Source organism: Aquarana catesbeiana, linkage group LG02 (genome assembly GCF_042186555.1).
Source record: "Aquarana catesbeiana isolate 2022-GZ linkage group LG02, ASM4218655v1, whole genome shotgun sequence".
In the NCBI taxonomy this organism is placed as follows: domain Eukaryota; kingdom Metazoa; phylum Chordata; class Amphibia; order Anura; family Ranidae; genus Aquarana; species Aquarana catesbeiana.
Window position 1 is genome coordinate 588361037 of NC_133325.1, and position 144179 is coordinate 588505215.

The window sequence follows — 144179 nt, forward strand, 5'->3', positions numbered from 1 at the left end:
AAGTTGTGTAATAAAATGGAATGTCACAGGGAAAAAAGTATTGAACATGCAAACTGAAAATTTATTGAATACTTATTACCAACAAAAGGATTTTGTACGAACAGCTTCTAGACGCCTCCTGTATGGAGAAACTAGATGCATTGCTCAGGTGTGATTTTGACCCATTTGGACAAACAGTCTTCAAATCTTGAAGGTTCTGTGGACCTATTCTATGAACTTTGATCTTTAGTTCTTTCCATAGCTTCTCTATTGGATTCAAGTCAGGTGATTGGCTGGGCCATTCTAGCAGCTTTATTTTCTTTTTCTTTCTTTGAAACCAATTGAGAGCTTCCTTGGCTTTGTTTTTGCTGAAAGGTTCATCCACGTTTCATCTTTATCATCCTGGTAAATGGCAGCAGATTTTTTTTATCAAGAATGGCTTGGTACATTTTTCCATTCATCTTTCCTTCAATGATAGAAGTTTGCCAGTACCGTATGCTGAAAAACAGCCCCACACCATGATGGTCCCACCTCCAAACTTCACTGTTGGTATGGGGGCATTTTTTGGGGTGACGTGCAGTGCCATTTGGCCAAATATGGTGTGCATTTATGGCATCCAAAGAGTTTAATTTTGGTCTCATCTGAGCAGACTATATTCTCATAGTATTTCCCAGGCTTGTCTAAATGTTGTGCAGCAAACTTTAAACAAGCGTCAATATGCTTTTTCTTCAGCAATGGAGTCTTGCGTTGGGAGCATGCATACAGGCCATGGCAGTTGAGTGCATTACTTATGGTTTTCTTTGAAACAAATGTTCCTTCTAATTCCAGGTCTTTCTGAAGCTCTCCACAACTGGTCATTTGCTCTTGGACAACTCTTCTGATAATGTTTTTCACTCCTCTGTCAAAAATTCTTTCCACTTCCTGAGTATGGCCCCCAACAGTACTAACTGGAACATTCAGAAGTTTAGAAATCCTTCTGTAACCAATGCCATCAGTATGTTTTGCAACAATAAGGTTGCAAAGGTCGAGAGAGTCCTTTGCTTTTACCCATCATGAGAGGTTTCTTGTGTGACACCTTGGGAATGAGGACACCTTTTTATAGGGCATCAGTTGAGACTGAACCAGCTGATATTATTTTGCACTGCCAAGGGGCAGGATTGCTTTCTAATTACCGATAGATTTCAGCTGGCGTCTTGGCTTTCAATGCCTTTTTGCTCCTCCTTCTTCTTAATGTGTGCAATACTTTTTCCCTGTGTCATTCCATTGTATTACACATAATTTCTGAACTTGTTTTGGTTTCTTTGTATGTATGAATTGTTACCCACTTGTGGTGAAAATGTAATGTCAATAGCACCTTTAAAAATATATTTACCTAGAAAAATGGTGACATGTTCAATACTTATTGAGATGCAGATAGAGATGCATATCTATATAGAGAGATAACACACACAATGCTGTAGTTTCACTTTCAGGTCTCCTTCTCCTCACCCCGAGACTGGACAATAAATAGGAGTAACAGCAGTCAGAAGAGCATCTGTCACTCTGCTCTCCTGCCATCTGCATAACTATCAGGCTCATTGTGCTGCTTCTCCTTCCTTCTTTCTGAGTTCTGCTGCATAACTGCAAGAGGCCTATACCAAGTCAAATTAAGAATTAAGATACATTCACCGCTTTCACCTAAAAAACAAAAACATGCAAGGATTGGTTAATAATTACAGAGTGGCAAAAACGTGTTTCTTTTCGATCTACCTGTGTTCAGCTTATATGAAAAAAAAAAAAGTGTAAACCATGGTTTGCTGATAAGAAACAAATAATCACATTAACAGCTGGTAATAAAAAAAATGGAAGTTGATTTTATTTAGAATATTACCTTGCATCTATGGGAAATGATGGGATTTTACATCTACATCCAGCTTGTGTGAGACATATATTCTTGTAGCTTTACATAATATATGTTGCCACACAACAGTAGAAAATCAATGTAAATAAACAGTGACCTCTTATTCAAGGTCTTTGTTTATGTTTTTTATGCTTCTTTTTCTTTGAGCTTTTTTTGGTCTTCTCTGCGTGTCGTTTTTTCTTTTTGGCAGGCTCAGAGTCGCTATCAGAGCTGGAAGTAGATGAGCTCTCAGATTCTGAGGAGGTTTCCCTGTCCCTGCTGTGCTTCTTTCTCTTCTTTTCCTGCTGTGAAACAAAACAGAGGGATAGTTCATGTGTCAAATACATCAGTCTCAGATGTTTCTGTGAACATCATAAAACCAGTACAAATAGTCTTCAAAGTGCACACCAGGACAATTGCATACATTCAAATCCTCAATCCCAGACAGGTGCTGGAAATGTGAAAATGTGGTAGAATATGTATTCAGCACAGTAACCCGATGACCCCCATACAGGAAACACATGCCTGAACATTTTAAAACCCAACACCATTTCCTCCAGCTTTTTTTTCCTCTACATGAATAGAATATTGGCATTTTCCCCTGTCATTTTCCCTAGACCATAATGCCAAAGACCTGCAGTCTCCACCCTAGCAGATGGCCCCTTCAAGCAGAGTAGTCTCTCAATCACTGGCTGCTGGTAGGCTATAGAGAAGACTCTGTGGGTTGATTTACTAAAACTAGAGAGTTCAAAGTCTGGTGCAGCTCTGCATGGTAACCAACCACTACCTTCAGCTTGTTCAATTAAGCTGACAAAAAAAAAAACCTGGATGCCGATTGGTTTCCATGCACCAGATTTTGCACTCTATCTAGTTTTAGTAAATTAACCCCTGTGTTTTACTCTCAATTTGTTACCTGGAAATAATCATAGCCAGAGTTGATCTTGGAAAGGTTGGCCATCTAGGGCCAAGGATGTCTATCACTACTTAACACATACATTATATTGCCAAAAGTATTGTGACACCTACCTTTACATGAACTTTAATGTCATCTCAGTCTATAGGGTTCAATATTGAGTTTGCCCACCCTTTGCAGCTATAACAGCTTCAAATCTTCTGGAAAGGCTGTCCACGAGGATTAGAAGTGTGGCACTGGTCCAAATCATTTGGTGGAGGGGGGGATTATGGTGTGGAGTTTTTAGTGAAGGGAACTCTTAAGGCGTCAGCATACCAAGACATTTTGGACAATTTCATGCTCCCAACTTTGTGGGGACAGCCTCTTCCTGTTCCACAATGACTGCGCACCAGTGCACAAAGCAAGGTCCATAAAGACATGGATGAGCAAGTTTGGGGTAGAGGAACTTGACTAGCCTGCACAGAGTTCTGACCTCAACCCAACAGAACACCTTTGCAATGAATCAGAGCAGAGACTGCGAGCCAGGTCTTCTCGTCCAACATCAGTGCCTGACCTCACAAATGCACTTCTGGAAGAATGGTCAAGCAATCCCATAGACCCATTCCTAAACCTTGTGGACAGCCTCCCCAGAAGAGTTGAAGCGGTTATAGCTGCAAAGGGTGAGCCAACTCAATATTGAACCGTGCGGACGAAGACGTCATTAAAGTCCATGTGCAGGCAGGCGTCCCAATACTTTTGGCAATAATGTATATAGTCCAGAGACGACTACCCATATGTGTAAAAGGCATTGTCAGGACACCTTCCCCCCCAGTAAGGCACACTAGGAATTTTCCAGCATTTGCTTCTTTCTCTGGAGGGAGCTCACAGGTCTACTAGAGAAGGAGCTGCGCAATACTAAGTTTCTGTGATATGTCTGAGTAAAAGATGTAGTTTTGCAATTTTAATAAAATGCTCTGTGTTATTTTAACACACACTACATAAAGGAGGACACAGTCTCAGGACTCTGCTCCTATAACAGAGCCTGGGAGATGCTGCTTATGCTGTGGAATGTTTGTTAGTGAGGGAATGGCTCACAGCATCAAAAAAAAAAAAAAAAAAAAAAAAAAAAAAAAAAAAACAAAAAAAAAACACAGGAATGGGGAGCGACCCAACAACCTGGAACTAATGTCAGCAGAACAGAGAACACCAGAACACACCTGATACTTGTATAATATGACATTATGATTTGGATAATGTATAAATTGAGGGAGACTGTTGCCTAAGCTGAGAAGGATTTTATACTGGATGTTTTATGTTGTAAAATAACAAACTTTTAAAAAAAAAAAAAAAAAAATATATATATATATATATATATATATATATATATATATATATATATATATATATTTATATTTTACACATACATACACACGTATAAAAAAAATGTGAATTTATTATCAGCAAATTGTAGGTCTTGGGCTCCTGCAGACTGTAAGTGTAACAGGCAGCTATTGATTGACAGGAAGCATCAAAGATTTACCCAGAGTGCTGATCAGCACTCTGGTAGTTCATTGAGAACTACAAGTCGTCAGCCGCAAAGGCTGACAATAGTCTTATGCTGGCCATACACTATACAGAAAATCGGCCGAACCCATTTTCGAAAAACGAACGTTCGACCGTGACCGCAAACGATCGTGCCATCATATAATGTCCGATAATCTGTTCAGTGGACATGAATAAATAATTTTGTGTTCGTTTTTTTACATATACCTAGTGCAGGCAGTTCGGACGGGAAACACATTAACCTTGCAATTTATCGTACGTTCGGCAGAAATTTTCCAAACATGCCGTTCGTTTTTTTTCCACAAAAACGTCAAACGATTATCGATTTGTACCCACTAACTTGCCGAAAAACGAACGAAGTGTCCATACGAACGATTTTTCAGCCGATTTTTCGTATAGTGTATGGCCAGCATTAGTTCTCCCATTCACAGAACTCTGTGAAAGAAGGATGCAGTCAGGTGGGCGGAGCCCCGCATGGCCTCCTTTTTTAAAAAAAATGGGGCTATGGGTTGCAGGGAGAAGATTTCAAAATCTCCGGTCCGATGTCCCCACAGGGGAGGCCAACTAAATATGGGTGTAACATGTAGCATGTTACTAAATGTGAAATTTGCCTTTAAAATAATCGTGCCCCCCCCATAGCAAGTCGCCGTTTATAGACACGTACAGTGTTGCTTGACGAGAAAGAGGTAAAAAAAAAATTTTTTAAATTTAAAAAAAAAAGAGAAGGCGCACAGATTTAACTTGCACAAGCTTGTACACAGGGCTGCTGTTAGAGACCACGGGACCCTGTACAGCCTACCTGACAGGGCCCCCCCTCCTTTCACCACAAAAACACCCTAAAATTTATTATTAGTTGACACAAAACACTGACACAAAAAATTGAAACAAAAAATCCTGCTCAATCTAAAAGATACTCTATTGAGTTAATACAGTTGTGTGTGTAAATTAGGTATTTGGGCTCATTTACATAGGTGCTGTGGCCTGTATGATGTGAATCAGCGGGCGCCCCCCCCCCCCCCCCCCATGTGGCTGTTGCTGTGTGCAGGCAGGCCATGTTACGCTATGTGGACGCAGCAACTGTATGAACACAGCCGCAGGTCCTAATTTGACAGGCATGCAGATGCAGGTGTATGGCCCCAGACAGACAGTATGCATTTGGGGCCACTCACATATCTGCACACCTATCAAGTCAAAACTTGAGGATGAGTTCATGCAGCGGCTGCATCCCCACAGAGCAGTGATGGCGAAACTTGGCACCCGAGATGTTTTGGAACTACATTTCCCATGATGCTCAACTACACTGCAGTGTGCAACAGATGGCAACACATCACTCATTCACACTGTATGGGCCAGTGGGAAAGAGCTCTTTTTTTTGTTAAATGATTTAAAATGTAATTCTTTTCAACTCTGTTGGGGGGGGGGGGGGGGTGAAATAGACAGACCCCTGACATTTCACCTTTGAGAGACAGAGAAAGGAATTGGAGGACACAGATTCTCCAATTTCTTTTTTCTGCAGCCTCAGCATTGATGTGGAACGAACAGGAGACAGACTCCTGTTCATTCATAACCTGAAGCACTCATTTAGCAATGGACACCAATCGCTCACTGTCGGTAAATTACATATTTACTGGCCCCTTCCCCCGCTCTCAGTCCTGACAGCTGACACATCCCCCTATCTATCCACAGCGCCCGGCGGGAGAGGAAAGCCGGCATCTCTGAGGGGGGCCGGACACACACAGCAAGGGATTATGATCAGATGTGGGCAGGACAGTGAGGAGGATCTGTGTGGCAGGGTAGGGGGCCAATTACAGGAACGATGCACTGTGTGTCTAATTCCAGCAGCTGAAATCCGGCAGGAGGAGAGGGGGAGAAACCAACCCATCGGCAGCCCTGCTTGTACACACCATGTGCAGAGATGCACAGATTTATCATGCATGTTTCTACAAAGACAAGGACACAAAGAAAACGGTTCTCTATGTGCCCTGTTCACACCATAACGTTGATGTTAGAGCTACAGAATTCTGGCTAAAATGAGAATCACGATTTTTTTTGCTTAGAAGATAGATCACGATTCTCTCACTGTTCTCGCGGCGTAACATCATCTTTCACATTAAAACAGAAAAAAAAAATTGGGTTAACTTTACTGTTCCGTTTTTTTTTATTCAACTAAGTGTATTTTTTCCCAAAAAATTGCGTTTGAAAGACCACTGAGTAAATACAGTGTGACACAAAATATTGCTGCAATTGACATTTTATAAAATTTATAAAAAAAATAAAATATGTTTGGGGGTTCCAAGTAATTTTCTAGCAAAAAATATTGATTTTAACTTAAGAAACAAGTGTCAGAAAAAGATTTAGACTTTAAGTGGTTAAACTTCCTGCATTTACATGTTGTTAAAAACTTGGCAGACTGCCTGGATTTTTTTCTTTACACAGAAATGTATCCCTTTGATCTAAGAAGGAAGAGTTAGTTACAGTGTTTAATGTTAAAAACTTGGCAGACTGCCTGGATGTTTTCTTTTGACAGCTGAGTGAGCAGGTAAGTCTCTCCACTTGTTATATGAAAGAATCGTCAAACTCTGCAATAGAGATAGTCAGGGGGTTGAATCGAGATCACGATTTTTTAACAATTGTGCAACTCTAGTTGATGTCACGTCTTTATTGCGCTGAAAACTGCATACATGTTGCAGATTTCTGCAAATTTGCACAATGGTTTTCTTTGTACCCTTGCAGAACACGTGCAGAAAAACCTCACATCTCTACACATGGTATGAACGAGGCCTAATAGAGAAACATTGTGGACCATAGAGACTAGGAAACATTATTACCTTTGTACAGGACTTTGGAAACAAAATAACCTGAGCTTTTTACCTCCACATATGAGACTGGTTTGTAAGTGGAAGAAGTGTCTAGTATTGAAATCAGCATTGTGGTAGCTGGAAGCAATAGCATCGAAATGGAAAACAGCTTCTACCCCTTATAATGAAGTCCAGGCTTTTCTGAACTATGCTTATCCCTTTTCATGCCCAAGCCTATTTCTGACATTTGTTGATTACAAGTTATCCTGTATTTTTGGCTAGAAAATTACTTAGAACCCCCAAACATTATATATATATTTTTAGCAGAGAATAAAATGGCGATCGTTGCAATATTTTATGTCACACTGTATTTGAGCAGCAGTCTTGCAAACACAACTTTTGAGGAAAAAAGACACTTTCATAAATAAAAAAAAAAAAGAAAAACAAAAACAAAAAAAGAAAAAACAAAAAAACTGAACAGTAACGTTAGCCCAATTTTTTCCCCATTTCGTCTTTCAGGACAGCACCATAGAGAGACCTTGGCTCCTCCCATCTCAGGAAACACCGCCTTAAACTTCAGAATTTAAGCCCCACCGTCCCGCCAGCCCCTCAGTTCTGGTGTTTCCCCTGGTGGGGAGACACCGCTATGGAGCAAGGGGCTTTATCAGCCAGAGAGGGTGAGCTGTCCTGAGTGAGGGGGGGGGGGGGACCAGGGTCTCTCTCTCTCTCTCTCCCCCTCTCGCATTTTACACTTGTACTTGCAGTCTGTGAGGCTAGGGAGCCTGGATTCCTCAAATAGGCTGCACATCGCGCTCCTCCAGCTTCTCTTGGCGAAGCAGTAAAGCTGGAGGGGGCCGCCTTCTTTTGTCCAGGGGTGGCAGGGACGGAGGTGCTTGTGACCGCCCTGCACTGTGCAGCCAGCGTGGGAGCTCAGAGCGCTGGGTCGGAGGGCGGGTGACGTCAGTTCCGGCGGGAGGTCAGCGCTTCCGTCTGACCCGCGGCTTCCGGTCGCGTGTGTTGAAAGCGGCCCGTGCGCTCGGCTGGTGCTGCCTCATCTTGCTGGGGGACAGCACACAAAGGCTTAGGTAACCACACTGACCCCCAGCGGGAGATGTCGGAAGCGGAGGCTTCTCGAACGGCTCCTGGAGAAGCCTGCACCAGCCACTCAAAAGGTAAGAGGAACCCTGGGGTGGTGTTCCCTTACCACTTCCTGTAAGCTCCACAGGTGTGTTTCCCCCTTGGTGGTGGGGGGGAGGGGGGGTAGGTGGGACCCTGGTGGTGGTTGGTCCTGGGAAGAGCACCCCTGGTGGCCCTCTGTGAAAGTGCTGGTGAAGGGGCTTGCTGACTGTCCTTGATGGGGGAGTCTTGGTCCAAGCCACTCTGTAGGGAGTGCATAGAGGGGTTAGTGAGGGAACAGTCAGCAGAACAATGTACGGATCTAGCAGCGTCGGTCAAGGAACTTTCTAGCACGGTGCAGTCCTTTAAGACACTTTTTTCAAGTTTCCAGTGGCCACAGCCCCAGGTCAATCCTCCACCGGCACAACAGAGTATTGCACCAAGCTTAATGGATGCTCCCTCGGGAAGTGGAGAGAATCCAAGAGCCTCTAGAGAGGAAGTTGAGGAGGAGCCTGATAGCGTTTCTTCGGATTCCCAGGGGGAATCGGTGGGAGAGGAAGTGGATGGTGAATCCACAAGAGCCTCTCGCTACAAACTTTCCCTGGAAGAGGTGGAGGAGCTCTTAGGAGCTATCCATACCACGTTAGGAATCCAGGAGGAAAGGAAGAAGCTATCACTCCACGACCAGATGTATAGGGGCCTAGGGGAACATAGAAGGAAGATGTTTCCGGTCCATGACGTCTTGGTCGATGCCATCAAAAAAGAATAGCAAGACCCGGAAAGGAAGCCTTTCTTTTCAAGAACTTTGAAACAAAGGTTCCCCTTTGCAGAAGAGGAAACGCTAGTTTGGAATAAATCTCCTAAACTAGACGCAGCCTTTTCCCAGGTTTCCAGGCATAATGACCTAGCACATGGGGGCGCTCCCAGACCCTATGGACAAGGGGGATTGATTCACTCTTGAAAAAAATCCTGGGATTCCTCCCTGGGTAACCTCAAACCTGCCATGGCATCCACAGTGGTGGCACGCAACATGGAATATTGGTTAACCCAAATTAAAGCGCACATAGAAGCAGGAACGTCTAAAGAAACAATCCTGTCATCTTTCCCTATGCTCCTTAAGGGGGTGGCTTATTTGGCTGACGCATCGGCAGTATCAGTGCGTATGTCCGCCAGATCAGCAGCATTATCCAATTCAGCAAGGAGAGCTTTGTGGCTTAAGATGTGGCAGGGAGATAACGCTTCTAAGATTAAGCTTTGCGGAATCCCTCTCACAGGGGCCTTGTTGTTTGGACCTGGTTTGGAGGCCGTCTTGGATCGGACGGCCGACAAGAAAAAGGACTTTCCTTTTAAAAGGAAATTTGCGGAGACTAAAGGAAAGTCTCGCCCTCGGAAAAAGTTTGACCCTCCAAAAGCTGAACAGCAGAAGAAGTTTGGGGGACAAAAGGGCAAAGGGCATGGGGGGGCTATTTTTCGCCCTCCTGAACAGCCCAAAAAATCCAAGTGACGGAACCACAGTGGGAGGAAGATTGGGGGGCTTCCTCCCACAATGGGAAATGATCACCTCCAACCAGTTCGTATTGGGGATTACAAGAAGAGGTTACCGGTTGGAGTTTGTAAAACCTCCACCCCTCAGACTCCTTGTCACCGAGCTGCCAAAATGCGCAGAAAGATCATCAGCTCTTCTTTCCTCTCTACAGGAGTTGGAGGAACAGGAGGTGGTAGTACCAGTCCCAGAGGCAGAGACAGGCGGAGGCTTCTACTCCCACATCTTTGTGGTCTGCAAACCATCGGGGAAGTTCAGGCTCATACTGAACCTGAAGCCTCTGAATGTCTCGGTTACCTACAAGAGGTTCCGAATGGACTCAATTTACTTGAAGGCTCTTCTTCCCCCGAACTGCTTCATGGCGTCTGTGGACTTGAAGGATGCCTATCTGCACATCCCCATAGCGGAAGGTCACCAGAAGTTCCTCTGGCTGGCGGTAAATACCAGAAAGGGGATTTTTCACTTGCAGTTCAGGGCTCTCCCCTTCGGGCTATCCTCTTCCCCCCCGCATTTTCACCAAGGTCATGGTGGAAGTCCTGGCTTTCCTGCGTCTCAGAGGCATCTCAGTAGTCGCATACCTAGACGACCTGCTCCTGTTTGCTTCTTCCCCAGAACGTTTGACGCAGGACCTACTGGTAACAAGAGACATCCTGGAAAATCTAGGATGGCTTTTAAACCTGGAGAAGTCCAGCTTGGTCCCATCACAAAAGATAATCTTTCTCGGATACAGTTTGGATTCAACAAAGCAGAAGGTTTTTCTGCCTTTAGAGAAGATCCAGAAAGTGGACAAGGCAATGTTGTTGCTCCAGGGCAGTCATCAGGTTTCTGTAAGAAAAGCCATGTCTGCTTTGGGCCTACTGACGGCCTCGCTTCCAGCAGTTCAGTGGGCAGGGTTGCATTTTTGTCCTTTGCAACTGTTCATTCTAAGGGTCTGGGACCACTGCCAGGGGTCTTTGGACTCCCTGATAAAGGTGCCGAGTCAGATCAAGAGATCACTCTGGTGGTGGAGAAAGGGGGCCAATCTTTCACAAGGGCTGGATTGGGTCCTACCTGTGTCCAAGAATGTCACCACCGATGTGAGCGGCATAGGCTGCGCATTTAGATTCCCGGATGGTTCAGGGTGTCTGGCGGAGAAAGGACGCAAAGAGGTCCTCGAACTGGAGGGAACTGAAAGCCATAGCCTTGGCACTCAGAGCCTTTCAGAGGGAACTCCAGGATCAGCACGTGCGAGTTCGATCGGACAACTCCTCAGCAGTAGCCTATCTAAACAGGCAGGGGGGGTACCAAAAGCAGATCCCGGCGGGTCCTGACAGAGACTATTCTAAAATGGGCCAAAGTAAATATCCTGTCCCTCTCGGTGGTACACTTGAAGGGCGAACTAAATCAGGTAGCAGATTTCCTCAGCAGGAAAAAGCTGAGAGAAGGCGACTGGGTTTTGAACCAGGAGGTATTCGAGGCAATCTCTCTGAGGTGGGGGATGCCATCGGTGGACCTCTTCGCTTCGAGAGAAAAACAGAAAGACGCGTCTTTTCTTCTCCCTGAACAAATGGGACGGGGCACTGGCCCACAGCTGGCCTTTCTCCAGGTGTTATGCCTTCCCCCCTACAGTACTGATTCCAGCTGTTCTGAAGAAGTTCAAGTTGGAGAGTACAACACTCATTCTGATTGCACCTCATTGGCCCAGGAGGCCATGGTTTTCCATCCTAAAGAGCCTAGCGGTGGAACCTCCCTGGATTCTGCCAGCCCAGGAGAAATCTTCTTTCTCAGGGGCCAATCTGTTGTCTTCAGGTGGAGCGGTGGAACCTCGCAGCTTGGCTACTGAGGAGGAACTGCTGAGGGGCAGGGGGTTCTCAGATCGGTTAGTGAAAACCCTTCCAAGTTGCAGAAAAAAGGAAACGCAGGTTATCTACCAAAAGGTGTGGAAGCGTTTCAGTAGCTGGTGCACAGAAAGTTCATTTGAGGTATGCAGCTCCGTAGCAGTATTGGAATTGGAGCCCTTAGCACCTTGAAAGGACAGGTATCTGCTTTGAGCGTTTTTCTGGAAAAACAGCTAGCAACGGACCCGTGGATAGTCAGGTTTTTTAAAGCCTTAAGCAGGCGGAGGCAGGTTAGAGTCTCCCCCTTTCCCGATATGGGATCTTTCTTTAGTTTTACAGGCCCTCGCGGTGGAACCTTTTGAGCCGTTAGAGGCCTGTACATTAAATTTGATCACCTTCAAAACTGTGTTTTTGGTGGCGATTACTACAGCAAGGAGAGTGAGTGAGTTGGAAGCCCTCTCTATTAGGACACCTTTTTTTCAGGTGTTTCCGGACCGTGTGATTTTTAGAACCGATCCGGCCTTCTTGCCAAAGGTGGCCTCGAGCTTTCATAGAGGCCAGGAGATTATTTTGCCTACCTTCTGTTCGAATCCTGTGAGGGAACAGGAACATATTTTTCATAAACTGGACGTTAGAAGGTGCGTCCTTCAGTACTTGGATAGTACAAAATCATTTAGGAAGTCTGATTCCTTTTTTGTATTGTTAGGAAAGGTTACAAAGCCTCTAGGCTTACAATAGCCAGGTGGGTAAGGTCAGCCATTACTCAGGCTTACGTAGTTAGGGGAGTGGAACCCCCGGAGGGCATTAGGGCACATTCCACCAGGGCAATTGCGACTTCTCAGGCGGAGTGGGCTGGTGCGTCTCCAGAGCAGATCTGTAGAGCTGCAACGTGGTCTAGGTTTGACACATTCGTGAAGCACTACAGATTGGATCTTCTGTCAGCAAAGGACCAGGCCTTTGGTCGTAAGGTTCTGCAGGCAGTAGTCCCACCCTAAGGTAAGGTGCTCGCTTATCCTCTCTATGGTGCTGTCCTGAAAGACGAAATGGGGAAAAACGGAGTTACTTACCGGTAACATCCTTTTCCAGGAGTCTTTCAGGACAGCACGGATACCCACCCAGTTTATTGGTTTCTAAGGAACTCATCGCAGGTAAGATAAAAGTTATTATGACGTGTTCTTGTGTCTCCCCAGCTGACCGGAGGTACTCTTGAAGAACTGAGGGGCTGGCGGGACGGTGGGGCTTAAATTCTGAAGTTTAAGGTGGTGTTTCCTGAGATGGGAGGAGCCAAGGTCTCTCTATGGTGCTGTCCTGAAAGACTCCTGGAAAAGGATGTTACTGGTAAGTAACTCCGTTTTTTGTATAATGTGAAAGATGTTACGCAGAGTAAATAGATACCAAACATGTCATGCTTTGAAATTGAGCACACTCGTGGAATGGCGTCAAACTACGGTACCTAAAAATCTCCATAGGTGGCGCTTTAAAAAAAATAAATGTCGGTTACCAGGTTAGAGTTAGAGAAGGTCTAGTGCTAGAATTATTGCTCTCACTCGGAGGATCGCGGCGATACCTCACGTCTGATTTGAACAAGTTTACATATGTGAGTACGACTTACATGTGCGTTTGCAGTGCGACCCCGCGGGGACGCTTTAGAAAAAAAAAAATGGTTTTCTTATTTTTAGTTTTCTACATTGTCACTTAAAAAAAAAAAAAAAAAAATAATAAATTTGATCACCTTTATTGCTGTCACAAGGAATGTAAATATTCCTTGTAATAGGTGGTGACAGGTACTCTTTATGCATGCATCATCCTGGTATAACCCCTTAAAGCCGAGGCTGCATATGTGCGTACAGTTGGCGACAAGGGCTTAAACCTGCTCCCACATGCATTTTAACTCCTATTCTAACTACCCTGTGAAAGGGACACGTGTAACTTACCTATTCTGTGGTTCCAGTCCAGTCAATGGCTTTAGGGAAAGGAGAGATTGCTGACAACAGCTGAAATGCCTGTGCAATTACATCACCCATAGGCTTGCCATGGAGCATCAGTTGTTGGCTGCCCCAGCCATGCCCTTTCAGTTTTTGGTCTGAATTTAGACAGCGGTTATTTGTCTCATTTGGAGCTATGGGCTGCCAGATGTAAATTAACTTATGTCTCTTTACATCAAGCCATCAATAATTCATCATGTTTTCTGAACCTGAATGAACTCTGAGGTAGCTGGATGTAAACGAACACATCTGTTCACATCCACCTGCCTATAGACTTGCTCGGAGCTTACGATCAGGTCCGCCTACAATAATGTTAGTCAGACCTGATTGGAAAGTTTGTGAAAGAACCCTTAGATTATTCATTTATTTTAGGGGGTAGTCTTCCTAAAAGTTCTGTACCAGTTTTGAACATCTACCTTCTTTTTCTTCTTAGCAGTCTTCTGAGATTTTGTTTTATCTTCCTTATCCTCATCCTCTTCTGGTACTAAACTGTATTTTGTTCCTCCGGGTTGCATAAAACAGTCATTAGCAAAGTGCCCTAAAATAGAAAGCACACAATTATTTTTAAATTTTTCAACTGCAGGTTTAATAAATCAGCCATTTTCAAATAAAATAAGGGAAATATATAAATCCACATCTGTCATCAAAGCTAAAACACCTGAGTTTTTGGAGGCATCACAGTCTGATGCTATAGGTCAGGGGTCTCCAAACCTTCTAAACGAAGGGCCAGTTCACTGACGTTCAGACTCTGTGGGCTGTAATGTGGCCAGTGTGAGTAGAAAATGCTTTGGCGTCAATACAATTCTTCATCAGTGGAAGAATTGATTGGTATCAGGGGGAAGGATCAATGCCCCATCATTGGTGTAAGTGGGAAGAATGGTACTCCATTGTTGATGTCAATCTGGGGACTAGTTCTCTTGTATAAGAAGGAAAAATAGTGTACATTGTTATCAGGGGAAGGAATGGTGCCCATTTTATCTAGGCCTAAATCTAGGCCTTCCCATTTGTCCACTCAAAATGTCAAACCTCAACCCCCCCCCCCCCCCTCAAAAAAATAAAAATAAAAAAAAGGGAAAAGGAGAAAGCAAATATTGATCCCTTCCTTCACCAATGGCCCCAAGCATCCCTTATACAGCAGGACCCATATTATGATAAATGATCCCCATCGGTATTAGATGCTGTGTACAGTTTGTCCAGCCACTTTGCCCAGACTTTATCGTACTTACTAGGGCAACCCCTAATATAGGTGTCTATACAATGGAAGATTATTAGTTATCAATTGTTTCCAGTAAAGAAGTGCAGGAGAGCAAGGTTTCTTCCTATGCATAGCAATGGCTTTTCTTGCATAGAATAATGTTGCATTAGTGAACACTCGCTCAGTCACTGTAGGAACAATAGCCTCTACCAGACCCAGCAGACAAACAGACTGTTACCGTTAAAGGAGCAATGGTAATAGTATTCAATAAACCTACCACTTCCCCCCAGAAAATAGCTATATATGGGCAAGTCCAAAAAATGTGTGTGAAATCCCCCTGACATGCTCCACACCGCCAGCACTTGGAAGAGCAAGCAGGATTCATCTTTTGAAGTCTATAAAAAAGGCATAATATATGCTCTATGTACCAATATAAAAATTGAATCATGCGGTCTCTCAAGGATACCAGAGATCACAGAGGAAATTCCCACACACCCCTCCATATCCAAATCTGGTATAACTCGCATCCAACTAGCTCTGTCTGAGACCTTCTAATGGCGAAATAGAGATTAAAATAAGGATGAGAGCACAGTCTCAAGGTGGGCTTATCCAGGCACTCAACCAATTCTAAAGAGGATTTTATAATCCTTAGACTGTCCTGCGGAAACTGTGCACGAAAAATACGGAGAAGCTGAAAAACATATCAATAAATAAAAACTAGATAGGTTAAAGTTTGAGGTAAGTGTAGAAAAGATAGATAATTTCTGATCGGTGGCCACTTGAGAGTAATTTAATATTATATTTAGTCCATGCAATAGGCTCTGGTACTTTGAAAAATTGAGGGAGAGTAGGATTAAACCACAGGAGCATTTGGAGAAATCGCACCCTTTGGAGAATATTCGCATCTGAGACCAGCCTACCAAGCTTGAATAGTATTAAGTATTAAAGCAGTCAACTGGTAAGGTGCCTTACGGCCCCTAAATAAGGTGTACCTTAAGAGCTTCTATAGAACCTACCACCGCTGCTTCCAGCCGAGTAGAGGAGTTATATTAATCTGGGCTTAGCCACCATATGGCCATAACCAGCCGAGTAGCCAAAAAAATATTTATATAAATCCAGAAAAGCTAAGCCTCCCTGTTCACAAGGACGCATTAAGGTAGTCAATTTGTACCTGTGGTTTTTCGATCCCCATAGAAAAGACGAAAAAAAGTTGATTTAATCTTGTAAAAAAGCATACAGGGAGCCACTGAGGAGAATGTCTAAATAAGTACATACATTTTGGTATAATTTTCAAAGATTAATACGTCCCAATAAGGACAATGGTAGAGTCTTCCAGAAAATGTGAAAAACCTCTAGTTTAGGATTTTTAAAAGGCAATGAAATAATTATTTTAGAAGAAAATTCTATATCTAAGAAATGTTGACATGTAAAAAAAGACAAATTGGAGTAGAAAAATTTTACATATTGCATAATTTTACAAAGATTAACCACTTCAATACAGGGCATTTTCACCCCCTTCCTGCCCAGACCAATTTTCAGCGCTGTAACATCTTGAATGACAATTGCACGGTCATGCAACACTGTACCCATATGAAATTTTCATCCTTTTCTCCCCACAAATAGAGCTTTCTTTTGGTGGTATTTGATAACCTCTGTGGTCTTTATTTTTTGCGCTATAAAAAAAAAAAAAAAAAAAAAACACACCCCCTCAATATTTTTTACTTTTTGCCAAATTAATTCTTAATTCTTCCAATTTAAAAAAACAAACAAAAAAAAAAAAAATGAAAAAAAAATTTCTTACTCAGTTTAGGCCGATGTGTATCTACATTTTTTTTTTTTACCAAAAATATCGCAATAAGCGTCTATTGATTGTAGCTGCTATAACTTTTGCACAAACCAAAATAGGGGATAGATTTATGGCATTTTTATTTTATTTTTTCTACTAGTAATGGCGGCGATCTGCGATTTTTATCGGGACTGCGATATTGCGGCGGACAAATTGGACACTTGACACATTTTTGGGACCATTGACAATTATACAGCAATCAGTGCTATAAATATGCACAGATTACTGTATAAATGTCACTGGCAGGGAAGGGGTTAACACTAGGGGGCGATCAAGGGGTTAAATATGTTACCTAGGGAGTGCTTCCAACTGAGGGGGGAGGGGACTGACTGGGGAAGGTGACCGATCGGTGTCCCTATATACAAGGAACACACAATCTGTCTCCTCTCCCCTGACAGGACGTGGATCTGTGCGTTTACACACACAGATCCACGTCCCTGCTCTGTGACAAGCAATCGCGGGTGCCTGGCAGACATATCGGCCACGCTCATCGGCGAGTGACACGGTGAGTGCACGCATGCCCCCTAGATGGCCAGGAAGCCGAGGACGTCATACAACATCCGCCCAGGATGAGAGAGCCATCTTGCGACCGTCATATTACTATCCGCGGGATGAGAAGTGGTTAAAAACAATGCATGATGTATTGGATTGAGTTGGAAGTGGCATTTCCCCAACTACTTGCTGAATGACCAGCAGTGGAAACCGGATGGTAAAGAGTAGAGAGCTAATCAACGCTTTTCAAAGTAGTGCATAAGAAAAATCTTCATTGGGGATTTATACCACTTCTGAAAGTACAAAATGTAGCATTTTAGAATTCATATAAGTACCATATATAGTACATATTTTCAATAGCTGCAAACATATGACATGAACACTTACGTTCTAAATACATGTTTAACCACTTAAGGACCGCCTCACACCGATTTATGTCGGAAAGGCGGCACGGGCAGGCAGAATCACGTACATATACGTGATCTGCCTCCCGCGGGTGGGGGGTCCAATCGGACCCCCCCCCCCCGGTGCCCGAGGCGGTCCTCTTTTGTCCCCCGGCGATCGGAGGTGAGGGGGAGGCCATCCATTCGTGGCCCCCCCCCCTCGCGATCGCCGCCGGCCAATCAGAACATTCCTTTGCTGCTGTATGCTAAACAGCAGCAAAGGAAATTATGTCATCTCTCCTCGGCTCGGTATTTTCCGTTCCGGCGCCGAGGAGAGAAGACATCAATGTGAGTGCACCAACACACACACAGTTAGTAGAACATGCCAGGCACACAAAACACCCCCGATCACCCCCCCCCCCCCCGTCACACTGACACCAAGCAGTTTTTTTTTTTCTGATTACTGCATGGTGTCAGTTTGTGACAGTTACTGTGTTAGGACAGTTACTGTTAGCCCCCTTTAGGTCTAGGGTACCCCCCTAAGCCCCCCTAATAAAGTTTTAACCCCTTGATCACCCCGTCACCAGTGTCACTAAGCGATCATTTTTCTGATCGCTGTATTAGTGTCACTGGTGACGCTAGTTAGGGACATAAATATTTAGGTTCGCCGTCAGCGTTTTATAGCGACAGGGACCCCCATATACTACCTAATAAATGTTTTAACCCCTTGATTGCCCCCTAGTTAACCCTTTCACCGCTGATCACCGTATAAGTGTTACGGGTGATGCTGGTTAGTTCGTTTATTTTTTATATAGTGTCAGGGCACCCGCCGTTTATTACCAAATAAAGGATTAGCCCCCTGATCGCCCAGTGCTGATATGCGTTGCCCCAGGCGTCAGATTAGCGCCAGTACCGCTAACACCCACGCACGCAGCATACGCCTCCCTTAGTGGTATAGTATCTGTACGGATCAATATCTGAATCGATCAGATCTATACTAGCGTCCCCAGCAGTTTAGGGTTCCCAAAAACGCAGTGTTAGCGGGATCAGCCCAGATACCTGCTAGCACCTGCGTTTTGCCCCTCCGCCCGGCCCAGCCCACCCAAGTGCAGTATCGATCGATCACTGTCACTTACAAAACACTAAACGCATAACTGCAGCGTTTGCAGACTCAGGCCTGATCCCTGCGATCGCTAAAAGTTTTGTTGGTAGCGTTTTGGTGAACTGGCAAGCGCCAGCGGCCTAGTACACCCCGGTCGTAGTCAAACCAGCACTGCAGTAACACTTGGTGACGTGGCGAGTCCCATAAGTGCAGTTCAAGCTGGTGAGGTGGCAAACACAAGTAGTGTCCCGCCGCCACCAAGAAGAAGACAAACAGGCCCGTCGTGCCCATAGTGCCCTTCCTGCTGCATTCGCCAATCCTAATTGGGAACCCACCACTTCTGCAGCGCCCGTACTTCCCCCATTCACATCCCCAACCAAATGCAGTCGGCTGCATGAGAGGCATTTTCTTTATGTCCTCCTGAGTACCCCTACCCAACGAACCCCCCCCCCCCAAAAAAGATGTTGTGTCTGCAGCAAGCGTGGATATAGGCATGACACCCGCTATTATTGTCCCTCCTGTCCTGACAATCCTGGTTTTTGCATTGGTGAATGTTTTGAACGCTACCATTCACTAGTTGAGTATTAGCGTAGGGTACAGCATTGCACAGACTAGGCACACTTTCACAGGGTCTCCCAAGATGCCATCGCATTTTGAGAGACCCAAACCTGGAACCGTTACAGTTATTAAAGTTAGTTACAAAAAAAGTGTAAAAAAAAAAATATATAAAATAAAAAAAAATAGTTGTCGTTATATTGTTCTCTCTCTCTATTGTTCTGCTCTTTTTTACTGTATTCTATTCTGCAATGTTTTATTGTGATTATGTTTTATCATGTTTGCTTTTCAGGTATGCAATTTTTTATACTTTACCGTTTACTGTGTTTTATTGTTAACCATTTTTTTTGTCTTCAGGTACGCCATTCACGACTTTACATGGTTATACCAGAATGATGCCAACAGGTTTAGGTATCATCTTGGTATCATTCTTTTCAGCCAGCGGTTGGCTTTCATGTAAAAACAATCCTAGCGGCTAATTAGCCTCTAGACTGCTTTTACAAGCCGTGGGAGGGAATGCCCCCCCACCGTCTTCCGTGTTTTTCTCTGGCTCTCCTGTCTGAACAGGGAACCTGAGAATGCAGCCAGTAATTCAGCCAGCTGACCGTAGAGCTGATCAGAGACCAGAGTGGCTTCAAACATCTCTATGGCCTAAGAAACCGGAAGCTACGAGCATCTCATGACTTCGATTTCGCCGGATGTAAACAGCGCCATTGGGAAATTATTTTATCACACCGATCTTGGTGTGGTCAGATGCTTTGAGGGCAGAGGAGAGATCTAGGGTCTAATAGACCCCAATTTTTTCAAAAAAAAAGAGTACCTGTCACTACCTATTGCTATCATAGGGGATATTTACATTCCCTGAGATAACAATAAAAATGATTTAAAAAAAAAAAAAAAAAAAAAGCACCCCTGTCGCCCCCTGCTCTCGCGCTAAGGCGAAGGCAAGCGGCGGTCTGTTGTCAAATGTAAACAGCAATTGCACCATGCATGTGAGGTATCACTGCAAAGGTCAGATCGAGGGCAGTAATTTTAGCAGTAGACCTCCTCTTTAAATCTAAAGTGGTAACCTGTAAAGGCTTTTAAAAATGTATTTATGTTGTTGCCACTGCACGTTTGTGCGCAATTGTAAAGCATGTAATGTTTGGTATCCATATACTCGGCCTAAGATCATCTTTTTTATTTCATCAAACATTTGGGCAATATAGTGTGTTTAAGTGCATTAAAATTTTAAAAAGTGTGTTTTTTCCCCAAAAAATGCATTTGAAAAAAAAAATTGAAACACCCACCATTTTAATCTGTAGGGCATTTGCTTTAAAAAAAAAAAAAAAATAATGTTTGGGGGTTCAAAGTAATTTTCTTGCAAAAAAAAATAATTTTTTCATGTAAACAAAAAGTGTCAGAAAGGGCTTTGTCTTCAAGTGGTTAGAAGAGTGGGTGATGTGTGACATAAGCTTCTAAATGTTGTGCATAAAATGCCAGGACAGAACCCCCCCAAATGACCCCATTTCGGAAAGTAGACACCGAGAGAGACAGAGAGAGACAGAGAGAGACAGAGAGAGACAGAGAGAGACAGAGAGAGACAGAGAGAGACAGAGAGAGACAGAGAGAGACAGAGAGAGAGACAGAGAGAGAGACAGAGAGAGAGACAGAGAGAGAGAGATTACACCCCAAAATACATTCTGCTGCTTCTCCTGAGTACGGGATACCACGTGTGAGACTTTTTGGGAGCTTAGCCACGTACGGGACCCCGAAAACCAAGCACCGCCTTCAGGCTTTCTAAGGGCGTAAATTTTTGATTTCACTCTTCACTGCCTATCACAGTTTCGGAGGCCATGGAATGCCCAGGTGGCACAACCCCACCCCCCCAAATGACCCCATTTTGGAAAGTAGACACCCCAAGCTATTTGCTGAGATGTATAGTGAGTATTTTGCAGACCTAACTTTTTGTCACAAAGTTTTGAAAATTGAAAAAAGAAAAAAAAAAAAGTTTTTTCTTGTCTTTCTTCATTTTCAAAAACAAATGAGAGCTGCAAAATACTCACCATGTCTCTCAGCAAATAGCTTGGGGTGTCTACTTTCCAAAATGGGGTCATTTGGGGGGGTTTTGTGCCATCTGGGCATTTTATGGCCTTCAAAACTGTGATCGGTAGTGAGGAGTGAAATCAAAAATTTACGCCCTTAGAAATCCTGAAGGCGGTGATTGGTTTTCGGGGCCCCGTACACGGCTAGGCTCCCAAAAAGTCCCACACATGTGGTATCCCTGTACTCAGGAGAAGCAGCTGAATGTATTTTGGGGTGCAATTCCACATAGGCCCATGGCCTGTGTGAGCAATATATCATTTAGTGACAACTTTTTGTAAATATTTTTTTTTGTCATTATTCAATCACTTGGGACAAAAAAAAAAAAAAAAATTCAATGGGTTCAACATGCCTCTCAGCAATTTCCTTGGGGTGTCTACTTTCCAAAATGGGGTCATTTGGGGGGGGGGGTGGTACTGCCCTGCCATTTTAGAACCTCAAGAAATGACATAGGCAGTCAAACTAAAAGCTGTGTAAATTCCAGAAAATGTACCCTAGTTTGTAGATGCTATAACTTTTGGGCAAACCAATAAATATACGCTTATTGACATTTTTTTTACCAAAGACATGTGGCCGAATACATTTTGGCCTAAATGTATGACTAAAATTGAGTTTATTGGATTTTTTTTTTTTTTATAACAAAAAGTAGAAAATATCATTTTTTTTCAAAATTTTCAGGTCTTTTTCCGTTTATAGTGCAAAAAATAAAAACCGCAGAGGTGATCAAATACCATCAAAAGAAAGCTCTATTTGTGGGAAGAAAAGGACGCAAATTTTGTTTGGGTACAGCATTGCATGACCGCGCAATTAGCAGTTAAAGCGACGCAGTGCCAAATTGGAAAAAGACCTCTGGTCCTTAGGCAACATAATGGTCCGGGGCTAAAGTGGTTAAGTAACTTTTCGGTGGAAAAAGTCCAAGATTTGCACAAACTGCCCTTCCCCCTGTGCAGGACTGCTGGATGTGATCCAAATATATGGCATTCAAAGCAGAGAGGGACAATGTAGGCTATTTAACCACCTGCCTACCAGGCACTTACACCTCCTTCCTGCCCAGGCCATTTTTCAGCTTTCAGCGCTGTCGCACTTTGAATGACAATTGCGCGGCCATGCTACACTGTACCCAAACAAATTTTTTAAATTTTCTTCACACAAATAGAGCTTTCTTTTGGGGGTATTTAATCACTGCTGGGGTTTTTTTTTTGTAAAAAATAAGACCAAAAATTTTGAAAAAATAAGTAAATTTTGTAACGAAGTGGCACTGATGGCCACTGATAGGCTGAACTGGTGGGCATTGATGAGGCGGCACTTATGGGCACTAATAGGCGGCACAGATAAGCGGTACAGATGGGCACTGATTGCTGCCACTGGTGGGCACCGTTTTGTGGAACTGTTATTTATTGTAATCAGGGCACTGATGATCATTGCCCTGATTACATCCCTAGATGTCCGCCTGTGAGGAGATGCCGCTGATCGGCTCTCCTCTCACTCTGTCAATGTGAGGTGAGGAGAGCCGATTACCGGCATCTCCTCGTTTACATGTGACCGGCTGTGATTGGACACAGCCGATCGCATGGTTAAAGAGCCGCGGACGCGGCTCTTTACAGAGATCGGGGTCGTGCCGTGTCCTAGCAACAAGGGTGCGTCCGAGATTACTGCGCTCCCCCGCGGGCACGAGAGCGGACGTTCTGGACACGCCGTCATATGATGGTGGGTGATGATCATTTGACGGTGGGCGGGCAGCAAGCAGTTAAAGACCGATAAGGAGAAATAAGTCAAATGGGTGATATGAATACACATACATTACCCAAACTACAGCTCCATCTATTTGGGTATAAAAACATCCCTCGAGGGAGCAGGTTAACAAACCCTGAACTTAAAAAGGAGGTTACTTACTGTTAGGGACAGTTTGCTTATGAAATCCAAGGGTTCCAGAGCAGTAGAACTTCCGCCGCCTGTACTGGCGTGGCTCCATAGTCCCCGGCGTCTCCATATACTGCGCAGGCGTGCCGCGATGAAGTCAGATGCATCGCCGCCACTTCACATCCGGTCTGTTGGATGAAAAACATCCGGAGACCGGATTGGTGGCCATATTGGAGAAAAACGACGCTAACACAAAAGCATCCTCTGGTGAGGATTGGAATTACCAATACAACCAGAGAACAAATGACCCTCATATAGAATATAAGGGTCTTTGTGTGCCAGGTGGAGGTGTGAGAACTTGCAAAAAACTGCATAATTTTACACCAAAAATGGGAAATGCCTCTGCCATTTCAAACCAAACAATAAACAAATAACTGCAATATATGCCACTCCCTCAATAGACTGTTGAAAATGTCTTAATCTGTGATTCTGTGATAAAGTGAAAAAAAAAATGCAAACAGAAAATAGAGAGAAAAAACCTGAACATTACAAAAAAAAATAAAAAAAAGGAAGGAGGGGTAAAAAAAAAGAAAAGAAACCCAAAAGGTGTATCAATATTTCAGCTCTCAAAGTGTAAGGGTGAGGATATCCCACTACGGAGCTAGGAGGAAGATAAGCCACCTCCAAATATTATCTACAGAGATCCCATCCATGGGGAAGAATGGATTTAGATTAGAATTGAAAAAAGGGAAGGGACCACCTATTTGTGAACACCCCCCCTCACTTGGGAACTAAAATATATTTATATATGTGTGGGGGAACATGATCCCTATTTATTCATTGAATCATGCCCTCAAGGGATTCCCTAGGGTTAATCTGTTTTTCCTGAGCTAAAACCATCCAGAAAAGGGCCTAAAGCTCTCATTGAGGCCTGGAGGAGTTGTAGCCTTAAGATATCTGATCCAGCGCATTTCACGCTGGAGCAGAATCTTGTTCCAGGCGCCTCCTCTGGTAGGAATATGTATTCTGTCCAAAACCGTAAAATTAACATTAGGTAGTCTGTAATTATGTCTCCTGGCAATGTGTCTGCCCAGAGGTCAGTACAGATAGCCTATTTGCATACTGTGCATGTGTTTTTCAATGTGTTTTCACAATTCCTGCCGTGTCTTACCCACATATAGGGCACCACATTGACACTGCATGAGGTAAATCACACCCTGCTTTTTGCAATTCGCAAAATGCCTAAGGCAGAAACGTTCCCCATTACGCATTGTAAATGAGATCCTCTTGCCAATAATTGCACATTGCGAACAGGATCCGCAAGGATAAGTACCCCAAGTTTTGCAGGGGTCCATCCTTGAGTTACCTTTATATTCACTGTGTCAGCATTCCACCATGGATCCAGCTTTTCTGTATGTTGTTTGTGGATTTTTAGTCACTAAATTTCCCAGGACTGGATCTTCAGTCAAAATAGACCAATTTTGTGAGGATTTTCCTCCCTTGATTATATTCATTGGAATATCTCAAAAATAATTCTAGTAGTATTAGCCTCCTTTTTCTTGCCTTTGGAATGAAAGATGAGATCCTGTCTTTTGGTGTCCTTAACTGGTTGCCGCCCGCCGCCACCTCATCAATGTCCACCAGTTCAGCCTATCAATCCCCATCAGTGCCGCCTCATCAGCGCATATCAGTGAAGGTGAAAAGTTACAAAATTTACTGACAGAAAAAAAGATTTTTCTTCAAAAAATTTTTTTTTTTAAATAAAAAACCCATCAGTGATTAAATATTACCAAAACAAAGCTCTATTTGTGTGAAGAAAATTATAAAAAATGTGTTTGGGTACAGTGTAGCAGGACCGCTCAATTGTCATTCAAAGTGCGACAGCGCTGAAAGCTGAAAAACAGCTTGGGCAGGAAGGGGGTGTACGTGTCTGGTAGGCAAGTGGTTAACATAATTAAATGCTTTTTTTTTTTTTTTTTTTTAGAGCGGACTTGGTGTACCCTCTTGCCAATAATTTAGTGGTGAGCTCATCAGATTCTCTCTGAAAATCTTCAGCTGTAGTACAATTTTGTTTTATATGTAGAAATTGACTGAACTGTATCGATTTTTTCAGATGTTCAGGATGAAACCTATCTGCTTGCAATAATGTATTGCCTGCAGTTTCCCTTCTAAAAAGTTTGCTGGTGAGCACACCACTTTGATTCTTGAGGATACCAATATCCAAAAAGTCGACTCTATATGAATTATAAATCATTGTAAAGAACAAGTTGAAATTGTTCTGGTTTATCAAATTAAGGCAATCTCTCAGCCTATTTTCTGGACCATCTCAAAAAACAAAAAAACAAAAATCAATTATATTGTCTATGTACCTCTGCCACATTAAAATACGGTAAGTGAACAGACGATTGTTCTCCCGACAGGAAGTCTTTCTGCCATTCCTCCCAGGTACAGATTGGCATATTTTGGGGCACAGCAAGTCCCCATAGCCACACGCTGTACCGGGAGGTAGTGAGAGACATTGGGGGTTATTTACAAAAGGCAAATCCACTTTGCACTACAAGTGCACTTGGAAGTGCAGTCACTTTAAATCTGAGGAGTAGATCTGAAATGAAGAAAAGCTCTGCTGATTTTATCATCCAATCATGTGCAAGCTAAAATGCTGTTTTTTATTTTCCTTTCATGTCCCCCTCGGATCTACAGCGACTGCACTTCCAAGTGCACTTGTAGCGCAAAGTGGATTTGCCTTCAGTAAATAACCCCCAATGTGTTTCAGGATGAAGTCCAACATTTGTAGAACAAATTGGTTGAACTTTCATTTCTGTGTTGCCCTCTGTCGAAGTATTCGTCCCACAGCTGCAACATGAGGAACGCTGTTGTATAATGGATTCAACGTCAATTGTTACCAATATGGCCGAATTAGGGGTCTCCAAATTTTCTAGAATCTGCAATAAGTGAATGGTATCTTTGGTGCAAGATAGCAATTTCATCACAAGTGGCCCAAGATGTTGGTCTAAAATCTGTCTGATTCCCTCTGAGATACATCCATTACCGGAAAGAATTGGTCTTGCGGGTGGATTATGTAGTACCTCCCACAGAAAGGGCCACTCCAAGGTATCAAAAGTCTTCTCAATATCTAGGGAAGCAATGACCCTAGATACTATAATAACCACTTCAGCCCCAGGGGATTTTACCCCCTTCCTGACCAGAGCACTTTTTGAGATTCGGCACTGCATTGCTTTAACTGACAATTGCGCGGTCGTGCGACATTGTACCCAAACAAAACTGACGTCCTTTTTTCCCCCACAAAGAGCTTTCTTTTGGTGGTATTTGATCGCCTCTGTGGTTTTTATTTATTTATTTTTTTTTTAAACTCAATATTTTTTACTTTTTGCTAGAATAAATATCCCCCAAAAATATATAAAACAATTTTTTTCCCTCAGGTTTAGACCGATATGTATTCTTCTACATATTTTTGGAATAGATCTGCGATTTTTTATCAGGACTGCGACATTATGGCAGACAGATCGGACACTTTTGACACTATTTTGAGACCGCTGTAATTTATACAGCGATCAGTGCTATAAAAATGCATTGACTACTGTGTAAATGACACTGGCAGTGAAGGGGTTAACCACTAGGGGGCAGTGAAGGGGTTAGGTGTGTCCTAGGGAGTGATTCTAACTGTGAGGGGGTTGGACTTTAACACACAGGGCAGCGATCACTGCTCTCGACGTCAGAGCAGTGATCTATCCTGTCACTAGGCAGAACGGGGAAATGCTTGGTTTACAAAAGCATCTCCCCGTTCTACCTCTCCGTGACATGATCGTGGGCACCCGAAGGACATAGAGTCTGCGGGACTAGTGGTCAAGGAGACCGCGGCGGGCGCACGCGACACCGCTTCTTAAAGGGGACGTACCTGTATGCCCTTTTGCCTAAATGTGCCATTCCGCCGACGTAAATCGGCATGCGCTGGTTGGCAAGCGGTTATGAAGCATAAATATTAGTATATAATCTCCTCAAATTCACATCAGTAGCCTTACCAGGCATGAACCCTGTCTGATCTGAATTATTAGAAATCATAGGTTGTAATCGTCGGGAGAGGAGCTTGGTCAAAATTTTAAAGTCTACATTCAAAAAGAGCAATAGGCATGTATGAGGCACAAGAGGACGGATCTTTTGGGTGCTTATGAATTAAAACTATATGAGCACAACTCATTGAGTCCGGCAAAGCTCCCTCTTTCAGACAATCAGAGTAAAGAGAAGCCAAAAGCTTGCCATGAGCCCTATAAAATTCAATAGGAAGGGCATCTGGCCCCGGTGACTTCACCAATGAAAAAAGGACCGGTGACCGAAAGTACCTCCTCCAAATTTTTAGGACGCACCAGCGTCTCCCTCCCACTATCTGTTAACCAAGCCAGTGCAATTGAATCCAGCCAAGCCGCCAATTCAGGTGGCTGGAAATCAGAAGGCAAATGAGATGTATACAATGTCTGATAAAATTGTCAGAAAGTCTCCAGAGAAGGTGCGTATTTCTGAAATTGGAATACTAATTTGTTCATGTTTAGCCATCATGGCCAAAAAGCGACCATTGTGATCTCCCTGCTCAAATAATTTGTTTATTTTTGTATAGATCCATCCTCGTGGCCTCAACCATATGCAAATGTATGAGGTAGCGATGCCGCTTCAAACGTGTTGGTGTCTCTTATAGCCGTCCTCCCCACTCAACTTCAGGTGCAGGCTCTGCAATCATGTAGAAAATTGAAGAAAACAGCTGAACGGCCACACGCTGAATAACACCTTTTCTTCGTGGCAAAACAGTGTAGAAGATCCAAAATCTTACAACATGGTAATGAAAGGTACAGACAGGCTAAGGCATTTCACCTCAATATAGATGCTTAATCATAGCATATGCAAATGTATAGGCCCGTTTGCTACGGAATAGAGTGTTAAAAATTAGATTCTGAAGGATCGGCAGCATATTGAGACATTTTTCATCCACTATAAGCTCCAGAGCATTTTTCTTTACTCGTTGAGCCTTATTAACTGCTTTGATAGCTGATATATATTGTCCTCTTGTATAGGCCTTAAAGGCATCCCATAGTATTGCTGAAGTGGACAACCCTATATTAACCTCCCAATACTCTGCTAGAATGGTCGGAATTTTATTAACCATATCTGAATGTGAAATCCAGTGAGTACCCAATCTCCACTGTGCTGCATCATGGAAGTGATGCAGACCTAGTGTAAGCATAAGCAGAGCATGGACAGATAACCCACTCGGCAGGTATTTAACATCCACCATATCTGCTAATATCGCTGAATTAACGAAGGCTAGATCTATGCGGGAGGCGGTCTTATACGAAGTTGAAAAACAAGACTATGATCTAGTTAATGTATTTTTCCATCGCCAAGCTTCTACTATCTGGGCCTAATTAGAGAGCTCTCCAAAGAAATTTTTAGGAGGAGTTGGTCTATCCAAAGCAGGATCAAGGATAGCATTAAACAGTCTCCCATTATCAATAGCTAGCTGGACCATACAAATTTTTTATTAAGAGACTATATAGAAGGGTCCCCGCAAAGGGAGGTGGTATATATATATATATATATATATATATATATATATATATATATATATATATATATATATATATATATAACACACACACACACACACACACACACACACACCCTAACGATATATTTATCTATATCCCCAAACAAAAGAAAGCCAACCAAAACATATTTACCCTGGGGGTCAGAGAATACATCTTCCACCGTGCAAGGTAAGGATCTGCTAATCAATATCGAAACCCCTCTAGAGAATGTGGAATATGTAGCATGGTAAGCCTTCTGTACCCAAGGTTTCTTATGGGGAGTAAGCTTTTGACCCTTAAGGTGAGTTTCTTGAAGTAGCACTATATGTGGTAAATAACTTTTCAAATACTTGAATAACCGTGCACTTTTAAATTTTGAGTTAAGGCTGCGAACGTTCCATGACAGAATGTCATCTAAATAATAAGAAATTCAATGCTTAAATAAAAAAATTGCGTTGCAGAGTGATAGACCCCAAAAGCAGCAAAACATTTGAATAAACAAAATTAAAAAAAAAAAAAAAAAAAATGTAAGGCACAATGTGTATAAACAAAAATTAACAAAAACAGCACCCCCCCCCCCGACATTAACCAGTTGCCGACCGCCGCACGACAAATATACGTCGACAGAGCGGCACGGGCAGGCAAAAGGACTTACAGGTACGTCCTTGCCTGCCCGCGGGTGGGGGGTCCGATCGGACCCCCCCCCGTGCCAGCGGCGGTCGGATCGAGGTCAGGGTCGATCAAAGGTGAGGGGGAGGCCACTCATTCGTGGCCCCCCCCTCGCGATCGCTCCTGGCCAATGACAAGCTTCCTCGGCTTCTGTGAATGTAAACAGAAGCAGAGGAAGTGATGTAATCTCTCCTCGAGTCGGTCTTTTCGTCCGGCGCCGAGGAGAGAAGACATCCAAGTAAGTGCACCAACACTACACATACAGTAGAACACGCAGGCACACTTGTCACCCCCCTGTCACCCCCCTGTACCCCCTGTCACTCTGACACCAATAGCAGGTTTTTTTTTTTTTCTGATTTATTGCATTGGTGTCAGTTTGTGTCAGTTACAAGTGTTAGGGCAGTTAGGTTAGCCCCCTTTAGGTCTAGGGTACCCCCCTAACCCCCCTAATAAAGTTTTAACCCCGTGATCACCCCCCGTCGCCAGTGTCACTAAGCGATCGTTTTTCTGATCGCTGTATTAGTGACACAGGTGACGCTAGTTAGGGAGGTAAGTATATAGGTTCGCTGTCAGTGTTTTATAGCGACAGGGACCCCCATATACTACCTACTAAAGGTTTTAACCCCTTGATTGCCCCCTAGTTAACCCTTTCACCAGCGATCACCATATAATTGTTACAGGTGACGCTGGTTAGTTGGTTTGTTTTTTGTAGTTTATTGTAGTTTATTACAGTTTTAGGGCACCCGCCGTTTATTACCCTATAAAGGTTTAACCCCCTAATTGCCCGGCGGTGATAGAAGTTAAGTTTTTAGGGTCAGATAAGGTCTGCGTCGCCCCAGGCAGCGTCAGGTTAGCGCCAGTACCGCTAAAACCCACGCACGCAGCATACACCTCCCTTAGTGCTATAGTATCTGAACGGATCGATATCTGATCCGATCAGATCTATACTCCCCAGCAGTTTAGGGTCCCCCCAAAAAAACGCAGTGTTAGCGGGATCAGCCCAGATACCTGCTAGCACCTGCGTTTTGCTCCTCGGCCCAGCCCAGCCCAGCCCACCCAAGTGCAGTATCGATCGATAACTGTCACAAAACACTAAGCACACATAACTGTAGCGTTCGCAGAGTCAGGCCTGATCCCTGCGACCGCTAACAGTTTTTTGGTAGCGGTTTGAATCAGTCGCTGACAGTCAGGAGCTTTTTTGCCTGTGAGTCTCACTAGTGTACCCCTAAATTTAGAGGCCAAAATGGCAAATCGAAGGTACACTAGTGAAGAGGCCTACACGTTTCTGAGTATGACAGATAGTGAAGAGGAAGTCACTCATCTGTCACGTTCAGGCTCAGAATACGAACCTGTAGAGGACAGCGGCTCGATGACAGATAGCTCTGACGACGGAGTTGTGGTCCCTGCTAGGGTCAGGCGTACCAGACCCCGATCTTCTTCTTCTGTCCTTGAAGTGCAAGAACCGCAGGGCTCTCGTATGGAGCAGAGAGGTACTAGTGCCGCTACTCCTTCTGGTGAACTGGCAAGCACCAGCGGCCTAGTACACCCTGGTCGTACATCCAGCACTGCAGTATCACGTGGTGACGTGGCGAGTCCCATAAGTGCAGTTCAAGCTGGCGAGGTGGCAAGCACAACTAGTGTCCCGCTGCCACCAATAAGACAAAGACAGGCCCGTCGTGCCCATAGTGCCCTTCCTGCTGCATTCGCCAATCCGAATTGGGTACCCACCACTTCTGCAGCACCCGTACTTCCCCCTTTCACTGGCCTACCCGGAATTCAGGTGGAAACAGTTGACTTTATGCCACTGGATTTTTATTCACTGTTTTTCACCGAAGATCTCTATAGATCTATTGTGGACCAAAGCAATTTGTACGCTGGTCAACACATCGCCGCTAATCCCCAGTCCTCCCTTGCCAGAGATTGGAGACCAATTACGGTCTCCGAATTTAAGATCTTTCTGGGCCTTTCCCTCAACATGGGCATAACCAAAAAGAGTGAGTTGCGGTCATATTGGTCCACTGACCCAATTCACCATATGCCCGTGTTCTCTGCCTCCATGACCAGGGCACGATACGAGCAGATTTTGCGGTTCATGCACTTCAATGACAATGAACTCTGTCGTCCTCGTGGAGACCCTGCATACGATCGGCTCTACAAAATTCGGCCCCTCGTAAACCACTTCAACCAACGTTTTGCAGACTTGTTTACCCCCCATCAAGTTGTCTGCGTTGATGAGTCCCTGATTAAGTTTTCTGGCCGCTTGTCATTGAAACAGTACCTTCCCAGCAAGCGTGCCAGATACGGGGTCAAGATGTATAAGCTCTGTGACAGGGCCACAGGCTATACATGTAGATTTATGGTTTACGAGGGCAAAGATAGTCACGTAGAGCCGATCAACTGCCCTGACTACATAGGAAGCGCTGGCAAGATAGTGTGGGACTTGGTGTCACCCTTATTCGGAAAGGGGTACCACTTGTACGTGGACAATTATTATACGAGCGTGCCACTTTTTAGTCACTTGTTTGATCAGCAGATTGGAGCATGTGGCACCGTGCGACCTAATCGCCGGGGCTTTCCCCAGCGGCTTGTAGAGTCCCGTCTTAGGCTGGGGGAGAGAGCCTGCTTGAAGTATAATAATTTGCTCGCTATGAAGTGGAGGGATAAGAAGAATGTTTTCGTTCTCACCTCCCTTCATGCAGACACGACGACCCAAATTACTACGGCGACTGGTGTTGTGGAGAAACCCCTCTGTGTCCACGAATACAACCTTAATATGGGAGGGGTGGACCTCAACGACCAGTTGTTGGCGCCGTACCTAATTGCCCGTAAGGCCAGACGCTGGTACAAAAAAGTGTCTGTTTATTTATTTCAATTGGCTTTGCTGAACGCTCATGTGCTATACAGAGCTTCAGGACAGACTGGATCCTTCCTTAAATTCCAGGAAGAGATCGTCAGAGCCCTTCTGTTTCCAGACGGTGCTCCACCTCACCTTCCCAATCCAAATGCAGTAGGCCGGCTGCATGAGAGGCATTTTCCTTATGTCCTCGAGAGTACCCCTACCCAACGAGCCCCCCAAAGAAAATGTCGTGTCTGCAGAAAGCGCGGATTTAGGCGTGACACCCGGTATTATTGTTCCTCCTGTCCTGGCAATCCTGGTCTTTGCATTGGTGAATGTTTTGAACGCTACCATACACTAGTTGAGTATTAGCGTAGGGTACAGCACTGCACAGACTAGGACACACTTCCACAGGGTCTCCCAAGATGCCATCGCATTTTGAGAGACCCAAACCTGGAACCGTTACAGTTTTAAAAGTTACAGTTATAAAAAAAAAAAAAAAAAAAAAAAAAGTAAAAAAAAAAAAAATACACAAAAAAAATATAAAATAAAAAAACCAAAAATAGTTGTCGTTTTATTGTTCTCTCTCTCTCTCTATTTTCTCTCTATTGTTCTGCTCTTTTTTACTGTATTCTATTCTGCATTGTTTTATTGTTATGTTTTATCATGTTTGCTTTTCAGGTATGTAATTTTTTTATACTTTGTTTTTTTTATTGTTAACCACCTTTGTGTTTTCAGGTACGCCATTCAGCTGCAGCGCGGATTTATTTATCTTGACAGCAACAGCGTTTGCTCCCACGATACATAAAGCCGTGACTCCAGCGCTGTCGGAGGTGATTTCACCACCACAGTTACATACTTCAGCATATATGCCGAAGCGTGGGGGCAGAAGTGGGTGGAGGAGCGATTTGCTCCTGCCTTTTGCGGGAGGATGCCCCCATGCTTCGGCATATATATATATTTTAGGTAGGCACAGGTTGCGTTAAATGTTTTATTTTTTACTATGGTTTTTTTTTTGTATTTGCTTTGCAGGTATGGTAAGTATTACTGTTATACTGTAATGTTACTTTGTTTTTTGTTAACCATCATTTGCTTAGCAGGTACGCCATTCAGTTGCAGCGCGGATTTATTTATCTTGACAGCAACAGCGTTTGCTCCCACGATACATAAAGCCGTGACTCCAGCGCTGTCGGAGGTGATTTCACCACCACAGTTACATACTTCAGCATATATGCCGAAGCGTGGGGGCAGTGGGTGGAGGAGCAATTTGCTCCTGCCTTTTGCGGGAGGATGCCCTCATGCTTCGGCATATATAAATGGTGCATGTATGCCCATCATTAGAAGTGGGTGGATGAAGGGAGGTATTCTAATGGTGGGCATACCCACCGATCAATATCTTTTTTTCGTTCAGCCCACAGGCTGCATGAAAAAAAAGTTTACAATATATGCCCAACAAGGACCAGCAACGTACTGGTATGTTGCTGGACTTTGAGTGGTTATACCAGAATGATGCCTGCAGGTTTAGGTATCATCTTGGTATCATTCTTTTCAGCCAGCGGTCGGCTTTCATGTAAAAGCAATCCTAGCGGCCTCTAGACTGCTTTTACAAGCAGTGGGAGGAAATGCGCCCCCCCCCCCCACCGTCTTCCATGTTTTTCTCTGGCTCTCCTGTCCCAACAGGGAACCTGAGAATGCAGCCAGTGATTCGGCCAGCTGACCATAGAGCTGATCAGAGACCAGAATGGCTCCAAACATCTCTATGGCCTAAGAATCCGGAAGCTACGAGCATTTCATGACTTAGATTTCGCCAGATGTAAACAGCGCCATTGGGAAATTGGGAAATTGGGAAAGCATTTTATCACACCGATCTTGGTGTGGTCAGATGCTTTGAGGGCAGAGGAGAGATCTAGGGTCTAATAGACCCCAATTTTTTCAAAAAAGAGTACCTGTCACTACCTATTGCTATCATAGGGGATATTTACATTCCCTGAGATAACAATAAAAAATGATTTAAAAAAAATAAAAATGAAAGGAACAGTTTAAAAATAAGATAAAAAAAATCAAAAAATTAATAATAAAAAAAAAAAAAGCACCCCTGTCCCCCCCCTGCTCTCGCGCAAAGGCGAACGCAAGCGTTGGCCTGGCGTCAAATGTAAACAGCAATTGCACCATGCATGTGAGGTATCACCGCGAAGGTCAGATCGAGGGCAGTAATTTTAGCAGTAGACCTCCTCTGTAAATCTAAAGTGGTAACCTGTAAAGGCTTTTAAAGGCTTTTAAAAATGTATTTAGTTTGTCGCCACTGCACGTTTGTGCGCAATTTTAAAACATGTCATGTTTGGTATCCATGTACTCGGCCTAAGATCATCTTTTTTATTTCATCAAACATTTGGGCAATATAGTGTGTTTTAGTGCATTAAAATTTAAAAAAGTGTGTTTTTTCCCCAAAAAATGCGTTTGAAAAATCGCTGCGGAAATACTGTGTGAAAAAAAAAAATGAAACACCCACCATTTTAATCTGTAGGGCATTTGCTTTAAAAAAATATATAATGTTTGGGGGTTCAAAGTAATTTTCTTGCAAAAAAAAAAATAATTTTTTCATGTAAACAAAAAGTGTCAGAAAGGGCTTTGTCTTCCAGTGGTTAGAAGAGTGGGTGATGTGTGACATAAGCTTCTAAATGTTGTGCATAAAATGCCAGGACAGTTCAAAACCCCCCCAAATGACCCCATTTTGGAAAGTAGACACCCCAAGCTATTTGCTGAGAGGCATGTCGAGTCCATGGAATATTTTATATTGTGACACAAGTTGCGGGAAAAAGACAAATTATTATTTTTTTTTTGCACAAAGTTGTCACTAAATGATATATTGCTCAAACATGCCATGGGAATATGTGAAATTACACCCCAAAATACATTCTGTTGCCTCTCCTGAGTACGGGGATACCACATGTGTGAGACTTTTTGGGAGCCTATCCGCATAGGGGACCCCGAAAACCAAGCACCGCCTTCAGGCTTTCTAAGGGCGTAAATTTTTGATTTCACTCTTCACTGCCTATCACAGTTTCGGAGGCCATGTAATGCCCAGATGGCACAAACCCCCCCCCAAATGACCCCATTTTGGAAAATAGACACCCAAAGCTATTTGCTGAGAGGTATAGTGAGTATTTTGCAGACCTCACTTTTTGTCACAAACTTTTGAAAATTGAAAAAAGAAAAAAAAAAAAAAAAAATACGTTTTTCTTGTCTTTCTTCATTTTCAAAAACAAATGAGAGCTGCAAAATACTCACCATGCCTCTCAGCAAATAGCTTGGGGTGTCTACTTTCCAAAATGGGGTCATTTTGGGGCGGTTTTGTGCTATCTTGGCATTTTATGGCCTTCAAAACTGTGATGGGTAGTAAGGAGTGAAATCAAAAATTAACGCTCTTAGAAATCCTGAAGGCGGTGATTGGATTTCGGGGCCCCGTATGAAGCTAGGCTCCCAAAAAGTGCCACTCATGTGGTATCCCCGTACTCAGGAGAAGCAGCAGAATGTATTTTGGGGTGTAATTCCACATATGCCCATGGCATGTTTGAGCAATATATCATTTAGTGACAACTTTGTGCAAAAAAAAAAAAAAATAAAAATTGTCACTTTCCCGCAACTTGTGTCAAAAAATAAAATATTCCATGGACTCAACATGCCTCTCAGCAAATAGCTTGGGGTGTCTACTTTCCAAAATGGGGTCATTTGGGGGGGGTTTGTGCCATCTTGGCATTTTATGGCCTTCAAAACTGTGATAGGTAGTGAGGAGTAAAATCAAAAATTTATGCCCTTAGAAATCCTGAAGGCAGTGCTTGGTTTTTGGGGCCCCGTACGCGGCTAGGCTCCCAAAAAGTCCCACACATTTGGTATCCCTGTACTCAGGAGAAGCAGCTGAATGTATTTTGGGGTGCAATTCCACATATGCCCATGGCCTGTGTGAGCAATATATCATTTAGTGACAACTTTTTGTAATTTTTTTTTTTTGTCATTATTCAATCACTTGGGACAAAAAAAAAAAAAATATACTCTCACCAATTTCCTTGGGGTGTCTACTTTCCAAAAAAGGGGTCATTTGGGGGGGTTTTGTACTGCCCTGCCATTTTAGCACCTCATGAAATGACATAGACAGTCAAACTAAAAGCTGTGTAAATTCCAGAAAATGTACCCTAGTTTGTAGGCGCTATAACTTTTGCGCAAACCAATAAATATACGCTTATTGACATTTTTTTACCAAAGACATGTGGCCGAATACATTTTGGCCTAAATGTATGACTAAAATTGATTTTAATGGATTTTTTTTATAACAAAAAGTAGAAAATATCATTTTTTTTTCAAAATTTTCGGTCTTTTTCCGTTTATAGAGCAAAAAATAAAAGCGGCAGAGGTGATCAAATACCATCAAAATAAAGCTCTATTTGTGGGAAGAAAAGGACGCAAATTTCGTTTGGGTACAGCATTGCATGACCGCGCAATTAGCAGTTAAAGCGACGCAGTGCCAAATTGTAAAAAGTGCTCTGGTCAGGAAGGGGGTAAATCCTTCCGGGGCTGAAGTGGTTAATATGCCCTTCCTGCCTTTCTCCAAAACGCCATCAAAAAATAAATAAATAAATACATTTAAAAAAAACCCATACACAAAGTTGGCGCAGAGAAGGCCTTATCTCAAAATCTATCAAAAATAGGCAACTATAATCTACTTGTCCCACATACTAAAAAAAAAAAAAAATAAATACATAAAACCAAAAATCACAAAAACACACGCACGGTAGGGGGGGGGGGGGGGGGGGGGGGAGCGGGGAGAAGGGAAGGAGAGAGAGGTACCCCTGCAGAACAGTTCACTCCACCGCCCCAGATCTATGTTCTGGGGCAGAAGGGGGAAGCTGTAGTTGATATTAGGCGTAGATAAGAGGGAGCCGAGAAGCGCTTGTTAGAGCTCCTGACGAAGGATACAGTGCTTTGCAATTTCACCCCCCCCCCCTCCCCCGGTTTTTTACCTATTTTCTTACATTAGAGCTTTTAGTTCAATTTTTTTTTTTAACATTAATTATATGTGATGGATCAGAACACAACAGTCTAAGTTGGTGAAGTAGAAATAGAAAAAAAAAATATATACATAAAACTATTTTTCAGAAATAAAAAAAATAATTGGCATGTGCATATGTATTCACCCCCTTGGTTATGAAGCCCATAAAAAGCTCTGGTGCAACCAATTACCTTCAGAAGTCACATAATTAGTGAAATGATGTCCGCCTGTGTGCAATCTAAGTGTCACGTGATCTGTCATTACATAGACACACACACCTTTTTGAAAGGCCCCACAGGCGGCAACACTAACCAAACACTGCCATGAAGACCAAGGAACTATCCAAACAAGTAAGGGACAATGTTGTTGAGAAGTGCAAGTCAGGGTTAGGTTATGAAAAAAAAAAAAATCCAAATCTTTGATGATCCCTAGAACACCATCAAATCTATCATAACCAAATGGAAAGAACACGGCACAAGAGCAAACCTGCCAAGAGATGGCCACGCACCAAAACTCACGGACCGGGCAATTAATCAGAGAGGCAGCACAGAGACCTAAGGTAACCCTGGAGGAGCTGCAGAGTTCCACAGCAGAGACTGGAGTATCTGTACATAGAACGACAATAAGCTGTACGCTCCATAGTATAGTGTGTGTGACACTGGCGCAAACCTGTATAAAACCAACTTAAATTTAATATGGAAACTGGTTGCTGCAGTCAAAAGATAAATTCCTCCAACCAATGAAAGAAAAAATGTGTAAGTATATATCAAGTGCTGACTGCGCTACCTCAAGTGATATTGTAGCGAAAAAGAAAAAACGCTTTATCTAAATCAGATAGGTAAAATATTTATTTCAGGTACTTATATGGCGCCGTCAATTTACGCAGCGCTTTACATATACATTATACATTCACATCAGTCCCTACACCCTCAAGGAGCTTACAATCTAAGGTCCCTAACTCACATTCATACATACTAGGGACAATTTAGACAGGATCCAATTAACCTACCAGCATGTCTTTGGAGTGTGGGAGGAAACCGGAGTACCCGGAGGAAACCCACGCAGACACAGGGAGAACATGCAAACTCCAGGCAGGTAGTGTCGTGGTCGGGATCCAAACCAGTGACCCTTCTTACTGCTAGGCGAGAGTGCTACCCACTACACTGGCCATAATAATTAACATATACTCCAAAAATATTTACTAATAATTAGTGACACCACTTATGCATCTTCCAATGATTATATAAGACACATTAATAAATAAATTATAGTCCAATTGTATTTGTGTACTGATAAACATTAATGAATAAACCAATTATAATCCAATAGTGCTCGTGCGTGAATCCCTGGGTAGGCTATCCACTACAATTCTGTTGTTTCTGTGCTCTTAGTTTCTCATTCCCGATTCATGTGACTGAATTCCAGTGACAGCACCACCACCACATGAATTGGCCACTCACCAGATATTAATATAAATAAGCCTTTGGTTCATTATGGGATAACCATTCCACTTTGCTGTAGGTCTCAAGCTGGTCCCAATGCAATAAAGAAAATATATCCGTCCTCATGGAAAAGAACAATCAAACAGCAATCATAGCGCAATAAGCTTGTTACTGTTTATTAAACCATGTAAAAAAGACTATAAAACTCACGTTTCTGGTGCCCATGTGCCAGCACCAAGCTTTTCCAGCAGTTAGAAATGGATTGGGAAGGTAATGCCGTGCAAGCCTCGTTCCCGTTTGGCTTGCAGCTTGCGTTTCAGGCCTCGCTTTCGTCCAACGGGAAATGACGTAGTGAAGTTGCGTGAAAGTTCCCAGCAGCCTCTGCGCGCTTCACAATGAAAATAGCGTCTTCAGGAATGACTTTAGGGGGCGAATAGTTATGCACATTGACTTGACTTTTTCTGTTATTTTGCCCTATTTGTTTCACAATAAAAATTTATAATATTGACAGAAAAACAGAATTGTTGACATTTTTGCAGATTTATTAAAAAAGAAAAACTGAAATATCACATGGTCCTAAGTATTCAGACCCTTTTGCTGTGACACTCATATTTAACTCAGGTGCTGTCCATTTCTTCTGATCATCCTTGAGATGGTTCTACACCTTCATTTGAGTCCAGCTGTGTTTGATTATACTGATTGGACTTGATTAGGAAAGCCACACACCTGTCTATATAAGACCTTACAGCTCACAGTGCATGTCAGTGCAAATGAGAATCATGAGGTCAAAAGGAACTGCCTGAAGAGCTCAGAGACAGAATTGTGGCAAGGCACAGATCTGGCAAAGGTTACAAAATAATTTCTGCTGCACTTAAGGTTCCCAAGAGCACAGTGGCCTCCATAATACTTAAATGGAAGACGTTTGGGATGACCAGAACGCCTCCTAGAGCTGGCCGTCCGGCCAAACTGAGCTATCGGGGGAGAAGAGCCTTGGTGAGGGAGGTAAAGAAGAACCCGAAGATCACTGTGGCTGAGCTCCAGAGATGCAGTCGGGAGATAGGAGAAAGTTGCAGAAAGTCAACCATCACTGCAGCCCTCCACCAGTCGGGGCTTTATGGCAGAGTGGCCCGACGGAAGCCTCTCCTCAGTGCAAGACACATGAAAGCCCGCATGGAGTTTGCTAAAAAAAACACCTGAAGGACTCCAAGATTCTCTGGTCTGATGAGACCAAAGATAGAACTTTTTGGCCTTAATTCTAAGCGGTATGTAGGGAGAAAACCAGGCACTGCTCATCACCTGTCCAATACAGTCCCAACAGTGAAGCATGGTGGTGGCAGCATCATGCTGTGGGGGTGTTTTTCAGCTGCAGGGAAAGGACGACTGGTTGCAATCGAGGGAAAGATAAATGCGGCCAAGGGATATCCTGGACGAAAACCTTCTCCAGAGTCCTCAAGACCTCAGACTGCGCCGAAGGTTTACCTTCCAACAAGACAATGACCCTAAGCACACAGCTAAAATAACAAAGGAGTGGCTTCACAACAACTCCATGACTGTTCTTGAATGGCCCAGCCAGAGCCCTGACTTAAACCAATTGAGCATCTCTGGAGAGACCTGAAAATGGCTGTCCACCAACGTTTACCATCCAACCTGACAGAAATGGAGAGGATCTGCAAGGAGGAATGGCAGAGGATCCGCAAATCCAGGTGTGAAAAACTTGTTGCATCTTTCCCAAAAAGACTCATGGCTGTATTAGATCAAAAGGGTGTGAGGCAACAAAACACAAAAAATGCCAAGGGGGTGAATACTTTTGCAAGGCACGGTAATAATTCGCTTATCGTCCAGACAGACAGCCGGGGTATCAAAGAAAAGTCTGTCCATTTACAATGCGCAGTCTGCTAGGAAAAAAAAAAGGCTGAACTGTATACCTTTTTCTCATAGTCTCTTACGGATCTCCGTATAGGATTTACGGTGTTGCTGAACTTCTTGAGAATAATCCAGAAAAAATAATAACTTCAAATTTTCAAATGCTAAATCTTGTTTGGCCCAAGAAGCTGCCAGAACTCTATCTTGATAATTCAATAATCGTAGCAAGAAAGGCCAAGGGGGGGGCCCAGGTTTAGGTGGTATTGGTGGAACCCTATGTGCCCGCTCCACCACAAAAGGTGGGTGGCACGCTACCCAGGCCCAAAACTAATAAGTAATTGCTCAGCAAATGCAGTTGGTTTAGTCCCCTCAGCCCTTTCAGGTAGACCCAGGATGGGGACATTATTCTGTCTAAGACGATTTTCAGTATCAATAGCACATTTATTAGATCAGTGTACACAGGTATTTGCAACATTGGTAACCATTTTTGGGAGGGGGGGGGGGATATATACATATATAATATTTGTAACTAGGTGGGGCATCCTCACTGCTGGGTTAGCACGTCGGCTCCCCATTTCTCTTCCCTCCATAATTTACTTGTTCACGTCCAATATAACCACCTGTAGGGAGCGTCATTTACCCCATTTTATTTTCTGTATAGAAAGGAATATATTTGCTCCACAGCAGTAGGCAACAGCAGGAACCAGTAGTCTGCCTGCAGTTGATAATCAGCTAATAGTCGGCTTATAGCCAGCAGGCAGGCGGACTCAGAGTAACATAGGACAAACTAGACTGCAGCAGAGACCAGGAGTCCAGGAGCCCAGCAGGAGGCAAAGCAGCAGGTTTGTACCCTGGCTTGTGACTGTCACAGCTGTGACTATCGCTATCACAGGAGAGCCTGAGGAGAGACCAACCGGCGGAGAGGAGTCAGTATGATCAGAGGAGTGCAGGATACAGTGCCTCAGCGTCTCTCTGTACTAAAGCGCCATGACCGATGTGGTTCTCTCGATTCCCCCGGATCGTCAAACTTCCATCCATCCTCCCTCTTCCAAGCCAGGGAGCCACTGCTATACCACTTACCGCCCTCAGACGAGTAAACAGCTATCAGCCAGCAGCCTCTGATTATCTCCAGCCACTGAAGCAGGCTTCTCAACAGATGTCCCAGGAGCAAGCCAGGATGACAGGAGCTCTGCACTGCACACCGCTCAGATCCTCATCCGGTCACCGCCCTCCTCCCCGCTGTGAATATATCATTTTACCATCCTTAAAAGGAGGTTGGAAACGTCAAAAAACTACACCACACACCTGCACGACAAAAGGCATAATGAGCTAGTATGCATCGCATACTAGCTCATTATGAAATTAAATAATACCTTAAAAACCAAGCTGTTGCAGCGGTCCCCGATGAACGCTGTCACGGTCATCTTTCCCGGAGCTTCTTCCGGGTTTGCGGGCTCCGGCGCTGTGATTGGCCAGAGCCACAAAGACGTCACTCACGCACCTGCGTGAGGGAGCCACCGTTCACGGCACAGGCTTGAAAGGAACGGCACACGTGGGCCATTCCTTCAAAGTGCATGCGCCAGTGATGTCTCTGGCTGCATGCACTGGACATATCTCAAACTGTTCAGGCTTAGGAGATAAGGCTTACCTATAGGTAAAAGTTTGCAGAGGAAGGTTACTTCCTCTTTAAAACGGGTTTAATTTTACCAGACAAATATGAACTCTTGCATATGATTTTTTCAGATTTACTATTTGCAGTTCAGGTTTACATTTCTCAGCCATTCTGAACTTTGTTTAGTAACATGGAGTAGTATTTCCAACATGCCCCTTCTTTTTACCAGGCTCTGTAGCTTTACATTTCACCTTCAGTGCCACTTTCTTGAAGGAGCTTGAACACTTTTGTTGGTGAGCAAATAGGAACTATAATGAAATATTAAAAGGAGTTTGGCACATGAAGCAGAAGTATTGAATTTAACGCAAGTTGAAATGGAAATATATTTATATTAAGTTCTGTAAAAAGCAAGAAAACATACTTTTTTTTAGTTCGCCAATGTATATTTGCATTCTCCATGTTCTTGAGAATAAAGGGATATGTGACAAAATGCTGTCTATATATTTCAGTGCCTCCTAATATTACCAAAATCACACAGAAGTTTGGGAGTAGGCTAGGCCTACCAGGTAAGCAAAAACCTCTAGCTGTAAACCCATTTTGAAGCCAATTAGAGCCTCTGGCTCTAATCATGTGCGTCGAAAAAAAAAAAAAAAAATCCCCTTTGGAATTCATGCGTCCGGCGCCCTGCATGGATGGGCCGCCACTGCTTTTAGGCTTAAAACTGCATTTGCTCACATGAATGAAGCTGGTCTAAAAATAAACACATACATACATATATATATATTTTTTTTTTATTAGGATTGTTGTTGTAGTAGATAATGAGAGTTTGAAACAACCAACCTTTACAGCCACACTTTTTACACACAGTGTTCAGTACAGCCTCCAGTGTTATCTTCTGCTTGCTGTAGTCCCTAAACTCTCGTCTCTTTCGTGCATCCTGTCTAACAGAAACAGAAGAATGTAGCAAAATGCCTTCCATTTCAGTAAATCCATTTCTGTTGAACAATTCACTCACTTACTCCAACACCACATTGTTTGGATCTATATCGTTCCCTGTTCCCTGGTTGACAACCTTCATGGATAAGGAGATTTTCTGCTTTCCATCTTTTACCTGAAATAAAAACAATGAGATTTATCCAGCTGTCAACTACAACCACCATTACAAATCAAGTAATTATAACCTAAAAGTTGCCTGGAAACAGTCAGCAACAATGCAGCAGACCTTGGGGGAAATAAATAAAAGTAATCTTATGGGTGTCCATGAGAAACTTCCCTGAATAATGTTTAAATTTGTGATTCATTTTTTGCATTCAGTCCAATAGTACATAATAAATTAGACCAGTATAACATGGATAACTAGCATGCCAATTTGTTGGTTTAATTTATAGTAAACATTTAGCCTAGGTTCACACTGAGTGCGGGAATGAAATCGTGCGAGTTCAGCTGGACGATTTAATTTCCGCATGACAGTCCCGATTTCGGGGTATGATTTCAGAGACATCTGTGTGGGTTTCTGCACAGATGTCAATAGAAACTGCATCCCGAAAAAAAAAAAAAAAAAATAGATAAATAAATAAATAGCCAAAAGTAGTACAAAAACTACTTTTGGAAAAACGATGTGGCGCCGCACCAATTAAGAAGGTGCTATTGCCGGAAATTGCTGCTGATTTGGCATGTCGAATCACACCAATGGGAACCAGTGCTTAAGGGCTTATTTATGAAGAAGTTAATCTGACATTCGCTGCAAGTGAATCTTCCCGAAGCAGGTGTTTTAGAGGACAGTGACTGATTCACCGGTAGTGGATGTTTGTTGGAAGTCACCTTCACTTCTTTATAAATAATCTTGCTTTTCACACTGCCCTGGTCCTGTTGTACCATGTGTTCAATGCCATTTCTTTATATGGCATATTGTCAAGAGTCACAATATACTTACCTAATCCGTGATATCCAGTCAGAACCAGGCTTTTGGTAAGAGTCCTCCAAGCCGTTGTGTCACCCTAGTCTGGTGAGTACTTGGTTATCCTCTCAAGGGCTGACCTGGAAGATGACTGGGGGAAAAACTGAGTTAGACTTACCGGTCACTCTGTTTCCAGTAGTCTTCCTGGGCAGCACGATTACACCCTAATGTTTAACCTTGTGAGGTTGTGCTGTGTTTTTATATCTTTCAGATTCTGGCCTTCGGTTCTCTTGGATGACTGACCAGGGACCTGAGGGACTTAAAGACTAATTGGCAACTTGTTTCCTGTTTGGAGGGAGGAACTCCATCTCTCAAGGGCTGCCCTGGAAGACTACTGGAAACAGAGTTACCTGTAAGACTGTTTTTCTTTCACTGACGAGAATGATGGGTGCTCCTTCCACTGCCACCAACGATGGGGCGCAATTCCTCCTTCTACAGACCACAGGCACTATGTGGGTTTTTTTTTTTGACCACAGACTGGCCACCCTAAAGTCTCTGAAGGACAGTGAACTGGCCCTTTTTGTTTAAAAGGTTTGGGGAACCTTACCGTCTCCTCACCATAAAAAAAAAAAAAGTGTGTCCTTTATGAAATTCATTAGATTATCCTTGTACAGTAGATACGAAGCACTTAACCACTTCCCGCCCGCCCTATAGCGGATTGACGTCCGGGAAGTGGTTGTGTTATCCTGACTGGACGTCATATGACGTCCAGCAGGATAACATGCCGCAGCGCGCCCCCGGGGGCGCGCATCGCGGCGATCGGTGGAGCGGTGTGTCAGTCTGACACACCGCTACACTGATCTTGGTAAAAAGCCTCCGGCGGAGGCTCTTTACCACGTGATCAGCCGTGTCCAATCACGGCTGATCGCGCTGTCAATAGGAAGAGCCGTTGATCGGCTCTTCCTCACTCGCGTCTGACAGACGCAAGTAGAGGAGAGCCGATCGGCGGCTCTCCTGGCAGGGGGGGGTCTGCGCTGATTGTTTATCAGCGCAGCCCCCCCTCAGATCACCCCACTGGACTACCAGGGATGCCACTAGGACCACCAGGGAAGGGGCAACGTGGATGGCCAGGTATGTACCCCATGGCCATCCACATGTGCCCAATCTGTGGCAATCAGTGCCCACAAATGGGCACTGATTGGCACCATTATATCCATGATCTGCCCAGCAATGCCCAGATCTGCCCAGCAATGCTTTTTTCGGTGCCACCTGTCAGTGCCCATCGGTGCCACCTGTCAGTGCCCATCGGTGCCACCTGTCAGTGCCCATCGGTGCCCATCAGTGCCACACATCAGTGCCACACATAAGTACCCATCAGTGCCACCCATATATACCAGTCAATGCCACCTACGAGTGCCCATCAGTGCCGCCTATGTGTGCCCATCGGTGCCACCTATGAGTGCCCATCAGTGCTGCATACCAGTGCCACCTATCAGTGCCCATCAGTGCCGCCTATCAGTGCCCATTAGTGCCCGTTAGTGCCACCTCATCAGTGCCACCTCATTGGTGCCACCTCATCAGTGCCCATCAGTGCCCATTATTGAAGGAGAAAGCGTACTTATTTACAAAAAAATTTAACAGAAACAAAGAAAAACTTGTTCTTTTTCGAAATTTTCGGTCTTTTATTTGTTGCGCAAAAAATAAAAACCGCAGAGGTGATCAAATACCACCAAAAGAAAGCTCTATTTGTGGGAACAAAATGATAAAAAATTTGTTTGGGTACAGTGTAGCATGATCGCGCAATTGTCATTCAAATTGCAACAGCGCTGAAAGGTGAAAATTGGGCTGGGCGGGAAGGTGTCTAAGTGCCTGGTATTGAAGTGGTTAAATGTAGTGCTTAGAGCAAATATACATACCATTTTGACACATGCTCAAAAACACTGCCACACTGACACAAACACATTACGCTGGATGGATAAACAATTCCATATAACCCTGACATGAGTACTACAGCATTTCCATTCTACCAACTCTGCAAAAGATTTTCCATTAAAAAAAAGCCAAGCAGAAAACATTATAATTGTGCCAAAGGTGGAGCTAAATCACCCTTCCAGGGACATATTGAGAGATTCTTACTTAGTCACTTTGCTAAAAATGCCAAAAAGGTAAATTTTGGAAAGTGCTTAGTTTTAATGAAAAAAGACAAAGAATGAACTTCAGAGAGAGACTGATCTAAACCTATTCCGGTTAGAATACACAGATACACTCTGGTAGCTTACATTTAAACATACAAACAAAATATATTATAATTAATATATATAAATATATATATATATATATATATATATATATATATATATATATATATATATATATATATATATATATATATATATATATATATATATATACACATATACACACACAAATATATATATATACACACACAAACATATATATATATATATATATATATATATATATATATATATATAGGTCCATAAATATTGGGACAGCAACACAATTCTAATCTTTTTGGCTCTATACACCACCACAATGGATTTGAAATGAAACAAATGATGTGCTTTAACTGTATACTTTCAGCTTTAATTTGAGGATATTTACATCCAAATCAGGTGAACGGTGTAGGAATTACAACAGTTTGTATATGTGCCTCCCACTTTTTAAAAGGTGACCAAAAGTAATGGGACAGATTAACAATCATCCATCAAACTTTCACTTTTTAATACTTGGTTTCAAACCCTTTGCAGTCAATTACAGCCTGAAGTCTGGAACACATAGACATCACCAAACGCTGGGTTTCATCCCTGGTGATGCTCTGCCAGGCCTCTACTGCAACCAACTTCAGTTCCTGCTTGTTCTTGGGGCATTTTCCCTTCAGCAAGTGAAATACATGCTCAATCAGATTCAGGTCTGGTGATTGACTTGGCCATTACATAATATTCCACTTCTTTCCCCTAAAAAACTCTTTGGTTGCTTTCGCAGTATGCTTCGGGTCATTGTCCATCTGCACTGTAAAGCGCCGTCCGATGAGTTCTGAAGCATTTTGCTGAATATGAGCAGATATTGCCCGAAACACTCCAGAATTCATCCTGCTGCTTTTGTCAGCAGTCACACAATACATACAAGAGAACCAGTTCCATTGGCTGCCACACATGCCCACACCATGACACTACCACCACCATGCTTCACTGATGAGGTGGTATGCTTTGGATCATGAGCAGTTCCTTTCCTTCTCCATACTCTTCTCTTCCCATCACTCTGGTACAAGTTGATCTTGGTCTCATCTGTCCATAGGATGTTGTTCCAGAACTGAAGGCTTTTTTAGATGTTGTTTGGCAAACTCTAATCTGGCCTTCCTGTTTTTGAGGCTCACCAATGGGTTTACATCTTGTGGCGAAACCTCTGTATTCACTCTGGTGAAGTCTTCTCTTGATTGTTGACTTTGACACACATACACCTACCTCCTGGAGAGAGTGTTCTTGATCTAGCCAACTGTTGTGAAGGCTGTTTTCTTCACCAGGGAAAGAATTCTTCAGTCATCCACCACAGTTGTTACCCTCAAATTAAAGCACACCTTGTTTGTTTCATTTCAAATACCTCGTGGTGGTGTATAGAGCCAAAAAGATTAGAATTGTGTCAAATGTCCCAATATTTATGGACCTGACTCTCTCTCATATATATATATATATATATATATATATATATATATATATATATATATATATATATATATATATATATATATATATATATATATATATATATATATATATATATATATATATATATATATATATATATATATATATATATATATACACACACATACATACATACATATACACACATCAGGTATCTTTGCCCATTCTTCCTTACAAAAGTCTTCCAGTTCTTTGAGATTTCTGGGCTGTCTGTCACGCACTGCTCTTTTAAAGGTCTATCCATAGATTTTCAATAATGTTGAGGTTAGGAGATTGTGAAGACCATGGCAAAACCTTCAGTTTACGCCTCTTGATGTAATCCCCCATGGATTTTGAGGTGTGTTTAAGATCATTATCCATTTGTAGAAGCCATCCTCTCTTTACCTTCAGCTTTTTCACAGATGGCATCAAGTTACCATCCAAAATTTGCTGAAATTTTATTGAATCCATTTTTCCTTCTACTCGTGAAATGTTCCCTGTGCCACTGGCTGCAATACAACTCCAAAGCATGATTGATCCACCCCCATGCTTAACAGTTGGACAGAGGTTCTTTTCATTAAATTCTGTGCCCTTTCTTCTCCAAACGTACCTTTGCTCATTCCGGCCAAAAAGTTCTATTTTAACCACTTGCCGACCGCCGCACGACTATATACGTCGTCAGAGCGGCACGGGCAGGCAAAAGGACGTATATGTACGTCCTTGCCTGCCCGCGGGTGGGGGGTCCGATCGGACCCCCCCCCGGTGCCTGCGGCGGTCGGCAAATCTCCCCCGGCGATCGGAGGTGAGGGGGAGGCCATCCATTCGTGGCCCCCCCCTCGCGATCGCTCTCAGCCAATGGGATCATTTCCCTGCCTCTGTATTGTACACAGAGGCAGAGGAAATGATGTCATCTCTCCTCGGCTCGGTATTTTCCGTTCCGGGCCGAGGAGAGAAGACTGCAATGTAAGTGCACCAACACTACACACACAGTAGAACATGCCAGGCACACTAAACACCCCGATCCCCCCCCCCGATCGCCCCCCGATCCCCCCCCAATCACCCCCCCCCCCCCCCGTCACAAACTGACACCAGCAGTTTTTTTTTTTTTTTTTTTCTGATTACTGTATTGGTGTCAGTTTGTGACAGTTACAGTGTCAGGGCAGTGAGTGTTAGGCCCCCTGTAGGTCTAGGGTACCCCCCTAACCCCCCCTAATAAAGTTTTAACCCCTTGATCACCCCCTGTCACCAGTGTCGCTAAGCGATCATTTTTCTGATCGCTGTATTAGTGTCGCTGGTGATGCTAGTTAGGGACGTAAATATTTAGGTTCGCCGTCAGAGTTTTATAGCGACAGGGACCCCCATATACTATCTAATAAATGTTTTAACCCCTTGATTGCCCCCTAGTTAACCCTTTCACCACTGATCACTGTATAACCGTTACGGGTGACGCTGGTTAGTTTGTTTATTTTTTATAGTGTCAGGGAACCCGCCGTTTATTACCGAATAAAGATTTAGCCCCCTGATCGCCCGGCAGTGATATGCGTCGCCCCAGGCAGCGTCAGATTAGCGCCAGTACTGCTAACACCCACGCACGCAGCATACGCCTCCCTTAGTGGTATAGTATCTGATCGCATCAATATCTGATCCGATCAGATCTATACTGGCGTCCCCAGCAGTTTAGGGTTCCCAAAAACAGTGTTAGCGGGATCAGCCCAGATACCTGCTAGCACCTGCGTTTTGCCCCTCCGCCCAGCTCGGCCCAGCCCACCCAAGTGCAGTATCGATCGATCACTGTCACTTTCAAAACACTAAACGCATAACTGCAGCGTTCGCAGAGTCAGGCCTGATCCCTGCGATCGCTAACAGTTTTTTTGGTAGCATTTTGGTGAAATGGCAAGCACCAGCCCCAGGCAGCGTCAGGTTAGTGCCAGTACCGCTAACACCCACGCACCGTACACCTCCCTTAGTGGTATAGTATCTGAACTGATCAATATCTGATCCGATCAGATCTATACTGGCGTCCCCAGCAGTTTAGGGTTCCCAAAAACGCAGTGTTAGCGGGATCAGCCCAGATACCTGCTAGCACCTGCGTTTTGCCCCTCCGCCCGGACCAGCCCAGCCCACCCAAGTGCAGTATCGATCGATCACTGTCACTTACAAAACACTAAATGCATAACTGCAGCGTTCGCAGAGTCAGGCCTGATCCCTGCGATCGTTAACAGTTTTTTTGGTAGCGTTTTGGTGAACTGGCAAGCGCCAGCGGCCTAGTACACCCCGGTCGTAGTCAAACCAGCACTGCAGTAACACTTGGTGACGTGGCGAGTCCCATAAGTGCAGTTCAAGCTGGTGAGGTGGCAAGCACAAATAGTGTCCCGCTGCCACCAAGAAGACAAACACAGGCCCGTCATGCCCATAATGCCCTTCCTGCTGCATTCGCCAATCCTAATTGGGAACCCACCACTTCTGCAGCGCCCGTACTTCCCCCATTCACATCCCCAACCAAATGCAGTCGGCTGCATGAGAGGCATTTTTATGTCCTCCCGAGTACCCCTACCCAACGAACCCCCCCCAAAAAGATGTTGTGTCTGCAGCAAGCGCGGATATAGGCGTGACACCCACTATTATTGTCCCTCCTGTCCTGACAATCCTGGTCTTTGCATTGGTGAATGTTTTGAACGCTACCATTCACTAGCTGAGTATTAGCGTAGGGTACAGCATTGCACAGACTAGGACACACTTTCACAGGGTCTCCCAAGATGCCATCGCATTTTGAGAGACCCGAACCTGGAACCGGTTACAGTTATAAAAGTTACAGTTACAAAAAAAGTGTAAAAAAAAAAAAAAAAAAAAAAAAAAAAAAAAAAAAAACACAAACAAAAATATAAAATAAAAAATAATAGATGTCGTTTTATTGTTCTCTCTCTATTCTCTCTCTCTCTCTATTCTCTCTATTGTTCTGCTCTTTTTTACTGTATTCTATTCTGCAATGTTTTATTGTTATTATGTTTTATCATGTTTGCTTTTCAGGTCTGCAATTTTTTATACTTTACCGTTTACTGTGCTTTATTGTTAACCATATTTTTGTCTGAGTACAGCATTCACGACTTTGAGTGGTTATACCAGAATGATGCTTGCAGGTTTAGGTATCATCTTGGTATCATTCTTTTCAGCCAGCGGTCGGCTTTGATGTAGAAGCAATCCTAGTGGCTAATTAGCCTCTAGACTGCTTTTACAAGCAGTGGGAGAGAATGCCCCCCCCCCCCCACCGTCTTCCGTGTTTTTCTCTGGCTCTCCTGTCTCAACAGGGAACCTGAGAATGCAGCCGGTGATTCAGCCAGCTGACCATAGACCTGATCAGAGACCAGAGTGGCTCCAAACATCTCTATGGCCTAAGAAACCGGAAGCTACGAGCATTTTATGACTTAGATTTCGCCGGATGTAAATAGCGCCATTGGGAAATTGGGGAAGCATTTTATCACACCGATCTTGGTGTGGTCAGATGCTTTGAGGGCAGAGGAGAAATCTAGGGTCTAATAGACCCCAATTTTTTCAAAAAAGAGTACCTGTCACTACCTATTGCTATCATAGGGGATATTTACATTCCCTGAGATAACAATAAAAATGATTAAAAAAAAAAAAAAAAAAAAAAAAAAAAAAATGAAAGGAACAGTTTTAAAATAAGATAAAAAAGCAAAAAAATAATAAAGAAAAAAAAAAAAAAAAAAAAGCACCCCTGTCCCCCCTGCTCTCGCGCTAAGGCGAACGCAAGCGTCGGTCTGGCGTCAAATGTAAACAGCAATTGCACCATGCATGTGAGGTATCACCGCGACGGTCAGATCGAGGGCAGTAATTTTAGCAGTAGACCTCCTCTGTAAATCTAAAGTGGTAACCTGTAAAGGCTTTTAAAGGCTTTTAAAAATGTATTTATTTTGTTGTCACTGCACGTTTGTGCGCAGTTGTAAAGCATGTCATGTTTGGTATCCATGTACTCGGCCTAAGATCATCTTTTTTATTTCATCAAACATTTGGGCAATATAGTGTGTTTTAGTGCATTAAAATGTAAAAAAGTGTGTTTTTTCCCCAAAAAATGCGTTTGAAAAATCGCTGCGCAAATACTGTGTGAAAAAAAAAAATGAAACACCCACCATTTTAATCTGTAGGGCATTTGCTTTAAAAAAATATATAATGTGTGGGGGTTCAAAGTAATTTTCTTGCAAAAAAAAATAATTTTTTCATGTAATCAAAAAGTGTCAGAAAGGGCTTTGTCTTCAAGTGGTTAGAAGAGTGGGTGATGTGTGACATAAGCTTCTAAATGTTGTGCATAAAATGCCAGGACAGTTCAACCCCCCCCAAATGACCCCATTTTGGAAAGTAGACACCCCAAGCTATTTGCTGAGAGGCATGTCGAGTCCATGGAATATTTTATATTGTGACACAAGTTGCGGGAAAGAGACAAATTATTATTATTTTTTTTTTTTTTTGCACAAAGTTGTCACTAAATGATATATTGCTCAAACATGCCATGGGAATATGTGAAATTACACCCCAAAATACATTCTGTTGCTTCTCCTGAGTACGGGGATACCACATGTGTGAGACTTTTTGGGAGCCTAGCCACGTACGGGACCCCGAAAACCAAGCACCGCCTTCAGGCTTTCTAAGGGCGTAAATTTTTGATTTCACTCTTCACTGCCTATCACAGTCTCGGAGGCCATGGAATGCCCAGGTGGCACAAACCCCCCCCAAATGACCCCATTTTGGAAAGTAGACACCCCAAGCTATTTGCTGAGAGGTATAGTGAGTATTTTGCAGACCTCACTTTTTGTCACAAAGTTTTGAAAATTAAAAAAAGAAAAAAAAAATTTTTTTTTTTGTCTTTCTTCATTTTCAAAAACAAATGAGAGCTGCAAAATACTCACCATGCCTCTCAGCAAATAGCTTGGGGTGTCTACTTTTCAAAATGGGGTCATTTGGGGGGGTTTTGTGCTACCTGGGCATTCCATGGCCTCCGAAACTGTGATAGGCAGTGAAGAGTGAAATCAAAAATGTACACCCTTAGAAATCCTGAAGGCGGTGATTGGTTTTCGGGGTCCCGTACGCGGCTAGGCTCCTAAAAAGTCCCACACATGTGGTATCCCCGTACTCAAGAGAAGCAGCAGAATGTATTTTGGGGTGCAATTCCACATATGCCCATGACCTGTGTGAGCAATATATCATTTAGTGACAACTTTGTGCAAAAAAAAATAAATAAATAAATAGTCACTTTCCCGCAACTTGTGTCAAAATATAAAATATTCCATGGACTCAACATGCCTCTCAGCAAATAGCTTGGGGTGTCTACTTTCCAAAATGGGGTCATTTGGGGGGGGTTTGTGCCATCTGGGCATTTTATGGCCTTCAAAACTGTGATAGGTAGTGAGGAGTAAAATCAAAAATGTACGCCCTTAGAAATCCTGAAGGCAGTGATTGGTTTTCGGGGCCCCGTATGCGGCTAGGCTCCCAAAAAGTCCCACACATGTGGTATCCCCATACTCAGGAGAAGCAGCTAAATGTATTTTGGGGTGCAATTCCACATAGGCCCATGGCCTGTGTGAGCAATATATCATTTAGTGACAACTTTTTGTAATTTTTTTTTTTTTTTTTTTCATTATTCAATCACTTGGGACAAAAAAAATGAATATTCAATGGGCTCAACATGCCTCTCAGCAATTTCCTTGGGGTGTCTACTTTCCAAAATGGGGTCATTTGTGGGGGTTTTGTACTGCCCTGTCATTTTAGCACCTCAAGAAATGACATAGGCAGTCATAAATTAAAGACTGTAAATTCCAGAAAATGTACCCTAGTTTGTAGGCGCTATAACTTTTGCGCAAACCAATAAATATACACTTATTGACATTTTTTTTACCAAAGACATGTGGCCAAATACATTTTGGCCTAAATGTATGACTAAAATTGAGTTTATTGGATTTTTTTTAGAACAAAAAGTAGAAAATATCATTTTTTTTCAAAATTTTCGGTCTTTTTCCGTGTATAGCGCAAAAAATAAAAAACGGCAGAGGTGATCAAATACCATCAAAAGAAAGCTCTATTTGTGGGAAGAAAAGGACGCAAATTTCGTTTGGTTACAGCATTGCATGACCGCGCAATTAGCAGTTAAAGCGACGCAGTGCCAAATTGTAAAAAGTGCTCTGGTCAGGAAGGGGGTAAATCCTTCCGGGGCTGAAGTGGTTAACCTCATCGGTCCACAGAACTTGTTTCCAAAATGCCTCAGGCTTGTCTATAAACAAACGCTGATTTTTGTGGTGAGGACGTAGAAGAGGATTTCTTCTGAGGACTCTTCCATGAAGACCATATTTGTACAAGTATCTCTTTATAGTGGAATAGTGTACCACAACTCCAGTGTCTGCCAGATCTTTCTGGAGGGACCGTGCAGTCAAACATGGGTTTTGAATTGCTTTTCTCACAATCCTGCGAGCTGTTCTGTCTAATATTTTTCTTGGTCTTCCAGATCTTGCTTTAACTTCCACTGTTCCTGATGACTGCCGTTTCTTAATTACATTGCGAACAGAGGATAATGACATCTGAAAACGCTTTGCTATCTTCTTATAACCTTCTCCAGCTTTGTAAGCGTCAACTATTTTCAGTTTCAGTTTTCTAGACAACTGCTTAGAAGAACCCATGGTGTGGATTGTTGGGACAAGGTCAGATGAGTCTGGCCATTTAAAACCTTTGAGATTGACATCACCTGGTCTTCCCAGACGATGATTGAGAACAAGCCATGACACTGGCAGGTCTTAGCTTTGCAAAGGGGCAGTGCATGCTATAAATTCTGCAGGGTGCCCATACTTTTGCAGATGCCATTTTTTTGTTTTCTGTAATTTTGAAAGTGTAAATGATGGAAATAAAATCTAACTTTTTTTTGACATATAAGAATATCTAATCTGTAATTTGAGCACATTAATACACATTTTTACCTGGAGTGCCCAAACTTTCGATCCCATAATATATATATATATATATATATATATATATATATATATATATATATATATATATATATATATATATATATATATATATATATATATATATACACACACACACACACACACACACACACACACACACACACATTATATATCATAATATAAATATATACAATTTTTTATTTTTTTTCTGTAGTCAGGTCTGAAGGTTTAAAAGCTCAGCCGGCAAACATTTTAGCAGGCCATCAGCCCGTCCTGTCATTATATAAACTATATGCTTGTTTATTTTTGTCAATTTTGTGAGGCCATGAATATTTATAGTAACAGAGAATGAACTTTGCATGCAAAAAATTTAAATGTAATACCTCGTTACCAATAACCTTCACCCACACTTTCTCACCAACGTCTACTACTTCTGAAGGACGGTCAACATGAGAAGATGACATGTGTGTTCTGTGGACAAGCCCTGGTAAGTGAGCAAGAAAAAAAAATTATTTTATTTGTACATATTTATGCATTAAAAAGGCTTTCTCAGCAGTGGGCCTCACCTTGCTTTGTGCAACCTGGAATTTTAATAAATGCTCCATAATCTGTGACATTTGCAACCTACAGAGAAGAGATTGGTTTAACTACATACTCTTAACATACTATAAATATGAAATATTGCATACAAAAATTATTATTTTTTTATATTCGGCCATCAGGTGAAGCTTCAGATTCCCATTTACATGTTTTACAATTTTTCACAAATCCCCTGCTAAAAAAAGAAGAAAGAAAAAAAAGAAAAAGTTTTCTTATAGAGCTCAACAACGCAAGCTAAATTTACACAAACATATGGGATGGAGTCAAGGTAGTGGTGCATATCATTCCATCACACTCCCATCAGCTATGGCCAGTGTTTCATTCAAAAGCAGAGTCTCTAAAACTTGTGCTCTCGTTAAAAAACCCATACGGGGAGATTTTCTAAAACTAGTACACACAGAATCTGGTGCTGCTGTACATAGTAATCAGCTTCTTACCTCAGCTTGTTCAATTAAGACTGACAATTGAACCAAGAAGCTGAGTAGTTACCATAAACAGCTGCATCAGATTCTGTGTGCACCAGTTTTGGTAAATCCCCCTATATAGTGTCATATGTAGCCTGTATTAAATGTTACAAGTGATTCCCAAGACAAAGTGGCTTCAGCTGGCTCTCCACCCATCAGGAATGCCCCCTCTAACTTGTTTCACCTGTGTAGGGCTCAATCATGGAGGCCACTAAACATATTAGAGGGGCTTTTTGGTTGGTGCGCGTTCCTGGGAAACTTTTTTTGCCACAAAAGAGTATAATATATATTTCGGCCACCACTTTTATTGACAAACATACAGTATACACACACTTGACCCAAAACCCTTTATAGCCCCCCCCCCCCTTCATCTCGCAGTGTACAATTGCATTAAAAGGTAATGCGCTAACTGTGGGGTAGCTATGATGTAGTGAATGCTCCCTTAGCCACAATACCAAAAAAGATGCCTTATGATGTATGCACAATCATTGTAGCTATAAAAAAAAAAAAAATCCCAAGTCAGGGTGCACAATAAGTACTTTAAATGACTTTGTCCTAGCTTCTTGGATGCAGCACGACTATGCAGGTTCAAAGCACATAAGAGGTTGAACAGTCCTACTTAAAAGGAGAATTAAACCCAAGAACAATGCAATATATTGCAGCTCAGTGCTTGGATGTGGTAGTTGCATTAGCTTTTTTTTTCTTTTTTTTTTGCATGCCAACAACATTTTCAGCAAATACAAAAAATACCAGTTGAGCGACAGAAATACAGTTTCCTTGCCACATATGGGGATTGCACTGAAGATGAATTTCCTTCCTTAACCATCTTTAGTAATCTACCAAATGCCCTGGCCCCCTCATGTAATAGAGTGAAAGAGATATAGGGATGGCTACTTCCATAGGTACAGTGGAAGAGTGATGTAGCCATCCAGGGACATGGCATGTTATTTGCAGGATTACTAAGGAAGAAGAAAAAAAAAAAAAAAAAACCCACCACAAGCAAAAACTAAAAATGCTTGAATAAACTAAACTAATGCAGCCACCACACCAATCACTAGTAATCTGCAATATATTACAAATAGCAAGGAGAATGAAGGGATTTTAACGGTGCAGATAGACTGGACAAAAAGAATTATAAAAAACGAATTTTTAATTATTTTTAAAAATTAGTTTTTTATAATTCTTTTTGTCCAGTCTATCTGCACCGTTAAAATCCCTTCATTCTCCTTGCCATTTATAACCATTTTCAGGGATGTGGTGCCTATCCAATAGGGTGCTTCACCATTAATCGGAACCAAAACTTTCTTCTGCAATATATTACATTTTGGGTTTACATACAATTTAAAGTGGTTCTAAAGGCTCAAGATTTTTTTTACCTTCTTTGTGTAGCAGCTCCCCTTAATACTTACCTGAGCCCCATCGCGATCCAGCAATGTGCGCAAGAGCCTTGGCACAAGAGCCTAGGACATGTTTGGTATTTAAAAAAAAAAAAAATGGACTAATTATCTTGGTAACTTAAATATGCTTACCTCTCCTTTGAAGATTTCATATAACTCTGGCACTTTATCCATTTCTTTTTTTGCTCCAAATGGTTTACAAGAATGGTGGTGTAATCATCTGTAAGATAAAAAGTTAAACAGTTTTTGTCACTTCTGAAATCATTCTCAGTTTACTGACAGGTGCACTTGATCTGCAGTTGTCCAATACCAAATTCAGGAGAAAAAAAAAAAAAAAAATAGTACCAACCTGCCCGACGTAGTGAATGCAAGAGACAATATCGTTTGTATGGTTTTAATGTCTTGTCCGTCAGATGAAGCTGTAGCCCTTGATTGTTAATTTTTGAATTAATGCGATTCTAAAGTCAAAAGGTTTTTTCACCTTAATGCATTCTTCTGATTTAACCATTGCCGACCAGTGACATACCTGTACACCATTCCAGTACCGTTTTATCTTTTTAAGAGTTGGTGGTTGGCTCTCTTGTAAAAGCAATCCTAATGGCCAACTAACTGCTGGAATGCTTTTACAAGCAGCGGGAGGGGACATCCACCCCCCCCCCCCCTTTACCAGGATTCATAATCAACCAACCAGCGTTTCCGTCAGCTGAGCATAAAGCCAAGCAAAGACCGGAATGGCTTTATTCGGCTCTATGATACAGTGACCCGGAAGCGATTACATCACTTCCAATTTACCCGGATGTAAAAGGCGCCATTTTCAAAAATTAAAAGCATTTGATCTCACAGATCTTGGTGTGATCAAATGCTTTTAAGGGTAGAGGAGGGATCTTTCCATAAAGAGTACCTGTCACATGATTTATAAAAATAAGTAAAAAAAAAAAAAAAAACGCAACAGTGTAAAAAATATATAAATTAAAAGTAAATCATCATGGGCAGAAATTCTACTAGGCCTCCTGTGTAAATCTAAAGTGGTAACCTGTAAAGGCTTTTAAAGCTTCGCCTATGGCTAGTAAAATGTACGTAATTTGTCACCGTTGCACGGGCACGTGCAATTTGAAAGCATTACAAGATTGGTATCAATTTACTCAATGTAACGTCATCTTTTATATTTTATTGACAAATTGGGTTAGGTGTTGTTTTAAAAAATTGTGTTTGAAAACCACTGTACAAATACCTTGTGACATAAAAAAAATTGCAAACCTAACCGAAACAATTGTATTGTTATTATGCAGAATTTATATAGCACCAACAGTGGGCGCAGCGTTTTACAAAATGAAAGCAGACATTACAGTTACAATACAATTTGGTACAAGAGGAAACAAAGGGCCCTGTCCATTAAAGCTTCCAATCTAAGAGGGGGGGTCAATTATTATTATTATTATACAGGATTTATATAGCGCCAACAGTTTACGTAGCGCTTTACAACTTGAGGGTAGACAGTACAAATACAATACACTTTGATACAGTAGGAATCAGAGGGCCCTGCTCCTTAGAGCTTACAATCTAAGAGGGAAGGTCAAAAGATACAAGAGGTAATAACTGTGGGTGATGTGCTGATTGAGAAGATAAATGTACAGTTGTTAGGTGGGGGCCAGATAGGCTTCTCTGAAGAGATGAGTTTTCAGGGATCGTCTGAAAGTGGATAGAGTAGGAGAAAATCGGTCGGATTGGGGTAGAGCATTCCAGAGGATGGGGGAGGCTCTGGAGAAGTCCTGAAGGCGAGCATGGGATGAGGTGACAAGGGAGTTTGAGAGCAGGAGGTCTTGGGAGGAGCGAAGAGAACGATTAGGTTGGTATTTTGTGACTAGGTTAGAGATGTAGCTGGGGGCCAGGTTGTGGATGGCTTTGTAAGTTATAGTTAGTATCTTGAATTTAATTCGGTGATTGAGTGGCAGCGGGGTGTAGCAGACACTGAGTGGTTTGTGAGGTGGATGAGCCTGGCCGCAGCGTTCATGGTGGACTGAAGTGGGGATAGCCTATTTAGAGGTAAATCAATGAGGAGGGAGTTGCAGTAGTCAAGGCGGGAGATGACCAGGGAGTGGATTAGAAGCTTTGTGGTGACATTGGTTAGGAAGGGGCGTATCTTGGAGATGTTGCGGAGATTGAGGCAGCAAGCTTTGGATAGTGATAGAATGTGGGGTCGAAAGGTTAGTTCAGAGTCCAGGATTACACCTAGGACCCTGGCGTGGAGAGATGGGTTGATAGTTGAGCCGTTGATATTGACAGGGAAAGCAGGGGAAGTGGCACCTGAGGGAGGAAATATCATGAGCTCGGTTTTGGATAGGTTGAGTTTGAGGAAGTGATGTGACATCCAGGCTGATATGTCTGCTAGTAAGTTGGTAATGCGTGAGGAGACAGATGGAGAGAGCTGGGGGGTGGAGATACAAAAATTGATACAAAAATGTAACAGATGTGGGGGTGTGAGCTGATGGAGAAAAAAAAATAAAAACACACACAAAAAAACACCACTCACAGTATTAAAGTCTTGTTTTTTTTCTCTAAAACAAACATGTCATACTTACCTGCCCTGTGTACTGGTTTTGTACAGAGCAGCCCATGTTCTCGTCTTCTTGGGTCCCTCTTTGGCGCTCCTAGCCCCTCCTTCCTGTCAAGTGCCCCCAAAGCAAGCAGCTCGCTATGGGGGCGCCCGAGCCAAACCGCAGACCCATGTATCCATTCAGACACAGAGTGGCGGTTTGGCCCCACCCCCTCTCCTGATGGGTGATTTTGACAGCAATGGTGCTGCTGCTGTGTCTCAGCCAATTAATATGGGAAAGTTCCAAGTGGTTTTAAAGCAGCAGTACAGGTGGATTCAAAAGGGATTGTATAAAAATACTTTAAGAAAATATAGAGGCAATAACATGTTGCAGTTAAAATATAAGCTCTGGTTACGGGATAACAAGAACATTCCACGATACAGAAATGCAAACACAAAAATACAGTGTCATATGTCTGTTGCGATGATGCCCCGACACGTTTTGACCCAAGTGATCTTCTTCAGGCAGTTGTTTTTGCGCTAAATAGATATATTTAACATCTCAAATATCAAAAGAAAGTATTTCAACATATGTGTCTTTTTCCATGCTAGATAAAAAAAACCTGCCTTTACAACCACTTTAATTAGAAGCAGGATAGACTTCTTTAAAGAGAAGGGTTTTCAGGGATCGTCTAAAAATGGATAGATTAGGAGATAGCCAGAAAGATTGGGGTAAGGAGTTTCAGCCGTGGAGAAATCCTGGAGGTGAGCATGGGAGGAGGTGACAAGGGAGCTAGAGAGAAGGAGATCTTGGGAGGACCGAAGAAAGCGACTTGATATTTTGAGACTAGGTTAGGGATGTAGCTGGGTGCAGAGTTGCTTTATAAGTCGTTAGTACTTTGAGTTTTATTCATTGGGTGAGTGGAAGCCAATAGAGGGATTGGCAGAGAGGTGTGAAGAACACTGAACGGTTGGTATAGTGGAGGAGTCTGGCAGCAGCATTCATGATGGACTGAAGGGGGGGGGGGAATAGTCTATGTAAAGGTAATCCAATGAAGAGGGAGTTGCAGTAGTCAAGGCAAGGGATAACCAGTTAGTGAATCGCAATCAGGCCCTTGCACTATATAACTGAAGGTAAATCTAAAGGAAATTGAACAAAAACGAAAAAAGTTATAATGTATATCCAAGCTTTAGTGAATAAACCAACTGCTGAAAGTGTTTAAAAAAAAAAAAAAAAAAAAAAACTTTATTATCCCTTTGAGTAGGAAGGCTACTTTGGAATTCAAGGGAAGTCTATGATTAAGTGCCTGTTGGCATGAAACGCACAAGAGGTTTTCATTCCTGTGCGCTACTGCTCTGACAATTTCTATGAATAAAGAAACCGCAACTAGGTTTCTGGGGTGTTATCACCCTTCATTAACCACTTGCCAACCGTATACAGTACATACAAGGTAGCTCCCCTATGTGATCCGCACACCAGCTGTGCTACGATCAGCTGCAGCACAAACCAATCAGTAGTCGCCAGCACCTGCGGACATTACCGAAGAGAGCCCTGTGTAGGTAAACAAATGCAGGGCTCTCTTCTGACAGCAACATACACAGTAAGGCTCCTTTCACAATGAGGTGCTTTGCAGGCGCTAAAGTGCTAAAAATAGCACCTGCAAAGCGCCTTGAAAGAGCCACTCAATTCACTCCAATGTGAAAGCCCCGAGGGCTTTCACACTGGAGTGGTGCGCTTGCAGGGCGGTCAAAAAAGTCCTGCAAGCCGCATTTTTGGAGAGCTGTATTTACCGCTCCTAAAGCGCCCCTTCCCATTGAAAACAATGGGGTAGCGCTGCAAACCCGCCGGCAAAGCGGCGCTTTGAACCCTTTTTTGGCCGATAGCAGGGGTTAAAACTGCCCCGCTAGCGGCCGAATAGCGCCGGTAAAGGGGCGCTAAAGATACCACCAGCGGCCGCCTCAGTGTGAAAGTAGCCTAAAACATGTTAGCCACACATTTAACCCCCTGATCACCCTAGATGTTAACCCCTTCCCAGTCAGTGTCATTAGTACAGTGACGGCATATTTTTAGCACCGATTACTGTATTCCCAAAAAAGTGTCAGGTGTCCGATTTGTTCGCCGCATTATCACAGCCCTGCTATAAGTCGCTGATTGCTACCATTACGAGTAAAAGAAAAAAATAAAGTATATATACAGTATCTCACAAAAGTGAGTACACCCCTTACATTTTTGTAAACAGGTTATATCTTTTCATGTGACAACACTGAAGAAATGACAATATACTACAATGTAAAGTAGTGAGTGTACAGCTTGTATAACAGTGTAAATTTGCTGTCCCCTCAAAATAACTCAACACACAGCCATTAATGTCTAAACCACTGGCAACAAAAGTGAGTACACCCCTAAGTGAAAATGTCCAAATTGGTCCCAAAGTGTCAATATTTTGTGTGGCCACCATCATTTTCCAGCACTGCCTTAATCCTCCTGGGCATGGAGTTCACCAGAGCTTCACAGGTTTCCACTGGAGTCCTCTTCCACTCCTCCATGATGACATCATGGAGCTGGTGCACATTAGAGACCTTGGGCTGCTCCACCTTCCGTTTGAGGATGCCCCACAGATGCTCAATAGGGTTTAGGTCTGGAGACATGCTTGGCCAGTCTATCAACTTTATCCTCAGCTCCTTTAGCAAGGCAGTGGCCATCTTGGAGGTGTTTGGGGTTGTCGTGTTGGAATACTGGCCTGCAGCCCAGTCTCCGAAGGGAGGGGATCATGCTCTGCGTCAGTATGTCACAGTACATGTTGGCATTCATGGTTCCCTCAATGAACTGTAGCTCCCCAGTGCCGGCAGCACTCATGCAGTCCGAGACCATGAAACTCCCACCATGCTTGACTGTAGGCAAGACACACTTGTCTTTGTACTCCTCACCTGGTTGTCGCTACACACACTTGACACCATCTGATCCAAATAAGTTTATCTTGGTCTCAAACCACAGTGCATGGTTCCAGTAATCCATGTCCTTAAAGTGGGGTTCCCATTTAAAAAAAAAAATACTGCAGCTGCTGACTTAATTGGACACTTACCTGTCCCAGGGTCCAGCGATGTGGGTCCCCCCCTCCGCTCGGCGGCGCCAGCATTCTAACTGTGGGTGCCCGGCTGTGGCTTCACAGCCGGGCACCCGCTACGCATGCGCGAGCCGCGCTCTGTCACTGGCCCCGCAATCATCTGGGACCGGTCACGTGTCCCAGATGATTGACAACAGGGAGGGGAGAGAGGTGATCTCACTTCCTGCGCAGAAGGAAGTGACATCAGGAGCCCAGGCACCGAAGGAGGCAGACTACGAGGGACCCCCTAGCAACAGGCATTTAGAGGTGAGTAAAAAAAAAAATTTTCTCTCCAAATGTTTTTTTTTTTTAAATACATTAGTAATTTTTTTTTTTTGGGTTGGAACTCCACTTTAAGCCCCATACACACTATCAGATTTTCTACTGATTTTTATCTTCAGATTTACCAAAACCATATAACATGAGGTTAAACCTTAGGAGTTTCAATTTGTATGCAATCAGGCAGGCCCTTGCACTACATGGTTTTGCTAAATCTGAAGACAAAAATCAGCAGAAAATCTGATAGTGTGTATGGGGCATTAGTCTGCTTGTCTTCAAACTGTTTGCAGGCTTTCTTGTGCATAATCTTTAGAAGAGGCTTCCTTTTGGGACGACAGCCATGCAGACCAATTTTTTGCAGTGTGCAGCATATGGTCTGAGCACTGACAGGCTGACCTCCCCAACCCTTCAACCTCTGCAGCAATGCTGGCAGCACTCATATGTCCATTTCCCAAAGGCAACCTCTGGATATGATGCTGAGCATGCGCACTCAACTTGTTTGGTCGACCATGGTGAGGCCTGTTCTGAGTGGAACCTGTCCTGTTAAACTGCTGTATGGTCTCGGCCACCGTGCTGCAGCTCAGTTTCAGGGTCTTGGCAACCTTCTTATGGCCTAGGCCAGTGGTGGCGCACCTTGCCACCCTAGATGTTTTGGAACTACATTTCCCATGATGCTCATGCACTCTGCAGTGTAGTTGAGCATCATGGGAAATGTAGTTCCAACACATCTAGGGTGCCAAGGCTCGCCATCACTGGCCTAGGTCATCTTTATGTAGAGAAACAGTTCTATTTTTCAGATCCTCAGAGTTCTTAGCCATGTTGAACTTCCAGTGACCAGTATGAGAGAGTGAGAGCGATAACACCAAATTCAAACACACCTGCTCCCCATTCACACCTGAGACCTTGTAACACCGAGTCACATGAGGTCAAAATGGCTAATTGGGCCCAATTTGGACATTTACACTTAGGGGGGGTACTCACTTTTGTTGCCAACGGTTTAGACATTAATGGTTGTGTGTTGAGTTATTTTGACTGGACAGCAAATTTACACTGTTATACAAGCTATACATGTTGTCACATGAAAAGATATAATAAAATATTTACAAAAATGTGAGGTGTGTGCATATATTTTTATTTTTTTCCATAACTAAATCCCATAGTTTGTAGACGCTATAACTTTTGCGCAAACCAATCAATATATGCTTATTGGGGTTTTTTTTACCCCAAAAATATAGCAGAATACATATTGGCCTAAATAGATGAAGCAATTTGATTTTTTTTTTCATTGGATAGGTTTTATAGCAGAAAGTAAAAAATATTTTTTTTTGTTTTCCAGAACGGTCAGCCTTTTTTTGTTTACGGTCACACAAAAGAAAAACCGCAGAGGTGATCAAATGGCACCAAAAGTAAGTTCTATTTGTGGGAAAAAGGGACATCAATTTTATTTGCATACAGTGTCGCACGACCACGCAATTGTCGTAACAGCGCCATATCGCAATAAATGGCCTGGTCATAAGGGGGGGGGGGAAATCTTCTGGAACTGCAGTGGTTAAGCATACATTCCTCTGTATTCAGCCATCTTCACTGGCAAGGATAACACAACTAGCATTGCTAGTAGTGCCACAATCAGGGCATTTTTTTTTTACACACGCAGAGTGCAGAGTTCGGGGGGGGGTTACACACAGGGTGCAGAGTTCGGGGACGGGGGTTTACACACACACACACACACAGGGTGCAGAGTTCGGGGGGGGGGGGGGGGGTTTACACACAAACACAGGGTGCAGAGTTCGGGGACGGGGGTTTACACACACACACACACACACACACACACAGGGTGCAGAGTTCGGGGGGGGGGGTTTACACACAAACACAGGGTGCAGAGTTCGGGGACGGGGGTTTACACACACACACACACACACACACACACACACACACACAGGGTGCACAGTTCGGGGGGGGGTTTACACACACACACACAGGGTGCAGAGTTCGGGGACAGGGTGTTACACACAGGGTGCAGAGTTCGGGGGGGGGGGGTTTACACACAGGGTGCAGGGTTCAGGGGGGGGGGTTACACACAGGGTGCAGAGTTCGGGGGGGGGGTTTACACACAGGGTGCAGAGTTCGGGGGGGGGGGTTTACACACAGGGTGCAGAGTTCGGGGGGGGGGGTTTACACACAGGGTGCAGAGTTCGGGGGGGGGGTTTACACACAGGGTGCAGAGTTCGGGGGGGGGGGGGGTTTACACACAGGGTGCAGAGTTCGGGGGGGGGGGTTTACACACAGGGTGCAGAGTTCGGGGGGGTTACACACAGAGTGCAGAGTTCGGGGGGGGGGGGTTACACACAGAGTGCAGAGTTCGGGGGGGGTTACACACAGAGTGCAGAGTTCGGGGGGGGGGGTTACACACAGAGTGCAGAGTTCGGGGGGGGGGGGTTACACACAGAGTGCAGAGTTCGGGGGGGGGGGGGGGTTACACACAGAGTGCAGAGTTCGGGGGGGTTACACACAGAGTGCAGAGTTCGGGGGGGGGGGGTTTACACACAGAGTGCAGAGTTCGGGGGAGGGGGGGTTTACACACAGAGTGCAGAGTTCGGGGGAGGGGGGGTTTACACACAGAGTGCAGAGTTCGGGGGAGGGGGGGTTTACACACAGAGTGCAGAGTTCGGGGGAGGGGGGGTTTACACACAGAGTGCAGAGTTCGGGGGAGGGGGGGTTTACACACAGAGTGAAGAGTTCGGGGGAGGGGGGGTTTACACACAGAGTGCAGAGTTCGGGGGAGGGGGGTTTACACACAGAGTGCAGAGTTCGGGGGAGGGGGGGTTTACACACAGAGTGCAGAGTTCGGGGGAGGGGGGGTTTACACACAGAGTGCAGAGTTCGGGGGAGGGGGGGTTTACACACAGGGTGCAGAGTTCAGGGGGGGGGTTTACACACAGGGTGCAGAGTTCGGGGGGGGGGGTTTACACACAGGGTGCAGAGTTCAGGGGGGGGGTTTACACACAGGGTGCAGAGTTCGGGGGGGGGTTTACACACAGGGTGCAGAGTTCGGGGGGGGGGGGGGGGTTTACAAACACACACACAGGGTGCAGAGTTCGGGGACAGGGTGTTACACACAGGGTGCAGAGTTCGGGGACAGGGTGTTACACACAGGGTGCAGAGTTCGGGGACAGGGTGTTACACACAGGGTGCAGAGTTCGGGGACAGGGTGTTACACACAGGGTGCAGAGTTCGGGGGAGGGGGGGTTTACACACAGGGTGCAGAGTTCGGGGGGGGGGTTTACACACAGGGTGCAGAGTTCAGGGGGGGGGTTTACACACAGGGTGCAGAGTTCAGGGGGGGGGTTTACACACAGGGTGCAGAGTACAAGGGGGGGGGGGTTTACACACAGGGTGCAGAGTTCAGGGGGGGGGGGGTTTACACACAGGGTGCAGAGTTTGGGGGGGGGGGGGGTTTACAAACACACACACAGGGTGCAGAGTTCGGGGGGGGGGGGGTTTACAAACACACACACAGGGTGCAGAGTTCGGGGACAGGGTGTTACACACAGGGTGCAGAGTTCGGGGACAGGGTGTTACACACAGGGTGCAGAGTTCGGGGACAGGGTGTTACACACAGGGTGCAGAGTTCGGGGGGGGGTTTACACACAGGGTGCAGAGTTCGGGGGAGGGGGGTTTACACACAGAGTGCAGAGTTCGGGGGAGGGGGGGTTTACACACAGAGTAAAGAGTTCGGGGGAGGGGGGGTTTTACACACAGAGTGCAGAGTTCGGGGGAGGGGGGTTTACACACAGAGTGCAGAGTTCGGGGGAGGGGGGTTTACACACAGAGTGCAGAGTTCGGGGGAGGGGGGGTTTACACACAGAGTGCAGAGTTCGGGGGAGGGGGGGTTTACACACAGAGTGCAGAGTTCGGGGGAGGGGGGGTTTACACAGAGTGCAGAGTTCGGGGGAGGGGGGGTTTACACAGAGTGCAGAGTTCGGGGGAGGGGGGGTTTACACAGAGTGCAGAGTTCGGGGGAGGGGGGTTTACACACAGGGTGCAGAGTTCAGGGGGGGGGTTTACACACAGGGTGCAGAGTTCAGGGGGGGGGGGGGGGTTTACACACAGGGTGCAGAGTTCAGGGGGGGGGGGTTTACACACAGGGTGCAGAGTTCGGGGGGGGGTTTTACAAACACACACACAGGGTGCAGAGTTCGGGGGGGGGGGGGGGGGTTTACAAACACACACACAGGGTGCAGAGTTCGGGGACAGGGTGTTACACACAGGGTGCAGAGTTCGGGGACAGGGTGTTACACACAGGGTGCAGAGTTCGGGGACAGGGTGTTACACACAGGGTGCAGAGTTCGGGGGGGGGGTTTACACACAGGGTGCAGAGTTCGGGGGGGGGGGGGGTTTACACACAGGGTGCAGAGTTCGGGGGGGGGGGGTTTACACACAGGGTGCAGAGTTCGGGGGGGGGGGGGGGTTTACAAAACACACACACAGGGTGCAGAGTTCAGGGGGGGGGTTTACACACAGGGTGCAGAGTTCGGGGGGGGGGGTTTACACACAGGGTGCAGAGTTCAGGGGGGGGGTTTACACACAGGGTGCAGAGTTCGGGGGGGGTTTACACACAGGGTGCAGAGTTCGGGGGGGGGGGGGGGGTTTACAAACACACACACAGGGTGCAGAGTTCGGGGACAGGGTGTTACACACAGGGTGCAGAGTTCGGGGACAGGGTGTTACACACAGGGTGCAGAGTTCGGGGACAGGGGTGTTACACACAGGGTGCAGAGTTCGGGGGGGGGGGTTTACACACAGGGTGCAGAGTTCGGGGGGGGGGGTTTACACACAGGGTGCAGAGTTCGGGGGGGGGGGGTTTACACACAGGGTGCAGAGTTCGGGGGGGGGGGGGGGTTTACAAAACACACACACAGGGTGCAGAGTTCGGGGACAGGGTGTTGCACACAGGGTGCAGAGTTCGGGGACAGGGTGTTGCACACAGGGTGCAGAGTTCGGGGACAGGGTGTTGCACACAGGGTGCAGAGTTCGGGGACAGGGTGTCGCACACAGGGTGCAGAGTTCGGGGACAGGGTGTCGCACACAGGGTGCAGAGTTCGGGGACAGGGTGTCGCACACAGGGTGCAGAGTTCGGGGACAGGGTGTCACACACAGGGTGCAGAGTTCGGGGACAGGGTGTCACACACAGGGTGCAGAGTTCGGGGACAGGGTGTCACACACAGGGTGCAGAGTTCGGGGGGGGGGGGTTTACACACAGGGTGCAGAGTTCGGGGGGGGGGGTTTACACACAGGGTGCAGAGTTCGGGGGGGGGGGTTTACACACACAGAGTGCAGAGTTGGGGGGGGGGGTGTTACACACAGAGTGCAGAGTTCGGGGGGGGGGGGGGTTACACACAAAGTGCAGAGTTCGGGGGGGGGGTTACACACAAAGTGCAGAGTTCAGGGAGGGGGGGGGGGGGGTTACACACAAAGTGCAGAGTTCGGGGGGGGGGTTTACACACAAAGTGCAGCGTTGGGGGGGGGGGGGGTTACAAGTGATTGTGGAGAGCAGCCCCCCACCCCAAAGGGTCTGAGCCCCAAGTTCCCCCTGAAAAAAAGCCCTGGTCACAATGCATGGGCACTTACAGTCACAAGATGTGTAGAATGTTGGGAGTACACTGAGCTGCACATGCATGGCTGTCCATGTACAAAAAAAAAATAAAGACAGCAAGCGGGAGGGACAATTTAAAGGCAGAAAGGGCACGTCTATATGTAATCAGCTTCAAGGTTATACAGCATGGTGACTGGGTGTACATGTACAATACATTCTAATGCTAGCACCTGATACCAGTAGTAGATCTTCTTGCACGCCACTGCGAAACTCAATAATCTTTCCAGAACTTCCTCACCTTGTACACGCCGCCATGCCCGTCTCCTCCCACCAGCTACAAGCGCTTGCCGCACTCACAACCCACCACCCCCGCCCGCCCCGGAGATTTTTAACCCCGCCCATTTCCTGGTTCACCACCAATAACAAACACAACCCACTCTAACCTCCCATGTGCTCTCGGACCACGTGACCCGAGTCACAGCAGTGTCAGGAACACGGCAGTCGGCGTTTGATGACGTAAAAACTAGGCGCCGGAAAAGTGTGGTTCGGTTGTATGTAGAGCGCCTGTGGTTTTTCTTCATTTGTTTATCCACCGATGTATTGTGAGACAGACGGGAAAATGATCGAACAGAACAAGAGGAAAGGGATGGAGTTGGTCGCTGCGGCGGCTAAAAAGCCGAGGACTGATCTGGTGGTATCGGTGAGTTGATGGAGCGGAATGAATGACGAGCACTCTATAGATAGAGAACCTTTATGGCGTTGGTGAGCGAGGCTTGTTCGCTGTAGATCATTAAAGTAGAACAACGTGAAAACAGTTTTGCCTCTAGAATAGAGAAAGGAAGGCTTAGAAGCTCTCTCAGGGTTTTTTGCCATCTGTGTCCCTATTGGGTAAATTTCCTCTCACTTCCTGTCCCATAGACAAAGCAAGAAGTGAGAGTAAATCCCTCCAAAGTGAGGGCATTTAACCACTTGCCTACCAGGCACTTTCACCCCCTTCCTACCCAGGCCAATTTTGAGCTTTCAGCGCTGTCACACTTTGAATGACAGTCATGCAACACTGTACCCAAACTACATTTTAATCTGATGGGCCTGCACGGACGAGGAGGCGCTAATAATCGGGGGCACTGATTATCCGTGAAAACAGTGTCTTGACATGCTTGCTGATTAACGGCTTTCCTTTCCTCCCGAAGGCACATCGTGGGAGGAAAGAAATGCAGATAATCAGTAAGTCTATTTACATGTGATTGGACACCACTGATCACATGGTAAAGGGCTGCTAAGATTGGCCCTTTACCCCGATCTGTGATCAGCTGTGTCTGAAGGACACAACGGTCACAGAGTGCACCCGATGTGTGCCACAGTAGGTGTTTTGGCTGTCTTTCAGCTATAGCATGGTCGACAAGTAGTTAAGGAACTATTGTCCCCGCTGGAGGATTTCCACTCCTATTCTTGTTCTGGAGACAAATTAGAATTTGGGATTTTCTTTCACTCTCTGTAATAATGGTCACCAGGACAAATGGGTAGGGTGAATCTCCCTGATAGGGACACAGACAGCAATAAAAAAAATCAAACAGTGGGTCTATTCTGTCTTCCTCTCTCACACAGGGTGTATAACGTATGCCCATGGAGGGCCGTGCTTTCCCACACAAGAATGCACAAGTGTTCTGTGTATCCCCATGCAGGCAGTCCCATTCGTGTCATTTGGAACACAGCGGCTGTATGTTCCCAATCTGACATCAATGCGGGTGTGGTTGCACAGCCCAAAATCCAAACTGTGTGTGTATCCCTGCGCAGGCAAATTCGGCCCTCCACATGTGTACGCTTTAGTATGCCCCGTGTTAACAAAACCTTGCTTATACTTTAACCACTTTTTTAAAAAGAAAGGAGAGGGATTATAGCCTATGTCAAGATTTTATTGTCCGTGTAGGGTTGATACCCCATCACTTCCTCTTGGGGCAAGAGGCACATAGACAAACCACTTTTTTTGAGAGACTAGTGAAGGGTTCAAATGTCTGAAATGTTTGGTGTTCATGTACCTTGCATAACGACATCTTTTATTATTTACCAAACAAATGTGTATTTGTATTGTGTGCACTAAAATTCTTTCCAAACAATTTGCGTTTGAAAAACCTCTGCGCAAATACAGTGTGACATAAAAAATTGCAACACCCACCATTTTATTCTCTAGGGCCTCTGCTTAAAAATTATGTGTAATGTTTTGGGGTTGTAAGTAATTTTTTTTTTTTTTCTTTTAGCAAAAAAAAACAATTTTTACATGTATGACAGAATTGGCCTGGGAGTCAAGTGGTTAAGGCAGGCCATACACAGTTTGAATCAAACCATGTATGGGCAGGCTGGATGTACCGAGTTGATCGATCAACTTGGGTACAACCAGCCTGCCGGATTTTACTTGCGATTATAGCTATCGGCTATACCAAACGCTAGGGATAATCGCTGTCTTCTCACGATGGGGGTGGCTTGACATTCAGGCAACTAACCTCTTTAGAAGTCAGCAGAGCCATCCTACTTATTTCTTTTTGGTAAAGGTATGTTAAACTTCTTTTCCTGGTGCCAACATGGCAGCATACTAACCACATGTATGCTGCCATGGATTGGTGCCAGGAAAGAAAAATTACGTTAAGTATTTGATACAATTTTCTGTTTTCCTGGTGCCAACATGGCAGCATACATTTGGTTAGTATGCTGCCATGGATTGGCACCAGCAAAGGAAATTAACAGTAAGTATAAATCAATTTTCCATTGTTGTGAATTAAGTGTCCATTTCCAACATTTTTTTTTTTCAGGGACCTCCAAGATCATCCAGTCTCCAAGCACCTATCATGCTGTTGTCTGGACATGAGGGGGAAGTTTACTGCTGCAAATTTCATCCCAACGGGCTTACACTGGCTTCGGCAGGATTCGACCGATTAATCCGTAAGCAAAAATAATGACCGTTCTTTTTCCAAAACCTAAAGCTTTTTTTACTACCATAAATTAAAATATTAAATGGACAGTAGCATAATGGGGTCAAAGAGGAACTCGACAAAAAACGTTTTAGAAATGACATGACATTCTGTAGAAAGAGCAAAATTATTGTAGAAAAACAAGCTGGGAAACCTGAGGGGAGGATTTGAAATGTCACAGGATGTTTACTGGAAGCGTTTGCTATATATGGATGCTGACATGACATACGGTTGCCTCCAGAAACGACTGCAACGTTTAAGTGATAATTGTTTGAGCCAACCAGAAAAAGTCATTTTGAAAATGTTTTAATTTTCTTGCAGTTCTGTGGAATGTGTATGGCGACTGTGACAATTATGCAACGCTAAAGGGTCATAGTGGTGCTGTGATGGAATTGCATTACAATACAGATGGCAGGTAAGTCAGTTATACTCACATCACTCATAATGTTCTGCTATAAGGTGTCTATGGCAGAGATTGGTATCATGTTTTTTTTAGTCTTTTCAGTTACTGTATCATTTATTCTAGACAACCAACATAGCATTGTCATAATTTTTTTTGTTTGTATGATTTGAAATTTGAGAAAAGCAGCTGTTGCTGTTCTTAGCTTCTATGGTGGTGGTGCATAAATGGAGTTTCATTTAAAACTCCATTGCTGGATCTACATTGGGTGTACAGAAGATCTAGGTAAACTGCTAAAGTAGCGAGATAATTTGCTGGCTTGTAGATCTATCTTGGCAATCCACATCATAGCAAAGAAAAATGATGAAAGTGTTGGACTCTATACACTCTTTCTGTTCTTCAGTCTGCAACCTCTCCTCCTATTCTGTATATCATCATTGAGTTCAGACCATCTTGAATCAAGTTTGACTTATTCTTGTTAGTTTGAATTTACAATACAGAAAGTAGTGGTGTTCTATGTTCTCTGTGGAAGAGTAAGCAGATCTGCAATTGTTCCCTGATTTCCAGGGAGTTATGAATATATGTTGTAATAAAGCATTGCTTGAGATACAAAAGCTCATAATTTGTGTAAGTTCTAGAGCAATGTCTGAGATGGCCCATATAGATCAATGGCAATTTTTGTATATTTGTATGCTTGGTGCAATGGTTTAACCCTTTCATCATAATTGTAACTTTCGTTAATGCTGAACTTCAGGCAGATATACAGAACACAAATTAGTGCAGCTTATGTATTCATAAATGTGTGTGGGTGGTTTTTTTTTTTTTTTTTTTGTTTTGTTTTTTTATAAACATCTAATGCATGTACCTGAATTTGACTTTGTAGTTTCTTGCAATCTGCCTGTAAAGCAACACTCCCACTAGGAGCAAGAGGGACAGTACTGGGAGACCATCAAGTGAGATGTTTGCTAATATGCTGAATACTTTGACAGCATGAGAAAGCAGAGTGAGAAACCTGGCCTCATCACCTTTACTGGCCAAGCAGCAGGCTGGGGTTGGAGAGATGACATCATGTTCCTTAATTGTAACAGAGGATATGATATCCATCTGGCTGTGATGGGGATATATGCAGCTACACACCGTGGTTCCTTTCTCTGACCCCCAATGTTTGGGTGAATTCTGATGTAGGGGCCAGAGAATGTAACAACAGCATGTGTTGGGGAACACAGGCTTCTGACATTCCTAGAAGTGTTGAATGCTGAAGAATGAGACCGCATCTCTTGAACAGAGCTTGGGTATGAGACACAGGGGATTTCCATTTTGATAGATTTTTTTTTTTTTAATGTGACTGACAATGACAGTTGATCAATGAAGGTGCCACTGCGGATTTGTTTTTAAATGCCCATGTTCCAAGTCTGTCCATTCATATCCTTTCTTCATTACTTGCCCAGTCTAATCTGGAGCAAGTGATATGCACATACTTTTTCTTGATCAGTGACTTGGCAAGAAGTAAAAGAGGGTAACCACCAAAGCTGCACCCTCAAAAGCAAGGATGTAATGCAGGCATCATTAAATGGAGGTCCATTTCTGGCCCCAGTAGCCATACTACCCAGACCGCAGCCTCGCCAAATAGTTGCCTGCTGCTGCTATGTTCACAGCATGGCGGGCATGGCGTGCACGGGTCTGTCCCTTCAATAGGATCTCTGCACTGCCCCCTCCTCACACTGCCTGTCTTATTCACACACAATGAGAAGTGCTGCCACTCTGGACAAAGGGCAGGACTTTTTAAGTTAAGAAGTGGGTAATTGGTTGCTGTGCAGCGGGGTGGTCCCAGCAATCAATCACTCACCTTTTTAATGTGAAAAGTCCCGCCTGTTGTCCAGGCCTGCCGTGCTTTCTGTCTTGTGTGAATAAGGTAGGGCGTGGTGAGGGGGGAGTGCTGTGCAGGACAGGAATCTACTATCGAGAGGGGCCAGCCTGTGATTTGGTGGGGGGGTCTGAGATGAGGGGCCTGTGATGTGCACGGGAGGAGTCATAGCACCAATATGACACTCGGACCTCCGCTAAAAGAAGAATGTTCTGACCGGACCCCTGTGAATTTTAATTCACTACCCCTGATGTAATGGTTCCATTTCCCTGTCTTACTATAAAGTTGGATGTTTTGTAAGTTCACAATTGTATAAAACGCCTCCCTGAGGTGGTGGAAAAGCCCTTACCCTGAATAGTCAGTTATATCATCACTTTTCATTCTGAACAGAATTTTAACCAAATTATTTTATTTATTTATTTATTTATTGTGCTTCTCTGTACAGCTTGCTGTTCTCTGCATCAACTGACAAAACCGTTGCAATTTGGGACTGTGAAACTGGAGAGCGAGTGAAAAGGCTAAAAGGACACACATCGTTTGTAAATTCCTGTTATCCTGCCAGGAGAGGTCCACAGCTCATCTGTACGGGCAGTGATGATGGGACAGTGAAGGTGAATGCAGCAGCACACAACTGCTATTGTTAGGGCCAAACACTTTATCATTTTTTAGTTTTTTTTTTTTTTTGTTTTTTGTGGTGTGCTCCTGTGTAATGTATTTTAGATGGTAGACTGAAACAGGTTACCGTAATTCTCTGCTTCAAGCATACGTTGCTTTTAATACACTTGTGTGTTCTGTAAACATGTAGAATACATGTTGGAATCTGTTATTAAACAACTCAACGTCTAACTCTGCATTATACAGAGTCTTCACCAAACATGTTTTGACCTTGGTATAGTTAGAACCCCTAGGTGCACCTTTTTACTAACCTCCTAAGAATACTACTTGCCTGGCTGTCTGAAATAACCAATTCCTAATTATCTCAGTACAAGGTTCCCTTTACCACTTGCTGACCGCAATACATATATACATTGCGGGTTGCAAGTGGTTTACCAGGATTATTGCTTAAGATATCAGTATCGTGTGTGTGTGTGTGTTTTGAATTTTTTTTTTTTTTCTCCCCGTTCCAATCGGCTCATGAGCTGCTGGAACGCTTTCTGATGCAGCGGGAGGTGTTTCTTGGGCTTACCGTTTCCGCCGGTTCGTCCGAGAAAAATATCTGACGGCGCGGCCAGCTGCTCCCGTAGGCGTTCGAAGAGTAGATCCTTTTTGATCACCTCTATGGCCTTGGAGGACTGGAGACAGGCTGAAAGACCCCCCCCCCCCCCCTTTTTGTTTTTGTTTTGCTTTTAAAGGTAAAGGATAGATTTGGGGGTCTTTTTGACTCCAGATCTCTCCATAAAGAGGACCTGTCACCCTTATTTATATTACGAGGGATGTTTACATTCCTTTGTAATAGGAATAAAATTGATCAAAAAAAATAAAGGGACATTGTAAAAATAAAGTAAAATAGATAAGATGGGAAAAAATGAAAGCACCCCCCATCCCTCAATGCTCGCGTAAAGAGCGGACACATGCTTAAGTTGCACCCGCATATGTAAACTGTGTTCGCACCACACGTGGCGTATCAATGTGAGCATTAGAGCAATCATTCTAGCACTAGACCTCCTCTTTAACTCTAAACAGGTAACCTGTAAAGATTTTTAAGTAACGTAGTTTTGCCGCCATTCCACGAGTATGATTTTCTAGCAAAAAATACTGATTTCAACTTGTAAACAAAAAGTGGTTAATAAATACAAATGGAACAAAGGCCTGTGTGAACTTAAATCAGCAAAGGAAAAATACTGGACAAATGTAGCAGGTGGATAGAAGTCTAAGGTAACCATATAAAGCTGTGAACCTAAGGCCTGGATGTTTGTCAATAGAAAATGACATTCTTGAGTTTGGAATGGGGGGAAAGAACTCTCAAATATAAATAGTTTTGCAGATTTATCTTGTTTTTTCATGGTTTAATCTTCTTTATTACAGCTTTGGGACTTCAGGAAAAAGGCAGCAGTGCAGACTTTCCAAAATACATATCAAGTATTAGCTGTTACCTTCAATGACACCAGTGACCAGATTATCTCAGGAGGCATAGATAATGACATAAAGGTAAGGATCATTCTGTCGGTTATTCAAATAATGGTGATAATCTCCAGCAAAGAATTAAGCTTTTTTTTTTTTTAATGTACATAAATTATTTATTCTGAGCTATAGTGCAGAGCTGGTTAATTTTACAGCAGAGCCAAGGACTTTGTAAAGTCTTATGTCTTTTCTGAGATCAGCCACATTGGGAAGGACTAGTTAGGCTTAATGTACACGGGACGTCTTTAGTAACCCACGTTTAACACGTCCGTTTTGCCGCATTTACATGCTGCGTTTAGCAGCCTTTTGGTTTTAGAAGCGTTTAGAAAAAAAAAAAAATTTTTTTTTTTTTTTTTTTTTTTCAAAATCGCCAAAAATGAAAAACTCCTGTTAACAAAATTGCGACTACATGCGAGTTACCACGTTTAGAAGCATTTGGCGCTTGAAATGCCTCTAAACTCAGCGTCTGAACTCACTTTTTTGCTTTCCAAAAAAGGCCTCTAAACTCAACTGCCTACAAACAACCATGTGTACATGTACTGATAAGATAACGTAGAGGAGAGTTTAGGAGCAGTTAAAAAAAATGCCCAACTGCTCCTAAACGTCTGTTTAGCAGCAGCAGCGTACATGAGGCCTTAGAGTTGCCACAAATACCTTGTCAATATGCCACACCACCATGCCACCTCTGTAGCTGATGTTATATGAGAGTTAACGCTTCACACGTCTGTTCTTTCGCTTGGTGTGCCAAGAGACATATTTAATTGAACAACCTTCCCTGCTGTAAGATGGTTTATTTATTTATTTATTTTCCATTTTTGCTAGGTTTGGGATCTAAGACAGAACAAGCTGATGTATACAATGAGAGGTCATGGTGATTCTGTGACTGGCCTAAGTCTTAGTTCTGAAGGTTCTTACTTGCTCTCGAATGCAATGGATAATACAGGTATTACCAACTTTAAAAAATATGGGGAGATGTTGATAATGAATGTGTGGTATATGCAGTATACTTTTAAATCTACCAGTGAGACCTCTTTGGAGAGCAACTGATAAGCAAGTCCGGTTGCATTCCAGTTTGGTTTGTTCAATACAGGAACATCATCACGAAAGGGCAGAAATCCTCCTCCTATTGCTGATATAAATCTATAATTAATCAGGGCACCATTTAATTGCTTCTTAGGCAGCTTACAACATAAGCTACAAGCAATCTTTTGCTTTTACTTGGTAGTAATGAGGAGGCTTGGTCACATTTTCTCACTCATGGTAATGTTGCAGAATTGGCAGCATTTATGTGTAGCCAAAGAAAAAAATCTTTATATAAGCAACACTCACTGGCCACTTTATTTGGTACACCTGTTCAATTGCTTGGTAACACAAATTGCTAATCAGCCAATCACATGGCAGCAACTCAATGCAATTAGGCATCTAGACGTGGTGAAGACAACTTGCTGAAGTTTAAACCAAGTCTCAAAATGGCAAAGAAAGGGGATTTTAGTGACTTTGAACGTGGCATGGTTGTTGGTGCCAGACGGGCTGGTCTGAGTATTTCAAAAACTGCTGATCTACTGGGATTTTCACACACAACCATCTCTAGAGTTTACAGAGAATGGTCCAAAAAGAAAAAATATCCAGTGAGCAGCAGTTGTGTGGATGAAAATGCCTTGTTGGTTTCAGAGCAGAATGGGCAGACTGGTTTGCGATGATAGAAAGGGAACAGTAACTCAAATAACCACTCATTACAGCCAAGGTATGCCATCTCTGAACGCACAACACATCGAACCTTGAAACAGATTGGCTACAGCAGCAGAAGACCACAGCGGGTGCCACACCTTTCAGCTAAGAACAGGAAACGGAGGCTACAATTTGCACAGGATAACCAAAACTGGACAATAGAAGATTGGAAAAATGTTGCCTGGTCTGATTTCAGCTGCAACATTCAGATGGTGGGGTCAGAATTTGGTGTAAACAACATGAAAGTATGGATCCATCCTGCCTTGCATCAACGGCTCAGGCTGGTGGTGGTGTAATGGTGTGTGGGGATATTTTCTTGGCAAACTTTGGGCCCCTTGGTACCAATTTAGCATCATTTTTAATGCCATGGCCTACCTGAGTATTTTTACTAACCATGTTCATCCCTTTATGGATACAGTGTACCCATCTTTTAACAGGGTAATGTCATAAAGCTCAAATCATCTCAAACTGGTTTCTTGAACATGACATTGATTTCACTGTACTCCAATGGCCTCCACAGTCGCCAGCTCTCAATCCAACAGAGCACCTTTGGGATGTGGTCGAACAGGAGATTTGAATCATGGATGTGCAGCTGACAAATCTGCAGCAACTGTGTGATGCTATCCTGTCAATATGGACCAAAATCTCTGAGGAATGTTTCCAACACCTTGTTGAATGTATTCCACGAAGAATTAAGGGAGCTTACGGTGTACTTAATAAAGTGGCCAGTGAGTGTAGCTAAAATAAGAGAAGCTTCTTAAAGTAGTCCAGTTGTACCACACTCCAGTGCCGGGACAAGGCCATCTGGGCGAAGATGGCAAACTGCACAAAACACCCCCCCCCCCAGGTATAAAGAGTCAGTGTCCTTTCAAAACTAGAAAACACTTAAAACAATATAATACTGTAGCTGCAGCCCCGTCGCAGTATATGTACTGCGGTGGATCTGCAAATGGTTAAATTGTAAGTTCACTTTACAGAAAATCTGTAAGGTGAACTTACATTGGACCCCCTCCCCATCCCCCCCCCCCCCCCCCCCCCTAATCCTGCTAACCTGGAGTCCAGTGATCCCCCGCACTGACCCCTTTACATTACATAGCCCCCTGCACCTCTGGACCCCTTTACATTACACAACACCCTGCATCTCTGGACCCCTTTATATTACACAGCACCCTGCATCTCTGGACCCCTTTATATTACACAGCACCCTGCAGCTCTGGACCCCCTGCATGGTTACACAGACCCCCCCCCCCCATTCAGTGTAGCCCCCCGTTCAGTGCAGACCCCCACTTCAGTAAAGACACCTCCTTCAGTGTAGCCCTTCGCTCAGTGCAGACCCCCCTTCAGTGTAGCCCCCCCCCCGTTCAGTGCAGACCCCCACTTCAGTACAGACACCTCCTTCAGTGTAGCCCCTCGTTCAGTGGAGACCCCCCTTCAGTGTAGCCCCGTGCTCAGTGCAGACACCCCCCTTCAGTGTAGCCCCCATTCAGTGCAGTGTGCAGACACCCCCCCCCCATTCAGTACCTCAGATCAGCGCGGCGGCACATGCTCAGCAGATCCCCCCCCCCTCCCCCTGTTTACACATAAACAGAGAGGAGGGGGAGGCGGCTTCACTCTGCTCGGCTGTGCCTGTGTGACATCCCGGATCGCACAGACAGACAGCCCGCGGCCGCGAGAGGAGGGGATAGTCTGGAGCTTAACGGATAGTCTGACTTCAAATAAAGAGATCTATATACACCTATCGTAAGCCACTCAAGGTTTCCAGATATCCATATTCACCACTTCAATTTTGCCAAATATATCTACTTCTTATTACAGCAATTGTAGAGAAAAATGTATGATGTTCCAGGTCTCTCCCCTCTGCTATGGGTAATTACCAGAGCATCAAATCTGAGTTTCTGTTCCAGCAAAAGCATAGTAGGAATCAAGATGCTCAAAATATGCAGATCAATTACAGATTTATTAAAAATGAGCAGTCAAAACGTACACTGCACACTTCCAGTATCTAGTTTAGCATGCAACAATAGGAGCTGCCATCACCACTGCTTAGCAGTGTTAGACCCCCTTTCACACTGAAGGCACTTTTCAGGCGTTTTACCGCAAAAATAGCACCTGTAAAGCAGCTCTCAAGCCTCCTGAGTGCTTTCACACTGGAGCGGTGCGCTTGAAGGACCGGGAAAAAAAAGTCCTGCTAGCAGCTTCTTTGGGGCTGAGCGGTGTATACACCACTCCTAAACCGCCCCTGCCATTGAAATCAAAGGGCAGCGCTACCAAAGCGCCCCGTTAGCGGCTGAAAAGTGCTGCTATAACATTGGTAAAGCCCCGCTAAAACTAGCACTCTTATTCAATATGCATTAGTAGCATCTGACAAAGGCATACATTTTTTTTTTTTTTTTTTCTCGAATCGTCTTCCAGGGCAGCATCTGAGAGATAGGCAGCTCCTCCTCCCTTAAACATGAAACACATTAGTCCACCATTATAAATGTGTTAGTCTTACCTGCTTGCCTTAGTTGTTTTGTGTTTCCTCTGGACCCACAGGAGCTGCAAAAACGTTTTATTATTTTCCAAGTCTCTGTGCTTGTTGCAGGAGACTCCCTGTCGAGCAGGGGGGGGGGGTTGGGGAGCAAGGGCAGCAATTTGAGCAAATAGCTCTGCCTGATGTTTCACCCCTTCAGAGGGGTCTGCAACCATCCCCCCCAAGCTGATGTTTCACCCCTTCAGAGGGGTCTGCAACCATCCCCCCCAAGCTGGAACACATGCAGTGGCATTCTCCCCTGGACACCGCTTTCCTTGCTGGTGGAGGGACCGGTCTGCTGCTAGCATCCGACTGCCAGTCGCCGGTGAGAGGAAGCTGCGCTGGAAGCCTTCTAGCACAGCCTCTCTCCCGCTGGTCCGGCCACCCGCCCGCTTGCCGCCGCACCAGGAGTCGACAAAGGAAAAACGGGCATCGAAAAACATGATCAGGAGATGGATAAGAATTGCCATACAGACGGCTTATGAGGCACAAAATCTCACCCCTCCAAGCAGGATCGGAGCACACGCAACCAGAGCCTGGGCAACCTCGGTCGCAGAGAAAGCAGGGGTAACTCCGGAGCAGACATGTAGGGCAGCGACATGGTCCAGCTTCAGTACCTTCGCAAGGCACTATCGTATAGACCAGCTGTCCGACCAAGATCAGGCATTTGGTCGCAAGGTGCTCCAGTCTTTATCCCCACCCTAGTAAGTATGGCTTGATACATCTCGGATGCTGCCCTGGAAGATGATTTGAGAAAACAGAGTTAGGTACCTGGTAACTTTTTTTTCTAAGAAGTCTTCCAGGGCAGCACTAGTTCCCACCCTAAAGTGATACCAGGTATAGTGGAAGCTTTGGCTTACTGAGAGTTCCTTCGGTACTTGAATATAACTGAGGCACGTAGGTAAGACTAACAAATTTATAATGGTGGACTAATGTGTTTCCTGTTTCAGGGAGGAGGAGCCTATCTCTCGGATGCTGCCCTGGAAGACTTCTTAGAAAAAGAGTTACCAGGTACCTAACGCCTGTTGTGGTGTGTTTTTTTTTTTTTTTTTTTTTTTTTTTTTTTTTTTTTTAAATCAGCAGGCATCGGTTATATCCAACGTCACCATTGCTTAGCTGAAATACACTGGATTCTCAGTTTGAAATGTATTTGCTGCTTTATTTTAATAAAGTTGAAAAATTACCTGCACAGTCGGAATATTTTTGTTTCCTACTATGCTTTTGCTGAAAAAATTTAAATGCAGAGATTTGATGTTCTGGTGGTCAGTGACAGAAAAGTGGCAAGACCTGCCCAGTTGTCTTTTGCTATTTAAGTTTCTCGCTGTCGCCTCATCTCCACAACACGGGGGATGTTTTGTAGTAGAACTAGAGCGAGAGAATTTAGGAAGGCTAGTTAGACAGGGTAGATAAGGTACACGTGTGACTTGAAAGTGAACTTTTTTGTGTTTGTTTTAATTATTTTTTTTTTTTAGTTCGCATATGGGATGTTCGCCCGTTCGCCCCAAAAGAAAGATGTGTAAAAATTTTTCAAGGAAATGTGCATAATTTTGAAAAGGTTAGTGACTTTCGTTGCTTCATTTACCCTTCTGTGGTGTGACAAAATGTATAACTGACTTTTTTTTTCTTTTTAGAATCTGTTGCGTTGTTCCTGGTCTTCAGATGGCAGCAAAATAGCAGCTGGATCAGCAGACAGGTAAAGGAATTGTGTACCGCTGCTTTTGTCTTTGCTCTCCTTGAGCCAACATTTTAGCTTGGTACCTGTCACCTTTTCCATAATTGCCTTTTTCCTTGCTTCCATGCAGGTTTGTGTATGTTTGGGACACCACATCCCGCAGGATTATATATAAGCTTCCAGGCCATGCAGGCTCTATCAATGAAATTGCTTTCCATCCTGAAGAGTCCATTGGTAAGTTTTGTGTGTGTGTGTGTGTTTGTTTTTTGTTCCCAACAGTCAGTAAATGATTACCAAATTAAAGAAGGTTTTGGTGGGAACAATTTGGCTGAAATGCACACGTGAACTTTCTACCTAAGACCCCTTTCACACTGGGGCGGTTTGCAGGCGTTATTGCGCTAAAAATAGCGCCTGCAAACCGACCCAAAACAGCCGCTGCTGTTTGTTCAGTGTGAAAGCCCGAGGGCTTTCACACTGAAGCGGTGCGCTGGCAGGAGAAGGAAAAAACTCCTGCCAGCCGCATCTTTGGAGCGGTGAAGGAGCGGTGTATTCACCGCTCCTAAACCGCTCCTGCCCATTGAAATCAGTGGGACAGCGCGGCAGTACCGCGGCCATAGCCACGCTATATTAGCGGTTTTAACCCTTTTTCAGCCGCCAGCGGGGGATGAAAACCGCACCGCTAGCGGCCGAATACCGCAGTAAAGCAGCGCTATAAATAGCGCTGTTTTACCGCCGACGCCCCCTACCGCCCCAGTGTGAAAGCAGCCTTACTACCATAATGTTTTGAGCTTGTTAATATTGTTTTGCTAACTCTCTTGTTGTAGCTTTAAAGCTGTCCACAGCATTGTTTGCATTCTACATTTTAACCCTCTTTTCTCCTATGATTCAAAAAATGGAAAATGATGATCTCACAGCCCATACTCCTAGTGAGTACAGGGAATGTACTGGGGAGGCATAGTGTTATACCTGTATGGGCACATACTGTATAAGATGACATACAACACTGCTGTGCACTAAAAAATAGGGCAGCCCACTCACTGTACAAGCATGACTGGGAAATGTAGTCTTCTAGTTGTTTCTCCCTGACCATGCATGCAAAGTCAGCAGAAGGGAAGGACTATCCAAACACAATAGCCATTAGATTAACATTATTCACTGTTTTGGTATGTACAGGTACAGAAAAGTGGGCTTATATTTACATTTTGGTTACTTTATCAACTATGAATTCACTTCAGCCTTTTCCTTTTTTTTTACTTTGTAATGCCTGAAAAGTGTTTACATATACAATGCGCAACCATAAAAAAAAAAAAAAATTACTCCACATGCGCATATCCACACAAAAAAAAAGAAAATTGGTTTAGCAAACCAGTGTTTTTCCTGGAAAGGTGAAATGTCTGATCATGAAGTTTTGGACAACACACAAAAGTGAAATACTTCTAGGAATTTTCATGATATTTTTACATTATTCTGATGGGGCAAAGTACATGTAGGGCTGTCCTATCTCACTAAGTGCTCTGTAACATTAGCTGTGATGTGGAGCACAGCCTTGGCCACTCAGCACTGCAGCTAGCAAGGAGACTGCTGCATTGTTTTGTACTAGATGTGCTGCATGTATTTTTGTCCCTTCTGGAACTTTAATAATGTGAAGAAATGCAGATAACTCATTAAGGTTTTTAAGAAAGTTCCGCCCATCCTATTGTCTGGCGATCCCCAGAATGTTGTGTGAATTTTGTCCTGTCACCCCATCTAGCAGAAAATATAGGACATAATGATAGACACTAGCTTATTGTTGAAGTCCAGATATCAATTGTTCTCCCCAAATAACCAGGCTGTTCCAAAGTTGCTTTGTCAAAAAAATACTCATTAGGTTCAATAAAGTTGGTCGTTTTTAGGGGAGGGTTAGGCTGTGATTTGGTACAGGTAACATTTTATTTTTCCTTCTACGACTGTGTACTGTTATGAATACCAGCTTTAATTAACATTGCACAATTGTTTGACTTTTTTTCTTTTACTTTACAGTTTTATCTGCTTCCAGTGATAAAAGACTATATATGGGAGAAATCCAATGATCAAGCAGCAATTCACAGATCCATTTGTTTAGCGTACTGTTCCCCTTGTATAAACTGACCCAGAGGACTGTTTTAAAAGAGTATGCGTTCATTGTTTGTTCTTATTTGTCTTCAGATATTTGCTTATTATTTTGTACTTGGAACACTCTGGTCTTAGATTCTACTAAGGCATCATGATTCTTTTTGAGCCATCTATAAGTCGTTGTCCCTATGTAAATAGATATGCCCAGTTTCTGGGTACTATGCTATGTAATTTCTTAGGGTCAGCCAATGCAAATAGTGTTCACATAGGTATACAACCTTTTTTTTTTATTTTATTTTGTATGAAAAGCTTTTAATACAGTTATATGAACTGATATGGTGTGTCATATACTTTACTATTGACAGTTGATCACTTTGCTACATACTTAGAGCATTAGTTGTAAATAAATCAGAAAAAATTAAAAACTGTGCTCCTCCCAATGCTGAAAACTTGATATAAAGGTGTCAGGCTTTTGTACACAATCCACAGCCAACTGGGTCCTGTGTTGCAAAGTGTCCCACCACTGAATGTTTTCTCATGAGTGAGTTTTTAGTGTTCACTGCAGAAAAGTTCACACTTGGCGCTAGCAAGTCAGTAAACGGGAGCACATTCAGTGGTGGGACTCTGCAACATAGGACACTGCCAGCTACAACTTTGCAAGTAAATATCACTGTGGATCATGTACAAAAGTCTGATCCCTGCATATCATCATGTTTACAGCATTTGGAGGAGTGCAGCAGAATGAATGAACTTAGTTGTTATACTACTGGGCAATGGTTTTGCACAGAGCAGCTCTGATCCTCCTCTTCTCCCCTGCCAACGCTCCAGGCCCAGCCCCCGCCTATTGCCCCCATAGTAAGCAGCGAGCTTCCCCTCGTTCTCTCCTCATTCACTAACTGGATGTGATCGACCGTAGTGGGAGCCAATAGCTACTGCTGCTGTCTCAGCCAATGAGGGAGAGATGTGAAAGCTAAAGCTCTCATACACATTGCTGGATCGAGATGGGGCTCAGATAAGTTTTCTTTGGGGGGGGGGGCAGGTTTTTTACTTTCATGCATAAAAGACTATCGATCGACTTCAGTACAATCAGCCTCTTGGGGGTTTTTTGTGAGATCACTGCACTGCATCACTGGAAAATCTCCCGCTTTATTTTATTTTCACCTGGTAATCCAGCTAGTAAGTCTGTTGTTTTTCAACAGAATAAGCTGTCCTGGAGAATGACTTCACTTTGTTAGTGTATCTAAATTCTCCCCTCCCCCCCAGATTAACAATGCTGCTGTCCAGAGGTTCCCCTGTGCTCCTTCATCCAGAGTGGGAACGGTCTGTTACTGGCCAGATCACCAGGTCAAAACAGAGGGGGTGTAAAGCCAAAAAAAAAAAAGTCACATTCTAATGATTGGTAAGCTGCAATACATTACTTTTATTTTGTTTTGGGTAGGACAATGATACATTTTCAGACATGCAAATATGCTGTAGATAGGATTTCTAGACTTGGAGATGCAAATTCAGAGACTGTTGGATTGTACTGTCAACCCTTGGTTACTTGCTGACCTGGAATAAGTAGGTGAATGTTAGATGCCCTGACACGTTACTGGTTGTATGCTTAGTCCTCATGCACACGGACGTTTTTACAGCTGCTTTTTTGAGCTTTTTTTGCAGCTTAAAAAGGCCTGTCTATGTTAGTCTATGGCTTCATGCCCACCTAGGCGTTTTTGAGCTGCAAGTGGCATAGGCGTTTTTAAGCTGTAAAAAAAACCCAGGACCAGTGGGTTCTGAAAGATGTTTTTCAGCTGTAAAAACGCTCTAACGCTGAAAAACGCTCAAAAACGCTCAAAAAAGTCATTCACCAACGTTTTTCAGCGTTTTTGATCCATTGAAAAAAAAAAAGAAAAACGCTCAAAAACGCTAAAAACCGCTATTGCAAAAACGCTGAAAAAAGTTAAAAAAAATCACTGCAAAGATACTGGCGTTTTCATAACGTTTTTTTAACAGCCTGTGTGCATGAGGGCTAAATGCTATTTTTCTTTTTGTCTTTAAAATCCATTGTTGGATGCAGGAATTAAAACTGTTGGTTTATACTGATACCTCCAACAGGATCTGATCACTGGCAAACAAGTGGGGGGGGGGGGGGGGGGAAACAGCCTGGTTTACCTTCCTACTACCAACATGCCTTAGTTTTTTTTTTTTTTTGCTAGTGTCCAAGGAGAGTGGAACCGTTTTATCTGCTGCAGAAAAAAAATCTAGCCTTTTTATGCTAGCATTTTTTTTTCCAATCAAGATTTCTCTTCAAGCTGCTAAACTAGTCTTTATAAGCAGCTATCCATATTGGTGGCTCCTCCACACTAGCTTTGAGCATCCTGTCAAGCCCCAGCCAGATTGGATGCGTGTTAGGTTAGCCTTGAATGTGACTTTTGAGCACTGGACCCTGCATTGTGGCGCTGTTTAGACCTGAGCGAACTGTGCTATTTAGCCGCAAAGTACTTTCTGGGTCCAGAGCAGTTGCAAAGTTTTGAGGCGTGACCCTATTTCTAAAGAAGGAAGTGTCACCAGCACACCAGGATCTCTGAAATCTGGTCCAAAACTTTAATCCCATAGTATCAAAAAAATAAATAGCAGAAACTTTTCGGAGCCACGCAGGACCCCTTCATCAGGCATGTGACCACACATACCTGATGAAGGGGTCCTGCGTGGCTACGAAATGTCGCTTCTATTTATTTTTTATACCATATGATTTAAAGTTTTGGACCCGATTTTGGAGATCCTGGTGTGCTGGTGACCCTTCCTTCTCATGATTGCTGTTGGTTCCAGCTGTTGGTCATGAAGGAACGTGCAGGTTGGGTGTATTGCATTGGAGACTTTATTTCTAGTGAGTCTTGGCAGTAGAAGGTTCAGAAGTCGCTAATGCTGGGAGTGGAAGCATGCTTATTTTTTTGTGTCATACTAATATAAACAAACATTTGTGATTGCAACAATTTTCTGGGCGAAGTGGTGCATTATATTACAGAAATTCAGGGGTGCCAATATTTTTGGCATTGACTGTAGGATGTTTTCCGTGCTATAAGGGATATGACAATGAGAAGTTGTTTACATCCCCCTTCAGACTTTGAAAGCTTGTGCATTAACCACACGCTGACCAGCGCATGACGATGTACGTCAGCACAATGGCAGGGCTGGGCAAATGGGCGTACACATACCGTCCCCTTTAAATCGCGGCATTGTGGACACGCGTACTCCATGACCGTGGGTCCCGCGGACTCTATGTCCGCTGTGGCCCCGCGATCCTTTTACGGAGCGGCAGAACAGGAAGATGCCTGTGTAAACAAGGCATTTCCCTGTTCTGCCTAGCAACATGATAGAGATCTACTGCTCCCTGTCATTGAGAGCAGTGATCTCTGTCATGTTCTAGTGAGCCAATCCCCCCCCCCCCCCCACAGTTAAAATCACTCCCTAGGACACACTTAACCCCTTGATCGCCCCCTAGTGTTTAACCCATTCCCTGCCAGTGTCATTTACACATTATTCAGTGCATTTTTATAGCACTGATCGCTGTATAAATGACAATGGTCCCAAAATAGTGTAAAAAGTGTCCGATGTGTTCGCCATAATGGCGCAGTCACGATAAAAATCACAGTTCGCTGCCATTACTAATAAAAATGCCATAAATCTATCCCCTATTTTGTAGACGCTATAACTTTTGTGCAAACCAATCAATATACGCTTATTGCGATATTATTTGGGGGGGAAAAAAAAAAATGTAGAAGAATACATATCGGCCTAAACTGAGAAAGAAATTAGTTTTTTTATATATTTTTTGGGGATATTTATTATGGCAAAAAGTAAAAAATATTGCTTTTTTTTTTTTTTTTTTTTTTTTACAAAATTGTCGTTCTTTTTGGGTGCAACGTCGCACAACCGCGCAATTGTCAGTTAAAGCGACGCAGTGCCGTATCACAAAAATTGCTCTGGTCAGGAAGGGGATAAATCCTTCTGGGGCTGAAGTGGTTAATTAAGCCAAAAAGTGCCCATTCGGGGGTTATTGTTAAGTAGTTTACTAAATATGCGGTTGTTTAATCTTTTGGACATGCCCAACAGGCATGGAACAAATCCACGTCTAGATGTCCATATTTCAGACAGAAGAGGGGCTTATGCCCATAATCCTAAGAGCGATATGGAGATATAAAAGTGGTGGAAAAAAACGACACATCATCTCACAGTACATTGTCGCTTTGATCGTGCCCCAGGAGAAACTAAGATTTTAAGAGAGCATCAACTTGGAGCTGAGGGAAATTCTTGGTCCATTAGTTAAGGCCAACCCTTGTAGAGATGTAGTCTAGCGGCTGTTGGTAGAAATCTTTATTTTACCCAGATTGGATATCTTAAAAGCATGTCTAATGAATTCCCCCAGCCCTTCTGTGAAAATTGTTTTAATTGTTGATGTAATATAGGATTTCAGTTCGAGCCACTTTAAAATTAGAGGTGACTGTTGCTTTCACCAGTGCTGTTCCCAGTCTAGGAATTTTCAGGGTCCCTAAGCCTGACAAGGCTTTTTCAGTGCACATATTGTTCCTGTCGTCCTCTGTGGAGACTGGAAGAACCCTGAAAAGGTCACCCATTTAAGCAGTGGCTCCTGCAGGATCCTATGAAAACCATCTATGCCAGTGGTCATCAACCCTGTTCTCAGGGCCCACTAACAGGTCAGGTTTGCAAGATAACTGAAACACATCACAGGTGATATAATTTGCAGTGTTCTAGTCTGCATCTCCCCAAGGTAATGCATAAAACCTGGCCTGTTGGTGGGACCTGAGGACAAGGTTGATGACCACTGTTCTATGTGGAGCAGTGGTGGTCAACTTGAAAATTATAGAGGGCCTCGAGTGTGGCCCTTGATGCTTCCAAAGGGCCACACAACAGCGCATTTTCGCTCCGTGCCCAAAAACCTATAGTACTGCTGCATTTCTTTTCAGTGTATCACAATGCACATTGAATAACTTGAAATAACCCTCAGCATTGCTGTCAATAGATGCAATAATAGCCCTCAACACTGGTGTCAGTGGATCCAATATAACCCCCAACATCTTTACCAGTGATTGCAATAATAACCCTCAACATTGGTGTCAGTGGATGCAGTAATAACCCTCAACATTGGTGTCAGTGGATGCTATCATAGCCACCAGTCAGAGAGTGGCAAAGAAAGTTAACCGCTTCCCGCATTGGTGGTCATGGCAGTGAACAGATACCCCCCCCCACCCCCCCTGTATTAGTGGTCATGGCAGTGAACAAAAAACCCCCACCCCCCTTGTATTTAGTGGTCATGGCAGTAAGATTTATTGTATTGTATGCTTAGGTGAGTAAGGGGTTTTCCAAGCTCTACACACTAGAATTCTGCTCTCAGCCCCTACCTCAGCTCATGCCTTCCAAATAAGAGGAAGAGAAAGAGAGGAAGAAAGGCAAATAAAAAAGGCGGAGGTTTAAAAGGGAATGGTGTAACACAGGGTATCTGGCCCACCAAAAGGCCTCCTATGCAGCTACCGGGCTCACCAAGAAAATCATTTAGGGGGGGGGGCCTGGCGTGGCCGACGATGAAGACGCACATTGCTGAGCTCTGTACCTTTCCGATGATAACAGGCTGTTTCCTGACATTGCACACCTGCGATCCTCATATCGGTGGCAAGCTCTTACTCTGCTGAGCTACAGCAGGGTACCATGCAGTGCTACTTGCTTCGCACAGCTCCGCCTGATCCCCGGACCCCCAAGGACAAGATGGCGCCTAGCCGGACTACGGGGAAGATCAAGCCTCCTCCTCCCACTCCAGCAGCAGCCCATACCTGTGAGGACAGTGCAGTAGAGCTTTCTGCTCTCTGAGCGGACCCTCCGGCCTCTATAATCTGGTCTGTAATGTCTCCTGACACATATGCAAGAGAGGCCCTGGCAGATCTGCACTCCTCAACCTCAGTGGGGTCTTCCAGATCTGAAGCCACAGCCCTCCTCTCTGCGTTCCGGGCTGACTTCAAGAATTAAATGTCTTAAAGCAAAAGGTTTCAGCTTCAGAGGTGGCTGTGTCCCCACTGGCCACCACTCAAGAACATCATGCAGCCCTTATAACAGCGCTTAAAACCTCGTCTAAGGTGCATCTCTGCTGCCTGCGACAACACCAGCTCCTTATAGAAGACAGTGAGAACAGAAATCTCAGAAACAATGTTAGGTTACAAGGTATACCTGAAGCAACATCTGGTGCTGATCGAAGGCCCACTGTCCTATCTATTCTCAATTAGGTCTTGGGTAGAGAGGCCTCATCACCTATTGAACTAGACCGAGTACACAAAGTGGGGGGACCAGGTGGGGCCTGAGAAGGCCGCCCTCGAGATGTCCTTTGTCAGGTTTATTATTCTACCCTGAAAGAGGAATTATGCGAAAGGCATGACACTTGGGCCCAGTGGACATTGACGGATCCAGTATTATTACCCGGATCTCGCAACAATACATGCGGTGGGTGGGTCATCCCCTGCTGGATTTGCTAAAACAAGCCGGAGCTTCTTATACCTGGGGCCACCCCTTCAACATCAAGGTGACCCGAGACGACAACAAATTTTTGTCAGATCCTGACCAGCTTCCTGACTTCTTCCTCTTCCTCGAGCATGACCCAGTAGACTTTCCGAACTGGTTGGACCCTCTAGATGATCATCTAAGACTGCTGGGTCTTGGCCCGATCCCACAATGTCATAGACGTCTAAGGTCTAGATCGACATCCTACGGTCCTAGAATGCAACGATCTACCTCTCCAGAAGATTGATCCGGATCTCTCCTAAGGAATTCTGATTTGACCCTGCCTTGTATACCAAATACGTTGCCAAGTGGGGTCATACTGGTTATCTTGAACTGTTGAAATGCTGTCGGGATCACAAATCGGATCACTCCACTTTGACCTCTCTCCCACAATAGGATTGGCACGTATTGTTCCTAAAGCGTGATATCCCACGTAGTGTCTCGCTTTTGCGAGCGCTTTAGTATCTCTTAGACAGAAACACACCCGGGGAGAGGTGTCTAATTCTTATTCCCTCTACTTCCTCCCCCTCCCTCCTTTCCTTTTTCTCCCCCTTCTGTTCTGTCTCATACCCCCCCCCCCCCTTCCCTTCTCCTTAGTCCTTCTACTTTATACCTTTCCCCCCCACACACACACACACTCCAGCATGGCCCATAAGGAGATTTCTCACCCTCAATTTAAAATTTTGCTCATTTAATGTAAATGGCCTCAATGTTGCCTCTAAACGAGGGCAAATCCTCTATCAAGTGCACAAACACCGGGTCAACGTGCTCCTCTTGCAGGAGACGCATTTCCACTCTGATTCCACTCCTCCTGCTCCAACAGATACTTTAACAGGTGGATCCACAGCACAAACCCATCCCAAAAAGCTAAGGGAGTCTCTATTGCTTTTCATAAAGCCCTCCCTATCGAATTGCTTGACCATATATCAGATCCACAGGGAAGGTATGTTTTTGTGAAATTCTCACTATTCTCATGGAGGGTAAGCTCATACTTGGTGGAGATTTTAATACTCCTCTGGAGCCACTTTTGGATTCATCAACTTCATGTTCCTCAATTTCTTTACCTAAGCTGATGGCTCTCAAGCGTGCCATTTACAATCTACACCTTATTGACGTCTGGAGGGTATTAAACACGAAATCCCGAAACTACACCCATTTTTCTCATGTACATCAGTCATATAGTCACATCATCTTTTTCTTAATTGATCATAACTGTTTAGACTGGTCCCCCCAAATGTGAAATAGACTCTATGGTTTGGTATAACCACTCCCCTATATACTTTGCATTCTTGATCTCCTCCACTCCAGTAAAGGAATGGACATGGCGGTTAACCACTTCCCGCTCGACCTATAGCAAAATGAAGACCGGGTGGTGGTTCAGTTGTCCTGACTGGGCCCATCAGTGCGCAACCGTGCCACCCATAAGTACCCATCAGTGCTGCATACCAGTGCCACCTATCAGTGCCGCCTTATCAGTGCCCGTCAGTGAAGCAGAAAACTTATTTACAAAATTTTATAACGGAAACAAAGAAAAACTTTTCTTTTTTCAAAATTTTCGGTCTTTTTTTTTATTTGTTGCGCAAAAAATAAAACCCCCAACAGCGATCAAATACCACCAAAAGAAAGCTCTATTTGTGGGAACAAAATGATAAAAAAAAATTTGTGTACAGTGGAGCATGAAAATTGGCCTGCACAGGAAGGGAGTGTAAGTGCCCTGTATTGAAGTGGTAAATGTGCAGGTTTCGCACTGTCCGGGTCGGTGGCGGCTTCACTCCGATGGACAATCACCATGTTCTAAGAACAGTTAGCGCTAGCTCTGGATTTTTATGATTGCCTTTGTGGAGAAATCATGTACTTAATAGATCTATCCGAGCTACCTTCCTGTATAGGGGGTCTCTTTCCCCCTGAATTTTTTTTACTTCTCCCCCACCCGTTTTCCTCCGGTCTCGAGGTTTTGTGCTTACATCTGGATATCAACCTATGTCCCTTCTAAGATATCATCATTTTTTCTCCAGTGAGCCTTGCCGAGTTTGGCGTCATACGGGTGGACCAGTGTGGATAGGGTGGGGCCAGCTATACACCCCGTCTTCCGTTGGTATTTCGGTGCGTTCTTGACGGCTTTGCCTCCGGGACTTGGCAGTGAGCTTCTCATACTGAATATGCTTGGTGTGACTCTTCCCACAAGTGGCCCCTGATGAAGGGACCTTCTTTTCAGTCCTGAAACGCGTTGGTTCAAGTGGAAGATTGCACAAATACATGTTTTTGACTACTACACCAGCATATCAATTTTTTAGCTCTTTTTTATATAATACTTGGTTTATATATTGTTTTCTTAGTTTTTTCTATATTGTATATTTGTATCAATAAAAGTGTTTTTTACTACTCCGTTGCCGTTAAAGTCCCACCAACTATTTGAAGGGGTTACTTTATTTCCTGTGCAGGTTTCGGAGACCATATCTAACTTTTTTTGCGGTTCACGCTACAGACGATACCTCCCTACCCATTCAGGGGGAGGCACTAAAGGCAGTCTTGCGAGGAAGTTTTATTCAAATAGCAACCCAATTGAAGAAAAAAAGGATCAGCTACCATAGTAGCCACAGTTCAAAAGCTTAGGTTCCTGGAAACCGAACACAAGCGTGCTCCAACAGTAGAAACGCTTAGACATTTCCTTGGCCCGGTCACAGCTTACGATATTGTACGAGGTGTCTGCCCGCACGTACGCGGACAAGCTTGCTTTACACCAATATAAATTTCAAGACAAATGTGGCGCCTGCTCCTTACACAAAAAACAATCCTCCACTTTTATATCTCACATCCAGGACAAATCTGGGGAATCTGTCTCCTCACCTTCTAAAATAGCTCAAACATTCAAGGATTTCTATCACTCTCTGTATAATATATCTGCTGCAAACCCTTCACCTCGGAGGAAGACCAGGGATCTTATGTTACACAAACCGCATTACCTACTTTGGATGACGACACTTAAGGATCTTGAAATGTTCATTTTGGAAAATGAAGTTGCTAGAGCCATAGCTGCTACCCCATCTGGCAAGAGCCCAGCCCTTGGCAGCTTTACTCCTAAATTCCACAAACTATTTGCCCCCCCACCTTATTCCCTTCTTAACTAAAGTGTTTAACTCCCTTTCGGAAGGCTCATATTCCCTCAACAAACACTTGAAGATCATGTCTCTCTTATCCCAAAGCCTAGTTGCCACCTGTCCGGGATTTTGAATCATGTGTCCAGGTTTCAAGCAGACTGAAACCCAGACACATTGAAACGTCATTTTATGAAAATGAAGTTGCTAGAGCCATAGCTGCTACCCCATCTGGCAAGAGCCCAGCCCTTGGCAGCTTTACTCCTAAATTCCACAAACTATTTGCCCCCCCCCACCTTATTCCCTTCTTAACTAAAGTGTTTAACTCCCTTTCGGAAGGCTCAGTATTCCCTCAACAAACACTTGAAGATCATGTCTCTCTTATCCCAAAGCCTAGTTCCCACCTGTCCGGGATTCACCCGGACAGTCCGGGGTTTTGAATCATGTGTCCAGGTTTCAAGCAGACTGAAACCCAGACACATTATTCAGATGGGGCACTGGCTCCCCAAGTAACCAAGATAGTCACACACAAATCTTTTGCTGTCCAGGAGCTGGAGGCAGCTGTCTGGGGGCAGGTTTGGCATCACTGGGCGGCAGGGCAATGATATTAGCAAGAGCAATTTGGCCACACCCAATGTTTGGTGTGGCACGCTATGCGAACTGCATTACTGCTCTTTTTAGGGCACCCAAAGGCATCCCAGTTTACTTAAGTGTTCGTGTTTGGCTTGAAGAAAAGATGGCAACCCTATCCCAAAGCCAGATAAAGATCCAACTTTGTGCACGAATTATAGGCCCATCTCTTTGATAGGTGTAGATCTAAAAGTGTTCGCTAAGGTTTTAACTAATAGACTGCAGCCAATGTTGCTCTGCTTAATACACTTGGATCAGGTCAGTTTCGTGAGTGGACAAGAAGCACGGGATACTACCCTAAAAACCCTTCTTCTAACGGACTATGCCTGCACCCACGATATCCCTCTATGCCTTCTAATGGTTGACGTGGAGAAGGCATTCAATCGCGTTGACTGCCAATTCCTTTGTCTGTCCCTGCAGCAGATTGGGTTGGGCCACCACATGATCTCAAGAATAATGTCCCTTTATTCTTCTCCATCTGCCAGGATCAGAATAAATGGCTCGTTATCCCCTACGTTTAATATTCCTAATGAAACGCAACAGGGCTGCCCTTTATTCCCCTGAGAAATAACCCAACCATTCAGGGTATTATCGCAGGTCCTATCCACACTAAACTCGCCCTCTTTGTGGATGACTTGTTAATGTTTGTGACCCAACCACATTTGTCCCTGCCCTCAGTAATACAGGAGTTCCAGAAATTTGGGGAAGTTAGCAACTTTAAAGTTAATCGCAGGAAATCGGAAATCCTCAATCTTTCACTATCAAAGAGGGAATTACAACGACTTTCGACCTCTTTCCCTTTTAAGACCGGTTCCACCTCTAGTCGGTATTTGGGAATTCACATACCAGCAGATGCATCTCGGCTATTTTCAGGTAACTTCACCTTCCTGCTTCTCAGAACTCGGGCGGATTTAACAAACTATGCATCCAAACGGCTTTCTTGTCTAGGTAGTGTGAATGCCTTGAAAATGGATGTCCTCACTCGGTTCCTATATCTCTTTCAAACCATCCCTATCTATATACATACCTCGTATTTCAGGAAGCTTCTTCAGGTGTTTTTATACTTGATTTGATTGTAGCCATATTAGTGCAATTGTGACAGAGAAAATTGAGTACTGTCCGTGATACTTTTTTTATTTGCACTAAACATACAATTTTTCAGGACAAGCTTTCGGGGTGTGTCCCCTTCTTCAAGGTCCAAGCAGTACTGATTCACAAATTTTTAAGCAGCATGTTAAATAAAAAAAAAAAAGAGAGAAAACCAAACACATACAAATCAATGGTAATAAAGATAGCAGCAGAATGTGGATATAACAGAGGAACTCGGAATCATAAATTTATCAAATCATCAATTTTCTACACCAGAAACAACAGTCCTCTCCAAAGGCCTCACATTCTGCCCAACCACCAAATTGGATAATTTACAGGTATGGTCAGATATGGAGGAATTCTTCAGGAGACTAAGGCTCAAAGAATATTTTCACAGTAAGGAAAGGAATCCTAGGACAATAGGAGGTGACAAAAAGAAAAAGAACAGCAACTTCACACCTCCACAAGGACGCAACCCCAAACTGGATACCTATATTGACAGTTTCAGGCTGCGAGTTACATCCCTGATATCCACCCAGCAAAAGAAAATATTATACAACCTTTCACCACTGGAGCGAACAGCTGTACATGATCTGCGCAATAATCAGGCCATAACCATCAAACCAGCAGATAAAGGAGGAGCAGTCGTTGTGATGGATACAGACAAATATATACAAGAGGGTCAGAGGCAGCTGGCAAATACTACTTACTACAAAAAACTGGATTATGATCCAACCCAGGATTATACTAAGCAATTAAAAGGTCTCATTGCGACAATACCAAGCCACCTACATTCAGAACTCATCAATGCGATTCCGGATAATCCAGAAATTGGAGACTTCTACATGCTGCCCAAGATTCACAAGCCAGAAAATCCAGGCAGACCCATTATAACAGGTATGATTACACTTACCGAACATATCTCAGGCCTTGTAGAAAACATGTTAAAACCTTTAGTCATGAACACTGCAAGTTTCCTGCAAGACACCACTGATTTTCTGAACAAGCTTAACAATACAACAATTACCACCAAATACACTTCTAGTCACTATGGATGTAGAATCTCTGTACAGTAACATCCCTCACAAGGATGGGTTGGCGGCATGTCACAGATTCTTATCATCCTCACCAAACCACAAATACAGGGCTGAGGATGTGACACAGCTCATTGAATTCATTCTTACGCACAACTACTTCACTTTCAATAATGACATCTATCTCCAGTGTATGGGTACTGCTATGGGAAGCAAAATGGCACCCCAATATGCAAACTTATTTATGGCTGACCTGGAGGACAAATTCCTGAACAGCATACAACAAAAGCCATACAGATATTATCGCTATATTGATGATATATTCATGATATGGACTGAAGGTGAAGAAAATCTAAACCAATTCTTCTCATTGATCAACACTTTTCACCCATCTATCAAACTAAAAATGGACTTTTTGAAAACACATGTCAACTTCCTGGACACTACAGTATACTTCAGGGATGACAAGCTTCACACGTCGATATACAGAAAACCTACTGACCGATGCAGCTATCTTCATAGTTCCAGTTTTCACCCCCAACACACTAAACTGGCCATCATACACAGCCAGGCCATCAGATACCACCGAATTTGTTCAGACCCAGAAGACAGAGATAAACATCTCAGAACACTGGCAGACTCCTTCCATAAGAAAGGTTACAAAGACAAAACCATCAACAACAGCATAAACACAGCCTTGAAAACCCGAAGAGAAAATCTCCTCCAATACACAGAGAAAAAAACAAATAACCGAGTACCTCTAGTCACCACATACAACCCAGCACTTGAAGGGATCAAAAAGATAATCAAAGATTTACAACCCATTATAACAGAGGATGAAACTCTGAAAGGAATATTCAAACAACCCCCATTATTGGCTTTCAGACAACCACCCAACCTCAGACAAACTAATCAGCAGGAAACTTCACTCTGATTATGAAGTCACAAACAATGGAAGCAAACCCTGCAATAAAAAACGCTGCAAACTATGCAACCAGATCAATCTATCCAAAAGTGTTACACACACAAATGGGACCTTCAATGTCATGGGATCTTACAGCTGTACCTCCAGTAATGTTGTGTACCTCATCCAATGCAAAAGGTGCAGCAAAGGATCTTATGTTGGTGAAACAGGACAGAAGTTGCAAGCGAGAATGAATTTGCACAGACATACCATCAAAGAACATAAAGAAGACAGTTTATGAACACCTGTGGGACATCATTTCTCACAACCGGACAACACTATAGAATACCTCAATGTTTTGGTTCTTAAAGGGAATTTCAGAACTATCCAGGAAAGGAAAACGTTTGAACTAAGAATGATACTTCTTTTTAACACAAAAAATAATGGCCTGAATTTAGATATTGGTTTCCTTACACATTATGCTAAAGTTTTACCACCCCTCTGTGACTAGTATCTTCTCCCCTGCATTCTATAGCTCTCCCTCTGTCTTATCTCAGTAACTCTGCTGCTATCTTTATTACCATTGATTTGTATGTGTTTGGTTTTCTCTTTTTTTTTTTTTCTTCTTTAGCATGCTGCTTAAAAATTTGTGAATCAGTACTGCTTGGACCTTGAAGAAGGGGACACACCCCAAAAGCTTGTCCTGAAAAATTGTATGTTAGTGCAAATAAAAAAAGTATCACGGACAGTATTCAATTTTCTCAGATGTTTTCCAAATTCATATGGAAAGCAGCCCGACCCTGGATACAATATGACACTGACTCTCCCGAAGGCTCGGGGAGGGTCCGGAGTCTTGAATGCTTCCTTGTACCACAAGGCAGCGGTACTCACTCGTATCAAAAATTGGTTCCAACATCCTTCATCCAAACTCTGGGTCCAACTGGAAAGCCACTTGAATTCGACTGATCTCTGTGCTCTACCGTGGACCCTTACGGCTTACTGTAGGGACACCTCTTTTATACTGATCTTACTCGTCAGACAATTTGAATATGGGACCGCCTGATCTCATCTAGTACTATATCTAAACCGCAGGGACCTATGACTCTCCTTTTTGGGACCCCAGTCTTTCCACCGGCTGTACATGGGACGGGATTCAGTCATTTGAACAGTGAGGATCATAGGTGTCTGGCTCAGGTCCTTCGTGCAGACCCGTCCTTAAAGTGGAGTTCCACCCACTTTTACAACTCTTCAGCATCCCTCACTTAACTGTGCACTGTAAACGAATTGGATATTTTTAAATTTTTTTTCTCAGCACCTACTGTATATCTGCTGTATTCATTTTTCACTTCCTCCTCCCTGGCCGTGGCCCAGCGCATCATTTCCTGTTTGCAATGCCTTCTGGGAAGGGGCGGCAACTTCCTCTGACACTGCCGTTGCAATGGAAACCTGACCTGAAACCTATTACACTGCTTGTGCTACACTGAGCATGTGCGAGATCTGCAAGGATGAGATCCAGGAAGAAATACAGTCTGGCTTCAGATGCCCACACTTAAGATGGCCACGGCCTGCAGTAAGTTTATAAAATAACAAACTACTGCTATAAACTAACAAAACAGACCTTAGTTTACAGACTAACTTTAATAGAATACATTAAGCTTGTGTATTATAGGGGTATTATAGGGGTATTTTTATTTAAAAAGTATAATTTTGGCCGGAACACCACTTTAAGGACAGACACTCCTTCCCGATCAGCCTCCAGAAACCCCACAATGTGGCTTCAGAGACACCAAGTCATTTCCTACATCCGTAACTTCTCTTTGTCAGATATCCTCTAGAGGTCTAGAGGCACTATGCTCCACATTTGGTGGGATTGCCCACCTATAAGAAAATTCTGGCAAACTATCTTTAACCTGTACTGCAAGTTGATGGCGACCTCTCTCAAATCCTCACCAAAGGTAGCCCTTTTGTCTATGATTCCGGGCCCCCTCAGGTTGATAAAAAAAGATATACCACGACATTTTCTAGCCAGGGCTAGGGTGGTGATTCCCCTTCACTGGAGATTGACAGACATGCCTTCTCTGGGGGGGGGATTGGGCTATAGAATTGGATCGTATCAGAGATCTGGAACATCTGTTGGCCCAGGAAAAACGGAAAAGAGGAGCGGTTCTCTATTACCTGGACTTCATGGTCCATGTTTCTTTACTCCACGTTTTTATCTCTTGGACTGAAGGCGAATCAGTCACAAGTACCTCATAGCTGTGCTGGAGTGTCTCTTTATTTCTAATTATTCCATGTACTGCTTTTCTCCCCTCCCTCTCTGGCTCCATTATCTCCCTTTGTACTTTTTGTTCCATATGGATCACCAGTTAAAGAGGAACTGCAGTCTGCTCACATAATTTGTAACAAAAACATAAATAATTGCCTCACATTCAATATAAGTATTGGCACCGCATCCCTAAAATATGCAATATACAACAAATAGAAGGAACTGGGATTTTTAAGGTGCAAAAGGGTGACACAAAATTTATGTAAACAGTTTCACATTTTATTTAGAAAAGTTGATAAAAACATATTTATAAAAAGAGTTTACATTCAATGTACTGAAACAATCTTTAAATAGTGCAACCGAAGGATTAATTTCTCAACATGTTTCACCACACACCATGGCTTCTTCAGGAGAGTAGTATCTATCAGGCACTAAGAAAACAATACAGTGAATTACAAAATACACATTAAAGAGACAATCAAAAAATCAATATAAATACAAAGCAAAGATAATAATACCACACATCCAAACTGCCAATGCAATATTCAAGCCAAATATGGGATCTGTTTACCTGTATGCAGGTCTTTCAGAGAATTGAAATAGCGGATTGAATGCAAACTCAAATAGTTAAGTTGCTTAAATCGGGAAGCAAACCCAGCCGGAGGATCAGCTGATGACCACAGAGGGTAAGTAAAATCGCATTTTTAACTGATTGAAGAGGTCCTAAAATGTGAGTGGAGAAAGGAATAAAATAATCTTTAATTTGAGTGTCTTGATTCTTTGTTTTATTTTTATATATATATATATATATATAGAGGAATCTATACCTGTAATAAAGGACTAGCTTGAAACCAAAAAGTCCAAGTTGTTTGACTGCTTGAATTCGTGTTCTTTCCAAGACAAAGCCCCCAAAAAAGGGGGAGGAAAAGGACAAAAAACCCTAAAAACAACAGCAAGATTTCAGTCAGAAGACCCTAAACTAAAGCAAGGGTTCCTCAAAGATTGGTCTAGAATTTCCTCAGAAGAGCATAGAATACCTGGATCAGATGATATGTAAAGAAAATGACATCCTCCTCCTCTCAGGCTGGATCTCTATTGAACCACCACCAGAGTGTTTAAATACCCTCCCCCTCTCCAAATTTGGCGCCAAAAAACGTCGCCAAAACCTAGGGGAGGGGCGGACATTGCAGGGGCATCTACCAATAGGCAGTAAAACTGGAAGTGACACTTCTACCTAAGTCAGGAAGAGAAATACATCAATCAAATCAGTATAGTCAATAGTGCTAGGCACACCGGAAGTGACACTAAGTGGCGCACCAGAAGTGACCAAGCAACACCTCTGGGACTGTCAGCAATGATGTGAATGACCAAAAAGGCCAAAAATACATCAAAATTAATACGTATAAAAAATATTAGTAAAAGAGGAAGTGTGACCGGGAAAGGTGGAAAAATAACTGCAACCATTTGTGTGGACAAGGTTCACACAAAGGTTAAGGAAAGATGCAATTGGCGCCAACCAGTGGAAACAGACTTTCCACTGGAAATGGCGCCCTGGGCGTCCGTATGGTCATCTAATCCTTGTAGGTTCCATTTCTGTTTATATATTCAAAATTAGTTGATAGATAAAATCTGCATAATTGATCCATAGATCACAATGGCCAAAAATAAAGTCAAGGCAGTTCAGATGGGGTGTACAGAAAAATCTGGTACAGAAACCCAACACATATCAAATAGCAATAGAGGCCAAAAAATAACCACTTCAAGGAGCAACTGAAAAAATGGCAGTACAAATCCCTAGAGGAAAGGCATGAAGCTTATGGATTCGTTAAAGCCCAAGAGGCAAGGTGGCAGCCAAGGAATGGATCCACCTCATCTCCTTCTGCAAGAGAATTCTATCCACATCCCCCCTCTCATGGGTGGGCAGGAATTCCAGGGCAAAAAAATTAATCTTTGTTAGATCAAATGAATGGTATAAACCCATGTGTCGACTAATGGCTGTTTCCATCTTTTTCTTTTGGACGAGGGACACATTATCCCTAATCCTGTGGAAGAAGGGTCTCTTAGTTTTCCCTATATAGAAAGCCTTACAAGTGCACCTCATGTAATAGGGTTAATGGCCAAGATCCATCAAGCCCAAGGTCCCTCTTATGGGGGTATGACTATGGATCGCTTTTCGTCGGTTTAAAAAGATTATTGGAAAAAAAGGCCCGAGTTTTTTGGAACAACAAATATTTTCAGAAATACATAGAAGATAGAATTGTGCCTTGGGGACTACGGATCCAAATTTTTCCCAACCTGTTAAAAATTGAATCTGAATTTAAAGCAGATTGGGAATCAAATTTACAATCTTGTTCCTTTAAAATGATGGAGGCTCTCTGCCAGAATTATCAAAGAGAATTAGAGGTTATCAATGGAGACATTGAAAAATTATACACTGACAACAGTAGTCTTGTCTCTGACCCTACATTTTCTGACAGAGAGCTAACACTAGAGAAACATTTAGAACATTTTGTCACTGATATCCTTAAAACCAAAGATAAAAAATACTACCGTGATAGATTGGCATATGAAAGCAGTACGGCCTATAAATGGTCTACTATGAACTCACGAAAGAGGAACAAACCTTCTTGAATCCATAAGCTTCAGGTCTTTCCTCTAGGGATTTGTAGGGCCATTTTTTCAGTTGCTCCTTGAAGTGGTCATTTTTTGGACTCTATTGCTATTTGATATGTGTTGGGTTTCTGTACCAGCTTTTTCTGTACACCCCATCTGAACTGCCTTCACTTTATTTTTGGCCATTGTGATCTATGGATCAATTATGCAGATTTTATCTATAAACTAATTTTGAATATATAAACAGAAATGGAAGAAAGGGAGAAGAAAATATATATATATATATATATATATATATATATGTATATATATTTTTTTTTCCCTAATGCCCCGTACACACGGTCGGACATTGATCGGACATTCCGACAACAAAATCCTAGGATTTTTTCCGACGGATGTTGGCTCAAACTTGTTTTGCGTACACACGGTCGCACAAAGTTGTTGGAATTTCCGATCGCCAAGAACGCGGTGACGTAAACCACGTTCGACGAGACTAGAAAAGGCCAGTTCAGAACCAAGCGCGGCACCCTTTGGGCTCCTTTTGCTAATCTCGTGTTAGTAAAAGTTTGGTGAGAGACGATTCGCGCTTTTTCAGACTCGTGGTTTTCAGATCGTTTTCTGCTGTTCAGTTTGTGCTTGTGGGTTTGTATCTGGTCTTCAGTGCGTGCAAGCAAGCTACGCTACGCGTGACTTGTCATTGTGTTCTTGTTCGTTCGTTACTGTTTTTCAGGTCGCTCTTCACAGGCCTTGCTGTTCTTCAGTGCGTTCTGTTACTTCGTTCTGAGCAGCCGACCGTTTTCTAGCCATGTTGCGTATACGTGCTCCTCGTAGAGTTCGTGCTGTGCGGGGGCTTGGTGTTGGGGTCCTGACCTTGACACAAGTCCAGTCCATGAACAGGGTGGGGAGGAGTTCATGGACCAAGAATTGGTTGCTTCAGCGTGACCAGTTCTGTCATATGCCTTTGCTCTGTGAGATCCGTGAGAATAATCCTGATGATTTCAGGAACTTTCTCCGGATGACGGACCCCGTATTTCACCGTTTGTTGGCTTTGCTGTCCCCTTATATTAGCAGGCAGGATACCTGCATGAGGCAAGCCATCACTCCGGAGCAGAGGCTCGTCGCCACCCTGCGGTACTAGGCGACGGGGAGAAGCCTGCAGGACTTGAAGTTCTCGACAGGCATCTCCCCCCAGGCTCTGGGGATCATTATCCCAGAGACCTGTTCTGCCATCATTCAGGTCCTGCAGAAGGAGTATTTTAAGGTAAGATTTTTATCCTTTAATATCACATTTTATTGTATATAATGTTTGCTAATATATTGTATTTCTTTTCTCATTCCCTAATTACCATGATTGTAATAATCTGTGAATGTCCCCTTTGTTCTCATGCATGCTGGATTTTTATGTATTTTTTTTTTTGGTCCTTCATACTTATTTGCCTTCACTGACCTCCCCAGCATGGTCTCCTGGTGCTATATTCACCTCATGTAGTCACTTAACAATGTATTTTATCAGCTCCATAGTAGTAGTGCTTTACCCCAAACACCCCCTAAAATGTGTTGAAATGTGATTTGTGCGTTAAATTCAGGCAGAGTGCCAGAGGCTTTTTTTGGGGGGTCCCCAAATCATTTGGAACCCTCCCTTCCCCCAACTGCTAAGTCAGCTGATACCAATTCTCTTTCTATCCTCAGTCATCTATCTGCTGACTTTGCCAAACCCATACACACTATACCCATCTCTTCTGTGGTCAGATTTATGGATGAATTCCCCAAAGCATGTAGTGCAAGGGCCTGCCTGTATGCTTTCAAATGGTATTGTTTCAAGTTTTTGTATCCTATTATTATCTTGATAGGTAATAGCAGAATGTCCAAATGTGTACAGTGTGTATTTATATCTTTGTATTATGACACTTCTTACCTGTCCTGTGGGCTGCCAATAGTGTAACTAAGGAGGGGCTGTTCCAAGTAATACACATTATTTAGGCATTCATCTCTCAATGAAGTGGAGAGGGTTGCCTGTCCAAGAGCTGTCCAAGAGCTCCCCCCCTATAATGTTAGAAATGGCCCATGACAGGGGGGGGAGGGGGAATATGATAGGTGTACCTTATACTTTGGTCTTTAAAAATCCCATAAATCAATGTTATCTTGATGTTGGCCAAGAATGTTTGTGTCTAATCTGCTTTCCATGTAAAAAGCCTAATTTTTTTTTTTTTTTCCTCAACAGTTTCCTTCCACGCCACAGGAATGGCAGACTGTGGCCTCCCACTTTGCCCAGCGGTGGGACTTTCCTAACTGCGAAGGGGGAATTGATGGGAAACACGTCCACATCATCCCACCACCCAACACGGGGTCTTACTATTATAATTATGAGGGGTTCAATAGTATTGTGATGTTGGCGGTGGTGTCGGCTACTTATGAGTTCCTGTATATGGACGTGGGGAAGAATGGCCGAAAGTCCGATGGTGGAGTCATCGCCCAGACCGAGTTCTACAGGCGTCTCCAGAATGGCAGCTTGGACTTGCCACCTCCAGAAGACAATGTGGAAGGACTCCCATTCATCTTCATTGCGGATGAAGCCTTTGCGCTGGGGGACCATCTTATGCGGCCATTCCCGATGAGGACCCTCACCACGGACCAGAGGGTTTTTAATTACCGGCTGGCCAGAGCCAGAAGAGTGGTGGAAAACACGTTTGGAATCATGGTCAGCCGGTTCCGCCTATTTCTTACACCCATACATATGGCAGAGTATAAACTGAATCACATTATACTGGCATGCTGTGTTCTACACAACTTTTTACGGCAACATTCTGCCAACTATGCTGGCTCAGTTGGGCCTGAAGCCGGAATTCAAAATGAACCAACCCTGACGGCGCTTGAAAGTGGCCATCCTGGCTTGCCCTCCCTGAGTGCCCGTGATGTCCGGCTAAGATACCTGGAATTCTTTGAGGGTAGGGGGGCTATCAATATGCCAGACAATGTGTGAAACCTTTATCAAATAAAAAAAAAAACATTAAGCAAATCTTTGGTGACATTTACTGCTTGTGTTTGTTTTAGCTGACCCTGACAGAAATGTGTGGAGTCCTGAAAATGGCGTGATTGTGTAACCTTACAAAGCACTGTTGGGTGTTATTTACTAAAGGCAAAGACACTTTGCACTACAAGTGCAGTTGAAACTGCACTTGTAGTGCAAAGTGGATTTGCCCTTAGGAAATAACCCTCATTGTCACAGAAAGCAGCAATTAGAGCACCACAAAAGTGTTGTAGCGTTGAGACAATTATCCACACATTCTTGATTAACAATCTTTTTAATACCTGCACAATCACATGTGCATTTAGAAAAGGTTTTTAAAACAAACCAACATGTTTGTTGTATAAAATTTTTGGGGTGGCATTAGAAAAAGTAGAAATGTCCATTTAAGATAAAACAGTCATGTTTCAAACCAACAAGAAAGACACAAATCGTGAACTTACAAAGTTCACATTTGGTAGAAATTGAAGGCAATATCAGACATGAGTATTTAGGAACTGTGTTTGAATTTGCGTTCAGATGGGGTGAAGTCACCCCAGGAAAAGCCAAATTTTGAAGATGCACACCAATTTACGAATGTCAACATGTGCTAGCTGCCATCACGGGGGATCAAGAGACGTGTTTTGGGGGAGCAACCCCTTCCTCTCAGCTACTTTATTATTGAGAAAGGGGTTGCACCCCCAAAACGCGTCCATTGATCTCCCGTGATGGCAGATAGCACATGTTGACACACTGTGTGCCTCTTCAAAATTTGGCTTTTCTACAGTTCTACAAAAAATTAAAAAATTGTAGCACACCATAAAAGAAAGGGATTTTGAGGGGTTTTAAACTCTCCCCAAAACATCAATGATGTTATTATTTTTTTGAATAACATCATTGATGTTTTTCTTGATATTTTCCAATACAACATTACACCCCATGATCTCCCCAATCAGAATCTGTGCACTTTCCGAGGTGAAATGCCCTGGATCCACAACATCACGATCACCTAAAAAGATAGAAACCAAAAAAAACATGTATTATAAATATGCCGGCATCCATCTCTTACCTGAGACTGTGGTCGCAGACACTCACCTGTTGTGGTGACTAGTTCCACCACGTCTTCTTCCTCCTCCTGCTCTTCTTGTCTTTGGGGGTATTTCCCCTTCTTCCAGAGGTGGGGGGTCTGTGGTCTCCTCGGATGAGGGGTGTCCTCCAAGTCTTTTCTCCCCTATGTAAAAAAAAAAATGGTATACTTAGCACACAGATATTTGATGGCAGAAATATAAATATGAAACATTGCTTGGAAGTGGGGTACAATTGTCTGTTTTGGGAGAGTTCCAAGATGTAGAATTTTGAGTGTCCTTTGTCAAGCTTCAATACTTTACCTGTTTTGTGCAAGCTTCGCAGATGGAGACACCCCTATAGTATACACTGGAGCACCTGTGTGGGCCCCCTAATAAAAAGGGTGTTCTTGTGTCCCACACTAGTACTCCAGTGTCCAGATGTGAAAACTGCTGCTGAGTGTCCTCTCCTTACACAGAATCGAGTTTGCATTTCATTCTAGTAACAAACCCATCTACACAACCAAATTATTTTCATACAAGTAGGCCCTAAAAAATGTGGGCAAATGCATATGGCCAAAACAATGGTGTTTTATAGGCCGAAAGAAAAATGTTGGATACGAACGAATAATGTGCCCATGAACATGAAAGAAGCCATTTTAAACTGTACAACAGTTAAGAAAAGCACATGGAGCAGCACGAACGTAATAAACACAAAAAGAATAGGAACACAGGACAACTACTTACTTTTTTGCAGCACTCTCCGGATCTTTCGGTACTGCTCATGCTCTCTTAATTTCAGGTCCGACCACCGCTTCCTGAGCTGATCTTTCGATCGACGTACCCCGAAATTCCGGTGCAGACTTTTGACCATTTTCGCCATTATCTTGGCCTTTCGGACATCGGGGTTGGGGTAAGGTCCATACTTTCCATCATAGTCGGCCCTCTTCAGGATGTCGACCATCTCCAACATCTCCCCCAAGGACATATTTGATGCCTTAAATCTTCTCCTTCTGGATCCAGACGTTTCTGGCTCCGGGCTTTTCTCCCCCTCCTCCTCGTTGCTATAATTAGCACACACCTGCTCTGACTCCGCCATGTGCTCTTCCCCCACTGCGCCAAACGAAAAGGGGCGGGGAATAGACTAGAAAGAACGTCAGGGGCGGGCGGAGTTACACGCTTGCGCAGTGTGTATAAAGCGTAACACGTGTGCGTAGTACGTACGATCTGTGAGCGGAGGAAGGAGTAGCGGAGGCGCCGATCATGATAACGAAGGTAAGATCTAAACTTGGGCCTATACTGCTTCTAGATTGAGGCCTATATTGTAACAAGATTAGGAGAGTTTTGCCTGACATTAGGGTTTGTCTTGTGTTGTGTCTTGCAGTGAAAATGTATATCTTGAAAGATAACGACTTTATGGCAATCTTCATTGATATGTTCAGGGAGCTGCCTTGTCTATGGGAGATAAACCACCCTGAATATAAGAACCAAAGAGGAAGGCAGCACTGAATCATTTGCTGGAATTTGTGAAGACGGTGATCCCCACGGCAGACATCACCTATTTGAAGATCCTAATTGGTGGCCTGAGGAGCACTTATCTAAGGGAGCACAAGAAGGTCCAGGATTCCCAGAGATCCGGAGCTGTAGATGACATTTATGTCCCCAGGCTGTGGTACTATGACAGGCTGCATTTTCTGGCAGGTCAGACTGAACCCAGGTCATCACTCTCCAGTCTTCCTTCCAGGCTTCCTTCCCCCCCAGCTGAGGCTTCTGACGCCCAACCTGGGCCTTCCAGGCAGCAAAATGTGGAGGAGCCCAGCTTGAGCCAGGTATAGCATTCCTCTAAATATTTCTGCTTGTGCAATCAATGATGTTAACTAGATGTTAGTTTGGAGTACTCCCTCCCCTACACCTTCAAAGACAAAGTGGCAGGAAGATGATTAACCTGGAGGAGGCTGCCATAGGCGTCTTTTGGAAGGCTACAGAGGCCCTGAGAACCCCCCACACTGTGGAGGAGGACTTTGCTTGCAAACTTCCTGCAAAATGCTGCGGATGGAAGAGGGCCAATGACTCCTGTGTGAGTCCTTAATTTTGGAAGCTCTCAATAAGGGGTTGAGGGACCAAATAACATGTGCTACCCACATTTGTGACCTCACACATAGTCCTCCTTCTCCTCCAGGTCCTACTCCTCCTCCTCCTCCTCCAGGTCCTACTCCTCCTCCTGCCACATCTCCAACACCAGAGCCATAGCCGGGAAGGAAGCCTGGAAAGAAGACCAGAAAGTGATGACCCTGGGTCCAGTCTGGTCTGGCAAAAGATGCAGCCTCCACAGCCTGGGGACACAGATGTCATCTGCTGCTTTCATGATCTCTGGGACTTCTGGAACAGACTGCACTCCCTTAGATAAGGACTCCTCAGGCCACCAATTTTGATGTTAAATAATTGATGTGTGCCCTGGGGGTCCAAGGCTTCGCCAATTTCTGCTGTTTCTCTAGTGTTGCCTCCCTCTTTGTTTGGTTCTGAGCCCTTAATAAAGGATTTTTTGTTTCAATTATACTTGCCTATGTGTGTTTTCCTTAAAAAAGGACAGTTGGTTTGTGAGGAGGCAGTTTCAATTCAAAAATACTATGTGAAATCAACAAGGGATACCAACACCAAGCAACCTTCTTGAGATTAAATAATATAAGATATCAATGGTGTTGTAGTAACTTGACACACAAAACACACAAAACACACACAAAAATATTAGGGAGTAAAACTAACCAAAAAATAAAACAAAGATCAGCCTTGAAAAAAATAAAACCCCCAAAAAAAAAAAAAAAAACAGCCTTTAAAAAAAAAAAGAAAACAACCCAAAAATAATTTTGTCAGATGTGACAAATCAAAATATATTGAGGGAATCCCGATAAATAATAAAGAAAGAAGTTTGAGAGAAGTCTGTGTGAATATGAGCAGCAAAACTACTTCATTCTTCTCACATTATAAAGAAGAAGAGAGTGCGCTGTATTAAACCATTTTCTACATTGCAGCGTGACGAAAGTGCTGTATCCATTGCGAACGCTAATTTTACCAGACCGAACTGTTCCGTCTCAGAATTTCTTCTGAGCATGCGTGGCACTTTGTGCGTCGGAACTAGCAACACACGGTCGGAATTGACGCGATCAGATTTTGTTGTCGGAAAATTTTATAGCCTGCTCTCAAACTTTGTGTGTCGGCAAATCCGATGGAAAATGTCCGATGGAGTCCACACACGGTCGGAATGTCAGACAACATGCTCCGATCGGACATTTTCCATCGGAAAATCCGACCGTGTGTACGGGGCATAAGAGTCCTAAAATTTGAACAAGGTTTTCTGAAATAAGGAAGCACCTACAAGAATTAGATGACCATACGGACGCCCAGGGCGCCATTTCCATTGGTAAGTCTGTTTCCACTGGTTGGCGCCAATTGCATCTTTCCTAAACCTTTGTGTGAACCTTGTCCACACAAATGGTTGCAGTTATTTTTCCACCTTTCCCGGTCACACTACCTCTTTTACTAGTAGTTTTTTATACGTATTAATTTTGATGTATTTTTGACCTTTTTGGTCATTCACATCATTGCTGACAGTCCCAGAGGTGTTGCTTGGTCCCTTCTGGTGCGCCACTTAGTGTCACTTCCGGTGTGCCTAGCACTATTGACTATACTGATTTGATTGATGTATTACTCTTCTTGACTTAGCTAGAAGTGTCACTTCCGGTTTTACTGCCTATTGGTAGATGCCCCTGCAGCGTCCGCCCCTCCCCTAGGTTTTGGCACCGTTTTTTGGTGCCAAATTTGGAGAGGGGGAGGATATTTAAACAGTCTGGTGGTGGTTCAATAGAGATCCAGCCTGAGAGGAGGAGGTTGTCATTTTCTTTACATATCATCTGATCCAGGTATTCTATGCTATTCTGAGGAAATTCTAGACCAATCTTTGAGGAACCCTTGCTTTACTTTAGGGTCTTCTGACTAAAATCTTGCTGTTGTTTTTAGGTTTTTTTGTCCTTTTCCTCCCCCTTTTTTTGGGGCTTTGTCTTGGAAAGAACATGAATTAAAGCAGTCAAACAACTTGGACTTTTTGGTTTCAAGCTAGTCCTTTATTACAGGTATAGATTCCTCTATTTATTTAAAAAACATTTTTTTTTCCTTTAGAAAGAAAAAATAAAAAATAAATATAAAAAATAAAACAAAAACTTAAGAGACTCAAATGAAAGATTATTTTATTCCTTTCTCCACACACATTTTAGGACCTCTTTCATCAGTTAAAAATGCGATTTTACTTACCCTCTGTGGTCATCAGCTGATCCTCCGGCTGGGTTTGCTTCCCGATTTAAGCAACTTAACTATTTGAGTTTGCATTCAATCCGCTATTTCAATTCTCTGAAAGACCTGCATACAGGTAAACAGGTCCCATATTTGGCTTGAATATTGCATTGGCAGTTTGGATGTGTGGTATTATTATCTTTGCTTTGTATTTATATTGATTTTTTTGATTGTCTCTTTAATGTGTATTTTGTAATTCACTGTATTGTTTTCTTAGTGCCTGATAGATACTACTCTCCTGAAGAAGCCATGGTGTGTGGTGAAACATGTTGAGAAATTAATCCTTCGGTTGCACTATTTAACCGCTAAGCCACCGCCCACCGTCATATGACGGCTGGACGAGGCTTCTGTTGTTCTGGGAGGACGTCATATGACGTCCTCGCCCTCCCGAGCCACTAGGGGGCGCGCGCGCCGCCGCCGGCGCGTGTGCCCGCTGCGTCACTCGGGACCCGGTGCGCGTGCCCGGCGGCCGCGATGTCCGCCGGGCACCCGCGATTGCCGGGTAACAGAGCAGGAGCGTGGATCTGTGCATGTAAACACAGATCCACGTCCTGTCAGAGAGGAGAGGAGACCGATGGCGTGTCCCTTGTACATAGGGACAGCGATCGGTCACCTCCCCCAGTCAGTCCCCTCCACCCACAGTTAGAATCACCTCCTTAGGTCATACATTAACCCCTCGAGCGCCCCCTAGTGTTAACCCCTTCCCTGCCAGTCACATTTACACAGTAATCAATGCAATTTTATAGCATTGATCGCTGTATAAATGTGAATGGTCCCAAAAATGTGTCAAAAGTGTCCGATGTGTCCGCCGCAATATCGTAGTCACAATAAAAATTGCAGATCGCCGCCATTACTAGTAAAAAATAAATAAATAATAAAAATGCTATAAATCTATCCCCTATTTTGTAGACGCTATAACTTTTGCGCAAACCAATCAATATATGCTTATCGCAATTTTTTTTTACCAAAAATATGTAGAAGAATACGTATCGGCCTAAACTGAGGAAAAAATTTGTTAAAAAAAAAAAAAAAAAATTGGATATTTATTATAGCAAAAAGTAAAAAATATTGTTTTTTCAAAATTGTCCCTCTTCTTTTGTTTATAGCGCAATAAATAAAAACCGCAGAGGTGATCAAATACTACCAAAAGAAAGCTCTATTTGTGGGGAAAAAATGATAAAAATTTAATTAAGGTGCAGTGTAACATGACCGCGCAATTGTCATTCAAAGTGCGACAGCGCTGAAAACTGAAAAATGGCTTGGGCAGGAAGGGGGTGTAAGTGCCCTGTATTGAGGTGGTTAAAGATTGTTTCAGTACATTAAATGTAAACTCTTTTTTATAAATATGTTTTTATCAACTTTTCTAAATAAAATATGAAACTTTTTACATAAATTTTGTGTCACCCTTTTGCACCTTAAAAAATCCCAGTTCCTTCTATTTTTTGTATATTGTAATAAAAACATCTTTGCCATTCTGAAGCTTCCCTCCAACCACTTTGCATATTATTTTATATATCCTGTGATTCTGTACTTGCCAAATATTCTGCAGAAATCTCCCTCCAGTGAGTCTGGCTGCAGTCGTTTTTACTGTGGGCAGCTGAAGCTGCTGCCTGTTCACTTGCTGGATTTACACAGAGGCACACCCCCAGCTCTGCAGCTCTCATTGGCCCCTTATATGACTCATCCCCCCTTCCTTCCTGGCAAACTCTCATGTGCATGATGTCATAAGCCTAGGCCTTTTACCAGACAAGAAACAGGAAGTGGCCTGTAGAAGGTAATTACTGGCAGAAAAAAAGTTTTACTATCCAAAGTTAAAACAACAAGGGCAGAGGAGTTAATAGATGGAAAGATGAAAAAAATGACTGAAGTTTCGCTTTAAGTAAAATCGCCATGCCTTTAAGGCAGTAAGTAAGATTCCTGCAGCATATCATTCTCTTTGAGAAAGAGTTAATCAGTTTAGTATATGATGCTTTACTGATTATCATTGCGTTTAAACTTTTTTAAGGAAACTGATGTAAATTACCCTACCTTTAGGCTCCATGCACACTAGGAGCAGAAAAAACGTCAACGTTTTTAGCTTAACCACTTGCCGACCGCCTAATGCAGATATACTGCGGCAGAATGGCACGGGCAGGCAAAATCACGTACCTGGTACGTAATCTGCCTCCCGCTGGTGGGGGCGCCCCCCCCAGTGCCCGAGTCGGTCGGCTTCGTTAGGGGAGCGATCCAGGCTGGGGGGGAGGCCACTCATTTGTGGCCACCCCCTCGCGATCGCTCCCAAAAAATGAAAATCTTCCTCTGCTGCTGTAATGTAAAGAGCGGCAGAGGAAGTGATGTCATTTCTCCTCGAGCCGGTCTTTTCGTTCCGGCGCCGAGGAGAGAAGACATCAGTGTGAGTTGCACAACCTTACACTAACAGTAGAACACACTAGGCACACTTATCACCCCGCGATCACCCCCCTGTACCCCCTGTTACAGTGACACCAATAGCAGGTTTTTTTTTTTTTGCATTGGTGTCAGTTTGTGACATTATTATTATTATTATTATTATTATTATTATACAGGATTTATATAGCGCTGACAGTTTACGCAGCGCTTTACAACATTAGGGCAGACAGTACAAGTACAATACAATTCAATACAGGAGCAATCAGAGGGCCCTGCTCGTTAGAGCTTACAATCTAGGAGGGAGGGTCAAGTTATACAAAAGGGTAATAGCTGTGGGGGATGAGCTAATGGAGAAAATAGTGCAGTTGTTAGATGGAGGCAGGATAGGCTCCTCTGAAGAGGAAAGTTTTCAGGGATCGCCTAAAAGTGGATAAAGTTGGAGACAGTCTGACAGATTGGGGTAGGGAATTCCAAAGGATGGGCGAGGCTCGGGAGAAGTCCTGGAGGCGGATATGGGAGGAGGTGATGAGGGAGCTAGAGAGCAGGAGGTCTTGGGAGGAACGGAGATGATGATTAGGTTGGTATTTTGAGACTAGGTTAGTGATGTAGCTGGGGGCAGAGTTGTGGATGGCTTTGTAACTTATTGTTAGTATTTTGAATTTAATTCGTTGGGCGAGTGGTAGCCAATGGAGGGATTGGCAGAGAGGGGTAGCAGACACTGATCGGTTTGTAAGGTGGATGAGTCTGGCAGCAGCATTCATGATGGACTGAGGTGTAGATTGAAAATAAAAGAGGTCCAAGAACAGAACCTTGGGGGACCCCGACAGAGAAGGGAAGAGGAGTGATGGAAGTAGAATTGTAAGTGACACTGAAGGTGCGTTGGGATAGGTAGGATGAGAGCCACTGAAGAGCACAGTCACGGAGACCGAGGGAGTAAAGTTTTTTGAGGAGGAGGGGGTGGTCAACCGTGTCAAAGGCAGCTGAAAGATCCAGAAGTAGGAGTACAGAATAGTGTCCGTTGGTTTTTGCAGTTAGTAGGTCATTTGTGAGTTTTAAAAGAACAGTTTCTGTGGAGTGTTGAGGGCAAAATCCAGATTGAAGGGGATCAAGAAGGTTGTTTTTAATGAGGTGGTCACTCAGTTGGTTGTAAACCAGGCGTTCAAGGAGTTTAGAGGAAAAGGGGAGCAAGGAGATTGGGTGTAGGTTGTTAAGATTGGTAGGGTCCAAGGACGGCTTTTTGAGTATGGGGGTGACCAGTGAATGTTTTAGAGCATCGGGGAAGATGCCAGAGGTGAGGGAGAGATTGAAGATGTAGGTTAGAGAGTGTAGGATGGGGTCAGAGGGTGACCGTAGCATTTGAGAGGGAATAGGGTCCAGGGGACAGGTGGTTAAGTGGGCGATAGAAAGGAGTTTAGCAACTTCATCTGTAGTAGTAGATTTGAATAGGGGGAGTGTCAGTTGTACCTGTTGACATGGGGTCTTAGCTGGGGGAGATACCTGTAGAATGGAGATTTCATCACGGATTGTATCAATCTTGTTTTTGAAGTGATTAGCGATTTCCTGGGTAGTGAGTAAGTCAGTGGGTGGAGGCGGTGGAGGACAAAGTAGAGAGTTGAAGGTAGAGAAGAGTTTACGGGGATTGGATGAGAAGGTGTTAATAAGAGTTGTAAAATAGGTTTGCTTGGCAGTGTGGAGGAAAGAATAGTATTTTTGGAGGGCAGATTTGTATTGGTTGAAGTCTTCGAGAGACTTAGTCTTGTGCCACAGACGCTCAAGAGCGCGACTATGTTTTTTGAGAATTTTAGTGTCATCTGTTTGCCAGGGTTGTAGGGATCGAGGCCTGATTCTGCGTGTAGTGAGGGGAGCGAGCTTGTCCAGGGTGGAGGACAGAGATTTATTGTAGATGGACATGGCTTGGTTGGGGCAGGACAGGGGAGAGATTTTGTCATAGAGGTGGTCAGTAGCAGAATAGAGGAGAGAGGAGTTGAAGTTGCGAAAGTTTCTACGGGTGATGGTTAGGCGATTGGAGGGAAAGGTGGTGGAAGACAGGGGGAGAGAGAAACTAATAAGGTGATGGTCGGAGAGAGGAAAAGGATTGTTTGAGAAGTTGCATGGAGTGCATAGGTAGGAGAATACAAAGTCAAGGGTGTTGCCATCAGAGTGAGTAGAAGCCTGTACCCATTGCTTCAGGTCAAATGAAGAGGTTAGACTAAGAAGTTTAGAAGTAGCAGGGGTGTTTGTATTAGCAGGGATGTTGAAATCACCGAGAAGGATTGTGGGAATATCCGAAGAGAGAAAGTAGGGTAGCCAGGCAGAAAACTCATCAAGGAAATTCGATAATGGTCCAGGGGGCCGGTAGATCACAGCAATTCTTAGGGAAGTAGGAGAGAATAGACGTATACAGTGGGCTTCGAATGATGAGAGGGAAAAAGAGGGAAAAAGAGGGAGGAGGGTGAATAACCTGGAAGGTGCTCTGGGGGGATAGGAGGAATCCCACTCCACCTCCCTTGCGTCCATTAGGCCTAGGGGAGTGAGTCCAGTGAAGGCCACCCTGGGAGAGGGAAGCAGGAGAAGGGGTGTCATATTCATGGAGCCAGGTTTCGGTGAGAGCAAGTAGATTAAAGGAATTAGTGACAAAGAGGTCATGTACAGCAGTGAGTTTGTTGCAGATAGAGCGGGCGTTCCAGAGGGCACAGGAGAGAGGGAGGCTGGCGTTGGGAAGAAGAGGAATGGAGACTAAATTGTGTAGATTGTGACTACTGCCAGAGGGTGTAGGGTGATGGTGATGGGTGTGTTGGGCACAGTTAAATAAGCTCCCTTATTTAACTGTGCCCAACACACCCATCACCATCACCCTCCGCCCAGGGTTTGGGGAAATATCTCCACGATTAGGAGAAGCAGAAGAGTGAGGGAGGTAATATGAGAATATGATTTGTATGAGGGGACATGCTTTAGTATCCTGGGGGGTATGTTAGCAAGTGGGCTTAGAGTTAGAAAGAGGTGATGAGTGCAGTAACAGGGGGAGGGGAGAAATGAGGGTGATATGTACAGATTGTGTGGTGGAGCAGAGGGATGTAGAAAAGAGAGCTTGAGGAGAGAGGCTGCAATTGTGAAGAGGAGGAGAGGTAAAGAGTGCATGTTTCAGAGAAGGTGAGATATTATGAAAATGAGATCACCTGCAATCTGCTATGGTTTGCTTTGTGCAAATCGCTGAAGTGCAAGAGCAGAAGTGCCACTTATTTTAAGAACCCCACTTCTTTGGAAGAACCCCCTGTATGTGCAGCCCCCTGTATGTTCCCCCGTAAAGAAGGCCTTGTTATATACTGTGTTGGGTGTGGATGGAATCTGGCAATTAATCAATTAGGAGGGCATATTAGGAACACAGCAAGCAGGGCATAACTTTCACACCACAATCAAACTGCAAGGGGACTAAAAGGCCAAAATTGTAAAGATAACGAAACCCATAATTTAGATAAGACTTAATGGCTAAATAAACATTGAAATAATGTGAGCATGGCTACAGATGTAGTTGAGACAGCGGTGACAAACAGATTTACCAAAAATGTATATAAGCGGTCAGTCAATTTTCAGTTTGCAGGACATGGGAATATAAACGCAGATTACCAAAAATGTATATAAGCGGTCAGTCAATTTTCAGTTTGCAGGACATGGGAATATAAACGCAGATTACCTAAAATGTATATTAGCGGTAAGTCAATTTTCAGTTTGCAGGACATGGGAATATAAACGCAGAATACCAAAAATGTATATAAGTGGTCAGTCAATTTTCAGTTTGCAGGACATGGGAATATAAACGCAGATTACCAAAAATGTATATAAGCGGTCAGTCAATTTTCAGTTTGCAGGACATGGGAATATAAACGCAGATTACCAAATATGTATATAAGCGGTCAGTCAATTTTCAGTTTGCAGGACATGGGAATATAAACGCAGATTACCTGTGAAGAGAGAAGAAAATGTTCAGATGGATGGTGCAAGAACAGAAGTGCCACTTATTTTAAGAACCCCACTTCTTTGGAAATACCCCCTGTATGTGCAGCCTCCCAGTTATAAGTGGTAGGGCAGTTAGTGGTAGCCCCCTTTAGGTCTAGGATACCCCCCTAACCCCCCCAATAAAGTTTTAACCCCTTGATCACCCCCCGTCGCCAGTGACACTAAGCGATCGTTTTTCTGATCGCTGTATTAGTGCCACAGGTGACGCTAGTTAGGGAGGTAAGTATATAGGTTCGCCATCAGTGTTTTATAGCGACAGGGACCCCCATATACTACCTAATAAAGGTTTTAACTCCCTGATTGCCCCCTAGTTAACCCTTTCACCAGTGATCACCGTATAACTGTTACAGGTGACGCTGGTTAGTTAGTTTGTTTTTTATAGTTTCAGGGCACCCGCCGTTTATTACCTAATAACGCTCTAATCGCCCGGCGGTGATATAAGTTAAGCTTTAGGGTCAGATAAGGTCTGCGTCGCCCCAGGCAGCGTCAGGTTAGCGCCAGTACCGCTAACACCCGCGCACGCAGCATACACCTCCCTTAGTGGCATAGTATCTGAATGGATCAATATCTGATCCGATCAGATCTATACCAGCGTCCCCAGCAGTTTAGGGTTCCCAAAAACGCAGTGTTAGCGGGATCAGCCTAGATACCTGCTAGCACCTGCATTTTGCTCCTCCGCCCGGCCCAGCCCAGCCCACCCAAGTGCAGTATCGATCCATCACTGTCACTTACAAAACACTAAACACACATAACTGCAGCATTCGCAGAGTCAGGCCTGATCCCTGCACTCAGTCACTCATCTGTCAGATTCAGGCTCAGAATACGATCCTGTAGACGACAGCGGCTCCATGACAGATAGCTCTGACGACAGAGTTGTGGTCCCTGCTAAGGTCAGGCATACCAGACCCCCAAATTCTTCTTCTGTCGTTGATGTGCAAGAACCGCAGGTCCCTCGTATGGAGCAGAGCAGTACTAGCGCCGCTATTCCTTCTGGTGAACTGGCAAGCACCAGCGGCCTAGTACACCCTGGTCGTACATCCAGCACTGCAGTATCACGTGGTGACGTGGCGAGTCCCATAAGTACAGTTCAAGCTGGCGAGGTGGCAAGCACAAGTAGTGTCCCGCTGCCACCAAGAAGACGAACACAGGCCTGTCGTGCCCATAGTGCCCTTCCTGCTGCATTCGCCAATCCTAGTTGGGAACCCAACACTTCTGCAGCACCCGTACTTCCCCCATTCACTGGCCAACCCAGCATTCAGGTGGAAACAGTTGATTTTACGTCACTTGATTTTTATTCGCTGTTTTTCACCGAAGATCTCTATAGATCTATTGTGGACCAAAGCAATTTGTACGCTGGTCAACACATCGCCACTATTTCCCAGTCCTCCCTTGCCAGAGATTGGAGACCAATTACGGTCTCTGAATTTAAGCTCATTCTGGGCCTTTCCCTCAACATGGGCATAACCAAAAAGAGTGAGTTGCGGTCATATTGGTCCACTGACCCAATTCACCATATGCCCTTGTTCTCTGCCTCCATGACCAGGGCACGATACGAGCAGATCTTGCGGTTCATGCACTTCAATGACAATGAACTCTGTCGTCCTCATGGAGACCCTGAATACGATCGGCTCTACAAAATTCGGCCCCTCGTAAACCACTTCAACCAACGTTTTGCAGACTTGTTTACTCCCCATCAAGTTGTCTGCGTTGATGAGTCCCTGATTACGTTTTCTGGCCGCTTGTCATTGAAACAGTACCTTCCCAGCAAGCGTGTCAGATACGGTGTCAAGATGTATAAGCTCTTAGACATGTGCATTCGTTTTCATCCGAATGCATTTTCGTCCGAATTTCAGATATTTTCGTTATCGTTTTAACAAACGATAACGAAAGTGCAGAATACGAAAAACGAAAGAGCCGACATAAACGAATGCTTTATTTTTGTTTTCGTTGCTACAACAGTTCGATATAGATAGGAGATTCGACATGATGATGACAATAACAATCTGTGTCCATCAAACCTGTGGTCGAATGTGCCTAACCTTAACTCTATTAGTCCAATATTATTCTACATAGAGAGAAAAGATTCGACGTAGGGTAGAAAAGATTCGACGTAGGGGAGAAAAGATCGCTGTTGGAATTGGGTGGGGGAAGTAAAATAAAAATAATGATGATGATTAATATTATTGGCTGATTGTAACCAAAGAGGAGGAGCAGTAAAATAGCTAGAACTAAGTACACACCTACTTTGGCTTATGGTGTCTGTTGAAAGTTCTAAGAAGATTCGACGGAGCAGGTAAACTATACGGCATTGTACAGTTTAGCTGCTCCGTCGAATCTTCTTTGAACATTCGACAGACACCATAAGCCTTCAATGACAGATTCAACCTTAACTTGGATTTTCAGACGAATGCAATTTTTAACGGAAAACGCAATAAATAAAAACGAATTTCAGGAGTAACTAAATAAATTTATTTTTCGGACGAAAACGAAATTCCGAAACGAAATATTTCAGTGTGCACATGTCTATAAGCTCTGTGACAGGGCCACAGGCTATACATGTAGTTTTATGGTTTTACGAGGGAAAAGATAGTCACGTAGAGCCAACAAACTGCCCTGACTACATAGGAAGCGCTGGCAAGATTGTGTGGGACTTGGTGTCACCCTTATTCGGAAAGGGGTACCACTTGTACATGGACAATTATTACACGAGCGTGCCACTTTTTAGTCACCTTTTTGATCATCAGATTGGAGCATGTGGCACCATGCAACCTAATCGCCGGCGCTTTCCCCAGTGGCTTGTAGATTCCCGTCTTAGGCTGTTAGGAGAGAGCCTGCTTGCAGTGTAATAATTTGCTCGCTCTGAAGTGGAGGGATGATAAGAATGTTTTCGTTCTTACCTCCCTTCATGCAGACACGATGGTCCAAATTACTACAGCGACTGGTGTTGTGGAGAAACCCCTCTGTGTCCACGAATATAACCTTAACATGGGAGGGGTGGACCTCAACGACCAGTTGTTGGCGCCATACCTAGTTGCCCGTAAGGCCAGACGCTGGTACAAAAAAGTGTCTGTTTATTTATTTCAATTGGCTTTGCTGAACGGACTGGATCCTTCCTTAAATTCCGGGTAGAGATCGTCAGAGCCCTTCTGTTTCCTGACGGTGCTCCACCTCACCTTCCTGTATGAGAGGCATTTTCTTTATGTCCTCCCGAGTACCCCTACCCAACGAGCCCCCCAAAAAAGATGTCATGTCTGCAGCAAGCGCGGATATAGGTGTGACACCCGCTATTATTGTCCCTCCTGTCCTGACAATCCTGGTCTTTGCATTGATGAATGTTTTGAACGCTACCATACACTAGTTGAGTATTAGCGTAGGGTACAGCACTACACAGACTACGACACACTTTCACAGTGCCTCCCAAGATGCCATTGCATTTTGAGAGACCCGAACCTGGAAACAGTTACAGTTACAAAAGTTACAGTTACGAAAAAAAGTGTAAAAAAAAAACAAAACACAAAAAAAAAAAAAAAAATTAGTTGTCGTTTTATTGTTCTCTCTCTATTCTCTCTCTATTGTTCTGCTCTGTTTTACTGTATTCTATTCTGCAATGTTTTATTGTTATTATGTTTTTATCATGTTTGCTTTATAGGTATGCAATTTTTTTATGTCAACATCACCGGGTGACCACGCCCCCTTAAACGTCACAGTCCCAGCATGCCCAGGGACTGTGACGGCATAAGGGGGCGGGGTCTCCGCCTTTATAAGTCTCAGCGGAGCGCTCAGAGAGCAGTCCAGCCGGAGAGACCGTCGTGTCAACATCTGGAAAAGAGAAGAGGGAAGAAGCCAAGAAGACAAGAAGCCAGAAGTCCGGGCCTCCGCTGGCAAAAGAGCAGCATTAAGACAGCGGAGGAGCCGGCAGAAGAACTGGAACACCGGGAGAAGAGGCCAGAGAGAGCGGAGAAGAACCAACCGGACGCCGGGAGAAGAGGAACCGGAGGGACCCCCGAAGCCGGAAGAAGACCCCCGAAGCCGGAGGAAGACCCCCCCGGAGCTGTCTAATAAATTATTTTAAAAACCTGTGTAGTGTGTTTTATTATTGACACTTTTTCACTAGGTGAATGGGTAGGGGTACCATGTACCCCATACTCATTCACATAGGGTGGGGGGCCAGGATCTGGGGGCCCTTTTATTATAGGGGGCTCCCGGATTCCGATAAGCCCCCCGCCCGCAGACCCCGACAACCAACGGCCGTTGAGGGCGTGCGGCCTAGTACGGTTCAGGAGGGGGGGTGCGCTCGCTCGTCCCCACCCCCTTTCCTGACCGGCCGGGCTGCATGCTCGGATCGGGGTCTGGTATGGATGTTAGTGGGGACCCCACGCCGTTTTTTCGGCGTAGGGGGTTCCCTTTATCATCCATACCAGACTTAAGGGCCTGGTATGCCTCGCGACGGGGCTCGCAAGGTGTCAATCTCGCCGATAAAAGCGGCGAGATTGACTTCCTTTTCTAGTCCCGTTGTACCCGAGTCACGTTCAAAATGAACGGACTTGTCCGTGTGTGGGCAAGTCTGTTCATTCTGAAAGTCCGCTGTAACTCCGGCGAAAGTCCGTCGGAAAGACGGGCGGACTTAGCCTGCCGGAAAGTCCGGTCGTGTGTTCAGGCAAGTCCGTCCGTTCAGGTAGTCCACTGGAAAGTCCGGCGGAAAGACCGTCGGTCCAAGTCTGCTGGAAAGTCCGCTCGTGTGTACGAGGCATTACTGTTATACTGTAATGTTACTTTGTTTTATTGTTAACCATTATTTGCTTAACAGGTACGCCATTCAGTTGCAGCGCAGATTTATTTATCTCGACAGCAACAGCGTTTGCTCCCACGATACATAAAGCCGTGACTCCAGCGCTGTAGTAGGTGATTTCACTACCACAGTTAAAAAAAGACCATATTTGCCAAAGCATGGGGGCAGCAGGGGTGGAGGAGCGATTTGCTCCTACCTTTTGGGGCGGATGCCCCCATACTTCGGCATATATATACGGTGCATGTATGTCCATCATTAGAAGTGGGTGGATGAAGGGAGGTATTCTAATGGTGGGCATACCCACCGATCAATCTTTTTTTTTCATGCAGCCCACAGGCTGCATGAAAAAAAAGTTTACAATATATGCCCAACAAGGACCAGCAACATACTGGTATGTTGCTGGACTTTGAGTGGTTATACCAGAATGATGCCAGCAGGTTTAGGTATCATCTTGGTATCATTCTTTTCAGCCAGCGGACGGCTTTCATGTAAAAGCAATCCTAGCAGCTAATTAGCCTCTAGACTGCTTTTACAAGCAGTGGGAGGGAATGCCCCCCCACCATCTTCCATGTTTTTCTCCGGCTCTCCTGTCCCAACAGGGAACCTGAGAATGCAGCCGGTGATTCAGCCAGCTGACCATAGAGCTGATCAGAGACCAGAATGGCTCCAAACATCTCTATGGCCTAAGAAACCGGAAGCTACGAGCATTTCATGACTTAGATTTCGCCGGATGTAAACAGCGCCATTGGGAAAATTGGGAAAGCATTTTATCACACCGATCTTGGTGTGGTCAGATGCTTTGAGGGCAGAGGAGAGATCTAGGGTCTAATAGACCCCAATTTTTTCAAAAAAGAGTACCTGTCACTACCTATTGCTATCATAGGGGATATTTATGTTACCTGAGATAACAATAAAAATGATTTAAAAAAAAAATGAAAGGAACAGTTTAAAAATAAGATAAAAAAGCAAAAAAATAATAAAGAAAAAAAAAAAAAAAGCACCCCTGTTTCCCCCCTGCTCTCGCGCAAAGGTGAACGCACGCGTCGGTCTGGCGTCAAATGTAAACAGCAATTGCACCATGCATGTGAGGTATCATCGCAAAGGTCAGATCGAGGGCAGTAATTTTAGCAGTAGACCTCCTCTGTAAATCTAAAGTGGTAACCTGTAAAGGCTTTTAAAGGCTTTTAAAAATGTATTTAGTTTGTCGCCACTGCACGTTTGTGCGCAATTTTAACCGGTTCAATACAGGGCATTTTCACCCCCTTCCTTCCCAGGCCAATTTTTAGTTTTCAGCTCTGTCACACTTTAAACGACAATTGCGCGGTCGTGCGACGTTGTACCCAAAAAAAATTGACGTCCTATTTTCCCCACAAATAGAGCTTTCTTTTGGTGGTATTTGATCACCTCTGCGGTTTTTATTTTTTGTGCTATAAACAAAAGAAGAGCGACAATTTTGAAAAAAAACACAATATTTTTTACTTTTTGCTATAATAAACATCCCCATTTTTTTTAAAAAAAAACAAATTTTTTCCTCAGTTTCGGCCAATACGTATTCTTCTACATATTTTTGGTAAAAAAAATTGCAATAAGCGTATATAGATTGGTTTGCGCAAAAGTTATAGCGTCTACAAAATACGGGATAGATTTATGGCATTTTTTAAAAAAAAATTATAATTTTTTTTTTTTACTAGTAATAGCAGCGATCGCGATTTTTTTTCATGACTGTGACATTATGGAGGACACATCGGACACTTTTGACACATTTTTGGGACCATTCACATTTATACAGCGATCAATGCTATAAAATTGCTTTAATTACTGTGTAAATGTGACAGGCAGTGAAGGGGATAACCACTAGGGGGATACAAGGGGTTAAATATGTTTCCTAAGGGAGTGTTTCTAACTGTAGGGGGCACTAGGAACACAGATCACTCTCCTCACAACTGACAGGACGTGGATCTGTGTGTTTACACACACAGATCCACGGTCCGGCCCGGTTAACGGGCAATCGCGGGTGCCTGGTGGACATCATGGCCGCCGGGCACACGCACTGGGACCCGAGCAACGCGGCAGGCTCGCGCGCGCGCCCCCTAGACGGCCGGGAATCCCGGGCCGCCATATGACGTCCACCCAGGATGGGAGATCCCATCTGTGGAAGTCATATTACTATGGCTGGGTAGGGAAGTGGTTAAAGCATGTCATGTTTGGTATCCATGCACTCGGCCTAAGATCATCTTTTTTATTTCATCAAACATTTGGGCAATAAAGTGTGTTTTAGTGCATTAACATTTAAAAAAGTGTGTTTTTTCCCAAAATAATGCGTTTGAAAAATCGCTGCGCAAATACTGTGTGAAAAAAAAAATGAAACACCCACCATTTTAATCTGTAGGGCATTTGCTTTAAAAAAATATATAATGTTTGGGGTTCAAAGTAATTTTCTTGCAAAAAAAAAAATAATTTTTTCATGTAAACAAAAAGTGTCAGAAAGGGCTTTGTCTTCAAGTGGTTAGAAGAGTGGGTGATGTGTGGCTTAAGCTTCTAAATGTTGTGCATAAAATGCCAGGACAGTTCAAAACCCCCCCAAATGACCCCATTTTGGAAAGTAGACACCCCAAGCTATTTACTGAGAGGCATGTCGAGTCCATGGAATATTTTATATTGTGACACAAGTTGCGGGAAAAAGACAAATTTTTTTTTTTTGCACAAAGTTGTCACTAAATGATATATTGCTCAAACATGCCATGGGAATATGTGAACTGACACCCCAAAATACATTCTGTTGCTTCTCCTGAGTACGGGGATACCACATGTGTGAGACTTTTTGGGAAACCAAGCACCGCCTTCAGGCTTTCTAAGGGCGTAAATTTTTTATTTCACTCTTCACTGCCTATCACAGTTTCAGGGGCCATGGCATGCCCAGGTGGCACAAACCCCCCCAAATGACCCTATTTTGGAAAGTAGACACCCCAAGCTATTTGCTGAGAGGTATAGTGAGTATTTTGCAGACCTCACTTTTTGTCATAAAGTTTTGAAAATTAAAAAAAGAAAAAAAAAATATTTTTTCTTGTCTTTCTTTATTTTCAAAAACAAATGAGAGCCGCAAAATACTCACCATGCCTCTCAGCAAATAGCTTGAGGTGTCTACTTTCCAAAATGGGGCCATTTGGGGGGGGTTGTGCTATCTTGGCATTTTATGGCCTTCGAAACTGTGATAGGTAGTGAGGAGTGAAATCAAAACTTTACGGCCTTAGAAATCCTGAAGGCGGTGATTGGTTTTTGGGGCCCCGTATGCAGCTAGGCTCCCAAAAAGTCCCACGCGTGGTATCCCCATACTCAGGAGAAGCAGCAGGATGTATTTTGGGGTGCAATTCCACATATGCCCATGGCCTCTGTGAGCAATATATCATTTAGTGACAACTTTGTGCAAAAAAAAAAAAAAAGTTTGTCATTTTCCTGCAACTTGTGGAAAAATATAAAATATTCCATGGACTCAACATGCCTCTCAGCAAATAGCTTGCGGTGTCTACTTTCCAAAATGGGGTAATTTGGGGGGGTTTTGTGCCATCTTGGCATTTTATGGCCTTCAAAACTGTGATAGGTAGTGAGTAGTGAAATCACAAAAAGAGCAAAGGATATTGTGAGCAGAGATTCCTGAGCCATCAAGAGCCATGCCTCTCTACTCTTCAATTCTACACTTCCGAATACTCAGGGTGCTCCAGTTCACGCCATCTCCCCCCAGGATAAATGTTTTATAAATCTGTCTTTATAATCTGGGTGAGATTTATCTCAGAGGTTGGCATGTCCTTGCACAGCTGTAATCAACTGATGTTGTGTGACCTCCCTCCTGATCATGTCTGAACGTGTGGCTCTCTCATAGAAAGATGGAGACGATGGACAGAGTCAAAAGATACTTCCTGTAAAGACAGGAAATGATGTCTAAGATCAACTTTTTCTGTATCTGTCCTCAAGGCGCCCCAACAGGTCATGTTTTCAGGCTCTCCATTATTTTGCACTGGTGATTTGATCAGTTTCACTGCCTTAGTAAATACCACAGCTTTTTCATCTGAGGGAAATCCTGGAAACATGACCTGTTGGGGCGCCTTGAGGACTGGATTTGAGAAACACTACTTTATACAATACGTATATATGACAACACCGTTGTATTCTGTAACAATGTAACCATGTCCTATCTTGCTTTACCTTCTAATAAAATAAGATTGAACTGAAAATCATTGGGTGGCAGTATGTGAGCCATGGGCTCCAAATTTTGAGGAATTTGGCATGAGTATTGGTGAGAATACTAGTCAGTTGTTCGTTAATAAAAATCCCTACTAGGCAAGATACAACTTCTGAGAAATAGGTATATTGCTTCTTCCCCGCTTTGGTGATTGTGGGCTTAGAGGCTAGAAAGACAAAATGGACCAATTTAAATTGGCGTGTAGTAATGTTAGAGGTTTGAAGTGCAGAAGGGCCAGGGGTCCTTAGTGAGTGGCATTCCTAGTAGTGTACTCAATAGTGAGAAGACCCTGGACCAGAAACAGCCCAACACTTTGTAGAACAGGTCCACCAAATATGAACATCACCAGTGGTCTGGCATCCTCAAAAGCCTAGGCCTAAGAGTGCTTTCACACTCACAGCGCCTGGGCGTAGGCAGTAAAACGGCGCTATTTTTAGCTCTGCTTTACCGTCGTTTTAGCAGGGCTATTCGGCCGCTAGCTGGGCGGTTTTAACCCCCACTAGCATCCGAAAAAGGGTTAATTCCACCCGCAAAGCGCTGCTGCAGCGGCGCTTTGCCGGCGATATGGCAGCGCTGCCCTATTGATTTCAATGGGCAGGAGCGGTGGAGGTGTGGTGTATTCACCGCTCCTTCACCGCTGCTAAGAAGCTGCTGGCAGGACTTTTTGTGATGCCCTGCCAGCACAGCGCCCCAGTGTGAAAGCACTCGGGCTTTCACACTGGGATTGCAGCTGAGGCTTTTTTCAGGCGCTTTACAGGAGCTATTTTTAGCGCTAAAGCGCCTGAAAAACGCCTCAGTGTGAAAGGGGTCTCAATGGCCAGGGAAAATATGAGCTAATCTGGAAGGGACCATGTACCATCTAGTCATCGCTTTATAGGCAGATTTAAGTGTGGTGATATTAATGGTGCAGGCAGTAGTGAAGGACCAAACGACCTGCTAGTCCAGAGCAGACTTGTGAGCCTTCAAATCTTCCTTCCACCGAATAAAATAGGCATCAGCTGTCAGCGTGAGTTGTCGGTTAAGTTGGGAGTATACCAGTGAGATAATCTTAACAGTTGGTGGGGTGCGATGACAGGTATGTTTGAAGATGATGAGATCTTTATCCTATCCACACTGCAAATTTTTTTATTTTTTAATGCAGCACATTCACTTCTTCTTTATAATGCCAGAAGAATGAAGTTGTTTTGCTGCTCATATTCACACAGACTTCTCACAAACGTATTTCTTTATTATTTCTTGTGATCTTCTGAATAATGTTTTTGGTTTTTAAAGCCAGATCTCCCTAATAATGTTTATAACTATTTTTATAGTCATTTTTTTTTTTTTATGGAATCAAGATCTCCTGTTGTTTTTTTTAAATTATTTTATAGTGATCTCCATTTGTTTTTTTTTGTTTTTTTACTTATTTTATAGTGATCTCCATTTTTTTTGTATGTCACGTTTCCACAACACCATTATTATCTTGTCTTTGTAAATCTCAATGAGGTTGGTTGGTGTCCCTTGTTAATTTGACATTGTATTTTTTAAATGTACCTGCCTACTAAAAAAAAATGTCCTTTTTGAAGTAAAACACATAGGCAAGTATTTCTGAAAACAAAATATCCATTTATTCTGGGTCATAACAAAATAAAGAGGAAGGCAACGCTGGAGAAACTGGTGAGTTTTGCAAAGCCTTTGTACCCCAGGGCAGACATCAATAATTTTACAGTCAAAATTGGTGGCCTGAGGAGTCCTTATAATAGTGAGCACAATCCGGTCCAGGACTACAAGAGATCAGGAACAGCAGCAGATGACATATATGTCCCCAGGCTGTGGTCATACAACAGCCTGCGTCTTTTGTCAGACCAGACTGAACCCAGGCCATCAACCTCTCTGGTCTTCCTTAGACGCTTCCTTCCAGGCTGTGGCTGTGGTGTTGGAGGAGTGGCAGGAGGTGGAGGAGGAGGACCTGGAGGAGGAGGACCATGGTTTAACTCACAAATGTTGACCCCTCAAGCCCTTGTTTAGGGCTTGTAACATCACTTCTTCACACAAGAGGCATTGGCTGTCCTCCATTTCCAGCATTTTGCAGGCTGTAATGTATGCAAAGTCCTCTTGAACACTGTGGGGGGTTCGGTGGGCCGCAGTAGCCTTCAGAAATAGGCCAATTGCTGCCTCCTTCATGTTACTCCTCTTCCTGCCACTTTTTGATGGAAGGCGGAGGGGAGGGACCTGCGATTCTGGCAGGCTACTGGGCCCGGCCGCCTCCTGGCTGCCACTTTCCACGGCCTGGCTGAGGCTTTCCTGTGTATGAAAAAGGGACATCGTTTTAGTTTTTGGTTCATCAATCACACACAATTTTCAACTCATGACTGTTTCAAATTTAATGTTAATAAATAGAAAAGACTATCATTCTGACACCAGCATTTTTCATTCTTGTCCCAATCATTTGTGGCCACTACTGTCTATTGATATGTAAAACACTTTGTGAAATCAGAAATTAGTGATCAAAATTAACATATATTTAACATCATTAATTTGACAACCAGAAATATTTTGAAGAATGCTATACCTGGCTCAAGCTGGGCTCCTCCACATGTTGCTGCCTGGAAGGCCCCGGTTGGACGTCAGAAGCCTCAGCTGGGGGGAAGGAAGTGTGGAAGGAAGATTGGAGAGTGCTGGCCTGGATTCAGTCTGGCCTGCCAGAAAATGCAGTCTGTCATAGTACCACAGCCTGGGGACATAAATGTCATCTGCTGCAGCTCCTGATCTCAGGGAATCCTGGACCTTCTTGAGCTCCCTATTATAAGTGCTCCTCATGCCACCAATTATTATTCAAATAGGGGATGTCTGCCGTGGGGATCACCGGCTTCACAAATTCCACCAATTGATATAGCGCTGCCTTCCTCTTTGATTGTTATAATAGGGTTGTTTACCTGCCACAGACAGGGCAGCTCCCTGTACATATCAATGAATATGGGCATAAAGTCCTCGTCATTGAATAGATCCATTTTCTCTGCAAGACACAACACAAGACAATCCCTAACGTCAGGCAAAACTCTCCCAATCTTGACCCAATATAGGCCTCAATCCATAAGCAGTATAGGCCACTGATGCACCAACTTAAAATTGTACGTTCGTTATAACGATCGGCGCTTCCGCTACACCTTCCTCTGCTTACAGATCGTACGTACGACACACGCGTGTTATGCTTTATATACACTGCGCATGCGTGAAACTATGCCCGCGTTGCCCGCCCCTGATGTTCTTTCTAGAATATTCCCCGCCCCGTCTCTTTCGTCGCAGTGGGAGAGGAACATGGCGGAGACACAGCAGGTGCTTAATAGCAGTAACGAGGAGGAAAGCCCGGAGCAAGAAACGTCCTGATCCAGGAGGAGAAGATTTAAGGCCTCAAATATGTCCTTTGAGGAGATGGTGGAGATGGTGGACATATTGAAGAGGGCCGACTATGATGGGAAGTATGGACCGTACCTAAACCCAAATGTGAGAAAGGCCAAGATCATGACTAAAATTGTGAAGAGTCTGCGCCGGAATTTTGGGGTACGACGATCCAAGGAGCGACTGAGGAAACGCTGGTCGGACCTCAAATTAAGGGAGCAGGATCAGTACAGAAGGATCAAGAAAGTGCTTCTAAAAAGTAAGTAGTTTTCCTGTGTTCCTATTCTTATTATTACTTGCATGCTGTACAATATGCTTTTCTTTACTGTTGGACAGTATAAAATGGCTACTTTCATGTTCATGGGCACAGTAATAGGTAGTAGTAAACATTGTTCATTTGCAAAAAAATACGCTGTTTTTGCCAGATACAGGGTTAACTACATTTGGTCATGATAATTTGTATTCAAAGAAGTTTAGGACATTGTTGTCTAGATGTGTTTCAAACTAGAATGAATTGCAAACTTGACTCAGTGTAATGTAAGGAGAGGACACTCAGCAGCTGTTTACACATCTGGGCTCAGGAGCAATAGTGTGGGACACAAGAACAAACTTTTTAGGGTGTCCCACACAGCTACTCCAGTGGATACTTGCAGGGCCGGACTGGCCTACCGGGATACCGGGAAATCTCCCGGTGGGCCGGCTGCCTGGCTGCCCCTGGGGCCGCTGTGAGGGCAGCGGCGCCTGAAAAAAATATGGCTGCGGGGCCGGCCGACATGCAACTGCGCCAGCTATTCCGAAGCTAGCCGTGCTCGGGAAAGCCCGTACACGCTCGGCAATTTTCAGAAAGGCGGGCGCATGCGCAGTGGCACGATGGCACCGAGCGGCGCCATTTTTAAAAGTAGAGCACTCAGTGAGGTCCCATCTGGTGGTGTGTGCCTCTTCCTACGTCCCCCCTGCAGCCTCTGACCTCTTGTCCGCCCCCCCCCGCAACCTCTAACCTCCTATCCGCCCCCCCTGCAGCCTCTGACCTCCTGTCCGCCCCGCAGCCTCTGACCTCCAGTTCCCCTCCCCTTGCAGCCTCTAAGATCACCCCCCCACAGCCTCTGACCTCCTGTCCACCCCTCTGCAGCCTCTGACCTCCTGTCCACCCCCCCCGCAGCCTCTGACCTCCTGTCCGCCCCCCCGCAGCCTCTGACCTCCTGTCCACCCCCCCTGCAGCCTCTGACCTCCTGTCCACCCCCCTGCAGCCTCTGACCTCCTGTTTCCCCCTACAGTCTCTATCCTCCTGTCCGCCCCCTCCTGCAGCCTCTGACCTCCTGTCGTCGCCCCCCCCAGCAGCCTCTGACCTCCTATCATCCCCTCCGCAGCCTCTGACCTCCTGTCCACCCCGCAGCCTCTGACCTCCTGTTCCCCCCCGCAGCCTCTAAGATCGCCCCCCCGCAGCCTCTGACCTCCTGTCCACCCCCCCCCGCAGCCTCTGACCTCCTGTCCACCCCCCCCCCTGCAGCCTCTGACCTCCCCTGTCATCCCCTCCCCAGCCTCTGACCTCCCCTGTCGTCCCCTCCGCAGCCTCTGACCTCCCCTGTACCATCCGCAGCCTCTGACCTCCTGTCGTCCCCTCCACAGCCTCTGACCTCCCCTGTCGTCCCCTCCGCAGCCTCTGGCCTACCCTCTACCATCCGCAGCCTCTGACCTCCTGTCGTCCCCTCCGCAGCCTCTGACCTCCCCTGTCATTCCCTCCGCAGCCTCTGACCTCCCCTGTCGTCCCCTCCGCAGCCTCTGACCTCCCCTGTCATCCCCTCTGCAGCCTCTGACCTCCCCTGTCCTCCCCTCCGCAGCCTCTGACCTCCCCTGACGTCCCCTCTGCAGCCTCTGACCTCCCCAGTCATCCCCTCTGCAGCCTCTGACCTCCCCTGTCCTCCCCTTCCACAGCCTCTGACCTCCCCTGTCGTCCCCTCCGCAGCCTCTGACCTCCCCTGTCATCCCCTCCGCAGCCTCTGACCTCCCCTGTCGTCCCCTCTGCAGCCTCTGACCTCCCCTGTACCATCTGCAGCCTCTGACCTCCTGTCGTCCCCTCCGCAACCTCTGACCTCCTGTCGTCCCCTCCGCAGCCTCTGACCTCCTGTCATCCCCTCCACAGCCTCTGACCTCCCCTGTCATCCCGTCCGCAGCCTCTGACCTCCCCTGTCATCCCCTCCGCAGCCTCTGACCTCCTGTCGTCCCCTCCGCAGCCTCTGACCTACCCTGTCGTCCCCTCCGCAGCCTCTGACCTCCTCTGTCGTCCCCTCCGCAGCCTCTGACCTCCCCTTTCGTCCCCTCTGCAGCCTCTGACCTCCCCTGTCGTCCCCTCCGCAGCCTCTGACCTCCCCTGTTGTCCCCTCCGCAGCCTCTGACCTCCCCTGTCGCCCTCCTCCGCAGCCTCTGACCTCCCCTGTCGCCCCCCTCCGCAGCCTCTAAGATCGCCCCCCCGCAGCCTCTGACCTCCTGTCCACCCCCCCCCGCAGCCTCTGACCTCCTGTCCACCCCCCCCTGCAGCCTCTGACCTCCCCTGTCATCCCCTCCCCAGCCTCTGACCTCCCGTCGTCCCCTCCGCAGCCTCTGACCTCCCCTGTACCATCTGCAGCCTCTGACCTCCTGTCGTCCCCTCCACAGCCTCTGACCTCCCCTGTCGTCCCCTCCGCAGCCTCTGGCCTACCCTCTACCATCCGCAGCCTCTGACCTCCTGTCGTCCCCTCCGCAGCCTCTGACCTCCCCTGTCATTCCCTCCGCAGCCTCTGACCTCCCCTGTCGTCCCCTCCGCAGCCTCTGACCTCCCCTGTCATCCCCTCTGCAGCCTCTGACCTCCCCTGTCATCCCCTCCGCAGCCTCTGACCTCCCCCGTCGTCCCCTCCGCAGCTTTTGACCTCCCCTGTCGTCCCCTCTGCAGCCTCTGACCTCCCCTATCATCCCCTCCGCAGCCTCTGACCTCCCCTGACGTCCCCTCTGCAGCCTCTGACCTCCCCAGTCATCCCCTCTGCAGCCTCTGACCTCCCCTGTCCTCCCCTTCCACAGCCTCTGACCTCCCCTGTCGTCCCCTCCGCAGCCTCTGACCTCCCCTGTCATCCCCTCCGCAGCCTCTGACCTCCCCTGTCATCCCCTCTGCAGCCTCTGACCTCCCCTGTACCATCTGCAGCCTCTGACCTCCTGTCGTCCCCTCCGCAACCTCTGACCTCCTGTCGTCCCCTCCGCAGCCTCTGACCTCCTGTCATCCCCTCCACAGCCTCTGACCTCCCCTGTCATCCCCTCCGCAGCCTCTGACCTCCTGTCGTCCCCTCCGCAGCCTCTGACCTCCCCTGTCGTCCCCTCCGCAGCCTCTGACCTCCTCTGTCATCCCCTCCGCAGCCTCTGACCTCCCCTTTCGTCCCCTCTGCAGCCTCTGACCTCCCCTGTCGTCCCCTCCGCAGCCTCTGACCTCCCCTGTCGTCCCCTCCGCAGCCTCTGACCTCCCCTGTCGCCCTCCTCCGCAGCCTCTGACCTCCCCTGTCGCCCCCCTCCGCAGCCTCTGACCTCCCGTCGTCCCCTCCTCAGCCTCTGACCTTCTGTCGTCCACTCCACAGCCTCTGACCTCCTGTCATTCCCTCCGCAGCCTCTGACCTCCCCTGTCATCCCCTCCTCAGCCTCTGACCTTCTGTCGTCCACTCCGCAGCCTCTGACCTCCTGTCGTTCCCTCCGCAGCCTCTGACCTCCCCTGTCGTCCCCCTCCGCAGCCTCTGATCTCCCCTGTCGTCCCCTCCACAGCCTCTGACCTCCCCTGTCGTCCCCTCCGCAGCCTCTGACCTCCCCTGTCATCCCCTCCACAGCCTCTGACCTCCTGTTGTCCCGTCCGCAGCCTCCGACCTCCCCTGTCATCCCCTCCGCAGCCTCTGACCTCCCCTGTCGTTCCCTCCGCAGCCTCTAACCTCCCCTGTCATCCCCTCCACAGCCTCTGACCTCCCCTGTCGTCCCCTCTGCAGCCTCTGACCTCCCCTGTCGTCCCCTCCACAGCCTCTGACCTCCCCTGTACCATCCGCAGCCTCTGACCATCTCTTGTCTTATATCACGTCTGCAGTCTGGAGAGAAGTCAAGAGTGGGAGTGCCTGAACAAAAGATCCGGGGGCGTAACCGGAAGCGGATGGCGGTGCTAGTTGGTATGGTGTGAGCGTGTGTGTGTTCACCCCGCTCTCCCTGCTTCATGACCGTGTAGCCCCAAGGACAAACGAGATAGACACTACCCATGTGGTGAGGGGAGCTGCAGTGACTTGTCTACCTCCTCGGTCCTTCTGCTTTCCAGCTGGCGTACCTGGAGACGAGTGTGTGGGCGTTTTTTTTTTCTTTTGGATCTCCTGCTCCACGGCTGGTGACGGGTGCGGGCATAGTGCTGGTGAAGTCCCGCGATAACGGGAAGGAGAGGACGGAATTCAGCTGCGGGAACACACTGATGACGTATGCCCGTTGTGGAGACTCCAGCAAGTGTACTGTACACGCCGCCCAGAAGAATAAGAGGAGGTAGAGCTGCCCGGGAATAGAAGTAAGTGTATACAGTGGTCCCTGCAGCGGAGAAGGAAAACAGTGTGACTTGCCAAGGCCGGTGGGATGAGGTACTGCGCTCTATCTTCCTTTGTTTGTTACTTGTTTGTTACTTGCCATAAGAGGGAGGACAGTAATGACCCCAGGTGAACGGAACCTCCAGTGAACCGTAACTTCTACCATTGTATGCTACTGTATGGTGGGCAGGATAAATATTTGAATTGCTGGTTAAATGGACTGAGGTCTCCAACACTAAAATATATATTGGATGCAGGGAAAAATGTCTAGAGTGGGCCTAATTTGAATACCACCACATGCATCTGCTGTAAATGAAAGTTGTCATTACTTCCTGTTTTCATTTTTTTACCTAACCGCTACAACTCTCAGCATTAACAAACAGAAAGGTCAGGAGGTTTAAACTTGGAGGCCATTTAACACTGCCTTTTTGGCTCAGGGAATTCGATCCGCTGACCTTACGGTAATACCGCCACAGTAGGATAAATATGATGTCAACAAGGATGAGCAAGCTAGCCATGAAAACGTGGGAGGTCAATCCCTTCGGTCGGCTAAAGATAAGGAAAAGGGAGCTCAGTCCACCGTGGCGGGTGCAACTGCAGCAGCTGTCGCAGCAACTGCCAAGCTAGAGAAAATGATCCATGCCACGGATCATACACCAAGCAAAGGAGGGCAGCAAACTCAAGGTAAATCAACTATGGACAGAAAGAGTCAGGGGCATCTGAGTTTGTCCACAGGGACCCATGGTACCAAAAACCTTTCAAGTAAAGGGGTAGGCACGACTGGGAAGGAAACGGAAATTTCTATCAATTTAATACTCCCACCAGAAGGAGAGCCCTCCCTGAAAGATATCTTCATGGCAATTAATGCATGTAAACAATCTTTGAGTGACTTAAGTAACCAAATGGAAGATATTAAAGGGGAGCTAATCATGGTAAGGCAAGAACTTAAGGAAACAGCGGGAAGAGTAACAGAAACGGAGAAGAGGATAAGCCTGATAGAAGATGATTTGTATCCTATGAAACAAGAATCCAAGACATGGAAAGAGAAAATAGACAAACTTACGGAAAAATTTGATGAGATGGAAAATAGACTTCGCAGAGACAATGTGAGGGTGGTGGGACTCCCCGAAAAGTGTGAAGGTTCAGACCCAATAGCTTTTTTAGAGAAATGGATGATTGAAACTTTTGGAGGAGACTTATTCTCACAACAGTTTTCAATCGAAAGAGCACATAGGGTTCCCTTTAGGCCCCCCCCTCAAGAAAGGTCTCCGAGACCACTGTTAGTGAAACTTTTAAATTATAAGGATAAAGTAAAACTCCTTAGGAAGGCCAGAGAGATGGGGAGTATTTCCTATAATGGGGCTAGAATATCAATATATCCTGATTTCTCTCCTGACCTCAAAAAACGTAGAGCTGAGTTCCTAGGAGTTAAACGTAGTCTTCAAAAATTTAACATTACCTATGCTCTCCTTTACCCTGCCAGGCTTCGGATAAACGCACTCGGAGGTAATCAATTTTTTGATATGCCTGCGGATGTGTTAGCATGGCTAGAAGATAAAAGAGATCAGTTACCATTGAAACTATAGGGAATCTGGGTTGAAGACGTTATAGAGTATGGGGCACAAATATAGTAAATTATTTAAATTTTGTTTTCTAGGGGAAGGGTGGGGTGGAGAAATGAAATGGTAAATGGATTTAGATTTTGGAAGGAAGGGGGGGGAAACTGTTGAGTGGGGGGTGGGGGGGAGGGAAGGTGAGAATGGGATGACCAAAGAGTGTGAGACGGTTATTAAAAAAGCCTTTAGGAGTAACCTAGAATGGTGTGGAGTGGGGTGGGGGAGGGAGGGTAGGGAGGGTGGGTTTTCTTGGGAGGAGGGGGGTCAGGGAGGGAGGGGGGGCAGGGATCACAGGAAAAGGAATTTATTTAGGAGAATTTATGGTACACGGAATCACAAAGAGTTTTTTTTGTACAGTGGAATATAGGATAACACACTGGGCACTGGTTAAACAAAATATAAAAGGCACATTAGAATATTGGATAATACATTGGGCACTGATAAAATAAACACAGACAGAACATGAATGTTTACAGTATGAAATTATGGGTTTTATGTAAGCATGGGGTAGATACACTATCTGACACAAAGGGGTATAATGATAAATATGAAAAGGGAATTTTTTTTTTTTTTTTTCCCCGGGAGTAGTATTAATGAGATTCCCTATGGATAACTGGGCACACCTCCATGAATCCACTAGGATTTAGCTTATTGCTACTACCTTTTGGTTTCTCTTTTGATAGATGTTATATAAAAGCTCAATGGCATTGAATATTGGATCATGGAATGTTCGTGGATTGGGTACCCCGGTTAAAAGAGCAGTCGTATTTGATATGTTGGGTATCTTTACAATAGGAATCGCCTGTCTGCAGGAGACACACCTGACTCAAGTAACTAAATCCCAGGTGAGAAACAAGAGATTTCAGTGCCAATTCCACTCTGTGCATACCACCAATTCTAGGGGGGTATCAGTGTTAATTGAGAGAGGGGTGGCTTTCACCTGCAGACAGAGCAAAATAGATGGGGAGGGTCGGTACATTTTCTTACACTGTACAATAGAAAACCAGGAATATGTGCTGGCAAATGTATATATCCCTCCACCTTTTAAACTAGATGTCTTGTATGATTTATTAGAGTTTATAGTAGACAAGAACAACATACCAATTATAGTAGTTGGGGACTTTAATGTGGTAATAAATAAAAAGATTGATAGGTTCCCCCCAGGTAACCAGGGTCTGACGCCACAGGGAAACCATATGAGCCACTTCCTTCAGGAAGCTGGTCTATTGGATTTATGGAGAATACGGAACCCTGGGACATTACAATTTTCATGTTACTCGGGTTCCTATTCTACATTTTCAAGAATAGATCTTGTATTGGGTAATGAGCTAGGTTCTCAAACAATTAAAAATATAACTTACCAACCCAGGGGTGTATCAGATCACTCGCCCCTAACAATCTCGATAAGTATTAAAAATAAGAAGGTTGATAGGTTATGGAAAATGAACCCAATATGGTTTGGAATTATAGAGGATAAAAATGAGATAATAGCCAAGGTAAATGAGTTTATAAGGTTTAATACGGATACTACAACAAGAGGGATGATGTGGGATGCACTGAAGGCCTATTTGAGGGGTTTATTTATACAACAAGTTTCTAAAATTAAAAAATCCTCGCTAGATTGGGAGGACAAGGTCAGGAAAGAGGTAATAACAGCAGAAAGGGAGTATGTGAAGGATCCAACCCCGGATAAACAAAGTAAATGGGAAAATAAACAACAAATATATAAAGACGCAATGTTTAGGAAGTCCGAACATAAAAGATTATTCCAAAACCAAATAGTATATGGGAGGGGGAAAGGGTTGGGAAGATGTTGGCCCATTTAGTTAGATCTGGATCCTCACCCTCCATGATACCCGCCATTAGGACAATGAGTGGAGAGATCTCATCTCAGGTAGATGTGATTACAGATACATTTAAAAATTATTATGAAGAATTATACACATCCAGGGGGGCCGTGGAGGGAGAGGAGGCAGATAAATTTTTTGGGGATATTGAGATGCCCTTCCTTACAGAGTCAGATAGTGAGGTATTAGAAGCCCCGATAACTCTGGAGGAAATCAAATTAGCCGTAACAGAAATGAAAAATCAGAAATCCCCTGGTCCTGATGGACTCTCTGTTGAAACCTATAAAAACTATGGGACGGTGTTACTTCCGGAGCTTCTTAAAACGTTTTAGTGGGTAAAAAAGGAGGGGAAGCTTCCCATATCAATGACTGAAGCCACGATAATAGTGCTGCACAAAGAAGGGAAAGATCCTTTAGATCCCGGGTCCTACAGACCTATCTCCCTATTATGCTCCGATGTGAAAATACTATCAAAGATTTTGGCTACTAGACTAAAGAAAATAATCCATAAACTGGTTCATCCCGACCAGACAGGTTTTATACCCCAAAGATCAACCAGCAGGAATATCAGAAGGCTATTTTTGAACATGCAGATACCAACCGAAAAAACAGGCGCTAGGGCTGTGATGATGCTAGATGTGGTAAAGGCGTTTGACAGTCTTGAATGGGGGTATATATGGCGAGTAATGAAGGAGTTTGGATTCGGTCCTTCCTACATCAATTGGGTTAAAATTCTTTATAACAACCCCAGGGCAAAGATCAGAGTAAATAATGTCTTTTCGGATGAATTCCGACTTGAAAGGGGTTCTAGGCAGGGTTGTCCCCTGTCACCCCTGATCTTTGCTCTGGCAATGGAGCCAGTTGCCATTGCAGTAAGGCAGGACAGGATTATGGAAGGGTTCCGGAGAAGGGACAGGGAAGAACGGATTGCGTTATATGCGGACGATGTCCTCATTTTTCTGGGGGATACAGAGAGATCGCTTAGACAAGTGATGGACATCTTTTCGAGGTTTGGAACAATCTCGGGTCTTACCATAAACTGGGGAAAATCAGCATTGTTACCAATAGATCCCATTAGAAAGAGTTCAGGCTTGGAAAATATTCAAGTAGAAATAGTAGAGAAAACTAAATACTTAGGCATATATATAACAAATGACCCAAATAACTATATAAATAATAACTTAGTCCCTCTACTATCTAAATTTAAGAACAAGAGTGATATATGGAAGGGACTCCCTTTAACAGTAGTTGGTAGATGTAACCTGATCAAAATGTTGTGGTTGCCTCAGTTATTATATCTACTGCACAATTCACCAATTTGGATACAAAGAAAATGGTTTAAAAAAATAGATACTCTACTAAGAGCCCTTATTTGGAAAGGAAGACAGCCTAGAATAGGCCTCCAGACTTTACAACTGCCAATTTTGGAGGGGGGCCTGGCAGTACCGCATCCGCGTAGTTATTTTTTAGCAGCCCAATTACAGCATCTGGGTTCGGATATTGAAGGGGATAAAAGTGGGGAATTGATGATTGTAGATGCGCCACATAAGAAACTAGTGGAGGTCTTGGAGGCGAATTCTTTTGCCTATAGACCCCCTACGGTTAAATTATTGATAAAAGTGTGGAAATCTATAAAGGATTTGAGGGGTATGGGAGGTATGGTTAAAGGTGTGCCGCTCTGGGACAATAAGAACCTACAAGAGCTAAGATCAATCGGGAAAATAAAGATATGGGAAATGAAGGGGATAGTTAGCCTAGATCAATTATATAATGGTAGCTCTCTAAAAACGTTTTCTGCATTAAAAGAGGACTTTGATATACCAAACAATTCATACTATAGCTATTTGCAAATTAGACATGCTCTAAAAGCACAGTTTGGGGAACAAGGCCCGGTGTGGAATACGTCCCCCATATATGAAAGAATAAGCAGGTCTGATGGACCAAAAGGATCCATAGCTGAATTCTACCCACATATATGCAGTAACAGTATTATGAGTTCAGAAAAACTAAAGTGCAGAAGTAAGTGGGAAAGAGATTTGGGAAGAATTCCGGACGACCAATGGAAAAAGATATTAGCCGGGGGGAACCAAGTTTCAGTTTCACCCGCCCAGAAGATGTCATACCTAATGCTCTTACATAGAACATACTACACTCCAAAAAAACTGTTTGAATGGGGGTGGAGGGGGGATGATAAATGCCCTAGGTGCCAAAATACCGGGGATCTAATCCACATGATCTGGAAATGCCCGAAACTATACCGTTATTGGACGGAAATATTAGATAATATAAATAAGATCTTTAAGCTGTCACTCAAAATGCACCCCAATCTGTGTATTATGGGTGTGGGGGAGAGGTTGGGGAACATTAAAAATAAAGCAGTGTTAAGGTGCCTGTTCCAGGCAAAGAAATTAATAGCGCAGAGATGGCAGGCAGAGAAACCTCCCTCCAAAGAAGACTGGTTTAAAACAGTAACGGAAACAATATGGAAGGAAAAGGTAGTATATGCAAGGAGAGGGAATTTAAAGGAATTTAAAAAAATTTGGTTGCCTTGGCTAGAGGAAATGGGTTATCCCATGTAAAATGGATGTAGGAAGAGATAGGTAATGGATGTACGATATTAAGTAATAGGAAGACGTGGTAGGAATGAGGGTAAAATAGGAGGGAGGAAATGGGGATAAAGAGGGGGGTGAGGGAGAAAATGGACAATAATGTTTTTTCTCTTTTTTTGGTATATAAAAAAAGGGTTTTTGTACAAGGTGTATTTAAGAATTGTTGTTAAAAAATAAGAAAAAAACTATTTTTTGTACTTTTTGAAAAATTGAATAAAGATTATTTAAATTAAAAAAAAAAAAAGAGTGGGAGTGCCGCAGGGATGGGGGTCATGGGAGAAGTCAGACATGTATGGACTGTGGAGAGGAAACTATGAGATAAAACCAGAGCCACCAAGCTGGAGCCGACTGACTGAGCCCTGCATGGTGCACCTGAGAGGAGGTCAGTGACAGCGCCGCCAGATCAGCCTAAGAGGGGGGTGTCAATACAATATTGTAAGGGGGCACTGATATAAAGGTTTCCCCCTTATATCAGTAAACCCCCTTACCTTAGTGTTTTCTTTCTGTGGATGGTGGTCTCTGGTCACCAGAGTCCTCCCCACATTCCCATCATAGTCTGCAGGATTCCACCTTACAGTAAAAGGGGTAACTCTGATGTAAAGGGCAATGCTGCAGACCCTGATGTAAGTGAGAACTCTGATGTAAAGGGGAATGCAGTGGACTCAGTGCAGTGGGGTCTCTGGTCACCAGTGCCCCCTTTTATATCAGAGTTCCCGCATAGATCATGATCTGCAATGTTCCCCTTTATGTCAGAGTTCCCTAGCACTATAAAGGGGAATCCTCCTGATATATGGGAGATCTCTGTGCTGGGTTATATTAATCTGCCATTTTAGGCACCTTTTTTTTTTTGCAGTGTCAGTAAAAAATGTGCCAGTAAATGCCATGATTTTTCCCAGTAAAAAATTGGTGCTGTTTGTAAATGCCATGTCTCTGTTATCTATATATAATACATTCTTCAAATGTGCTTTAAAATGCATGGCTTTCCCCTTTGTGAACAAGAAAATAATGACGTTATGCGGTTGGGCTGGTATAAAAATGCTATGGGGCTGGTATGAAATTATTTCCAGGGCTGGTTTTTATTCCCAGCCGGCCCTGGATACTTGGGGTGTCTACTTGTGTGAAAATTGTCCAAAAAAGGGAAGTATTCCAGCTTTGGTAAGGGAAAAAATCATGTCTTCAGCTTTGAACTCTGCCAAAACAGACAATTGTACCTTTTGTTTCATTCTCATAGGGGAGCAAAGACTCGGAAAATATGAGGACACCAGGGACCCCCCCCCCCCCCACCTCCTGAAGAAGGGGAACAAAGGTCACAACCTGAGGATGTGGAGGATGGAGATGTGGTGGAGATTGTCACCACAACAGGTCAGTGTCGGACACCACAGATTCAGGTAATAGATGTATGCCTGCATATTTATAATACATGGTGTGTATTTTTATTTTATGTGATGTTCAGGTTGTGGTACCAAAATCCAGTGATTTCACCAGTGACAGTGCACAACGGATGATCCAGGAAATCATGTTTTGTGTTTTGTAGTTGTGATTTGGACATTATCAAAGAAAAAACCAAGGTGATTGAACAAAGACTGAAGAACATGATTGATGTACTAGGGAGAATTTAAATCCTAAAAAGATTCCTGGAATTTTATTTTATTTTTTTTTTACAATAATTTTATTTAAGTTTTAATACAGTTTAAAAGCCAAATTTGAAAGATGCACACAGTGTGTCAACATGTGCTATCTGCGATAAGGGGATTTCAATGTACGCGTTTTGTGGGTACAACCCATTCCTCCCAACTCTAGTAGGTGAGAGGAAGTGGTTGCACCCCCAAAACACGTCCATTGATCCCCCATGATGGGAGATAGCACATGTTGACATTAGGTATGGGATCAGAAAGGAAATCCCCATTTTGACTCACAATTTGTGTGCATCTTCTAAATTTGGCTTTTACATGGGTGACTTCACCCCATCTGATGAAGGCAAGATCAAGTCTTTTTTCACACTATAAAATGTCTGATATTGCCTTCTTTTTTGCAATGCTGAACTTTGTAAGTTCCAGAGTTGTGTATGTTATGTTTGTAAACATACCTGTTTCTGTATTTTTTCAGAACTTTCAAGGTAAAACTTTGAAAAAAATAAAAGTGTTTTTTTTTATTGCCAAATGTTTTAAAAAACGCACATGTGAATGTGCACGGAGTAAAAGGCTTTCTACTCAACAATGTGTGCCTTCTTCTTTCAATGATCAATACCATTTTTTGTGTTAAGTTGGTGTTTACAGTGACAATGGGTGTTATTTAATAATGGAAAAGCCACATGGCACTACAAGTGCACTAGGAGAACGTAGGAAACAGCAAAAATAAACCCAAACAGTAAGAGATCGACTCAGGCTGCTCATAGGATGTAAACACTGTTAATTTGATCAAAATAGGGTCCAAGTAGAAGATCATTGAGTCCAAAGTGAGGACTGGAATGTCCCCAAGTGTGGGCTAATGCCTGCATTACCCTTTTATATTTCAGTCTTTTTAATTCAAGTTTTAGATTAAAACCAAACAAAATAGTATGTGTGTATATATATATATACACACATACATACACAGTATCTCACAAAAATGAGTACACCCCTCACATTTTTGTAAATATTTTATTATAGCTTTTCATGTGACAACATTGAAGAAATGACACTTTGCTATAATGTAAAGTAGTGAGTGTACAGCTTGTATAACAGTGTAAATTTGCTGTCCCCTCAAAATAACTCAACACACAGCCATTAATTGAATATTTTTATTTTTTTGAACAAAGTGCTACTTGTCACCAGAGTTGCGCTAGTCTGCCCCACATCCCTAATATCAACAAATTGAAAAAAGAATTTCTATGGGTGGGACTTTAGACAGGGCAGATGGCAAATGTGTGTGCGGAGAGTATAAAAAAATATGCCCTGTCTAAAGTCCCACCCATAGGAATTTCTTTTTTCAATTTGTTGAATATTTTTATGGGTTTTGGGTAGCGTATAAAACATGCGCATGCGTGGGGTCTTGGTGTTCATGAAATTCAGAGAGTGTCCCTATCAATAAGGCCCTCCCAAAAGGCCCCAATGCATAGGCTTCAAAATTTGGTGATAAATTGTTGTGTCAGTGTATAGTCAATGGGTCTTTACCAAGTTGTGTTCTGTAAGACATTCAAACACATAGTTGGATATTGAGGGTGTGTCATTACTACTATATTCCCACCCTTATCGGATGGTTTGAATATCATATCCGTAAGTTTCTGTAACTTGTTCAGAGCCCGAGTTTGACTTTTGGTCAGATTTGGGGGTAGATCTGACCATTGTTGCCTCTTGAGGACCTCAATCGAGTCAAGTAAAAAAACCCACACAGCTGGACAAGTCATTAGGTCTGGGAACTTGCAAGAATTGAGTTTAAATTTCCTGCAGTTCTCTCCAACCTCCGAAGATGGAGAAATGGAGATGGAAGAACTGGAGGAAACTGGGAGAGGATATTCTCCGATACGACAAGAGGATCATCGGCAATCACCCCCTCCTCGTACAAAAGCATGTAGGACTCTAAATTCCTGCATTGAGAAGTGTTTAGTTCTTTTCGGTTTGTGTGTAGCAGTAAGATCTGTATACAGCTCACTGCAGAAGTTATTTTTCGTCATTCTGTAGCCCAGTGGTTTCCAACCTTTTTTTAACTACTTGCCGTCCATAGGGCGCCATTTGACGTCTTTGAGTTGAAGCGGTTACAGTGGCGAAAATGATTATTTGATCCCCTGCAGATTTTGTAAGTTTGCCCACTTGCAAAGGAATGAAGGGTCTATAATTTTTTCATCATAGGTGTATTAGGTGGACGGGGGGCTTATGGAAATCTGGAAGCCCCCTTTAACAAACGGGCCCCCAGATATGGGTACCCATTCACCAAAATGTGTCAAAATAAATAAAAACAGTAGACAGGTTTTTGACAATTCCTTTATTAAAAATAAAAAAACATTGTCCCCCGATGTAGATCCATTGTCAATCACCATGCCCGTGACGTCACTGATCCAGCTTGCACTGGTTGGTGACGCCACAAGGGGCGGTGCCACCAGGTGACTTCGCCAGGTGGCCCCGCCCTTACCTATATAAG

General features: G+C 44.2%; 2 protein-coding genes across 5 annotated transcripts; one reads left to right on the top strand and one right to left on the bottom strand.

Moving 5' to 3' along the window:
- Positions 1-1809: 1809 nt before the first annotated feature.
- Positions 1810-69090, bottom strand: ZCCHC17 (zinc finger CCHC-type containing 17). 4 transcript variants are annotated; one of them, XM_073616236.1, is made up of 8 exons: positions 68985-69090; positions 57310-57397; positions 55283-55340; positions 55100-55200; positions 43167-43258; positions 42988-43088; positions 13989-14110; positions 1810-2160 (listed from the first exon to the last, which is right to left on the bottom strand). In XM_073616236.1, exons 2-8 carry the CDS (start codon positions 57349-57351, stop codon positions 1984-1986), a joined length of 693 nt encoding a protein of 230 aa, XP_073472337.1. In that variant the 5' UTR covers positions 57352-57397; positions 68985-69090; the 3' UTR covers positions 1810-1983. The 4 variants fall into 4 exon arrangements, with proteins under 4 accessions (XP_073472337.1, XP_073472335.1, XP_073472336.1 ...); XM_073616234.1 differs by having other exon boundaries at positions 1810-2163; XM_073616235.1 differs by having other exon boundaries at positions 1810-2163; positions 68917-69056.
- A 60-nt stretch (positions 69091-69150) lies between these two features.
- Positions 69151-84371, top strand: SNRNP40 (small nuclear ribonucleoprotein U5 subunit 40). Its single transcript, XM_073616233.1, has 10 exons — positions 69151-69386; positions 71491-71620; positions 71971-72064; positions 74359-74524; positions 75939-76061; positions 76857-76977; positions 81747-81829; positions 81906-81967; positions 82077-82180; positions 83966-84371. The coding sequence occupies exons 1-10, from the start codon at positions 69282-69284 to the stop codon at positions 84013-84015; spliced, it is 1038 nt and encodes a 345-aa protein (XP_073472334.1). The 5' UTR covers positions 69151-69281; the 3' UTR covers positions 84016-84371.
- The last annotated feature ends 59808 nt before the right edge of the window (positions 84372-144179 follow it).

Coding starts and splice junctions, on each gene's coding strand:
- SNRNP40 (XM_073616233.1), top strand. CDS start 69,282: ATGTATTGTGAGACAGACGGGAAAATGATCGAACAGAACAAGAGGAAA. Junction 81,830..81,905: donor ATGTGCATAATTTTGAAAAG/GTTAGTGACTTT, acceptor TTTTCTTTTTAG/AATCTGTTGCGTTGTTCCTG. Junction 82,181..83,965: donor CCATCCTGAAGAGTCCATTG/GTAAGTTTTGTG, acceptor TTTACTTTACAG/TTTTATCTGCTTCCAGTGAT.
- ZCCHC17 (XM_073616234.1), bottom strand. CDS start 57,351: ATGGATAAAGTGCCAGAGTTATATGAAATCTTCAAAGGAGAG. Junction 55,341..57,309: donor ATGAAATCTTCAAAGGAGAG/GTAAGCATATTT, acceptor TCTTCTCTGTAG/GTTGCAAATGTCACAGATTA. Junction 2,164..13,988: donor CTGCTAAGAAGAAAAAGAAG/GTAGATGTTCAA, acceptor TTTGTTTCACAG/CAGGAAAAGAAGAGAAAGAA.